This window comes from Cyprinodon tularosa, unplaced genomic scaffold (assembly GCF_016077235.1).
Source record: "Cyprinodon tularosa strain WSP-4 unplaced genomic scaffold, ASM1607723v1 ctg965, whole genome shotgun sequence".
Taxonomy (NCBI): Eukaryota; Metazoa; Chordata; class Actinopteri; order Cyprinodontiformes; family Cyprinodontidae; genus Cyprinodon; species Cyprinodon tularosa.
Genome location: NW_024039746.1, coordinates 24860 through 169038, shown reverse-complemented (window position 1 = coordinate 169038; position 144179 = coordinate 24860). Strand labels below are relative to the sequence as shown.

The window sequence follows — 144179 nt, the reverse complement described above, 5'->3', positions numbered from 1 at the left end:
TTAATTGTTTTAAACATGTAAAAACACATCAATGACCAGAGAGAATAAAACACAAAAGACAACAGGTTAATGTTTAAAATAGTGTAACTGTGTTAATCTTAATTTGCTGTCATCAATTTAGTTCCTTTTTAGTTTAAATCTGTGTGAATTGACTAGATTTAGTTTAACTTTGCTTTAATTTAACCCTAAAAATGTATCTAATCATTTTCTAATTAAACTTTCAACTACAGTTACGTAAACAATTGAAATTTTATTTAACTTAATTAAAAAATATTTGATGAAATTAGGTGTAAACCAAATGGAGCCAAATAAAATTCATAACCTTTAAAATCAACTGTAGGATTAACTGAATGAGTTCAGCTGAATCATTTAACATTGATTAGATATAAAATCAAACACGCTTTTGTTAACTCAGATCAACTAAAATGCACTTTTGTTCATTTTATGAAGGTTTAAAATAAACACAATTAATATTCAATTCAACTTAAATTAGCTGGAGTGTAATTCGCAATAAGTGTTAAACTGAATCATATTGATTTAAAAAAAAGTTTCTATTTCAACTCAAATTCAAAGTTCAGCTGAATTAGATTAATTTTCAGCCTCAGTTCCATTTAATTCAGCTTTAAACAAACTAAACAAGTATCAGCTTCACGAACGTCATGAAGTTCTGATGGATTTAGGTAGAATACAGCAGATGTAATTTTCACCAAACAAAAATAATGAAATTCAAATTTAAATCTATTTTATTTTCATAAAATTTTATCCAATCTAAAAACACAAATAAAACACAGATTTTATTAGATATTGGCGTTAAAATTTGAATAGTTAGCCGAAATAGCAAGAACCTGATAAGTCCTGCAGTCACTTATCTATTTTTTTTGCATATATTTTGCTTCTCTTAATGAGCAACATAACCCAGATTTAAGTCTCCCCTGTTTATGGAAATTAGGTGCAAATATGACACAGATTGACGCCCAGAGAAGACGGGTATGAGGATTATTCCTCATAAGGAAACCAGCCCAGAAACCAGAGACAGCTCTGAAGAACATCATGCAGTGAATACGATACAATAGCGAGCAGAGAGTGTTACAAATATCTATTCTGGGACTGGCATGAGGGGTACGAGTTACAGTAACAAAAGTTTTGCCACAAGAAGGTCAACACGTGACCTGGAGGCACATCTCTGAAAAATTCATGATAAAAAGACCTTTAGATTTTTAGGGGATAGACGTTTTTAAGGTTGGAATATGAACTCAAAGTACGCACCTTAAATCAGTTGGGTAGATTTTGGATTACTACTCTAGGTGGCATTTGAAGCTGTGAGGTTCCAGTTCTTGATTGGCAGATGGATATGTATACAGGACCTAAACATAGCAAGATATGCAAGGCTAAAGATAGCGGCACATAGGAGCAAGTGAGCAATTTTTTCCAGAGGCAGGCATGCTGACGTCACGGAGGCTGCAGACCAGAGGAATTATCTAGTAACGCAAAGAATCAATGCAAGTCAGTTATACTGTCTTGAAAAACTGGATAATTTTTTATATGAAGTATCATGGGCGTAGGTTTGCATAGGGACCATAGGGACATGTCCCTACCAAAGTTTTGAACCGTCCTAATTGTCCCGACCAATAATTGGATGTGAGCAACATGTTTATAATTTACAGCAGTGGCTCTTATCCTCTCGCAGCTCCTCTGCCTGGTCTCTCCTGTCCCTTTCACCTAGCAGCGCATTGAACTGTGCTGCGCTGTTTAACTCCACTCTCATTGGCTGTTCTGCCTTAGGTCCCGCCTTCTCTCTTTCTGATTGGCTGTTTTCTAGTCCGCTGTGCTTGGAGCACAACATTGAAAATTTATTCACACTAGAATGCAGCGGTTACTACAATTAATATTAGACTATGAAACTAGTCCCAATAAAAAAAATGAATATCATGTACACTAAAAAACAAAAACCTTTTTTTTTCTTTTATAAAACGAAATATTCTGAGTCAGCCAGGAGTTCTGAAGACACAAAATGGGCAAATAAAGGCTGTAAGCCATCAACATTTCTGATTCTTAGCCACAGCCACCTAAAAAAGAAAATGTGACGGTTTCCTTTTTACCAATATTTAGTTGCTGTTACTGGTTTCATTTTTTGATGACTCTGAGGAAGTTCAGGTATAATTATTAGCAGGTGTTATTTCTCTTATAGAGGAAAACAACAAGAAATGGCGGCTAAACATCTGCTGTATATCGTTTAAAAAGCATAATTAGGGTTCCAAATAATAATAATAATTTAATTGACTATTTATACTTCTAGAAATAGGATAAAGAGAAGAACAAACAGATGAAGAATATTAACATTGATTTTATCTTACATAGATTTCCACACAGTCTATAAGTAAATTAGTACAAACATTAATGTCTGGTAAAAATGCTGGAATCTGACTGTTTATTTTGGATATTATTAAATTACAGATAAGATAGTGTTATATTGTCTTTTATAATTGTTAAAAGTGATTTTATATTTTAATAAACTTAGGCTCATTCTCAGTGTTGTGTTTGTAGATGATGCCACTAAAAAGAAAATATACATAAGGAGCTATTTATACAGTCAGACAGTAGCAATATAGGACAATGATAAAAGGTTGTGTTACATTTAATCCTTTACTATTAAAAATGCACTTATACATTATATGATTATAGGAAACACAGATATCCAGTAATAATGATGCAGGGCAGCTTGTAGGTGAAGCAGCTGCCATTCAGTGCTTCAGGTGATGTCTAAATAAACCAGGTGAAACTAAAATATTTCCACATGAGGAGTTCTGGATGGAGAATTTTGATTATATATATGTATTGTAGTTTTACAATTTTGGTATAATTACTGATCTAAGTGGGTTGCTCTGTTGGAAAAAGACACATTTTACATTTATATTATGTTTTAGAGTCTTTATACTCCAGTTAATGATGAATCAATTATTAAATTAGTTGACGATTATTGAAATAATCAATTAATGCTTCAAACATTGATAAACAGCATCTAATGAGTGTAGTGTTTTTTTTATTTAATTTTTATTAATGTAGCAAAATTATGCTTTTCTCTTTTAACATTGAATTCCTCTTATCAGTACGGATGCTCACATCGAGCATAAAAAAGGGCGTGCATATTGCATAGCACCAATGACACCCGACCAATCGTGTCCCTACCAAAGTTAAAATCAAACCTACGCCCTTGTGAAGTATAATAATAATTAGAATAATCTGTTGAATGTTGAGTTTAGGAAGAGCCTCAATCAGCAGTAAGACTGAAGATGTTGCCCTAAAGCTCAGGTAGTCTGGATGGAGACCATGTGAACATCAGTTTTGTGTATTTTCATTAGGGCTGAAACAATTAATCGGATTAATTATGATTAACCGATTATTGAAAAAAATCTACTTATTTTAAAATAAATTAACTATTAACTGGAGTATATATCATATATCAATTTGAGAAAAGAATTTCATCTTCTTGCACTCAAAACTTATAATGCTCACACTCAAAACATGCGCTCTCTCAAATATTTTCTCTTCTCTCTCAAATCTTTGTTTCTTCTCTCAGATTTAATGCTTCTTGCACAGATATTTTCTCCTCTCGCTTGCCTCCTTCTCTTCGCGCACAAACCGCGCTCTGCTCGAATCTCAGATACGCTCGCAAACCCGTAGGCTCTGCTTGCGGATTTTTTTTGCTCTCTCTCGGATTGCAGTTGGATCGCCGCCTAGCAACCTTTCCAGCCAATAGAACGACAGCCTCAGAAAGGGTGCGCTTGTTTAACCCTACTGAGTGTGCCTGTGTTACTACGCCACTTATAAGAGCGTCAGCTGAAACTGCTATTTACAGTAGTTTTGTGGCTCGATTCAGCAAAGTTCAGTACTTATGGATAACCCAAACAATTCTGAAGTAATTTTAAACAATTAGTGGTTTGTTATGTACAAAAGCAAAGAACCGACATATTAAATTATTATCTTAATTATTACCTTAAGAAGATTAATTCTTTTCTCAAATTGAAATTATGTGCTCTTGCATTATGGCAGGATAATTCTCCCATAATATAGTGTCTAAAACATGCCTTTAGCTGACAGAGCACTTAGAGCAGTAATTATAGCAAAATTGTAAAAAAACAAAAACATTTTTAATTTAAGATAAAAAAAAACAAAAAACTTTTTTATCGATCAATATGGTCCATCCAGAACTTAAGCGGAAAGGTTTTAGTTTCACCTAGTTTTTTTCCCTAAAAAGTCTATTTTAAGGAACCTTTGGAAAAATAATCAACAGATTAATGGATTTGTAAAATCATCGTTAGTTGCAGCCCTAATTTTCAAAGGTTCTCATTCAGGTTTAGGTCTCTGCTTTGAAGAGGCCATTGTAAAACAGGAATATGTTTGCATTTTAACAGGTTTTTAATGCTATTGTAAGGAGCTGTATTGCCAAAGAACCTTATTGTGAGTTTTTCACACCTGATTTCTGTATTCTGCAGCCAGCCTTCATTCTGGAGGGAAAGGCCCCAGTCGAGTCCAGCAGGGGGGGTGGGGGAGGCATGGAGGTTGGATCCTGCAGTCCTGCCTCTCTGCCTCTCACCCAGACAGAGACCTCTGGACCCTGGCACAGTGAAAGCCTGCTGGCAGAGTCTTGGTCCACCATGGGCGACATGGACCCTGAGGACACCAAGAGCCTGGACAGCGACGACGGGCCCGTTTTAGCTGGGGATGAGAACCACTCCTCCTACTCTGACATGGTCCATCTAGAGCAGGAGGAGGTAGAGATGTTTGAGGAAACAGACGGAAGGAGTTCTAGAAAAGAGGATGAGGACGAGGAGCTGAGGGTAAATGTGCTGAGCATGCTTGGTTTGGAGAGGGAGCTGGAGATACAGGACCTCCAAGCTCCAGAAACAACGGAGCTTCTGGTGTCCACAGAGAAAAGTCACGCGGAAAGCAAGCCTGCAGAGTTCAGACACGTGGTTCCCCCAATGGCCCTGCCTCTGCTGCCTATTGTCAAACTGGACCCCCCCTCCACGACGTCCACCCCCGTCCCTTCGACCACCGCCTCTGAAGTCGACGAGCACTATTCCACTCTGGGGCTTCACCCTCCATCTATCCTGTCACCAAACGCTCCAGAGCTTCAACAGATTCCTGAAGCTAAATTCTCACAGATCCCCCTCCAGGAAGATGGAGAACATTCAGCTGGCGTGACACCACTGAAGAGGCTGGAGCCGCAGCCCGGTGCACCTAAGACCAAACCTCTGAGCTCCTCTGAGCTGCTGTTCAGAGGCGCTGCTTTAGTGGCCGTTATCGGAGTGGTGGCGTATGCAGCGATACTCTTCTGCAAAAAGTAGAAAATCACATTTTAAACAGTTTCTCTTCAGTTCACAAATTCCTGTTGAGTTGTTCATGTTTTCCTGAATTTTGCATTTAATCAGACTTTATTAATCACACTGTAACGCTACCTCGGCTCACAGCAGAACTCATGGCCGCTTTTCAGCTCAAACTCTGAAGAAAAGGATAAGCTTGACTGCAATATGAAAATCAGCTCTTAAAAAAACATTGTTTTATTTAAAAAGGTTTGTGTATAGCTACTCTATTATTTTATTAACAGAGAGACTTTAAAAGCTAGAAAAAACAGCCCATTTATCTATGTATGATACACCCCGAAAAAAATATTTTTCCCCACTTCCTTAAGAGAATAAGGTCATGAATATTCCTTTGGGGAACAGATTCAAGCTAAATGTCTCCATGTAAATCTATTCATACCCTTTAATGTTTACATTCTGTCATATTAATTGTGATATTAGGTCATCAAACACACCAAATTAGAGCATAATAGTGAGGTGGAAGGATTTAATGGCTGATTTAAAGAATCTTTCACTGACAAAAAGCGTAAAAAGATGTAAGTGAATATTTATTCACTATTTTTTCTGCCCGATACGCAAATATGAAAATAAAAAAATGTGACCAGTTTCCTTCAAAAATCCCATAATTTATAAATAAACTCCACCTGGACTTGGAAAGCTTTGTTAACACAAAGGAAGACAGCAGACAGAATGGAAATGGTTGTGGAGGTGTTTAAAGAAGGCTGAGCTTAACAAAAAACCAAACTTACAAGGTTTGAAAATTTCAGCACCGCCGTTTAGACGGTAACCTGTAACATATGGTGCTAACCTAAGATAGGAACACACACCAAGACTAACGAGGAAGACATTAGTCAGACTGCTATAGTAAAATGCCTTTAGGAGCTCAGGGGAAACTGCATAGATCCACAAGATGAGTCAGAAGAGTTCAAATAAATCCATAAGTGGTTTGTCACAAGTCAAGTAAGTAGAAAAAAATACTCTAGTTATACAAGATTAAAATGTTCCTATTTAGAATATAATATATGGTGGAAACACGGGGGTGGAAGCATCATGCTGTGTTGATGATTTTCCAAAGGAACAGGAAAGCTTAGTCAGAGGATAGGGAATAAACCAGTTAGAGAAGTTTAATGAATTTGTTCATGTGTTACAGCGGTCTAGTCAAAGTCCAGATCTTAATCAATAAAGAATCTGTGGCAGAACTTAAAAAATTAATATTAAACCTTAATGCATCCTGAATATGTTTGAGGCCATTCTACAAAGAACTGGCAAAACATTTTGTCTCTAGGCATAAAAAAAACCTGATAGAGGTGCACCTGGAATCTGTAACTGAAGTGAATTTAGAAAACCATCCGTGTATCATTTTCCTTCCTCTTTACAATCATGCACTAGTTTGTGTTGGTAAAATCCCTACAACAGGTGGCTAAAAGTTAAGGGGGTTTAGTTTGACAAACTGCAAAGTTTCAAGGGACTTAATCACATTTATAAAGTATTTATAGCATTAAAATGTTTCTTCATTTCTTTCATAGCATATGGCTTTAGAAAATTAGTCTACTTTGACTAGAAAGATGGTTTAAATCCAAACTGTTTTGACTTTGCTGCAGCTCTGTGTGACACAGATCATTCACCATAAGTAGTAAAATCCCATGAAAGCAGCCTCTGGCCTTTTATTTAGACGCTAATCTCTCTTATCACAGGTTTATTGTGCTGCAGCTTAGTGTGTTGTTCGGTGCACAACTGTTTAACCAAACCACTGAAACGGATAACCAAATGTGTGTAAAGCTCACGGTGTCAGAGCAGGACATGTGATATGCTCTCTATGGAAGCCTTGAACATTTTGCTGTCAGGTAATACAGAGATTTGAACACTAACTGCAGCAGGATTTTTTTTTTTTTGCTGCAAAAAAACCCAACACAAATACATCGTTTATGGGCTGAAAAACTGTAGTTCACGGAAAAAGTCATGCCTCATTTCTTATTTCTTATTAGTTTAGGGCAGCGGTCAGCAACCTTTTTACAGTTGAGGGCTAATTCAGGGGTACTGAGTCACAGGAAGGGCTACCAATACGGACCTATGAATTGCAAGGGTCAACGTTCACCTAAACTTCATACATCATAAACATATCTTTATCGTTTCTTTAAATTTATAATTTTCTTTTAGACATTTTTTAGTTTTGAAATCTCTATAAATGCTTAAATGCCATATATGATTAAATGATGAAATGTTCTATAACTGTTTCAAAAAAGAAGAGCAACAAAATACAATGAAATTTCAAACGTAGCTCACTGTCGAGTCATTCTATTTTCAGAAGACTCTAAGGGCACCCCTTGTGGTCCTTAAGGGCCCCTTGGTGCCCGCGGGCACCATGTTGGTGACCCCTGGTTTAGGGAGTCATATGAAGGCAACCTGACATATCTTTAAAGTCGTTTGGAATTCATATTTAAATGTTAAATCACTCTGGCATAAACATGTATATAAATGTGCTCTTTATCAGACGATATCGTCCCAAAAGTTAAAAAATTTCAATTTTTAAAAAGAAATCCTGTCTTAAAATCTGTGTTTTTGTTTTTCGTTATCTTATGCAGGCCAGTTAGTTATACATCAGTTTGTACACATAAATTCGGCCAATCATATATCAACGGTCATCTGTCAATCAAATTTTTCGGTCATAGCATCTTGATTCATATGTCTCGGCTAATATACGCAACGGTTGATATAAGAATAATTTCCTTTCCCATTGAGTTCCGTCCCAGTGTTCACAGGGATGGACGTCTGTGTCTTCAGCAGGCGTAGAGCTAACAGAACTGGCAGCGTTGCGAGGCGAGGGCTCAAACATGTACGGCTGGAAGCCTTCTACACCAAATCAAGCTTCTGCCGCTCTGGCTTCCTCTTCCACAACATCTTCATCCCCGCTTTCCTCCTCTAAATAAAAAATGGATGACGGAGGAGACTCATCCACGACCTCAGACCTCAAAACTCTCCTCCTCTTGCATGTATCCACTGTCCAAGTGCTGATTTAATTTCCCATTGGGAACCTACTAGCACTAAATTACAAACTAGTTAGCCAGATGTTTCAGACAAACCAGCCACAACCAAACTTGCTTGCGAACCTTCGGCAACAACAATCCCGCCCTCTTGATAAACGACCAATCACATTCACTTTATTCACTGGTGTAAAGTTGTGCACCCCTCGGGGAGAATTCGAAAATGCAACGGTTGGAACGGCCGTTTCCCTACAACTTTTTTCTGCATTTTCACTGATTTTCCATTAAGGAGACATGACAGAGAGCAGAAGTGCAAACCTTACAATGATAGAAATCCTTTTGATTACTCACCAAAGAAAAACACAACCTGACAGAGGGAAAGTAAAATTGTATCTCCAAATTGCCTACATTTTCTTTTTTTCTGTTTAAAGACATGACTGTATAATATACTGACCAATTTGGGAATCTGTTTGCCTGTTAGTAGTAGAGACAATGAGCAAAGAACAGACCAAACCAGCTGGATCTGCAAATTAATTAGTGTTATTTTTACAAAAACGATCTCCCTGTTGGGTAAAACATGTTGCATATAGAAGAATGAATATAATTCTACTTTATTTTCAAAATACCGGGATCAACAGCTGTTACTGGATGGAAACATGAATTCTCCACCTGAACAGAAAGTCGGGAAGGAGAATATCCAACAGTTTCTTAACTTAATTGTTAAAAAAAGAAATTATTGTAATGTGACAATGATCCAAAGTTCATCAGTACATCAAGGGTTAAAAAATAAAGGTCTCCTGTTTCCTAGTCAGAATCTGGACTTAAACTGAATTAAAATCCTGTTCCGTGGCTTTAAATAAAATTTTCAAGCTGGAAATATCTCTGAGCTAAATAAAAGATCATTTGCAAAAAATCAGAAGAGAACAAAATAATATATTTGCTGTCACTCTGTAAAATGCTTTATGGTACCTGTTGATGCCAAGGGCAGAAAACCACAATGCTAATTTTCAGAAGGGTAATAACTTTCCCCCCTTTTTCCCCTTTAACAAAGATAATTATCTTTTAAAAGCAGTTTATCTTCCTTCAATACTTACATGTGTTTGACAGGTTAAAACATTTGTGTGATGAAAAAGAAAAATCATAGAAATCTCTAAGTGTTGAACGTATGCAGAGAATCACAATTACTTTTATGTATGGTGGTAGAGCTGTGATGCTGTGGGCCTTTTTTCTCTTTATGGAAATATAGAACATGGCATCATGTGCTTTTCTAAAATATTAAAAAATATTTTGTTAAAAACTAATGTATACAAGCTGTCGCTGATTCTTTTAGAGGGATAATTTTCCCAAAAAATTTTAATCAAATACACATATTTTTTCTTTGCAATACCTCAGTCTTCAAACCTGAAAGATGCAGAAAATGTGGAGATCAAAGGGAGAACATGATAGAGAAAACGTGATTCCAGGTGATCTAGAACGATAGCAAAAAGGATGAACGGTCCAAATAAAAAGTGTTTAACAGCTGTTCTGCTAGAAAAGGGTGAAACCAAGTATTAACAACAGGAGTGCGAAAACTGTGCCGCAGCCAATGCTGTTAAAAAAGATTACCTGTTAAAATCTGTGTTTTATCATCATAAAAATGACAAGAAATGATGGTTAATGCATTCTAATAATCCTGGTTTTTAAACAGTAAATTTAAGATTGTTCCTGCACTCTGATATCATCTGTTTGATAACAACAATAAAACACAATAGTACGTCGATGAAAAAACACACACCGGTGTTATCAGTTGTTTTCTGACAAACTCATCTAGGACACTCTGATCCACCAGATAATGATTACCACTCTGCGGTTACACCAGCTCTGGGCCCACCAGACTCATTATACATGAATGGCTTTGACACTTCTTGATTTTCATCGAGTGCCAGTAAATAAAGAAGAACAATACGACTGACTGTGCTGCGGTTTGCCTGCCGCACCCTCACCACAGCCAACATGCACGCAGTTATTGAAATTAGAAGGGGAAGGGAAGTGCTCCTTTGTTCGGAGAGATAAAGCTGCAGATCACACACAAACATGATGATCCTCTAGATTTTCTTAACCAAACTGCTATTCCACTACAGTGACTTGAAATTAGAACAAAAAGGTGATCAAAGCAGGTGGAATTCAAGACAAGGGATATTTCTATATATCTGGAAAAAAAATATACATTTTGATCAAACTTTTAATCTGATAGGATAATCTGCAACTGTGACAAAGTCTATAAAAGCAGGATTTTGAGATTTTGCTGCTGTGCACTGGAAAAAAAAGTCATTTTTTTCTTAAAATAAGTGCATTTGTTCTTGAATTGAGGAGATAAAAGAGACATTCTACCAATGGAACAAGACAATTTAGATTTAAAATAAGAAAAAAACAACTGCATGGTCTTTTTTAAGTGCCCATAATTGAATTATTTTATTTTAAGAGTAAAAATACTCATTCCATTGCCAAACAATCTCATTTATCTATTCAAATAAAGGGTAAATACACTTAATTTAGGAATTTTTTACTTATTTCTAGACTATTTTCCCAGTTAGATTAATCTAAGATAATCAATAATTTTAGTTCCCTTAAATATAGAAAAGTCTTGAACCCCATCAATAAAAGGTCAGCTATCAAAAAAGATTATCTAAAAGCTGAAAACATCTAAGAACGGCATCAAACTTTCAAAGAAAGCTCAGAGAAACAGGAAAAATTACAAATGGCTCCAGACTTCTAGCTAGCTTGTTAAATTTTAATGACAGGACAATAAGAAAAAGACTAAAAGACTGTTTGTTTGGGGCGGTTTCCATAAAATAAGATATAGTAATATGACACTTCTACAGCAATTTCCAAAGTAACAACCAAACACACTACTAGGAACCAACATATGGGCTATATTTCATGTAAAAGTATGTACCAGAAATCCAGAGGTCGCACAATAACAGCCACTTAACCCACAAATACAAGCAGGTTTGTGGATAAACAAAAAAAAAAAGTACATTAAACTTATTGTAAGCCAGTGTGATTAGAAATTTCACGGTGTTCATGTTGGGATTTGACAAGTTTAGGTTGTATGTTCCACCCTCATTTTAACGTGAGGCGATTTTTCTGTTGGTTCTTTGGTCAAAAATCCCATTTTCATATTTGAGAATTATCAAATACAGCAAATCAACACAAACATGTCATAATGACTCAGGCTTTTATTTAAGGACATGGGACCAGGGTCAGCTGCAATCTAAGTTCACCACAAGCTTCACTTTTTACCATTGTATTCTGCATTTAAATGCATCATCATCTATCTGACAGACTGACTTTCACTAAAATTGATCATTATCAGGATATTGTTTTTAAATTCTGCAGCAAATCTATGGCTGAGAAAGATAAAAAGTCAAAAAGATGCAATGACGGACTGAAATGTTCTAGCAGAACCTCCAAACGGCTACGTATTAACAAAAGAAATTGGGCCTTCTGTTTTTAGACTTGATGATTTCATCTGTAGATGACATCATGTTTCCTCTAACACATCATATGGGATACATCCCTATCAGCAATTATTATGCTTCTGATAACCCAGTAAAAGTCGTTGAAGAAATGGTTATAAATAAACACATTTTACATAAGAACTACTGTAAAATATATGATTTCTTTAAGAAAGGTAACCAGAATAACAGATTATATTTTTCTAAGAAGGAACAAACAAAGCTTCAGCTGCAGCCCAACAGCTTATGGTCTCTAATTTATGGAGCTTCACCCCGAATGGGAGAATTGAAACACAGAGTGGGAGAGGGGACCTTTCTAAAAGAAATCATATATTTTACAGAAGTTCTTATGCAAAATGTGTTTGTTTATAACCATTTCTTCAACGATTTTTACGGGTTTATCAGAAGCATAATAATTGCTGATAGGGATGTATCCCATATGATGTGTTAGAGGAAACATGATGTCATCTACAGATGAAATCATCAAGTCTAAAAACAGAAGGCCCAATTTCATTTGTTAATACGTAGCCGTTTGGAGGTTCTGCTAGACCATTTCAGTCCGTCATTGCATCTTTTTGACTTTTAACTTTCTCAGCCATAGATTTGCTGCAGAATTTAATAAAATATCCTGATAATGATAAATTTTAGTGAAAGTCAGTCTGTCAGATAGATATCGATAAGAACTAGTGTAAAATATATGATTTCTTTTAGAAAGGTCCCTAGAAAAACAGATTATATATATTTTTTAAGTAGGAAAAAACAAAGAGCCAAACATCAGGCCGATGGAGCCCACTCCTCATCCCAACAGTAGCGCCCATCTGTCAGGCTTCAGCTGCAGCCCGACAGCTTGTGGTCTCTAATTTATGGAGCTTCACCCCGAATGGGAGAATGGAAACACAGAGTGGGAGAGGGGGAAAAGGTTTGTGGTTCTTTGTTTTTTTTATCAGCCTGCCACACAGGCAGGAAACACACGTCTAAATACATACACAAACACACACACACACTCAGGTTTGCATGCTTACAGACAATATGGTCTTTTCCTGTGACAAGGTGTTCATTGTTACTTAAAAGTAACAGAAAAAAACAGTTTAACGCTTGAAAATTGTAACATATATGATTATAAATCCCTTCACATCCTAGTGAAGTAATGTTAGGAAAGCCGATTATGTAATCTTTTATATATGCAGTAATCCATGCATGCCCGACTCTTTTGTCTGAGCTGCTGTGGAGCTCTCAGGGCGCTGGCTTGTGTCGTACTTTTACTGGACTGAAAGGGGAACTTCAGGAACAAGTCAGTTGATATTTAAAACTGCAGGGGAGAGATAAATGAACTTCTCGAAAAAAGGACTCTGTTTATTTGAACAGCAGAGCCAGCTCTGTCGGGTAAAGAAAGGCACGAGCTGGCTTTGCAGTAGCCACCCCAGCATTAACCATTAACTTATACAATCACGGCCAGAAGTGTTTATAGCATTCAGGTAAATTGGGTGTTTAATTGGTTTTCACTTTTATTCCATTTCTGGCCTACACACTGAAGGTAAATGCAGAAAAAAACATCTAAAAAAATGAGCCGTTTCTGTTTTATCAGGTTTTCAGAGAAAACAAAGCTAGCATTTCTAAGTAATTAAGAATTTAGTTAAAGGTTAAAATTACCACTTTTGTGTGCAATTCATTGGTTTAAGTTGTCACAATAAAACATATATGATGATGGTTAGAAATTCCTACCTAAACCTGCAGGTTTAAACATAGATGTGTACATTAGATATATCAAGAGCCCCATATGCAAAGTCTTTGGTCACGCTAGATATTGGTGGTATTCCAGGCTTAAGTGTGCACAAAAAAACAGCGCATTGTTTTTGGTAGATTGTGATCTTAATGCGGGGAAAAAGAGAGAGAGAGAGAGATGCTCAGCATTATCTGTGCTACCAGGAAAGAAGAAGTGAGTGAAATAAACATATCTAAATTGACTGGCCTATGAAATGTGGCTGAGGTTCTGGAGTACAGCGTCCCGTATATATATACCTGTGCAGGATGTGTACCTGCACCATTCGCTTTATTTGGACAGAAATGGCCTCAACTGATGGAAACGCTCAGACTTATAAGATGGTGAGTTATCGGAGTGTTTTATATTTACATCAAGGAGGAAAGTTTACTTAACTTTTCTATTTTGATACTAAATTTGTTTGGGTTTTTTTCAGTCATCTTTAGATCCTGAAATCAACCAACACTTTCAGGATGCAATAGATGTTATTCAGCAGCATTCACACAATGGATACAACGATACAGGTACATCCTGTTGCATTTCAAGCTATTAAAAGAAAAACCTTGATGCCTTAAAGTCTAAATTATCTTTCTCTTCCAGATTACAAATATTTCGAGACGCTGGGCGGACCGCCATCTTCTCTCCAGTTTCAGATGTCTTGCTGCTTCGTCACACACCAGTCGGACATCCCAACTGCAGGGTACGACTGGAGTGAAACTGCTGTAAGTATTGAAAAGTGCCTGAATTTAAAGTATTATTCGCAAAAATGCTGGCTTTAGGATTGACTTTAAATCTCTCAGCAGCAACCCTGGCCTCAGGGCATCCCTGATGTCTCGTTGAGCCATTCAGTTCAGAATGATCCTCCACATTTCTACTCCATCTTACCCCCTCAGAGGAACAATAAAGGTATTTTTTATTGAAGGATTTAAAGAAGTAATTTTACAGTTGAATCGGGGTTAAAGAGGTTCTTTATCTTCACAGGACGTAAGAAGTTGAGGCTGTATGAGTACCTCCATGAAGCCCTGAATGACCCAACCATGGGCGACTCCATACAGTGGACAGACAGCGGCAGCGGTACCTTCCACTTCATCTCCAAGAACAAGGAAAAGCTGGCTGAGTGCTGGGGCCAGCGCAAGGGAAACCGCAAGACGATGACCTACCAGAAAATGGCAAGAGCCCTGAGGAACTACAGCCGCACTGGCGAGATCGTCAAAGTGCGCCGCAAGCTAACCTACCAGTTCAACCCGGACATCCTGCACAGGCTCGGCTCTGCGCAGGTACCCATGCAACTGCAGCGCCAACCCACGCAGGATGAAGTCCACAGTCGGCAGGAAAGCCTCCCCGAGCAGAGCTACTCTGGGTCTGCAGCCACGGAATGGCACGGCTGGTACGGACACTACCAGCTTCAGGAAGACTACGAAATGGCCTCCAGCTTCACCTCACACAGCTCTGCCAAACCGTGAAATAAAAGGCAGGACATCCTGTTGCTTTCATGTATAAAAGGATTCATAAAGACTCTTGTCTGCATGTTGCAACTTAATATACTGTTAATGATGAGCTAAAACGACCTCTAAAAAAAAAATGTGGTCCAATCCTTTTAGCAATTTGTGTAAATAATCTGTAAATATGGTCAGAAAAGATGTTTAGATTCAAAGAAAATCTGTCTTTGCTCAATGGTTAATGTTCTCTAGTTGATGTGTGTATATATTTTTGTAATTTGTGAGTTTTCTCTGTTGGTATCAGTCCAATGTTTTAACTACTGAAGCAATTTTAGGTCTATATGAAGATATTTAACGTTTACATAACAATGTTTTTATTTCTCTGAAAACTATTTTTTTAAATCAAAAACATATTAAACTTAATATTATAGGAAGTTTTGTTGATCTTTTGTTCATGTTACACTGATTTTAAAGTAGAACACATTGTTTTTGTATGTTATTAAACACTAAAGCATTCATTGTATTATAAATTAGTTGACCTTTTTGAATGTCCGATGGCATTTAGTAAAATCATTTCATAGATTATCAGATAATCTGTAGCAGATCAAATCTGCTGCAGGGCATGAAAATTTTATTTCTATTAAAAATCTGTACACATTTATTTCATACGTAATGTTTTAAAAGTTTGCAATTTTTAAAACTTTTTTAATATTTTGATAAAACGTTTTTTAAAACATTACTAAATTAACCTTAGATATATAAACATGGAGCAAAATGTATAAGAAAGACCAACTTTAAAAGCCATTTATGTGAAATCTGACTGTTTTTTTATTTTATTTTTTGCATTGTGTAAAACATCAGGCATTAAAAATGTATACACTTGTTAAAAAATAAATGTTTTACATAGGTAAAAAATTTGGTAGATCTCCTTCATTGTGTTTATTTCCTGACTTTTAGCGACATTTTCAGCATCATTTCTAAACCTCTAACGGCGTCTCCTGTGTAATGAAATATTACAGCCACCAAGAATATATAAAAATTTAGACACATCCTGTGAGGAAAAATGTGCCAGCCGGTAAGTTTTCTTTTTTTTCCCTGAAAACTGAATCCTGCGCAAAGGCTGCCGCCCGTTTTGGTTCTTATCTGCTTCAGCGGGGAGGATGTGGTCAGTGTTGGGAGGCTTTGTTGATGAGCTGCCTTGGTGGTGGTGTGGTGGGGGTTTTGTGGGATCGGTGGTCATTGTTTCAGGTAGTTCAGGGAGCAGAAATAATTTGGTGATGTGCTGACATGGGAGGGTATAAGAAGGCTTAAACTACTCAGAGTCATTTAGGTAAAACTGCCAGGACTGAACTGCAGCGGATGATCGTCTGTGATGGTAAAGAACAGCCTTATATCACTGTAATTACATTGGTATTATTTTAAAAACGTTTGTTTTAATCGTCCATATTTATCAGAATTCTTTTCAGGAAAATCAGTCTGACTTGGAAGTGATTTTAGATTTTCTGGAGGAGTACTACAGACAAAGCACTGCAGAAAATGGTATAGAGAGAATACTGGAAAAATTATTTTACTACACAATATAAATGGAGTATCATTTTTATCAAGTGTAACTTTTTTTCCAGCAGAAAACCGATCTTGCGATACAGTTGTGCCAGCATGTGGAGTAGACATGGCTGTGGAAACCTGCGATCAGAGCTGGACATACCACGATGCATCTGTAAGCATATTCAACAAATAAATTCAATAAAACATTAATTTATTTTTAGAAATGAATTTAAAACATACAATTCAAGTGTAGATTTACTGCAAACAGATCAGATTTTGACAACTGGAATTCACAGCTTATGAAAAACTACAACTCATGCTTGATTTTAAAAAGATAATTTCTAATACAGGAACATATTTAGGCTTACTAAATCATGTATGAGACTGCAGTATTTAGGAGTCTTAGAGGAAAATGTAGTGGAAGGAAAAAGTGTGGTTAGAGAAAGGTACAAAAGAATCCGCTGACAGACATTGCAGACCGGGCTAAAACTGTCCCATTCGCTGAGTTACGCAACATCTGAAGCAGGATAAGTGCGAAAAGGCCTGAGCTGCAGTTCAGATGTCCAAGGTTAAGTTCAGTTCAGTAGCTTTTATTTGTCCAAATATGGGCAATTTTTGTGCAGTAGTAGTACACCTTTCACACACATGTTCACATTTCACAAATCACAGATAAAAAATAAAAGAAGAAGCACAAGAAACACATAAATATTTAAAAAGATAAAAGTAAGGTGGATAAAAGAGACAGAAATGTAAAAAAGAATCAAAAGTAAATAAATATGTGCAAATGAGAGCATAGGCCTGAATGCATGCAACATATGGCTATTTGCTTTTCCTAGTAGAGTTTAGCAGCTGAAGAGCAGAGGGAATAAAGAAGTATTTGTATCTGTTGGTCCGAACTGGTGGGTATTTAAAACGGGAACCAGAGGGTAGAAACTGAAATTCGTTATGTAGAGGATGGGTATATTTTATCCAAAATGGACTCAGCCTTTCTGATTACCTGATCTTCATACATTTCAGTCATGTTTTTCTGTTGAACACCCGTGATCTTACTCCACACCTTAATAATCTTAGATATGGCATTTTTGTTCTTTACATTAAGAAGAGCGTACCAGCAGATGGCAGAGAAGGTAAGTATGGACTCTATAAAAGATCTGTAGAACATGGTCATTAGGGTTTTGTCAACCTGAAACCTGACTAACTTTCTTAGGCAGTATAAGCGCTGCTGCCCTTTCTTACATAGCATGTCTGTGTTGCTGTTGAAAGTTAATTTGTCATCTATGATAGACCCAAAATATTTATACTGATGAACAATTTCAATGTCTCGCCCGGTATTTATTTAACTGTATTTTGATTGGAATACCTTCAAGTCTACTGTATAAGAAGACTTGAGACAGATTTTATTTTTTTTTTTTTAATAGGCTACGTATGCCTTTGAATGTATTGATTTTAATGATTGTCTTTTTCCTCTGTTTTTAATGTTATGGTCTTTTAAACTTGTTTTAATTTTCCCTTTTTTAAATGTAGCACTTTGTAGCACTTTGAGATTTGAAGTCAAATGTAAAGTGCGTTACAAATAAAATTAATTATTATTATTATAATAGATCACCTGATTTCTCTCAAAAGTCCTTTATTCCAAATTTCTGCTGCCATCTAACAGGAAATCTGCCAAATGTACCAATAACTGCTTTAATGACCAAGTATCTCTGGCCTGGATTGATCAGCAAACTGTCATGATCAATTTGCCTCCAAATGACTCCATATTGATATAGTAAATATAGTTAAAACAAATGAGCGTGTATGTAATAAATCTTTAAGTTTCACCTTTCATTATAATACCTAAAATAAATGAGCTTATTGGTTATTTTAAACTAACCCATATCCCCTTGTATTTCCCCCTCTGTCAAAGGACATCAAACCCGCATTTCAGACCTTCCTAACACATGACACCCGAGCAGTCTTTGGCCAAAACACAACAGCGACATTGTCTGAGCGTGGGTCACAGCCAAACTTTGTTTCAGCGAGACAATCATCCAAACACACAGCCACAGCGGCAGGCAGGGGTGAGTTCTCCTTTTTTTTGGCCATTAGATACTGTTATTGTCACAGTTGCTATTAGCCTGGGGGGAAATAATACCAAGAGAGCAAATAAAGGACCAGCCCTTTACTGTAAAACACAAAGCTGCTGTGCATGGCTTAGCGCAATGAGCTTATTTTACATATCTATCAGATAACCGCAGTGTTTACAAGTCCTAGTCTCTGACTTAATTGTGATCGCTTTAGAGATTTTCTGGGAATGTAGTTGAGGGAATGATTAACTGTAACAAGCATTAACTGCTCTGGCATGGGGACAGTGGATATTCATTTAAGCATCTCCCATTTAAACCCCATTCATCACGTATGCCACTCACAGTTTGCTCAACACCTGCAGGCAGAAGGCTGCGGCTCTTTCACTTCCTGTTTGAGATGCTGCAGGATCCGAGCATGGCCCACTGTTTGTCCTGGGTGCCGGCGGCGGCCGGGGTTTTCAGCTTCTCCTCCAGGAACAAGGACCAGGTGGCGTTGCTCTGGGGCCAGAGGAAGGGCAACAAGAGGCCCATGACCTATCAGAAGATGTCCCGGGCTCTGAGGAACTACGCCCGGTCCGGCCACATCTTCAAGGTGAAGAAAAAGCTCACCTACCAGTTCAGCCGGGACACCCTGATATCGCTGCAGATGAGCCACAGAGGACATCTGTAGATTTTTATGAAGCCTTTTCTCGTTTCACTTTTTATTTTTCTGCCTTTGAAAGCATTTTGTGTAAATACTGAAACAAAATAAAGACTTTTGCATTGTTGCATACACTCATTAGCATCAATGTCAAACATTTGGGGCTTTTAAAGATACCTTTGATGCTTCTTAAATAAACAGTTTTGTATTTTATCTACTGTAAAAGCTCAGAATTAGACAGAGAGGGTATAATATGTAATGTTTATAGAAATGTTTCTTAGCAAGTTGCACCTTGACCTCTATAATTTGCATCCAATCACCAAACTACTGGCTTAATACCTCTAAATATTTGATCTCACTTCATGTAAAAGGTAGAGCTTATTTAAATTGCTGGCTTTCTGGCACAAACTTATTTTTTAAGCATAGAAGAGAAACCTTCAATACACCTCAAGTTGGGGCCATTCCCAAAGCTTAATATATAATCTGTTCCAAAGCCACTTTGATCACTGTTTTGTAGGAGTGTAACGGTACTCTAAACATCCCTTTTGATTCGGCATGCTCAAGAACTGAACACATACAGCTTTGTTTTAAAGCTGAACACATGCAGAGCTAACTGCACAGATGCAATGTCTACTTTTCAAGCAAAAACAGCAAAACAGCAGCTTTAGGAAAGTGGCATTAGAGAGGGGATTTCCCAACAGCCGAACTTTAAATCATTTGTCTTGTTGAAGTATCCAGTTACGTATGTCTGAATATCCATTTTAAAATAGCATTTATTTACAGCTCCGAAGATTTGAAATAAATAGATTTCATGCATTTATTGCTAAGTTTTAATGTCTGTTTGTTTTCCTGAAATTATAACAGAACAAAATCTTATTAGGCATCCAGATTAACTTAGATTGGTTTAATTTCAAACTCTCTACCAGTTGGCATTTTTAAATAAGGACTGTATCGTCCCAGACAGAGGTAGAGAAAGAGGGGATCAAACGACACCATCTGGATGTGGATAACAGGATGATTTCCAGAATTATTGTGATGTGAGGTGAATGGAGGGCCAAATGGGACAAAATTAAATTAATACATTTATTATGAAATAAAGAAATGTGAAGTACAAGTGCTCTAAATGAAAATATAAAGAAATTATCACATAATTAACTACATTGAGTTAATGATGAAATCAACAAATTAAGCATAATGGGGAACATAATTTCAACCCATATTATTAGATACGTTTTAAATAAATAAATAAATATAGATTTAAATATAGTTTGACATAATTTTAGTTAGGGGGGATCCAAATGAGGTTTGTCAGTGTATGGTTCTCTTAAATTGGGGTTAGATGCTGAGATGTAAGGAAGTCCCTGATTTATAACATCCTAATATCAGAAAGAAAAGGAAATAGATATTTTTATTTTGTCATCATAAACACAAAGATAATTTAAAACTAAATTAAACTAAAACATTTTACATTTTGGTATGTGCATATTTTCTGTTGGTCCTTTGACAGAGTAAACAATCAACAAGAACTTATCTAAACTAGGGCTGCAACTAACGATTATTTTGCAAATCGAATAACCTGTCAATTATTTTTTCGATTAATCGACTAACAACCAACCAAAGGTTCCTTAAAGAAGATTTTACTAAATTAAACTAGGCGAAACTAAAATGCTTCCATTTGAGGAGTTCTAGATTGAAAATATTGACATACAAAAAGATTTTTTTGTAATCTTAAATGCAAAATGTTTACATATCTTTTTACAATTTGATGTAAGTACTGCTTATTCCAGCCCTAATCTAAATTAATTTCAAAAGCCAAAAAGTCTCCTTTTTAACTATTAAAATGCGAAAACACATTACTCTAAAATGTCTTCAATACCAACCTTCACTTACACAGATTATCTGAGTGTAAAGGAAACATTACAGTCTGTTTCTGACTGTGGATCCATTTATGTCAATATTTATTATTTTCCTATCGTGAGAAGTTGAAGTTTAGTGGAGCACTCAGCCAGCTCTGATTGGCTTCCTCTTTTTTTTTTTTTTTTACCATGAGTGCTATTCAAAAACACATTTAGGAATGATTATATACCTACACTGTATTCAAGTAGATATAGTTGAATACAGAGTACAAATATGTACTTCAGTATAATTTCAAAAGTAAATTCCTTTATGTGGTGAAGTTCTGTAAAGCCTTTTTCCCTCACAAATTCTGGGTTTCATTCTTTCCTCACTAGTTTAACCAAGTTACTACAAACTGCAGTTTTTAAATGATGAGATGTCACTGGTGACAAATGTTGGCCCAGCAGTATTTGGAGGGGATATTTTTTTTTTTTACAATGACCACCTGCATAAGGTCAAAGCACCTAATCCAATGCAAATTTTACACAAAAAAAGACTTTTAAAATACCACTCTGTGTAGTAAAAATTTTATTTTTGAGATAAATAAAATAATTGTATATTCTTATTCTACCTCCCAAAAATCTATATGTTCTGTTTTCGATTTCAAGTATTTTTGCGAATATTTCTATTACGTTCAGAAAAGGGAGATTTAGACTACGTTCACAGTGCAGGCATTAATGCTCAATTCCAAATTTTTGTGAAACCCGATTCTTTTGCGTGGTTGTTCACATTTTCAAATATATGTGACTTGTATGTGATCACCTGTGTGAACTGCATTCACACAACTTAACTGTCCTGCATGCGCAATGACGTCACAAGCTCTGTTTTATTCAATAAACGCCTTTAAGTATTACACTGACTGTGTCACCTGAATACTGCGTCCTTCTGTTCTGTTTTATTAAACTTTCCACATTATTGTCCACCATGGTTGTTGTTTTTCTTCCGGCCTCTGCATAGCAAGACGCTGAATAGTTACCTTGTTGAGTATTAATGGCGTACAAGTCAGATTATTGTTACTTGGCCATTCAGACACAGAACGCAATTGAAAAGATCAGATGCGGATTGGATTCAGGACCACATAGCCAAGTGGTCTGAGTTGCATTGCAAAAAAATGGATCGGTGTTGTTCAGACTGTCATGAAAAGATCAGCTACAGGTCGCATATGGGCAAGAAAAATCGGATTTGGATCAGTTCAGGCTGCTGTGTGAACATAGCCTAATAATTCTTTTTATTCTAATAAAATAAAAATAAAAACCTAAGAGACTTCCAGAAAACTTCACATGGGACCCAGATTAGCATTCTTTCTATGATGTCTTTCATCTACCCACTACCCAACAAAAGATCAGACTTCCATGCATTAACTTTTTAACTATTAAATCAACAGATTCTCCCATCTCAGCTGTGGATCTTTGAGAATTCACCATAACTACTGCAAGACTCATTAAGGTTTGCATACGTGCCATGCTTTTAATTTTTGAGTGTTTGACTAAACAGAGATTTTCAAAGCTTGGGGTAACAAAGCTTAAACGAAAATTCAATCTGGAGGACTCTTATTAGCTTCACCTAAAACACCTGAGATGTCCCTTGTTCAGCTCCAGCTAATCAACTCAGGGCAGCACCTTGTATGAAGCCAATCAGCTTTTAAGATCCCCTTCATTTATATTACTGTCGAGCTTCTTTCTCCGTCACGGAAGCAAACTTTCACCCACCTCCACACCCACTGACCCTTTGGCTGATTCCACCAACAGTGTCTGGGCCCCGGGGAAGACTACTCTTATCGTTTTCTAGGTTCCAAGCAAATGTTGATTTACAGCATCAAAGTCTTCTGCCGGGGCCCGGGCACCAAAAACCCTTTTTAATTTATGTGTCATGATAGAAAAGAACGACTCAGGATCAGAGCAACCACGGAGACAGACAGTTAGTTTTAACTGGTTTATTGTAAAGTGCTGGTAGACAGGTGATGACTGGTTTGGTATCTTCTGGCCTGCTTGGAGGGCGAAGGAGGTGGTCAGAAACAGCCTGTGGCAGTAAGAATGTGGAGAGCTCAAAACTCACAGAGTGGGAGGCTTGCCCGGAGCCAGGGGGGTGAAGTCTGTGGTCCAGTGCAATCCAGCGGTTCCCTCAGTCTCTCTTGTGCAGATGGTTTTTGAGGGTGGACAGGCAGGCGATCAGAGGAGTCCAGCTCCCTGGCTTGTGATTTCTCTGGCTTGGATTTCAGGTTCACGCTGGAAGCGAGAAAGAACTGACGCCCTCCTCCTGGTCTCTGCTCCTTAAGAAGGGCTGAAATCAGCAGTGATGAGGAGCACCTGCCAGTCCACCCTGCAGAGAAGAGAGAGAGAGAGAGAGACAACCCATCCCTGAACCCAGGCCTGGAGCATGACAGCACCCCCCCTCTAACGGACGACCCCTGGCGGCCGTCCAGTGGAGGAGGCCTCGAAGGCTGAGATGAGGCCGGGATCCAAAATGAACGAACGAGGAACCCAGGACCGCTCCTCAGGCCCGTACCCCGCCCAATCCACCAGAAACTGGAAGCCGCGGCCACGACGCCTAGAAGCCACTATGCGTCGAACCGTGAAGGCAGGGTGACCATCCACAATCCGGGCGGGTGGAGGGGGTCTGGAAGGAGGGCATAACGGGCTAGAGGTGACAGGTCTAATTTGAGACACATGAAAAGTAGGGTGTACACGAAGGTGAGGCGGAAGCCTGAGCCGGACTGCTGTAGGACTGATGATGCGGGCGATCTTAAAGGGACCGAGGAACTTAGGGGCCAGTTTCTTTGACACAGCCTTTAGGGGAAAATTCCTAGAAGACAACCACACCTCTTGTCCAGGGAAATAGATAGGCGCCGGGATGCGTTTGCGGTCAGCAAACTTCTTGTTTCGAATGGAGGTACATTCAAGGGCGGCTTTGGTCTGATCCCAGACTTTGCGGCACTGCTGAAGGTATGACCTGACGGATGGAAAGGTTGGATCAGGGAAGGAAGAGGGAAGGAATGTGGGCTGATAACCTAGGGATGCCTCAAAGGGGGACAATCCAGTGGCTGCTGAAATGTGCGAGTTATGTGAGTACTCCACCCATGCAAGGAGCTGACTCCAGGAGGAGGGGTTGTGGGTGCAGACACAACGGAGGGTGTTCTCCAACTCTTGATTCAGCCTTTCGCACTGACCATTAGACTGGGGATGGAATCCAGATGTAAGTGAGACCTTAGCCCCCAGGCACTGACAGAAACGACGCCAAACTTGGGAAACAAACTGTGGGCCACGGTCAGACACAATTTCCGTCGGCAAGCCATGGAGTCTAAACACATGGTCGAACAAAAGTCTGGCAGTCTGGTGAGCAGATGGAAGTTTGTTCAGTGGTATCAGATGGCATGCCTTGGAGAACCTGTCGATGACGGTGAGGATGACCGTCTTGTGATTGGATGGGGGTAGACCAGTGACGAAATCCAGGGCTATGTGTGACCACGGACGACTAGGCGTGGGTAGAGGTTGGAGGAGGCCAGAAGGTGGTCTGCTGGAACATTTGTTGCGGGCACAGACAGGACAGGCAGAAACAAACTCAAAAACATCCCTGTTTAGGGACGGCCACCAGAAATATCGTCTGATGAAGGCAATGGTGCGACTGGAGCCAGGGTGACCAGAGAACCTAGATGAATGCCCCCAGCGGATTACCTGGGAACGGACAGCAGAAGGGACATAGAGTCGGCGGGGAGGGCCGCCTCCAGGATCAGGTTCATTCTCCAGCGCCCGTTGAATCTGTTTCTCCAATCCCCAGGCGATCGCCCCAATGACGCAGGATTTGGGGATGATGGTCTCTGGATCAGTGGAATCAGGGGCGGCAGGAAACAGTCGGGACAGTGCGTCTGGTTTAACGTTTTTGGAGCCAGGGCGGTAGGTGATGGTAAAATGGAAACGTGAAAAAAAAAGTGCCCAACGGCTCTGACGAGAGTTCAGGCGTTTAGCAGACTGGATGTAGGAAAGGTTCTTATGATCTGTCCAGATAATAATTGGCAACTCTGTCCCCTCCAAACAGTGGCGCCACTCCTCCAGAGCCAGTTTAATGGCCAGCAGCTCACGATCTCCCACATCGTAGTTTTTCTCGGCTGGAGTGAAACGCCTAGAAAAGAAAGCACAGGGATGGAGCTTGCCATCAGAGACAAACATCTGGGACAGGATGGCCCCGACCCCGGTATCCGAGGCATCGACCTCCATGGTGAACTGGGCCAAAGGATCAGGGTAAACCAGGATGGGGGCTTTTGTGAACCTCTCCTTGAGGAAACGAAAAGCCTGATCGGCTCCAGGAGACCAAGTAAAGATTGTCTTGGTGGAAGTGAGGGCTGAGAGGGGCGAGGCAATGACACTATAGTCCTTGATAAACACTCTGTAGAAATTGGCAAACCCAAGGAAGCGTTGGAGGTCCTTTCGGGTCTTGGGTGTGGGCCAGTCGACCACAGCTTTGACTTTGGCTGGATCCGTCTTCACCTGTCCACCCTCAAAGATGAAGCCGAGGAAACTTATGGACTCACGGTGGAACTCACATTTTTCTGCCTTGACAAATAAACGGTTCTCTAGGAGCCGCTGGAGGACCTGGCGGACGTGCTGCCGATGTTGTTTGGGGTCTCTAGAGAAAATGAGGATGTCGTCTATGTAGACAAACACAAAATGATTAATGAAGTCTCTGAGTACATCATTTATGAGGGCTTGGAAGACAGCTGGGGCATTAGTTAGGCCGAAAGGCATGACCAGATACTCGAAGTGGCCTATCGGTGTCTTGAAAGCCGTCTTCCACTCATCTCCCTCCCTGATACGGACCAGATGATAAGCGTTGCGGAGGTCCAGTTTGGTGAAGATTGTGGCTCCACGTACTGTATCAAAGGCTGAAGCCAGAAGGGGTAAGGAATATTTGTTTTTGATAGTTATCTGATTGAGGCCTATGTAATCTATGCAGGGACGTAGTGTTTTATCTTTCTTTTGGACAAAGAAAAAACCTGCCCCAACAGGGGAGGATGATGGACGAATAATGCCCGCTTTCAGTGACTCTGCTAAATATCTCTCCATAGCTCCCTGTTCAGAATGAGACAGTTTATAAAGACGGGCTGACGGCAGGGGAGCCCCTGGGAGGAGATCGATGGAACAATCGTAGGGACGATGAGGGGGGAGGCTTAGAGCTAGATCCTTGCTAAACACACGCCGGAGGTAAAGATAATCAGATGGAACTTGGGACAGATCAGGAGGAACCTCTGGGGAAACAGGGTCTATTGAAGAACGGGGAAGGGCTGACTGCAGACACGAAGCCAGACAACTGGTGCTCCATGTTTCAATTCGTGACTCCCTCCAATTAATTAGAGGGTTATGGGCTGCCAACCACGAATAGCCCAAAACAACAGGAGAGTGTTTGGTGGGAAATACAAAAAAAGAGAGGTCTTCATGATCATTACCAGAAGAAATGAATTTAAGGGGAAGTGTCTGATGGGTAATGGTGACTAGGGGGCTGCCGTCCAAAGCAACTACTGAGACTGGAGATGGTAACAAACGAACAGGTATGTGAAGTCTGTTAACCAAGGCTGGATCAATAAGATTCTGCTCTGAGCCTGAATCTATGAGGGCTGAGACCGGATGTTGTGACTCTTGGAAACAAATAACAGATTGTAAAAGAAACCAGGGAGCGGGGGTCTCAGAACACGCGGATCTTTTGGGCGGACGGGACAGTCAAAACGAAAATGCCCAGAGGTGCCACAGTAGAGGCACTGTTTAGCCCTCATACGCCTGTCTCTTTCTTCCGGGGACAGGTGAGCCCTGCCTAGTTGCATGGGTTCGCCCAACGGTTGGCTCTCTGGGAGAGCCGAACGGTAACTAGGAGGCGTGACCAAGGAGGGAGGGGCGAGGCGTCGCGCTGGAAGAGGGTCCTGTCCCCGTCTCTCACGGGCTCTTTCACGGAGCCGATCGTCCACCCGAATGGCTAGACCGATCAGTTCCTCTAGGTCTGATGGTTTGTCTCGGGTGGCTAATTCATCTTTTAATTTTTCGGTGAGTCCATTAAGAAACGCCGCTTTAAGAGCTAGGGCGTTCCAACCTGTCTGAGAAGCCAGGGTCCGGAACTCGACCGCAAAGTCGGCTACCGAGCGGCCTCCCTGTTTCAGAGACCACAGTCTCTTAGCAGCCTCCTCCTCGCTTAACGAGGAGGAGAACGTTCTTTTGAACCGAGCGAGGAAGTCAGCATAACTAAGACTGAGGATGCTCGTTTCATCAATAAATGACTCCGCCCAACTCAAGGCTCTATCTCTGAGGAGACCGACAACATAGGAAATCCTCCCAGCGTCATCTGGAAAAGACTGGGGGGAACGACAGAAGACTAAGGAGCACTGCAATAAGAAACCCCTGGACTTACTCAGCTCACCAAAGAAAGGTTCTGGAGAAGGCGCGGACACCCCGACACCAGAGGTCGAAGGCGGCGCGATATCAGCGGGAGGTTGGACAGCTGGGGGAGAAGGAGAGGTAGGTTGATTCATGCTTAATTGTCCTCTTAGGTCCTGAATCTCGTGAGTCAGTAAACTCATGGCTTGACAAAGTTGTGCCTGCTGTTGGCTCATAGATTGTAATAGAGCCTCATGCTGTCCTAGCAATAACCCCTGGTGGGAAACTGCGCTCCGAAGTTGCGCCCCTGAGTCAGGCTGGTCAGTTCTTTCTGTCATGATAGAAAAGAACGACTCAGGATCAGAGCAACCACGGAGACAGACAGTTAGTTTTAACTGGTTTATTGTAAAGTGCTGGTAGACAGGTGATGACTGGTTTGGTATCTTCTGGCCTGCTTGGAGGGCGAAGGAGGTGGTCAGAAACAGCCTGTGGCAGTAAGAATGTGGAGAGCTCAAAACTCACAGAGTGGGAGGCTTGCCCGGAGCCAGGGGGGTGAAGTCTGTGGTCCAGTGCAATCCAGCGGTTCCCTCAGTCTCTCTTGTGCAGATGGTTTTTGAGGGTGGACAGGCAGGCGATTAGAGGAGTCCAGCTCCCTGGCTTGTGATTTCTCTGGCTTGGATTTCAGGTTCACGCTGGAAGCGAGAAAGAACTGACGCCCTCCTCCTGGTCTCTGCTCCTTAAGAAGGGCTGAAATCAGCAGTGATGAGGAGCACCTGCCAGTCCACCCTGCAGAGAAGAGAGAGAGAGACAACCCATCCCTGAACCCAGGCCTGGAGCATGACATTATGTCTTTATCTGCTTCTGTCTCCTTGAACCCCAGGCGGCCTCAGAAGATGGCCGCTCACACTGAGCCTTGTTCTGCTGCAGGTCTCTTCCTGTTAAAAGGGAGTTTTCCTTTCAACTGTCGCTACATGCATGCTCGATGCCAGGGATTGCAGAGAGTAAATGATTCATTGCAATCAGCTAGTTTTCCTTAGATAAAAATATTTTGAAGCATATAATTGTGTTACCTGTATAAATAAATTGGATACTTTTCTAATTGCAGCTTTTCTCTGTGTGAATCTCTCCAGACTGAATTATTTTATAACCTCCCCCTGCATGAAGAGTACTTCAAAACTGTGTTCTTGGGCTTTGTGCAGTGCTTCTTGGTCCTCAGCAGGCTGTGGGTTATTTAATCATCTCTATCAAACATCAAAGACACAGCACAGCTGCATTTATAATGGGTTTTGCAAGAAAATGTAGTGTTTAAATTAGCGAGGATGAAGTTCTCATCACATCCCAAAACTCTACTTCAATTTTAGCCACTCTATGTCAAGACAATAGCTACAAAACTTAATAAGGTAAGACATTGACTACTTATAGCTTCCTAACAGAAACTCAATTAGAAACATCGGCCACTATATTCAACATAACATAACTGTTTATAAATACCTTAATAAACAAGTAACATCATGGAGTTGATGTTTCATTTTTTATGAGAGTAAATCTGAGATAGTTTTGTGACTGCATCAAAGGAAACAGTGACATCATGAAAGCAAAAAAAAAGTATATATATCTATATATTTATATAGATATATATATATAATATTTGTTTTTTTGCCCCACATAAATATTTCTATTGCAAAGCTGAGTTCACTAAAGAAGTTCCATGCTTTGGAAGTTGCTCCCAGGATGAAAGCAAACAAAGATGACTAGTGCTTTACAAACCAGAGGGTGTCAGTGTGGTCCTTCTCACTGCTGCTCTACCATGTTTCAGTTTTATGTCACAGGAAATTCCAAAAGGATGTGTGCATCTTGTGGCAGATCCATATCATTACCTAGTGTTAACCGAAGTGTGAATACATGAATGGGATTACTGATCTGTTCATGTCTGAAAAGAATGAAATTGGAAAAGTATTCAACCCTTTCCAGATGTCCTCATATTGCAACCACTTGAATGTATGTCATTGGGATTTTATGTGACAAACAAAACTAAGTAAAGAATAACTGTGAGATGAAACCAAAAGGAAAAAAATATTTTCAACTTTTCCAAATTTAAATCTGAAAAGTGTGGCATGCATTTGTATTCAATCCCCTTTTATCCAATCGTTTTAAATAAGATCAGGCATAAGATCTAATGGGATTATTATTATTATGAAGTCTGGTATTTGAGGCATTAAAATAAAACCAAACATCACATGATAGTGGCAGCATCATGCTGTGGGGAGGCTCTTATCCAGCAGGAACAGGGAAGTTAGTTAGAGTTGATGGGAAGATGGCAAACGGTTGGGGCTGCAAAAATCTGTTTTTGTCTGAGTTTATGTTTAACTGAGCTATTTTGCAGAGATAAATGGTCAAAGCTGAGTTTGTTCATCTGGATATCACCTGTAGTTGTAACTGCAGCGAAAAGCAAAACTTTTTCAGAAGCTTTTAAAAGTTGAAATGCTTCGGTTTCATTGTGTTATAATTAATTTTCAGGAACTACCATCATATCACTGGGGAATTTGGAGAAATAAATAATTGGTTTGGATCTAGGTTCTGTACAAGGACTCTGGGTTTACTGTTGCTAATATCATAATCTCTTATAACTCCATCAAAGCATAGACCTGATATATAATTTAAGTTTGATGAGCTAAAGGGTTTAACCAGGACTTAAGCATCCTCTTTAGTTACATAATTCACAATAAAATTCTCCACGTGCACATGTCAAATGTCAAGGTTTATGATGGCTTTCTAAGTATAGACCATTTTGCCTCCCTCCAGGCATCTCTCCTGTATTTATTCTCTGGGTCGGTAAGCCTGCTGTTCTTGGCAAGCATTCCTTCTGGATTAAATCGATATCTGGAATCTGCATCAGGTCCCCGCTTGTCATATTTAACTTTTCTTTTAAAATAATCCACAGATTCTTTGAATATGCAGCACATCCTCTGAGAATAACCCAGGAGAATGTTACATCAGCCTCAGACCCGTGACAATGATGACACCTTTGCTGTTTATATCCCACCCTCCTGATTTGTTGTTTACCTACTGAGGGAAAAGCCCCATAACAGTAAAGGCAAACCTCAATATGGCAACATTAAAGAGATTTACTATAGCTGAAAAAAAACAGCAAATATTAATCTCAGAAACCAAAGTCATATAGATCATTTTGCTTTCAGACATCTGTAGCTTCTTTTTGTTTTTTTTGCACAAAATGAACAAAAAAAGCTTTAATTTCAGTAGATAATTCCTCTTTAACCTCTTAAAAACCATGTTTTTGAGGGATTGCTTTTGTTTTTAGATTTGTCTTCTATTAACTGTTTTGCTTTAGTATAAGATGCACTGAAACACAGCATTTAACACCAACATATAAAAATGAACCCAGCTATCTCAACAGAAGAACACCGCCATCTTCTAGACTTTGTGGCTTTATAAAAATAAAATCATGCAAAACAAGGGATTTAAAAAATGTCTCAGGAAGTTTATCTTAAATTTGAATTAATGACATTTGTGAACCGAAAACACAAAAATCTAATAAATATTTAGTTTGTGTTTGCAATAATCCTGCTTTAGGTGTAGCAAAAAGCTCCACCAGTGAGAGGAGGAGCATTCCACCTCTCAATATAAGCCCTAAAAGCCAAACCGCCCCCCTGGATCTGTCACTGGTCCTCCAGTCTCCCCCCTACTAAGACTTCCAAATCGTGTCCTCATCAGCTGTGGGTAAAGGAGTTCAGAGTTTCTTCAGTTTCATCATCATTATTTCCCTCTTCCTCCTGGACTAAGAGGAACCCACTGATTGCATCTACCTGCAGAAACCTCCTGATTCCTTGAAAGTTTTCTCACAAGCCGGCTCAAGATGCCAGAGCCAACAAAGAAAGGTAAGAGTTCTGTTTATAAAAAAAACAATCCGATTTACACCTGCTGCTCTGCTGGTTTTAACATCACTGATGAAAAGTAATTTCTTAAAGAGAGTAAGGATCTGGGATGCAAATTGAGATTTCTATTAATACACCTTTGACTTAATGAACGGAGACAGTTGCTTCTCCCAGCAGGGGAATCCATCACTTTGCGGCTTGCCTGCCAACTTGTACACAGGAATCTTCAAAGTGACTTTGACAGTGGTATTATATTACTGATGCATGTGTGTCTCTGCCATCTTTGGTGTAAGTAATGATCTGATATCTGAGGATGGACAGTGTTGTTGCACACCAGAGTGATCTGACTGGAGAGAGATATGATGATGGAGAGCGGCGCAGGAATGTAGAAGAACACTCTCAGCCAGACACAAGTGGACCTCTCAGGAAGGATGATGCAATTTGAGACGCCATACAAGGATAAATCTTCTAAATGCTTTCCTGATGACTTGTGTAGCCAAGCAGAAAAGGCCTTTTTTGTCCTTTGAGACCTTCCCCCTTTACATCTAAATTAAACCAACCATAGCATCAGAACCCATCTTTTGTCCCGCCCTCTTGTTGAACCTTTCTTTCGCAACATGAAGTCTGTCATCTGTACTGTCATGTCCATCAACACTGTGTCAGTCATCAAATGATGGTATTATGCCTTGGCTCCTCATTAAAAAATCATCTTAGGGTCCAATTTCCACTCAGACAAGCTCGTATAGAAAAAAAAGAATGTAATTTTTAGTCTTTGGGTAAGCGAATGCAAGCTTTTAATAGTGTTAATGTTGATTGATGGTTCAAAATATCTAACACTGGACATCTATGTATATCTTTTTTACGATTTGGGTAGGACGTTTCTGTATTTATTTGTTCAATGTGTATATATCTCAAGTCAGGCTTTTTAAATTTTGATCAACCCAAACTTTTAAAGGTTTTAAGACCTTTTCTTTAGCCAAACCAAATATCCAGATTTGCACAAACTTACAATTAAACAGGCAATTCTAACTAATTGACTCTCTGAGTAGTTTAAGGCAATGACAGACCAGAAAGTGTGCAAAATGTAGTCTCAAAACCATTTGACCTTAAGGAGCTTTGTGTAAAATCCTCCCCATTAACGTCTGTCTGATTTAGAGCTATAAAGATTAGATCAATGCGTGACTTTCTTAAGCCAAGAGAGAAAATGTTGAACCCAACTTTTGAGACACTAGCCAATATCCAAACTAATCATCACGGGAATTAAAGAGATTTTCCTTAAAATAAAAATAAATAAAAAAAGAGTGAAGGGAGCCAGTATTTATACAGTGATATTTTTGCTCCAGTAAATAATCTTAAGATCTTATTTCAAGCCAAATTTCCTGTGAGCCCAGAATCATTTTTAACTCAGGGTAGAAGCCTTAAGGGACAATTTTTTGATCCATCATGGCTTGATAAAGACAATGAAATTCAAGTTTTGTCAGCCTAGTTTATATAACCCTTTCACCCTTTAATTTAACCCTCATCTCTTTAATTAATTATGGTTTAGAAACTGTTGTTCGTAGAGTAAAAAATTATTTGTGTACCTTTTTGATGTCCATCTACTCCATAAAGACTACAGACACCCACAAATCTGTGGTAAATTAAAGCCATACAGTCTTTCTTAAAATATAAACCAAACCAGCAGATAAAAGAGCGTAAAAGTATTGTTCTTCAAATGAACAGCTGAGGAGGAGGAGCAGCCAGGGCTGTTGTTTTAGACACCCAAGTCAACACTAGAAATGGTAGTCCATGGGTCTCTCGGGAAACAGATTCTTGTCCCTGGAATAGTTCAGAATGAGCACACTTTTAATCCCTGTAGCTTGTTCGGTGCCATCTTAAACTATCACTGCCCAATCCTTCCCCATCTCCCTTTCTGCCACACGCCAAAACAGACATCTCCCTGCCACTTTCAGCTAAAGATGGATCACTAAGAGGTCAGGCACTTCCCCATTAAACGTCGGCAGCCGTGCCCACACGGCCCCTGGGGCTGTCCGCACTGTTTACAGCTTCTGAGTGTCAGTTGTGGTAAAACCAATGTCTTCACCTCATGATGTTTATTATATCCAGTCCATCACTCTCTCCCGACTCTGTCTTCTGGTCATGTTGCTTTGTGTTATGGGATATCACATCATTAATCAAACTTGTGGCAAAAAGAGGACGGGCTGTCAGCAGTTACTTATCACCTCAGGGAAGTTCTCATCTACTTACTGTCAGCAAAGATGAAAGGACTGAAAGACTCTGAAAAAAACAAAGCTAAGAACAAGCAGTCTCAATATTAGATCCTCTGTGCCAACATTACAAATGTCTATTGAAGGAAAATATGGAGCTGATAGTGATTTGGCTTTCAATTGAGCCTTTATGAGCCGTTCTGTCTGCAGGCTAGCGTGGACAACAGCTGCACATACCTGCAGCTTTGTCAGCTGCACTGGGAGCCCTCCGGGGTAAAACAAAACCTTTCCCCACACTCATTATCTCAGCGGTGATGGGGCAGAGCGAGGCGGAGGTTCAGTCTTTGGTAGATGATGTGACCCTGCAGGATTGTGGTCGGGTGGCCAGCAGTGCATTGTTATGGAGTGAGTGTGGAGAATGGTTCATTTTGAGATTGAGAAGATGGCAAAAGAAAGGTTAATTTGAAATGGCAACTCACTGTCTGTGCAAAATGAAAAAAGTACAATACTATGTGATTTACTCTATAGATATCACTGCTGGGGTTAGTTTTAAAAGGGCCTTTTTTCCCCCAATAAACTATATAAAAAAAGTTTCCTTTATAACAAAAATTCTATTATGCCGAAGCTAAAATTGTGCTTTAATTCATCATTTAGTTTAAAAGTCAGTCATGTGACCACGAGTTTCCACCAAGAAAGTTTTTCATTCCAGCACTGATCCCATCTGTCTGGACCTATCCTGTTTCCAATGCCTCTATGGTGAGCTCAGTATTAGTTTTAGTTTATTTCCATTCTTAGGGCCATTTCAAACTAGATTTCCTAAAGTAGTTAGTAACTTTGAGACAAAAAAAGGTTTATTTTTCAAAGCAGGACAGCAAACACGCAAAATCAAAACCCTCACTAGCCATTATATCGATTTAAATGAAAGGAAGCTCTCTCTGTAGATGCAAGTAATGCTCCAACCATGTGAGGTCAACTTCAACGTGAATTTTCAAATTCCAATTGTAACATTGTGAACAAAAGTTCTTGGATTTTTTTCAATCCCACGTATGACTAATTACTTTAACTTTGCTTAAAAACCCTTGGGGTGGTTTATAGGTGGATTGCTGCAAGGTAGCAACCATTTAGACAGTTAATTTACGGTGTAGTAGAGGTTGAGCTGTTTTAGTTTTGGTGTTATTGTTGGATTAATACTGGTAACTAATAGCTTCATTTGCCTTAAGCACCGTAGTTTAAATATCTAGATGTCTAAACCTCCAAACCTCATCTGCCTTAATAGGGGTATTCCTCAGGAGTGATGTGATGAAGCCAGAGCTGAGCCAAGAGGCAAACCTCTCATGTTACTAGTCATTCTACATTTAGTCTAACTTTTGGCCATTAGATATGGATCATGATCGAAATAACAAAATCCCTCATTCAAGCAACTGGAATAGACTTCCTCCAGATACTAGCCAAGCTCAGCTTAGAGATGGGGTGTTGAGCTCTATCATCTGAAGGGGCTCAGAGAGAGCCGCTGTTCCTCTGAATCATTCAAGACGGGCATCTAAGGATGTATTTAGGCGGCTCCACTTAGAGCTACTCTGGGCAACTTCAACATGGCAGAGACGGATGGTGTCTGAGCAGACCCAGATTTCATGAAGGACTATGAATCCCTTTTTAGCATTGAAATTTATTGCAATCCTAAGCATGACCTGAACAAAAACATTTAAGTTTCTTAAAATAGCCAAGAGCTACAGTAGCATAAGCTTTCATGCCACCTTAGAAACGAGTGCAACATCTAACATTTTATTTATTTTATTACTTTTGTTTTATTGTTTTATTTTCCATCATAAAAGCATGAACACTGGCAACCAGAGGCCAGCCAGGCAAGTTTGTTTGACTGAAAATATTATTGAAATCAGTTCAAGTAAGATAGACAACAGTGGCTGAAACAGGGCTTACTATCTTTTTGTATTTCTGGCTAATTTGGCTCCCAATATCAGTCTAAAAAGGTCCAAACAAGTCAGAGGGCATAAAAATTAAGAATTAGGAAAGTTTATTTGATGATTAGTTGAGTCAGCATTGTTTCCAACCATTAGACGCCATTTATCCAGCACATTCTGTACATTAACCCCTCTTTGATACCTGTTCACCTCCAAACTGTATATTGTGTTTATTTTATTCCCTTTGCTTTGCATTACAGACATTACACAAGGCATCTTACAGTGTTGTATGACATTGTTTTGTTTGTTTTTCTGCAGACGAGATGCCAAATGGTCAGCCAGAAGGTGAGTTCATATCTTATCTCCCAGTCACCTTACAGTCTGTCAAACAAATTAGAGCTGGCAAGGATGAGCAATCTTCCAAAATGTTGTTTAAAAACTGAACTTTGCCCAAAACTAGAAAGAGATTCAATATCCTGACTAAAACAGGACGTATCTGTTGAAGTTTGCACTCCCTACATGCTAGCACAGACCTGCTTGGACAGAAAGGATTACATCTGACAATAAAAAGTGGTGTAAAAGTGCCAACACTGACACATTGGAGTGTAAATGCGGAGCCAATAGACAGCAGTATGGAGTTGCTGCTGCTCTCTAGATTTCTCTGTGACGAGGCTGTCAACATGTCATGCATTCCTCTCCCCTACCAGCTGATCCCCCTTTGTTGATTCAGCTGACGGCCCTGTCATTCCATGTGAGCATGTTGCTGGCATTTAACAGGCTTTTAGCGGGGACTGGGGGTTTGACCTTGGAGGAATAGCATCTTGGGGCTCTAGCATGGTCGAGGGGAAAGAGCTCATCTTTTTAGGATTTTACTAAAAATAATCCAGGGGACAGTGCAGAAAAATAATTCTTCTCACTCATAATACTTAGTAGCATAACAGTCAAGTAAAACGTTAATGTTAATGGATAGATTTACTCAGTCTGCAAAATATGCAATACCTTTCTCAGATTTAGATCTGGACTTTGACTAGACCATTTTTTCACATGAATAGGTTTTAATGCTGGATAGTCATTTGAATCCCTGTACCTGCTAAAGAAAATAATTCTCACAGCATCATACTGCCACCACTATGTTTAATCATGGAGATTGGGTGTGATATGCACCATCACTTTTTTGCTGATAAGCTAAAAAAATCTTTAAGTCTAGTACATGATTGGCGGCAAACCTAAACCCTTTTTCATGGGTCTCTTCCTGCTGCTCATTCTTAAAAGTCCAGATTTATGGAGAGACGTCCAATCATTATGTGGCTCAGAGCCGCTCCTCCAGAGTCACCATGGGCCTGTTTGGGTTCTATTCATGTTACAGCTCATTCTTTCTGGCTTCTCCTCCACAACTTTAGCCCTGAACTGTTTATTTAGTCTCTTGGTCTATGATACATTATTTTGAGCTAATTATTACTAAAGGGTGAGTTAAACCCCAGTGTGACCTACATGTGAGATTTGTGAATAAACTGAAAGCAGTGAATGGTCTATTTAACGTCTTCTTGCCAACGATGCCTTACTTCAGGTCAAATGCATTCATGTTTACAGCTAGAACTTTACAAATGGCAAAAAAATATTTGCAAGGCACTTGAGTTATCAACTCTACAAAATCAAAAACAGGAAGTAATTAACAACACAATACATGTATAAACTGTCCCAAAAGGTACGGAATAATGCTTCTGTGTATATCCTGTATGTAAATAATCTGTGAGATCAGTGAAGAATAAGAAATATGGTGTAGTGAAGGTAGGTAGGCAGGTAAAGATGTGTTTCTTTGTATGCCTGTTTGTTTTGGCGTCTATGAGTGGGTGAATGAGTGCAGATGTTAAAGCTGTGTTACCCATTTAAAGCAGTTGCTCCATCCATCAATACAGGTGCTGGTCATAAAATTAGAATATCATGAAAAAGTAGATTGATTTCAGTAATTCCATTTAAAAAGTGAAACTTGTATATTATATTCATACATTACATACAAACTCATATATTTCAGATGTTTATTTTGTTTAATTTTGATGATTACAAATGACAACAAATGAAAATCTCAAATTCATCATATCAGAAAATTAGAATATTACTGAAGACCAATAAAAACAAAGGATTTATAGAAATGTTGGCCAACTGAAAAGTATGAACATGAAAAGTATGAGCATGTACAGCACTCAGTATTTAGTTGGGCCTCCTTTGGCCTGTATTACTGCAGCAATGCGGCGTGGCATGGAGTCGATCAGTCTGTGGCACTGCTCAGGTGTTATGATAGCCCAGGTTGCTCTAATAGTGGCTTTTAGCTCTTCTGAATTGTTGGGTCTGGTGTATTGCATCTTCTTCTTCACAATACCCCATAGATTTTCTATGGGGTTAAGGTCAGGAGAGTTTGCTGGCCAATTAAGAACAGGGATACCATGGTCCTTCAACCAGGTACTGGTAGCTTTGGCACTGTGTGCAGGTGCCAAGTCCTGTTGGAAAATGAAATCTGCATCTCCAAAAAGTTGGTCAGCTGCAGGAAGCATGAAGTGCTCTAAAACTTCCTGGTATGTGGCTGCGTTGACCCTGGACCTCAGAAAACACAATGGACCAACACCAGCAGATGACATGGCACCCCAAACCATCACTGACTGTGGAAACTTTACACTGGACTTCAAGCAACGTGGATGAAGTGCCTCTCTTCTTTTCCTCCAGACTCTGGGACCTTGATTTCCAAAGGAAATGCAAAATTTACTTTCATCAGAGAACATGACTTTGGACCACTCACCAGCAGTCCAGTCCTGTTTCTCTTTAGCCCAGGCAAGACGCTTCTGACGCTGTCTGTGGTTCAAGAGTGGCTTGACACAAGGAATGCGACAGCAGAAACCCATGTCTTTCATACGTCTGTGTGTGGTGGTTCTTGAAGCACTCACTCCAGCTGCAGTCCACTCTTTGTGAATCTCCCCCACATTTTTTAATGGGTTTTGTTTCACAATCCTCTCCAGGGTGCGGTTATCTCTCTTGCTTGTACACTTTTTTCGACCACATCTTTTCCTTCCCTTCGCCTCTCTATTAATGTGCTTGGACACTGAGCTCTGTGAACAGCCAGCCTCTTTAGCGATGACCTTTTGTGTCTTGCCCTCCTTGTGCAAGGTGTCGATGGTCGTCTTTTGGACAACTGTCAAGTCAGCAGTCTTCCCCATGATTGTGTAGCCTATAGAACTAGACTGAAAGACCATTTAAAGGCTTTTGCAGGTGGTTTGAGTTAATTAGCTGATTAGAGTGTGGCACCAGGGGCCATCAATTTTGAACCTTTTCACAATATTCTAATTTTCTGATATGATGAATTTGAGATTTTCATTTGTTGTCATTTGTAATCATCAAAATTAAACAAAATAAACATCTGAAATATATGAGTTTGTATGTAATGTATGAATATAATATACAAGTTTCACTTTTTAAATGGAATTACTGAAATCAATCTACTTTTTCATGATATTCTAATTTTATGACCAGCACCTGTATATTTGTCACATACTCAGAAAGTGTGGCACCAGACAGTAACGGTGCCCCAACCCTACCTGAGATATCTCTGGAGGTTTCCCCCCCACCAGGTGGGTAATGCTGCCACCTCACCGTTCATTACCACATACCGTGTTGCACCCCTTGCACATCCCACTTACATCACTTGTTGTTGTTGTGCCTCACCTTATTTTTATTCCTTATTTCACTTCAAAGGGCTGAATCTGCACTTTTCTTGCACTGTATGTCACACAAAAACTTGGTTTAGGTAGTGTAGATCAATCAGATCCAGGTGCATGTGCTCCTCTAACTGGGAGATGATGCTTTTACTAACTGAGGCTGTGTCTGTTCCTGTATTGTGATGTCATATAGAGTCATCATATAGGAGGCTTAAAAAGATTGGACACCTGAGAAAATCTCAATTTTACTATAAGATGATAATTTAAGTAAATCCTTGCCCCTTTGATCACGCTAGGGTACAAATATGCAAAGACCGGAGAGATAATGCTTTAAAATTCAGGTCAGAGATTGACTATCCATTTTAGCCAAACAGCAATGCCATTGGCAAATGTTAATATAATAAAAAAAAAAAAAAATATATATATATATATATATATATATATATATATAAAAGGACAAAAAGCATAACTCGAACTCAGGCAATCAATTTACCATTGAGTCTGTCTGGTCTTCAGCTGTTTGTACGAACCTTGCCTGAACAAGTGCCGTCTTGTCAGGCTGCTGGTGTTTGTGCTATGTGCTTGCTGCTCCAGCCTGGCACTTTATCAGCTATACAGAGTCGGTAGAAGAGGGGAAAGAGCCAGTAGAGACTGATGGGAAGAAACCAGAGCCCACAGGTTCTGAGCCATTACAGGCTGAGGTGGCTCAGGAGCAGAAGCCTGTCCACAATGGTTCAAATCAACCAGAACCTAGTGGGGTTGGGGTAAATGAGCAAGCAGAGACCTCTAAACCCGCTGTAAAGAAAGAGGGCCCTTGCTCTCCCCCACCGCCTGGTAAGTATGCTGCTTTAATAATGTGATTCATTCCCAGGTCTCTATCTCAGGGAAAGTGCATGTATTCACCCCTCCAGTCTACAGACCAAATGCAACTAAAATTGGCCAGATACCTTACAAAAGGAAACTGCCATATCCAAGCAGCTGGCTTTTAAAAAAAGTACTCAATGTAATCCTTCATTTGCACTTGGGTAAAAGCTTTTTACCTGGTAGGCATGCCAAGGACTTTACTCTTACTGTGTGACGGGAGCCGTGCATTACAACTAATCCGGACTGTGTTTATTGGCATGCAGGCATCCAGAATAGAAAAGAAAGGCCATACAGTGCAAAAAGTACCAAAGGGTTTTTCTTTGAGCTAAATTACATTAATCTTAGTGTTTTATCCTGAAATTTCTGTATCTGCTTTCAAGATAAAACATTAACACTAAGAAAACTTCAAAAGCAGCCAAAGTTAGATAAATCTAGAAAATATAATGCACGACCTACAGAGTACAGCGGAAAAAAATGCTGATTGTTAAGTTTTCCTTTAGAAACTCACTGACAGCAGCACCCACATGTACAGTTAGTCAAATATTGTTGTAGTTGCTGGAAGGAAAACATTAGGTAGATAAGGGTACACAAAGTACATTTACCACTGCACACTATTAAGGATTGTGAAGAAAATTCAATTTAAGTTGTTTTAGAGAACCATGCCATCTACTGTTGAGCTTTTTTTTTGTCTTAAGCCAGCCCAATAAATATTTTAGAACATGTGATGCTTTCATCTGCAGACAAACTTTATAGAGATGCTGATTTGTATTTTCCAGAAGAACTTGACATCTAACCACCCAGTCCAAAATACCAATACCTGCTTTAATGGCCATCATACAACGTTGCTTGATTGCAAACTCTCCGGATCTAAACCGCAGATATAACCGACAGCCTGTTCTCAAAAGGAAAAGAGAAACAATTAGACCAACCTTCATTAATTAAACCCTAAATTAAGAAACAGACAAATCATCTTCGTGCGACTCTTCATTGATCCCAATAGGACGACTAAGTTTGTACTCGGTGTAGAGTACAAACCGACAGTTGTTAGTGGGAGCACATTTCAAAAAGAGAAAATCAAAAATCCCTATATATTGTAGTGACATGAGCAGAATTGATCGCAAGATATTCTGACCCGGCATAGAAACATCCCAATATGTAAAAACATTTCCCTTCAAACCCTGATTTTTAGAAGTGTAACAACATAAATGCTGACACTTTGTCAAATCATCAAAAAGGAACCTCCCTATTCCTTTCAGTTTTTTTAATAAAAGGTTCTTCTGAGGATAAGATTTAAATTAATTGATAATGGACTGAAAACAAAAGCATGTTGTTATGATCGGATCAAGTTGGTTTGAACTTAATGAGAAGACTTTTAACTTTATTTGTCATTGGAGATTTGTCTTTTTATGTCTTTTTAGTAGTATATTTATAGCAATTATCTGTTTAGGTTAAGTAGCAGGATGTTTTAGAATGTGATTAACTGTATATTTGTCCACTATTGATTGCTTTAAGGTTAAAATATGTATATGTCCACTTTGAGGATGAAATTTGCGTTCCTTCTGCTGCTCTAAGACTTGTACCACTGTATCAAAGCTAAGCTATAGAGATGTGGCGTTCCAATTCATTACTCCAAGATAAGAAAGCCAAGGCTTTAGTTAAGTGTCTGTTCAGTTTCCTTGTTTTTTAAATTTCTGAGTACGTTAATGGTCTATTCATAGCCTGTTAGAACTGGGTTTATTAAGCGGCTTAATCTATACGTAACATTATTATTGAAGGAAATGATAACTCTGCAGCATCAATAGGAGTCCTACATATAAAACCATCTCCTCTAGGTTAACAACTAAAACCAGATATTTAAATACAAAGAGCGAAAAGACTCCTAATACATGTAGCTCACGTTCACTGAATCTGACAAAACTTTTTCTTTAAACCCAAAATGATTTCTCTAATTATTAATTTTATTATATTCAGTTTTTATTATTTCTTGAAATTCAGAAGCTGACATAAAACGAAGCTTGATTTATAATGTTGCGTTTCAAACATAGACTGTTTTAATGCTATGTTTGAAAACAATTCAACTACAAAAAACAATTAGATACTCTGAGAAAAAAATAACTGAGTTGTTCTACTTGGAATATCTCAAGTAATTTTTTTTATTTTAACCTAAACGAATACCTAAGATATTTTGGTTTAGAGCAGCTTGGTATTTTCAACATTAACTTTGTTTTTTTCCCCACAGAAGATGGAAATTCAGTGAAGAAACTCTCAATTGATCTGCCTAGTAAGAGCCTTTGGTTAAAACCCAGCATTGTCTAAGTCCCTCTTACCAAACTAGTCTAGTCTAATTCAACTCGACTAAAAGAAAGAAACATGCTTGAGACATGTTTGGTTTTGGATATCTTCTGTGTTTGGAAATTTAGTTTTATATACTATATAAATTCCCTTTCTAACCTATTAATACAAACTAAAGTGTCTTTTTAAATCTAAATCAACAATTGCTAAGTATTGCATTCAAATCCTAAAGAATAGAAAATTTCATAGAAAGCTCCTGGACGTTATGACACAAAAACTGCAAACCCTGCATAAATATCTATCTCCAAATTGTGGAATCTTTCCTTTCCTGCGTGCATGTCTAACTGCTCGTAGCCCTCGGATTTCATCACTGCGTGCTTGTTTCGCACAATTTACAGAGCTATTTCTTAAAACATATTGTAAATGTCTTTCTTTGTTTAGATGATAGTGCCCCTGAGGCAACCAAGGGGAGGAAAGACTCAGGTAAAAAAAAAAAATAGTTAAAGCAAATCTCTTTGCTGTTTATCTAATGCAGGTTTTAATTATTAAGCGGGAAAAATACAAACCTACAAGACCCTAAGTTAAAAACTGACTGCCCTCTAAACCTCTAACTGCTTGGGCCATCCTTGGCAGCAACAACTGCAGTCAAGCATTTGCAATAATCTGCAAGAGTCTTTGGCATCGCTGTGGAGGAATTTTGACCCACTCAGCTTTGCAGAATTGCTCATTTGAAACCTAGTTGTTTTAAATAAGCAATCTTCAGTTGTTGGGAAGTTACTTGTAACTTCTATAGATTACCATGTTAAGAGTAACTAATAATTAAGAGTAACCTGTTCCCTGAAAATAACCACTGCCTTCTGGAAAGGAATCTGTAAGCAGAGAAGTACTCTGTAAGTTCGGAGAAAGCATCACCTGTATTATATAACTTCTAAAATGTCACAATTTTCAAACCAGTATGAGATGGATGACAATAAGCAGTGAGAAGTTTACAGATATTTAAGTTAGAGGATAGTAGAAGTAGGTCAACGATTGTACAACAGGGTCCTAAAACAAAGTTTAATACATCAATAATGTTAACAGCAGGATTTGCCAGCATTTTGATTTTGTGATTTTAGAAGATCTAAAAAGACATAAAATTCCAATTCATTTCCTGTCACACCTGATGTTTACACCATTTTTAATGCTTTACATGCTGTGATGACCTAAAAATGTCTGCTGCTGTACGAGGCGTGAATGTTGAAAGTGACGTAAAGTGTCTGTTGTCTTTTAGTTGTTTCTTTTCTCTCTGTTAAACTATGTTCAAATAAACTTTTCGCAAAAAGGTGGGTGTCGAGATCTTTTACTGTTTTATTCTTACAAAGCGGCAGACGACATATCTGAGTTATAGATTTTGCCTTTCCTTATTGATCAGTGTGGTCTCTGGGAGAGGGTCAGAACCCAGAGGATGTGGACAAACCGATCGACAACCCGCCATTGTCTACGCTGTTGATTGAGAGCCCCCAGAGTGGAACTGTCACTGTAGGTGAGTGAGAAAAAAACCCAGACCCTTATCCTAAATAAGCGGTAAAAAGCTTTGTATATGCATAAGTTAAACAGACTAGGTAAACAGTTTACATGAATTGCCAGGAATGTTAGCCACCAAGCATATTATCTGGAAAATGGTACAAGAAGTACAATTAATTAAGCAGATCTTCTAAATCTTTTCCAATTACCAACAACAACAATTACCAACAGTGGCCAAACTGCCCTTCTAAAGAACAGGTAATTTAGCACCAGACTCTATGAGCTGCTGAGAATAATGTGAAGCATTTTTATCCACCTGGTTTTGAGCCGATTTGGCAGATTTGTAAATATTTTATGCTACCAGGTTATCTCAGGATGTCAGTAATTGGTCACATGCTATAGTCAATAAATTAACGAGAACACAAGAGGCCAAAAAGCTCCTTCAGTGACAGACTGCTGCACCCTAAATGCACCACTGAGCGTTATTACAGATCCTTCCTCCCTGTAGCTGTAAGACTTTATACCCATCAATGTTCCCAACAGCTGCAATCAGTCGTTACATTGATGCTTATTATTTGCAGTTTCTGTCTTAGTCATTAAAATAACTTGCTGCTATTATTTATTTGCACATCTCTAGTGTTGCTATTTTTCACATATCCATTACTTTAAAAATGTCCACAGCTGTTATTGATTTTTTATCTTCCAGATACAGAGTATTTATATTTTAAAGAACTGTACAGCACAATATTTTATGTGTTTTATTTTCCTATCTGTTATTTTCATACACTTTCTAAGGTGCATCTCGTGTCACCACGTCTACCATAACCTTTTGCTGCCTTTAAACCCAACAATTTCCCCATTGTGGGACAATAAAATGATTGTCTATTCTAATCTATTCTAAAAAAAAACAAAAAACAAACCTAAGGTTTCCAACTAGTGAAAAAATATCAATTCTGGAATATCATCAATAGTCTGAAAATTAATTTTTATTATCAGTGCAGCTGATCCTCACATTCCACATCCTCCGTAACTTTTCCTCTAGAGGCCTCCATCCCAAAGCAACGCCTACAGCTTCCACAGTTACTCTAAACTTGCTCCGCTCTGAGTTCCTTGTAGCTTAGCGAAAGCGTGCGCAATATTATAATGATACTTGTTCATACAAAGAAACATAATACGAGGTAAAAAACGCTTAATTTAGTATTAAATCATTAAAACTTATCATTGGTATCCAAAAACAGGAAATATCGGCCCAAACGTTTTCTCTTTGATGTGCGACTTTGTAATGAGCAGCTCTCGTGGAAGATGGAAAGTTTGAAGCCTTTCAAAATAAAATAAGTATTTTAATCAAGATGACAAATCTGCTTCCTTCTATAGTGAAGTACCATAGTTTGCATCCAATAATTCAATAAAACAGTCTTCTTCGTCTTCTAAAAATGTTTTTATTTGTAGTTACCGATTTGTTGTTATTTTACTTTGATAAACCTGATAATGTTAACGTTATTTCTCCTGTTTGGTATGAATGAACTTGTGAAATCCTTGATAGCAGAGGTGTCAAGTAACGAAGTACAAATACTTTGTTAATGTACTTAGGTACACTTTTTAGGTATCTATACTTTACTCCATTACTTATTTTTCTTCCTACTTCTGACTTCTAAAAATTATATTTTCACACAAGTATCTAAACTTTCTATTCCTTACATTTTTAAAACAAATCTTACACGTTACTCTTGGCTTCGGTTTTATGTTTATAAATATTTATTTCACATCATGTGCGCCGTACAATGCAGATCATTGGCTCCATTCACATCTAGTGAAAACTACTGTAATTGGATAAGTCATATAACGCAAATGCTCATTGATTAGCTCTTCGTCAAATTTGTGCCAAAGGAAATCATCAGAAGCAAGCAGGCGTTCTTCAAACTGCAAAAGCGAATTGCCTACGCCATGCTACAATGTCGGATTCAGAAAAGGAAATGTCTCAAGGTTGGACACAGGCGAGAGCGTATCGGGAGACGGAGACCAAAAACACCTCCCTCATCCTCGGCCCTATCTCAAAGAATTGTTCAAAATTGTCGAAAAATTAAGCTTTAAAATTCATATAGTGGCATCTGGCTAATTTTGTTAAAATGTACTTTATACTTTTTATACTTTAAGTAGTTTTTGGAGTGGATACTTTTTCACTTTTACTTGAGTAAAGAGGTCAAGTTGATACTTCAACTTTTACCAGAGTGTTGTTAAACTGCAGTATCTATAGTTCTACTTAAGTAACAAATGTGTGTACTTTTGACACAATTGGTTGATTGAGAAGGATGGAGACCACGTACATGGAAGGCTATGTTAAGAGAAATCACAGGCAACATGGAATAGTTTTCATTAATTAGCAGAGAAGTTACGCAGGATGTGGAATTTCGGTATGAGAGGGCGACCCTCAACACTACCTGTAGACATGGTTAAATCTGACACTAGAGTACAAGAGAGTCAAAAACCTAAGATATAATCTGTGTACTTTTGCTTTGTTTTAGGGGGTGACATCACGTTTGTAGCCAAGGTGGAAGCCAAAGATCTTCTCCGTAAACCTACTGTTAAGTGGTTTAAAGGGAAATGGATGGATCTGGCAAGCAAGACCGGAAAACATCTACAACTCAAGGAGACATTCGACCGACAAACCAAGGTAAAGGGGCCAAAAACTCCCACATCCTCCCTCAACAAGTTCTCCAACAGCACTGCTGTTCACAAACCCCGGTTCATCACCCTTCTTGCAGATCCACACATTTGAGATGCACATCATCAAGGCCAAAGACAACTATGCTGGAAATTATAGGTGTGAGGTGACCTACAAGGACAAGTTTGACAGCTGTTCCTTTGATTTAGAAGTGAAAGGTCAGTCACAACCTGATATGATCACATTAGTTCCTAATGGAAACAGACGGGCATTTATGTCTCTGATTCTGCTGTTTTACAGAAGTTGAAAGCTCACAGGCTATTGATATTCGATCAGCGTTCAAAAGAAGGTAAAACAAAATTACTGAGGAAACAGCAGGAACAACCACCATATTTCTAGCAGCTAATTGTTTTTAGAAGATATTTCAAAACACATGTTTAGATTAAAAAAATGCTTTAATTCCTCAGTAATAAGAAAAATAAGAAATTGTACTCTACGCTGTGGAGAGTATGAACATTTCTCCATCAAGTAATACTACTAAATACAATTTTACAAGATATTTGTAAAGTCATTAACCTTTCCAAAAGGTTATTGCAAATCAATTGCTTGATTGAATGTGTAAATAAAGGCCAACTCTTGCTTAAATCTAGATATGAACAATGTAAAGCAATGCAAAGCATCCCATTTCCACTGTAGTACTACAATGCTGTTATTCAGTAATGTTGTTCAACATTGCAGAAACATTGTAGCAAAACTGGTTGGGACCAATCCTGATGTGTGCTACACAAACAAATTTGTTTTAAGCTTTTGTCCATACAAAGAAAACAAAAGAGGTTTCATTGTAAGCACCAATCGTGAGCTAGCCTGGAGCTAACTCATCGATTGACATCAGAGCTTTTGCTTTGTGCTGCTCTTTTATCATTGTTTTCTAGTATTGGTAACAACTGCAAGTCTAATTAAATGTTTGGTGATTTCTCCTTGTTAACAACAGCAGTGAAGGACAAGAAGATGCAGGAGAGCTTGACTTTAGTGGTCTCCTTAAGCATAGGTGAGAATCATATCCTGATTCTGAGTGTGTCCTTGTCATACTTTTTTTTGGATGTGCTTCTTTCTCTTTCCTATCGCAACATATGTTAAGAATGTAAGACGCTTTTATTAGAACAGTAATTTAACTCTGGGGCTTTTAATTTGTAATAATTATATTATTTTTAACACACATAGAGTGTTATTTTTTATATATTTTATGTTTTACTTAATAGAAATATGTGTCGAAAATATTAGCACAGCTAAAAATAAGGTTTTGAAAAAGTCTGTGCGTAAATTAAAATAGCTGAATTTAAATAATGAGTTGTGAAAACGTAATGTCTATTTTAGTCTACATGTTGACAGTAAAATTAATTGAAAGGCTTAAAAATAAAATTAAAATATAAACTTACATGGACGGTTTATAATTACCCCATTTACACTACCCTTGAAAAACCGTGCCGAGACCGGTCCGAGCTCAGTAACTGAGATAACTTATTGTGTGTAAATGGAAAGCAAACTGAACTGAACTGAGCTAACTAGTTCCAGAGGTGGGCTCGGCTTGGTTTTTCCCTGGCTCGGTTCTCTGATAACAAAAGGGCATGAGCAGAACGCGTCATCTCCGTCTGGCTGCACATCCAGATTCACGCTCTATTGCAGTAGTTGGCGGTAATGCCCCTCCGGAAGTTGCTTGCCAACCAACACAAAACAGAAGAAGAAGTACAACTATAAACAACAATTAAAATCGTCTCCACGCAACTATGGGCGTTTCTCAATTCACGAGAACGCGAGTATGTACTCGCGTTCTCGTCAAGTCCGTTCTTGGCGAGAATGCAGGAACATCGGACTTGACGAGAACGCGAGCACGCAAGCACGTACAGGTGCTGGTCATAAAATTAGAATATCATGAAAAAGTAGATTGATTTCAGTAATTCCATTTAAAAAGTGAAACTTGTATATTATATTCATACATTACATACAAACTCATATATTTCAGATGTTTATTTTGTTTAATTTTGATGATTACAAATGACAACAAATGAAAATCTCAAATTCATCATATCAGAAAATTAGAATATTGTGAAAAGGTTCAAAATTGATGGCCCCTGGTGCCACACTCTAATCAGCTAATTAACTCAAACCACCTGCAAAAGCCTTTAAATGGTCTTTCAGTCTAGTTCTATAGGCTACACAATCATGGGGAAGACTGCTGACTTGACAGTTGTCCAAAAGACGACCATCGACACCTTGCACAAGGAGGGCAAGACACAAAAGGTCATCGCTAAAGAGGCTGGCTGTTCACAGAGCTCAGTGTCCAAGCACATTAATAGAGAGGCGAAGGGAAGGAAAAGATGTGATCGAAAAAAGTGTACAGGCAAGAGAGATAACCGCACCCTGGAGAGGATTGTGAAACAAAACCCATTCAAAAATGTGGGGGAGATTCACAAAGAGTGGACTGCAGCTGGAGTGAGTGCTTCAAGAACCACCACACACAGACGTATGAAAGACATGGGTTTCTGCTGTCGCATTCCTTGTGTCAAGCCACTCTTGAACCACAGACAGCGTCAGAAGCGTCTTGCCTGGGCTAAAGAGAAACAGGACTGGACTGCTGGTGAGTGGTCCAAAGTCATGTTCTCTGATGAAAGTAAATTTTGCATTTCCTTTGGAAATCAAGGTCCCAGAGTCTGGAGGAAAAGAAGAGAGGCACTTCATCCACGTTGCTTGAAGTCCAGTGTAAAGTTTCCACAGTCAGTGATGGTTTGGGGTGCCATGTCATCTGCTGGTGTTGGTCCATTGTGTTTTCTGAGGTCCAGGGTCAACGCAGCCACATACCAGGAAGTTTTAGAGCACTTCATGCTTCCTGCAGCTGACCAACTTTTTGGAGATGCAGATTTCATTTTCCAACAGGACTTGGCACCTGCACACAGTGCCAAAGCTACCAGTACCTGGTTGAAGGACCATGGTATCCCTGTTCTTAATTGGCCAGCAAACTCTCCTGACCTTAACCCCATAGAAAATCTATGGGGTATTGTGAAGAAGAAGATGCAATACACCAGACCCAACAATTCAGAAGAGCTAAAAGCCACTATTAGAGCAACCTGGGCTATCATAACACCTGAGCAGTGCCACAGACTGATCGACTCCATGCCACGCCGCATTGCTGCAGTAATACAGGCCAAAGGAGGCCCAACTAAATACTGAGTGCTGTACATGCTCATACTTTTCATGTTCATACTTTTCAGTTGGCCAACATTTCTATAAATCCTTTGTTTTTATTGGTCTTCAGTAATATTCTAATTTTCTGATATGATGAATTTGAGATTTTCATTTGTTGTCATTTGTAATCATCAAAATTAAACAAAATAAACATCTGAAATATATGAGTTTGTATGTAATGTATGAATATAATATACAAGTTTCACTTTTTAAATGGAATTACTGAAATCAATCTACTTTTTCATGATATTCTAATTTTATGACCAGCACCTGTATGTGTATTGGAGCAGAAGCGTACTCGTGACGTCATCACATGCAACGTTGTTTAGCATTTCTTTAACAGTCAAAACTATTTATTCCCTACACAAAACATTTTGAAAACAATATTTTTAATTTCTAAAGCTTAAAAAACATTAAAAAAAATTACCGAACCGCAAAAAACCGCCATCAGAACGAGCGGTAGTTCACACATAACTAGACCGAGAGAAGTGCACTACAGACGGGGTAAATTTAGCCCTGGCTGCGGTTACCCTCGGAGGTCTGCTGGTCACTCTGGTCCGCTCAACGTGTGACTTTTTTTTTAAATTTCGCACTAACTCTGTAAACAGACCACACAGGGAGGCTTAAATGTATAATGTTATCGCCTCAAACGATTTCAAAACGTACTTTTGAAGAACAACAGCAGCAGAAAAGGGAATGTTTAACTTAACACTGTGAGCGCTGTCTCGAATCAAGCTGCGGCCGCAGGGCATTCTGGGGAAGCGGTCAGTCTGAAGAACGCTCAAGTCTGCTCTGATGCATGCTCGATAAAGAGGGCGGGGTGAGAACAACATCCGGGGATTTGATGCATTCTCGATCTGGCGTTCTCGAGAATTGGAACGGTACTCGGGCTGAGGCTGATGACGTGTCACGAGTACACGAGCACACGAGAACGCTCAAGAACACATATTGAGAAACACCCATTTTGATTTGCTTGATTCCCTCCTTCTTCTTCGTCTTCTTCTTCTTGTGTTTTATGGCGGTTGGCAAAAAACTTTTGGTGCATTACCGCCACCAACTGCTTGATTTCCTCCTTTAATACTGGCAGTAATACCGCAGATCGTCACTAGGAGGCGAGGAGTCGAGGAACCGAGATAGCGTGATGTGTAAACGGTCGTCAGAACAGAGTTCGCCCTGGTTAACTGATCCGAGCTCGGACCGGTCTCGGCATGGATCGGTTTTTCAAGGGTAGTGTAAATTGGGTAATAGTATATCTTTTGCTGCTTTGTCTCTTATAACCAACCGGTTGGCAGCAATTGTAATAAAAAAGGAAAAATTATAAAGTCATAGTTGGTACTTTCTGTTAATGTTATACATGTTCATAGTGTTAGACTTGAATAAGACTTTGATGTATTTAAACAAGTACTCTGATAAAATTAATACTTCAGTGTCTAAGGCAAACTAACACATACAGATTATCGACTTATAAGACAAATTATTATTTTGTATAAATTCTATCACACCAAAAAAACATAGACCCTTAGAAAATACTCTGGAAACTGTCTACCTTCCTACTTAGCTGCTGAAGGCTTCAGTTTATTATTCTTATGTAGAAAATTTCAGATACAGCATTTGTAAATCTTTTATACATTGCTGGGGCTTTCTAGAGGGCAGTATAAGGCACATACTACAAACTCACAACCCTAAACTACTTGTACAAGTAGTAAACACACTTCTTTCTACAATTTGCCTCTACGTATAGTCCAAAAGTGACTGTGATTTCTGTCCAAGTAATCTTCCTGATCTATTGATCCTGGTGATATTATCAAAATCATTAGATTCTATTTTACTATTAGCCAGTAGGAGCTGTTAATCATCCACAGTACTTACCATGTAGTCATACATTTCCATAGGTATGCAGTGCAGAAAATACCACATGTAGGGGTGTGAATGCTAAAATGATGTAATTTGACACATAGAAAATAAGCCAACCCTTCACATTCTTTAACTTTTATCAACCACTCAGTTTTCTACCTATCTCCTTAACCCGTTGGCCAAATACTTAGCTGTAGGTAAATTGCAGTGAATTACTTTATAATATCCTATAAAGTTTGGTAGTGCATCTTAATTATTTTCCCACAACACTTTCAGGCACGCTTTAAATTCAGCTAAACTCAAAAATGATTGGGAAAAATCTAAATATTCTTTTTGTTTTGTTTTTTCATTTTGTAACATCTCAAAACGATACAACAATACCTCTTCTTGGAATTGCAAAAATCACAAAAGTAGCTAGCTATCTCATTAGCAAGCCTGTTAGCAAGCTTATGTAGACAAACTGGTATGAATGAATGAATGGATAAATAAATAAATAAATAAATAAAACTAATTAGTTGTGGTTTCTTTTTATGTTGTTCAACTGTGACTTTTTCGCACAAAAAAAGTTTAAAACAAATAAACACTTTGCCCCTTTAAATAAGACATAGATATTCATACACAGAATTATATTTATTCAGCTCCATTATACCAGCCACTGTCATTTGGTTAAAACAAACAAATGTGTAGGAATCTTCAGTTAGTCTCCGTTTGGTTATAACTGAAAGTCATAGGCTACATTCACACTGCAGTCTAAAGTGAACCAAATCCGTTTTTTTTGGCCCATGTGCGACCCGTAACTCATCTTTTCATGACAGTCTGAACAGTACAGACACGAGTTGTCAAACCCACTTAACTATGTGGTCCTAAATCCGCTACATATCTGATCTTTTCAAATGCAACCTGAAAAGATTAAGCTGTTAATGTGTTGGCTCCAGTAAAAAAAAAAAAAAGACAGATCCCCATTTACGTTTCAGCAACACCATCCATGTTTAGTACTTCCGTAAACTCAGAGCATGCTCGCTACTTGTGATGTCTTTGCGTCCTCTACCGTGCATGCGGGACAGTGATAGCCTGATAAACCAGACTAAATGTGAGATTAAATGTGTAATTTAGTCTGGCTCCGATGAAAGAGACATCAGAAGATTGCTGATGAGAACAACCCGTTGTTTTTCAAACCATGTCTGTGCCTATTGGCCAACGCTCTGACCAATGAGTGCAACTGACTGTGACGTAAGAAGCGCGACAGAAAGCTAGTGGGGGAGTGTAAACAAACAGCCTGTCGGTAAAACGGCAATTTTTTCCTCCTTAAAAATTAATGAGCGTAGAGCCTCTTCCTGCTCACATTTCAACAAAAACTCCAAGATCTGATTCCAAAGTGGAGTCAAAATCGCCATCACAGCCAGGGGTCCTTCACACAAGACTATGCCGAGAGAGGGCCGCTGCAGACGGGCTGTGATTAGCCCTGGCTGCCGTTAGCCTCAGAGGTCCGCTGGTTGCCGCGGTCCTCTCAACTTTGGAAATTGTTTTTTTTATTACGCATTAAATCGGTAAATGGACTATATTCTTACGCTTTAAAGTATAATATTCTCGCCTCAAATGATCTTAAAACTTACTTGAACAACAGCTATAGTAAAGGACATTTTAACTTTCAATAGAGTCCATTGAAAGCTGCTGCTGCCACAGTGGATGCTACTATTCAATAGTTGTTGCCATCTTCCTTGTTGTGCTTTCTCCAGCGTCGCACAGCTTTGTCGTCACGCTGTCAAAACCCCACCCGCAAAACCCCGCCTGCTTTGCATCTAGAAATTCAAAACACATCTCTCAGTTGTGATTGGTCCGCCAGTTCTAGGGCCTGGGGCATTGATCGAGGCTAGAACACTCCAGGCAACAATTATTTTGGCTGCTGGCGGGTGGGGCTAGTTTACTAAGCTAGGACAGAGAAGCTGTATGAATGCAATTTACACAGATCAGATACAAATCTCTTGCGACCACGCAAAACAATCGGATTTCACACAAAAAAATAATCGGGATTGAGCATTAAGGCCTGCAGTGTGAACGTAGCAATTAAATCTCAGCATTATTGGGAAGCTATTGCAGGGGCTCAGAGTAAACCCTATTGTAGATTGTTGAGATAATGTGCAGGACTTGAATGTGAGTGCAGAAGAACCTATCAACCTAGCACTGTTCACAAGCTAAATTGCACATTTATTTTGGGCTTGTCTCTTCTTCTTCCCTACATATTCAGAAATCAGAGGTTAGTAAAGTGAAAAATAATGGTAATAAAACGATTAGCCCTTACTGCAGGTGAGTACTGTAATCCTGTAGATTCCCCAGCATGACGTGTAGCTCCAGTAATCGGACGAGCAAGAGTGTTGGCCTCCTGTAGCATGGTAACACTTTATTTTGAAGGCAACATTTCTACCTGCTGTGTCAGAAGTCAGTAATGATACTGAGGCCTTGCATCAACTCGCCGTATGATGCAAAGTGCAACATTTTGGATCATTACAGACGTTTTAATGGGCCACAGAGAGATGATGCTGTAAAATAGTGTTATCACTACACACTGTCATCTGTTTCAGGTTAGAAATAAGAGCATAATACCTCCATGGTTATGTCAGCTTTTTTTTATTACTGACAGCCGAAAAAAACAGATGAGAAAAGTGAGAAATAATAGAATAGTAATTCATGCTGCTTCTTCTTTTAATTCAACCTTTCCGACATTTGGGGAAATGTCAAAGAAAGAAAGGTCTGGTGGTTCTTTGTTTGAGCTAATGTGTACACTCATCTCCCGTCGTAAGGAAGAACTACCTTTAACGATGTAAGAGCATATCTGGAGTGATCACTCAAAAAAGGCAACAAACAAAGGGATGGGCTACCTAACAGAAGCAGCTCCCAAATCCTGCATGCTGCATGGAATAAACAACTTTATTCCAACAACTTTAACCTAACAGGGCATGAGTCCTCATCCACCCAAATTGTTCATACAAGCAATCTCATGTACAGTGTTGATGGACCCTTTCTGCAATTCTCACTTTTTATTCAATTTTCAGTCCCCCCCCCCCCTTATTTCTAAAATACACATAAAAAAATCCTCTTTAACCTACCTTTAATATTTACCCTCCATCCCTTTATTCATCCTTGTGATTTAATTCTACAATAACATTGGTGTTATTACAAACTTAGAAAAAGAAAAAACTTCTTATTGAGCCGGTGGACTTCTATTTACTCTGTTGCGTGAAACAGGTAAAATATTGAGTTAGGATTCAACAAATGTAAGTTAAATACAGGGGCAATCCATGGTTATTGTCCATAGTAAAGTCATGACAACGACAAAAAATGCAATACTTGGATAGTTAATGAATCTGAAGCAACTACGGAAAACTCCACTCTTTGTTTCAACAAAAAGACTTATGGTACATTCACACCTAAAGCAGCAAGAGCAGCAAAAACGTGTGCTGCTTCATTTTTTATGCTTGTACAAGTTTAGTTCTGATGCTAGGCTAAGGCATCTTTGCTGCTCCAGCTGCACGGTCGAAAAGCGCGTTGGCAGAGCTACCCTATCCGTTCTTTGCATGTAACAATGGCAGCTATATCTGCTGTGATCAGTGGGTAAAAAGTAGTTTTAATATGTTTTAAAGTGAGAAAGTCCACCTGAAAACTTCATCTGTGCAATCAGTTCATCAAGATTACCAGCATAGCCAGTCAGACCCCCGTACTCCTGTGGTGCGTTGTCACTAGGAATCCTATTCAACAGCAGGCTCTGGCCCAGTCGCCTCTTTTTCATGTACGTAATCCAAACTGCAGGCACTCGAATAATAAAAGCGAACATGGTTTTGCCGGCAGATTTCTGCATTTTAAGTTAATTTAGGCGTCAATAAACTGTTTCAGAGGAGTGATCATAGTGACCTGTATCATCAGCGATGTTTCCGTCTCCCTGCCAGCTCCCAGATCAGCTTCTCTGATTGGTTGATGTGGTGCGTTGGGCAGCAGAAGTAAAATTTTCGAAACTCCAGCAGCAGCTGCTTTTGCATCACGTTCTGGTCCTCAGATGCTCAGAAGGTCACGACGTGCTGTGGGACGTTTTGCTGCGCCTTAATGGGCGTCAACCATTGACTTTGCATGTAAACTAGCTGCTTCTGCTTTAGGTCTGAACGTAGCATTAGCATAGATTCCATTTACCTTGTCTTGTTTAATCACCATTCATAGATCATCTCAAACGTTAACTGCTAAAATTTCCCTCTGCAAAATGGCAATGCACTTCAAGAAGTCCATATGGCATCAATGTAAGTGTTGTTGTTGGACTTTTGAAACAATCTAAAGCTATTAGCCACCATACCCACGGTAGTTGCTGTATCATGCTGTGGGGATGTTTTCTTCAGCTTCCTTAAAGCATGAAACTGTATTTATGATGGAGTGGTTTAGATCAGGGGTTCTGTATTCCAGTCTTCGACATTAGAATATTTTTTTATGTTTGAAGCTGGTACAGACATGCCGTTAAAGGTTAAATCGAATAGCAACAAAGAGGGTACAGGAGACCGAAAGTATTATTTCAACAACAAAACATAATGCTTGTTTTGTTTTTGTTTTTATTTGTCCTACATTAAGCTCATAGGTCCCTATTTTTAGTGTCCATCTTAGAAAAAAAAATAATTTTATTTCATATAAAATGAAATAAAATAATACAAAACAGAGAAGTCCAGGATCTGTTTATAAGATGATGCATGGGGAAAAGAAAAATCCCATAACAGAAATATATCCATTCTATTCCATGGATCCATCCTAGGGAACAAACCGATGGAAAAGAACCTCCAAATCATATTAACCGCCTGCTACCTTTTTTTTTTTTTTTGTCTACCCTTCTGCCACTAACACATGAAGTTAGACTTTAATTATTTATATTAATCAGTCAGGTATTATGCCCATCCCTTTGGGTAACATGTCCTGAGGAACTCATGAGATAAAAAATTTTAAAGGAAAGTTATCCGTAAAAATAATAAATTTGCCTCCAAATCCTTTTTTTTGGGGGGTTAAATAGAGGTTCCTCAGAACATGTTACAAAACCCCAGGTATACTGTATATCTGATATTTTTACCTTGCATAACCAGGGAGCACAAACAGCAAGATGACACCCCAGAGGTGGACGTGTGGGAGATTCTGAAGAACGCCAGACCAGACCAGTATGAGAAAATCGCCTTCACATACGGCATCACCGACCTGAGGGGTCTTCTGAAAAGGATGAAAAAGATTCCCAAAGAAGAGAAAAAGAGTGCAGGTAAATATGTGCCCTGAATATTTTACACAAATTAATGAAAAATGAGTTTCATTGACCACTGCTGTGACTTTAAGCCTTTGCAAAGAGGTTGGACCCAGCCTACCAGGTGGATAAAGGTGGAAAGATCCGCTTGGTAGTCGATCTGGCAGACCCCACAGTGGAGCTGAAGTGGTACAAGAACGGACAGGAGATCAGGCCTTCTCCAAAGTATGTAATTATATTACTTGTAATTTTCTTGCCTTTTTGGGTTTGATACTACACAAATAAAAAGACATTTAAGTGAAAGTTAAAATTATTTTTATTTGGGGCAAAGTATCCTTAAAAAAATCATTTTAGTTGAATGTTTTCATTTTCTCCCCTTTATAAAGCACAATGGTTCACATTAATGTATTCCTTAAAATTTACAGTAATGTAGACAATATTAATTAAAACTGTATCTACATGAAGATTGCTAAGTTCATTACAGCCCACATGATGGATACAAATGTGTGCATTTTGCATGCAAATTAGATAAATGAAGCATAAATTAGCTTCTTTTCTTTCATTAAAATACTGGATAGTGGTTGTAAAATGATTCTTAGCTGTGTGGTGGTTTGAAGCAAGTTTGCAAAAACAGCCTAAAATGTCAAAAACTGCTACTAGTCATCATATCATTACTTTTACTAATTAAGTTGTGAACAGATGAATTTCACTAAAAAGCTGGAGTCTTTTCAAATGAGGCTCAAATAGATTTATAAATGCAGGTTGTTATTCAGAAGATGCTTTGCCACAAAACTACCAGTAAATGCATCAGAGGCTGGATAGAAAGCACGGGTTTAAATACCCAAATGTAAATCATAAGGAATCCATTGGACCATGTGCAATCAGATAGTTTATGTGCATTGTATGATGTCTTTAATCGCCATTAATTGTTGTATTTGTCTTACTTTGCACAGGGAAAAGGTGGTACCTCCTTCACAGGTCTTTAACCAAATCTGGCTTTGGAATAGTTTGCAATTATATATGTACAAGTTTTTACAGATATTGTTCACTGAATAAACCGGCTTTCATTTGCTAAAATTGCAGTTACAGTCATAGTAATAATTACTTCTGAACTTTTTTTTTTTTTAAATGTGCCATTTGTTAATTTCTTCTTATTATTACTTTTTTTTCTTAGACTTATATTACTCTGTGTAAATCATCAATTTAATAATTTGACAGAAATCTACTCAAAAACATCTCTGTTAAAGGATTTTACAGACTTAAAGGGAGATGTTGCTTCCTTTAAAAATTAAGAGCATTTTTTTTCTTCCTCACAAGCAGATAATGGACTAAAATGATGTCAGCTAGAAATTATTCATATGATCTCAAACTTATAAAACGTTTTATCTTAAATGCTTTTTCTACATATTTAACCAGCTGAGCTTCCTTAGTTTCCATATTCTGATAGTTATTAGATGCACCTGTGTATTTTTACCCTCGCGTGTGTTTTAGTATATCTATTTGCTAGGGAAATAATGTCCAGTAAACATTTACCGTAATTTCTAAACTGCGCACGTTTTTTTTTTCTTCAGGCGTCAAATATTGTGAAGATAGCATCTGATTCGTAGCTTCTTGCTCAGAGTTAAACAAATGTCCACAGGGAGATTCAGAGGCAATGAAACGAATGCTAACTTCAGTTTATAAAGCACGCACATTTTTAAGTTAAAAAAACAACAACAATACCGCATAATATCCCAAAGTAATTATGACGGGGGAAAAAAACTTAAATTGAAGCAATTTCAACATAATTTCTCTACTTACTTTGAAACAATAACCAGTCAGGTGGAGGGCTAAAATGGATGGACAGCGGAGGGAGGTGACGGGGGCATAGTTGGTACAGTCCATTCTAAGGGGTGTTTGGTTCCCCAATAAACTAAATTAGCAGACTTACTTTTAATGCATTTCATGTAATTTTCAAAATACTACTAAAATTGCTTTTATAGAGGTTTATACCTCAAAATGTGTTGCTATCATATTTATAGGTGCAGTCTTTTAATTTAAATTAGGAGAGTACTAACACACCCCCCTCCATAATTAAATATAAACTGGTAATCTAACTACACCTTATAATTGGTTCCCATACATCAACTTGCCTAAATTTAACCTAATTGATATATTTCTAGACGAAACCAAACGATTATTAAAATGAAAAAGGGGGGGCTTTGCGAAGTTTGGATAAATAGGGCTTAGACTTAGACAGACTTTATTGTCATTTTATACATACAGAGTGTACACAAAAGACATTTTGTTCAGTTCAGCTTCCAAGACATTTTCTTTTTTTTTAAGTGTGGCAGTGATAAAAGGTAACTATGCCTAAATATACTTAAAATATTGTGTCAAAATGTTCTATCCAAAGCCATGTGAAGTTAAAGCCATTTGGGAGGATATTGCTGTTTTCTGTTTTTGATCTCTTTTTCATTCTTTCCAGAACTCTTCCATTCTGAAGACTTTTCTTAAAAAAAAAAATCTTCATTTCTATCTTCTTTTTTTGTCTGTTTTAATACTGTCACCACCCACCCCCTCAACCCACCCACACATCTGTCTGTCATACCGTGATGCTCCCCACCTTCATAATTACTTCCTGTGACCTGGCCCTATTCTGGCTCCGACGATGACTTTTAGTCAAAGGAAGTAAGTTCATTCATCTTGCTGATTCTCCTTCTTCCTCATTGTTATAATATAGAGCGACAATAACAGCTCCATGTGAAGGGAGACCCTTTTTGTTGATGAAACACCATTTTAAGGATAAATGTTCTTCCTACCTTTTTATCTTTAGATATTAAGTTTCAGGCATTGATAAAATAAAAAATAAAGGGAATGTCTGATGATTTTTAAGTCAGTTGTATTCACACTTGTAGCTCAAAACAGTTACAATTCCATATATGCAGGCCAAGAGAAAAACATAAACAAAAAATAGTGTAGAACAAAGGCAGAAAAATGCTAGAACAAGTCAAAAGACAAAATGAAACCTTAAAAAGATATCTTCAACTCCTGTCCAAATTTAGAGTGAGATTACCTGCAATATGTTGTTTAATCCTAAAAGTCACATCAAAATAATGCAATACGGGTTGGACAGAAGGGGTATTAAAAGTATATATATAAAATCAGGCTGCTATATGAAACATATTTGTGGTTAAACATGTTTATAGAATTGATTAGAAAGAGTGTTTTTCTAGCAAAAGTACATATTAACCATTTTCAAGGCAATATTTTGTTTAAACATATTTCCATTAATTGTAGATTTAATGCCTTTTGGATATGAGAATACATGCACTTAAAATATTTCTATTGAAGAATTATTACCCATATTTATATATCTGCTTCTTTAGATAGCCAGTGATGTAACTTCTTGACTTTTCATGCAGGTATATTTTTGAACATAAAGGCACGCAAAGGATTATGGTCATCAACAACTGTTCCTCTAATGACGACGCAGCCTATTCTGTAGTTGCAGGGGAAGAGAAATGCACCACAGAGCTTTTTGTTAAAGGTATCTGGAAAATCACTTTAATTCTAATATATAAGACTTTAAAAAATGAAAGCTATCATTAGCTTCTCATTTATCTGTTTCCTTCCAGAGCTACCAATTAAGATCGTTAAAGGTATCGAGCCTGTGAAGACTACAGTGAATGAGAGGATTGAGCTGGAGTGTGAGGTGTCAGAGGAAGGCGCCCAAGTTAAATGGTAAGAAAACACTAATTTTTCCCTCAAGGGTTTCTCTCTGATAAAACTTTAACAATCAGAATGCTCCAAGCTTCACCATGCATCTATTTGCATTTATTTAACAAAGTAGGCTACTTTTCTTTTGGGAAAACCCTGAATATATCCATACTTACCAAATGATTTTTTTAAATTTTATTTACTATTCTACATTTTAAAATGAAAAATTAATTCATTGAAGTCAAATCAGAACTGTAAGTAAAAACCCTTGTGGGTTAACAAACATGGTGGGGAATAAAAGTTGATTCTGATCTATTCAAAATCCTTTCTGGTTGTTAAAGTTTGTTTTAAAAATACCTAATAAAGATTTGGCCTTGGACTGGGTCATTTTAAAAGGTCACCTTGAGTCTTCTAGCTGGACAACTGTAATTAAGCCCCTATGAAAGGATGGTTGTTCTTTTAATGATTCAGCTTGGTTTAATTTTCAATTACAGGACAGATGACTGAGGTTTTACTCCAAATGTGTAAAACCTTTACATCACATCCTGTATCAATAGTGTTCATGGTGATTACAAGTCTGTGCCTATAGAGACAGATCAGCGTAGAAATGATGTTGGGTCAACTTCAACCCACCATTCTAGGTCAGGTTGTTTCAGTTTATTCTGAGGTGTAAAAAAAATTATTTGAAAAATTTAAAAATATATATTTCAAAGGGGCTACAATCAATTTAATGCTAAATAATCCTTAATCTACACTGCTTTAGCTCTGGGTTTGACAATTAACTTTAGCAGTCTTGGTTTCATTGATATAAAGAATGTATGATATAAAGAATGAATGAATCTAGAACTCTGGTGGGTTTTTTTTACTTTTCCAAGCAAAACTAACCTTCAAACCTCCTGTTAACCTTCTTATAGGAAACAATAAAATAGTTTGGTTTTGGTTGTTAAACTATTTTAAAGTTGGCTTATTTCCAGGTTACTTTTCCCATAATATCCTGATCCTAAAATATAACAAACATATACCGGTATGTATATATATATATAGATATATATATATATATCTATATATATATATATCGAACGAAATAAAATTATTTACTTATTAATTCGTCTATCTGTGGGAAAAATGACTGGTGCAATGCCTTGCAGGATGAAAAACGGTGTTGAAGTCCCAACAGGAGTTCGCTCAAGGTACCGAGTAAAGTGTGAAGGAACCAAACATTACCTGGTCATTGATGATGCCTCCAAAGAAGACACCGGGTTGTATTCTGTCATGGCCTCCGGAGGCACTTCAGAGGCTCAAGTCCAAGTGGACTGTTGGTGTCATCTTCTCTTTTCCTCCCCATGTTAATATGATTTTTAATAAATTTTAACTGCTATTCTAATTTTGTACTTTGCTTTAGTGAAACCCTTGAAGGTGTTCCAGGATCTGCAGGACATGACGGTGTTGCTGGGACAACCCCTAAAACTACACTGTGAAATCTTCCCAGGAAATGTCCCAGGCCGTTGGTACAGGAATGGACAGCTGATCCAACCCAGTGATCGTCTCAACATCATACACAGGGCTAAGTATGCCTCCCAGGGTGCCCATAAGAAACCAACACCTATCCAAACTTATAATTATAAAGTGGTCAAGATGATAATAGGAAACTTGCAAAAAAACATAGAAATGATGGACAGGCAGTTCCTGAATTTCTCTGCTTACTTGTTGGATTGTGCTCCAGCTCTAAAATCATCAGATTAAATAACCGTACGTTCTTCTCAGAAGCCTGTAGCCTATACCATTAAATCTGGAATATGGCGTCAGGGCATAATCAAGCACACTGAACACTAGATGGTTACTGTTATTTTACAGCAAAAAAATGTTTTTAACTTAGATTTATATCATTTTTACTCTAACAATACATACATTTTAAAGGGTTCATCGGCTGGAAATTGAAGCATGTACCCTTCATGATGCTGGAGATTACACTTTTGTGCCAGAGGGGTATTCACAAAGCTTGTCTGCCAAAGTCCACATTATTGGTAAATAAAACAGAAACTTAATATTTCCCTGTGAGTTTGTAGCTGGGCTTTGATCTTATAAAATAATAATGGTTTTCAATTAAAATTCTGCAGATCCTCCGAGAGTTCACCTGGAAAGCTTGAACTTCCCAGACAACACAGTCACAGTGGTGGCTGGAAACAAGCTCCGATTAGAGATCCCAATCAGTGGAGAACCTGCGCCTAGAGTTGTGTGGATGAAGGGAGAAAGGGTGAGCTCCTTGTTTATTTGTCATCTAATGCAGAATCACACTCACAAACTTAGGCAGGTGCGGAAAGTACTGCTGGATCCGTCCGAGATCCTTCATATGGAATATGATCTCTTGCCTTCTAGCAGAAGGTTCAGAGTCCCAGAACTGAACCGCGTTAAAAATCCCTTTATACCCACTTCTATCAAAATTTTAAATAGATACGAAGGGAGAAATGGGAAGTATGCAATAACTTAGTGTTCTGCTTGTTGTTTTAGTATTGTATGTTATTTTTTATTTTTCTATTTTAAATTTTTAAGAGTCTGTGTCTGTAGCTGGTATTTATTTTTGTGTATTTATTGTTTCTAATCGCAACTGCTACTATGCACTGCGCACCATGACAAATTTCCCGTAAAGGACAATAAAGTATATTCTATTTTATTCTATTCTAAAATAGCAGTAGAGTCCCTATGAGCTTCATGGTCATCAGTCTGAGTTGCAAACAAAATTAGTAAGTAAAATAAATCATTACATGATGTCACAAACAGTCTCTACAGTCAAAATACTACCCTTATTTAAATATGACAACTGTTTTTACGTACGGTAACTAGTATGACTGGAATCCAGATCCGAATTTGGAAAATATTTCCACCGCCTAACTGTGTTACTAACCCAGAATTTTTTCAATCAAATTACCACAATCGACATTAATTAAATCCATTTCAGTCTGAATTTTGGCATGCAATAGAGCACATTTATCAAACTCCAGGTCTAAATGTCAAACCCCGCCTTTTGTGACAATTAATCTGGCCATCAAGGGTTGTTTTTTTTTTATGTACCAAGTCGCAAAAACTATCAAATAAATGGGTAAATAATATGTTGAACTCAAAAGTGTAATATAAGCTTACTTGTAGCGTACATTTTACTGAAAACCATATTTGACTGATTATTTGTACCAGTCACTTAATTAGCCAAATTCATTTTTGGGTGACTTATGAATAACTTAGCTACATAAAGACCATTACACCTACCTTGAAGCAGCTATTAAAAAGCCCACAGGGGGCTGAGGTTTAAAGGTCACGATTATACTTAGATATCTACCAGCTGCTGTATTTGTGTTTTATTTTCTAGGTGATTCTTGATTCCGGCCACAGAGTCCACGCTGAAACCTACAGCGACCAGACAAGTCTGACAATCGAAGTCACAGAGCGCGAAGACACAGGAAACTATAAGATAGTGTTGCAGAATGAGGCAGGAGAAGCCACAGCCAGTGTCAAAATCAAGGTTGTTGGTAAGAGAATACAAACATGAAAAAATTAGAAGCAGATGTGTTACAGTAATACGATTTCTAAAGTGATCCTTCATGCTCACAGATATTCCCGATCCCCCTGAGGCACCACTGGTTCCAGTTGTGGGCGGCGATTGGTGTTCTATGACATGGGAACCACCCAAGTATGATGGGAGTTCACCCATATTAGGTAAAAAATAAATCATGGATTTTTATAGCTCAAATAATAGATTTATGAAATAACAAGCTTTCTGTTGGTTTCCTGTAGGCTACTTTATTGAGAGAAAAAAGAAACAGAGCTCCAGATGGATGAGGCTAAACTTTGACTTGATCAAAGAGACTTCATTTGAACCCAAGAAGATGATTGAAGGAGTGCCATACGAAGTCCGGATCTTTGCAGTCAATGCCATTGGTGTCTCCAAACCCAGCGAACCATCCAAAGCCTTCACTCCCCTTGGTGAGTAGCTCAGGCAGGCTCGGACTGGGAAAGATTTTTAGCCCTGGCATCTTATGCCCACACAGTCAAACGCTTGCACCAAGACTTCTATAATGTGGTTTTACTGGCTTTGGTTATTAAAACGGACGCAACAGGGACTGCTGCTGCGTAACTCCAACACCTGCACGAAGCCACCCGCTCACACATACAGCGCCGTCACGGACTCACTTTTTCCAGCCCAAAAAATATTCATAAATCGCCTGGATATACGAAATCTCACCCAAATTGAACCAAAATCTATTGATCTCTTAGGCCATAAATCTAAAGAAAAAGATTTAAAAATATATATATATATTTTTTAGATTGGGAAACATCCCAACCCGGCAACAATGCACGTAAGACGGGAAATGTTAGCCTTTAGATGTAAAACCCCGTCATGCACCACAACATATTTTTGCAAAGTATTCGAACATAGATTCGTCAAATATAAGAGGAACATCGTAGTTTGGTTTAAATGAAGCATTTTAGTTTTATTATAATATAGTTTGTTGCAAGGATTTTACAGTTTGTTGAAATAGAATTGTACAGTTTGATGAAATAGAAAATTACACCATATGCCAAAGGTCACAAGGATGTGCATGACAAGGAAGGGCTATACATACTACATGCATCATTTGGGTAGTTAACATTGTATTATTTCTAGAGCTCCTTCCGTTTATTTACTGTCAGAGGTAGGAGCTTCGGCCGGAGAGTAAATGTTGGGGCCGGTATTGACTTAAGGAGGGCCGGACCTCGCAGGTTGAAATTAGGACCGGCCTACCCGGCAAATGCTCAGTATCACAGATTACCAGTACGAGCCTGAGCTCAGGTGTTTTCAGCTTTTAATCAAGGATCTCAGTATTAGTCCCAAAATGTGGCCAAGGCAAGATTGATGAACCCTTACATAGGGTTTCAGTTGATATGACAATAGTTTCATAATGTTGGCAAAATTCTACAAGGTGTGTTGTGTTTTACCGAATGTGTTATCTGCTCTTGGTACCCAGCAACGCAGCTGTTCACCTCAATACCCATCATAAAAAGCATTCTGCCTTTGACCTTCACTAGACATACAGCAGCTTTAGAGGATAATAAATATGTCTTTATAATGGCTCTGAAAATAATCTATGGATTAGGGGTTTACGACATGAGGTCAGTCAAAGTTTGAATAGGGGTTAAACATGATTCAGAACACAGGAATAGACAGCAGCAGTAGACCCTAATGAGTTCTGGCATGAAGACTGATGGCATACCAGCAAGAGACGGCGGCCCCTTACTGTCTGCCTGTCAAGGCTTTCTATTTAGTCAAGGAAAAACCAGGAAATGTAGAGGAAAGAAAAGGAGGCATTAAAAGTATAAAAGATATTTCAACTCCCAGCTCTCTTTCCTATGGTCCTAATATTGCTTTTATGTATGTCCATCCATTATCAATCAGCTGATCTATTTTTCTGTCATCCACCTATTCTGCCCAATTATCCATTTGCTGGTCCATCCATTTGTTCTTTCTGAATACAGAAAAGTACAGAAGAGCTATATGTGTATATATATTTTATCTCTTTTTATTCTTATTTTTATCTTATTATATTGTATAGTTGGATGTGTATATATATCATGTAAAACTGTAACTAGAGCGTGTAACAAAAGTAATTTCCCTCTGGGATTATTAAAGTATTTCTGATTCTGAATGTACATCTTACCTTTTATACATACCGGTATGTTCAATGTTTCCATCCATCCATTTTCTGTTATGTTTATCCCTGCTGGTGTCATGAGGCGTGCTGGTGCCTATCTCCAGCTGTCAATGAGCGAGAGGCGGGGTACATGCTGGATAGGTTACCAATTTGAGACACAAAGGACACACAATCATTCACACACACACACTCACACCTAAGGACAATTCAGAGAAGCCGATTAACCCAACAGTCATGTTTTTGGACTGTGGAAGGAAGCCAGAGTACCAGGAGAGAACCCACCTATGCACAGGTAGAACATGCAAACTCCATGCACAAAGACCCTAGGCTGGGAATCAAACCTGGAACCTTCTTGCTGCAAGACAGCATTGCTACCCACTGCTCCACTGAGCAGTCCATTGTTCAATGTTTCCAATATATATTTTCTTTCTTCCTTCCTCATAATATTTATTGCATGAATGTATATAAACACAGAATTTGAGTCAAAGTTTGAAATCTGTTTTTGTTTTTTTCAACACAGCCGTGACCAGTGAACCCACCATGCTGGTTGTGGACGATGTTACAGACACCACAGTGACTGTAAAGTGGCGTCCTCCAGAAACCATTGGGGCTGCTGGGCTGGATGGATACTTAGTGGAGTACTGCATTGAAGGAAGTGAGTCAAAAATCACTATTAGTGATGAAACATTCCAAGACTTAATTACAACTGGACTATCCTTCATTACAGCTAATGATTGGGTGTTATCCAACAAAGAGATGACTGAGAAAACCAAGTACACCATCACTGGACTATCTCCTGGATGTAAAATATTAGTGCGAGTCAAAGCCATTAACAAAGCTGGAGCCAGTGCTCCCCGGACTCTACAGCACTCTATCTTGGTCAAAGAGGTTGTCGGTGAGTTCTAAGAAGTTTGTTGTCTATTCAACCACAACTGAAACAAATAAGCCATCAAATACAATGATTTTATAAAAATAACTTCTCCCTCCTACAGAACCACCAAAGATCCGTGTCCCACGACACCTGAAAACGACCTACACTCGCAAAGTTGGAGAAACCGTCAACCTTGTGGTGCCTTTCCAGGTAAACTTCCATATTACTTCAATGTAGCATATCTCTGAGTAGCACACTAAGGTCTTCTCCACATACACACAGGGAAAACCTCGGCCGAAGGTTACTTGGGTCAAAGATGGCAACCCCATAGAACCGTCCCATGTTAGCATTCGCAACACAGACTGCGATAGCATTATTTTTATCCGTAAAGCAGAACGAAGCCACTCTGGGAAGTATGAGATGACAGTGCAGGTTGAAAATCATGTCGACACAGCTATTATGGACATACAAATTGTGGGTAAGTGATCTTTTATTCTTATAAAGTCTAATCAAAACAGCATTTTAATAGAATAAATTATTATTTTTTCTAATGTCAGTCATGAATAAAGATTATTAATCTGAATTTTAGATCTACCAGGACCTCCTCAGAGTGTTACAATCGAAGATGTTTGGGGAGAAAATGTGGCTCTAGTTTGGACCCCTCCAAAAGACAATGGAAATGCCCCAATAACAGGCTACACCATTCAGAAAGCAGACAAGAAGACAATGGTTCTGTTCAACTTAAGCTCTAAAGCAAAACTCTAGATCAAGTTAAAGGTTTATGTAATGTTTATATCACATTTACTCCATTTTCCAGGAATGGTTCACCTGCATTGAGCACTACCACCGTAACTGTATCACTGTCACCGAACTGGTGGTTGGAAATGAGTACTTCTTCAGGGTCTTCTCGGAAAATATGTGCGGTCTGAGCGAACTGCCTACGCAGACTAAAAAGAGCGCTCTAATCGTCAAAGAAGGTAACAGTGTGAAAGAAGTAAAGGATGTAATTCTAGATTAATTGATTTAATAATATAAATCAATCAATGTTACTACATCTGATGCTGGATCAGATGTAGTATCACTGATATATGAAATATATGAAAACCTGACAGTAAAGTAATAAAAATGACATCTTGGTAAATTATACTTATATTATTTAGATACATATTTATTTTATATAAAGGCCTTGTTTTAAGGTTATTTACAACCCTGAAATTAAGAGATTTCTGATCAATAAAAACAAAGAAATTTTGTAGCAATTTGATATCAATTAGTATTTTAACATATTCCTTAATATGATTTTAATATGTGCTTAATATGTGGAGCATTAAAGGCTGATCTGCTGAGGAAAACTGCATGTATTTAAAATTTTTTGTCTGTGTTAACCTTTTATGTTAAAATAGAAATAATAAATGAAGAATTTATTAATTTTTAAGAAAGTAAAAAAAAAATTATTTTATTTTAAGACGCAAATTATGCAGATGAAAAATTAATGGGGCTGAAAAATAATACAATGATAATTATTATTTGCTTAGTTATTTATCTACATAAAATGTTTTAAATCTTATTCTTTAATTTAAATATTTCACTATTTAAATGGCATTTTAGGCTGTGACTGAAGGAAAAACTGTCTAAAAAAGTTAACTTTATTTTTTTAAGTTGTGGGATAATGCTTCGCAATTCCTTCTGAACAAAAAAAATGGATTTTTGAATATTTGGTTATTATTTTCCTTCAATGAAAGACAGTTATTGCATATAAATGAAAGATACCTATTTTTATCAAGATGTTTTTTTTTCATATTATATTTTTTCATATCATATTAGCATTCAAATACTGATGGAAGAAAATTATAAAGTTAAAACAGAAGTTGTTTCTCTACTTGCCAGCTATGCCTCCATAGCTGCTTTCTCCAAAGGTACTGTCAGTGATCGTTTCCACCCTCAAGTGAGTCTAAAAACGTTTGCACTTTCAAATCTCACAGGGTTTTCGGTATGACTGACAGGCCCTTTAGTAGACATGTCTTAGTCTCAGCTGGTGAATTAAAAGCATACATTCTCCTTCCCTCATCACATAGGGATTACCCCACATGATACCGCTCAGCGTCAGTATCATGCACGACCCCATTCCTTTACCCTTACCCCCACAGGTTTGCAGATGAAAATACCCGAGTACAGTGACCGTGACTTCAAGGAGGCACCAAAGTTCACTCAGCCGCTTATCAACACCTTCGCTGTTGCGGGCTACAACGCTACGCTGAACTGCAGCGTCCGTGCCAACCCAAGGGTAGGTGGTAAAACAACAGGTACAAAGTGAAAAGAAAGTGAAAGTAAACTTGTTTAACTTGTGCCTTTATCACTAAATATGTTTTGTTTCTCCATCTGTTCAAACATGGACTGCTGTTTTTAGAGTTTTGTTCAGGAACCCACTGAGGTTTAGATCTTTTTATCTAAGCTTGTTGCACATCGGCAAAAAAGGTACTTTATTTAGGAATGTTTAGGCTATCATTCCAAGAGGATTCTCAGTTTAAGAGTAAGTGAGCTCTAACATTAGAATTCAACATTACATAAAAGGTTGCATAAATGAACAAGCAATCAATCAAAAACAAAGAACGGTGCATCTTCTTGTTTTTTTACTGCTGAATATCATCTTGGTAACTCGAAGTAAAATAAGCTTGTTTTGCTCCCAACAACATCCACTTTTCTCCCTGCAGCCAAAAGTGATTTGGATGAAAAATAAGATGACCATCTTTGAAGACCCTCGCTACCGGATGTTTAGCAACCAAGGAGTCTGCACACTGGAGATCAGGAAGCCCAGTCCCTATGATGGTGGCATGTACACCTGCAAGGCCATCAACGACCTTGGGGAGGCCCAGGTGGAGTGCAAGCTGGAGGTCAAAGGTCAGCAGTGTGGTGATCTAAGTCTACGGGTCTTATTTTTATATCTTTACTTCCTTCTTGCAAGTAAAAAAAGAATTCGGCATTTACCAACAAGACCTTTACATTTTTTACACTGGAAATGGAAACAAGTAACTCTTTTATGGTAAAAAGCATTAGTTCATAAGGATCATAAAGAGGCAAGGTATCTTATGTAAACCACCTCAGCAAGATATCATAGCAGTCTACCAAATGGACGATACCAGATGGAAATGTAAGTACCTCAACTGGGTTGCACCATTTGTTTATAAATTCATTACTTCTTTTGAGTTTAGTATTTGAGCAATAAGAACGCTGGGTTACAATTAATCCCTAAACATATTCATAAAATAATATGTAGAGAATCTGAATACGACTACATTGAAGCTATTTTTAGTAATGTTTTTATTTTCACAGAACAGTGAGGATTTACTTTAAAACAAAGATACCAAATACAATGTTTGCTATCAAATTAAGCTAACCTTTTAATGTCCAAAATACTACAATGACTTAATTTTACTTTTATGTCAGATATGCCGTTAATAAGATTCAGGTACAAGGAATATAACTGTCTATTTTAAACCTTCATTTATGGAAAAGAAATATCCACCATGGCTGACAGTTGGATCATTGATGATGGATCTAGATTCTGGATCTATCCTGTACACGTTCCTTTGGGAGGCCCAAATCTAGCATAGAACTTTCTGCATTTTCTGGCATAGCAACATCTGGGAATCCCTCAGAACCAGCATGGCAGTTTCATTGTATCCGTTTCCTTTTGAAAACTCAAGCAATGTTAAACCCAAGATGATTAATAGATGACCTTTAGACCATAGATGTTCTCCAAAAGGACTGTTTGGTCCCTTTGACAAGCAATAGGTGTTTCATTGAATGGCTTTTTCCCTCTAAATCAGAGATGGGTAATTCCTGCCCAGTGTACTTCAACATTAAGATGGGTTCTTGGTCCAGCCGCCTGAATCAAATGGCTGAAACACATCCTCGGTATGCAGGATCTCCATTGTCCTTGCAATGATGTAATTACAGCATTCAGGTGTGTTGGAGCAGGAACTCGGATGTGTCAGGATCCTGGCCCTTGATGACATGACTGCCCATCCCTTAAATGGAAAAGATATTTTTTCTTGAATGGCTTGGTCCCCTTAAATGGACAAGAGATGTTTCCTTAAACATGTGGTCCCCTCCACCTGATAACAGATTCTTGAATGGTTTGGGCACACGTGAAAGCTTTCCTGCGAGCTTTAGTGATCCCTGGTTTGATTTACTAAAAGTTTGAAAGCAATCAGATTATCTAGCCAAAGAAAGAAAGTGATCCTCCTGCATTCTTCTCTGCACAGCAGGTGCTTGTTGCACATGCTGCTCATTTAGAGCATGTTCTGGGGAAAGAGCCATAAGGGTTAGAGCACCAATCTAAGATACCACAGTTTTTTATACATTTGGTGTCACTTTTTTTATTTTTATTTTTATTTTGAACAAACCCACTTAAGACAGTGTATTTCTTCACCATGCATTTTTTTTCTTCTCTTGATTAGTGCTTATTTCAGGCAGTACCGCTCCAGAGCAGCTGTTGTAACTAAATAATATTATCCACAAGGTTCGCTTTCGCTTTCTTTTAAAGTGCTTTGTAAAACTGAGCAAAAAAAGAATAATTATGGTGCAAAAGATTATTGCATTCTAGTATAACTAAACAAAGGCAGTTGATGGAGATGTGATGACAATATAAAGAAAAACACTGTGAACCCGTGATAAAAAATTGACAATGCATTGAAAAATGTCCCTTTTTAAAAGGCAAGAAACACAGGCCCCTTTATTCAATCAGGCTTGCCGGAATCCCAGCAGCCATAGAGAGCTTTAGATTTCCAGGTTGTGTATGGATTTATAAGCATTATGGTGCAACTTGTTGCTGATAATGGTAATAATTTCAAGTATGTGCAGTGAAAATAATATCCTCACATTTTTGTCTTTTTCCAATCCTACCCTCCCAGCCATTCTTTTAATCACAGCACACTACAACAGTTCACACACCAGTGATATCCTGCATTTTATTAATTCATGTTTCCATCTATTCTACTGTTTTCCTCTAATTCCAATGTCTCATTGTTTCTGTTAACTTTTCATTTAAAGAGTTCAGTAATACCTCAGCCGTATTCCCTGGCGAACACATATAACTCCATGTAAACATGGGTTAACCCCTCTTCTCTTCTTTCTCCCCCAGTCCCAACTCAAGAAATGTGAATGTATGTTCTCATATAAAAGATAAGGTAAGCTTTCATATGGATTCAGCATATGAAGCTTATTTCACTCATTGTGCATCTTTTGGTCAGCTTGTGTAACGTCGTCTCTCTCAGTTGGAAGGACAGTAGCAGCTGTTTTTTTTTAAAAAAAAAAGCAGAAACCAGTAAAGGATATTTATGTTTAAATGCCAGTTTTTGGCAGTGGAATCCATCTCTGGCTTCTTAAAATATAAAGTTTTAAATACATTTACTGAGTTCTGCTTTGAAATTGTTTGCCTATGCTATTTCTCATGCAAGATGTACCAAAGGCAAGGTAAGTAGATTTTTTCCTCTAACCACGTCAAATAAATTGGGAACAACTGATATGAATTCTCTGGCTGTTGCATAAATATCATATGGTACCATGCAGAAGAGTTGACTAATGATTTGCTTCCAAGGAGCCAGACTTTTGTGTAATCTTTTAATTAGTAGCTAAACAGGTTTTCTTGAATCCTTTCAATGTGGTGCAGATAAATCTTGGCTGCTTTTTGTCAAATCTATTGATGAGGCATAAAAGGGCCAGTGACATGGGCGGTTCTAGATGGGGGCCCCTAAAGAACTGATCCTGGCCCCTGATATAAAGACATCATAAAAAATGTATTTCAAAAAATGATATATGCTGGATCAGATGTAGTAACTGATATGTTCTTTGGACCCATTTAAGTTTTGCTTTACAGTTTTTTTCTAATTATGATTCCAAAATTAAGGTGGTAGTTTCTGTCGTATTGAGACAGGATCACAGTTTCCATCTACTAAATGTTATTTTTGAAACCATTCATTTAAAATAAGTCAAAAACATGTAATGTTTCTGAGTTATGAATCTACAGTGCCCTAATATTCCAAAGAATCTCTTTATTTGATCATTTAGCTACTAATTATTTTAGTAATTTTTCCCCATTGTAATGGATTCTAAATTTTAGGTAAAGCAAAACAGAAATATTTAAACCAAAAATACACATACTTAGTTAGAACAACATCATATTTAAGATAAACTGAATTTCTCTTCATTCAGAGCTGAACCGCAAGCAGATGTTTGGTTCTGTAGCTCTCATATGCCCCTCTGAAAACACTTTACACTACCCCTCTGAAACTGATCCGTACCGAGTTCGGACAGAGCTTAGATCAGTTAACCGTGCTGAGCTTGGTTCTTAGAAGCATGTTCCTCACCTCCTATCGGCGGTCCATGATAAAACAGCTCTAAAGACGGGCAATTACTGTACGCAAACAAAAATGGCGGCATCCAAAACATTCAAGAACTTATGTTTGTTTATTTTAGTTATATTTTGTTATTTGCTTATTGTAAGGCAAAGACTGTATCCTTCTCAGTCTCAGCACCATCCCAGGTCGCACCACGCTCATTTATTGTTTTATTTTATTATTATTTTTTAGTTTTTACGGTGCTAGTGGATCATTTTTCTGACAGTATGCAGACAGGAAAGGGGGTATGAGAGAGAGAGGACCACAGGCCGGATTCAACCCCTGGTCGGCCGCATCGAGTTCCAAGTATGGAGATACATGGGTCGTGTGCACAAACCACTGCCACCTGCACGCCCATTTATTGTGAAAAAGTTAAGACGTTAATGTTGTGAACAGGTGAAGAGATCTGTGAACTGCACAGCGGAACATGCCGTAAAACCAAAATGAGTCAGCTTACTGTAAATAGGAGATGAAGCAGTCTGATCATGCACTCTGTTATCAGAGAACCGAGCCACAGATGAACCATGCCGATTATTGCTGTTGAACTAGTACTAAATTTAGCACGGTTCGGTTGTGTCTGGCACAGTGCAGATCAGTTGCATTCCATTTACACTCAACAGTTATCTCAGTTACCATGCTCAGACCGTTCTTAGCACGGTTTCAAAAGGCTGGTGTAAAATATTAATATATTTTAAATGATAAACTATTGCCCTGTTGTTTATTTCCTGCTTTTCAGTGCCCTTTTGAAAACACATTGGCTCCACCCGACCCCCAGTAAATATGTTCTAGAACCCCCACTAGTGATTGAAGTCAAGAGATGATTATCATCTGGTCGAAATCAGGATTTCAGAGAGCCTGATTAAAAAACCGCTGTGAAAGATCATAAGAGTGTCTAGCTCCTTGGTAGTTATATCATTTATGAATCTGGATTTTGCAGAATAATGTACAATGGTTTGTGCATGGTTGCTGAATCAAAAAAGTTGCTGTAAAACGAATCCCAGCTCCATGTTTTGTCTGTTTGTCTGATTTACGAGTGTAATTGCTCAACAGCAGTGGATTGGAGTTTTACAACAATAAGAGAAATATATTGCTTAATATATTTAATGAGTTTATATTGTGCTGCTTTGCCATGTACCCATTTTTCAACAAGGTTTAACTCTGGAAATTATAATACATTTTAGGTTTAGGTTTTCAAAGCATGAAAGCAAACTTTTATAGTGTCTAGTGATGTATCACAAACACGTACACATAATCTTTTCTGTCTTTAAATCTTTCAAGGGAGTTTTAAAACTAAATGTTTTAGATGTGTACCTGCTCCATTACAGATAAAGTAAATGTTCGATGATCTCCTCAACATGTGCAGCTTCTGAACAGTTGCTTTGATTCAGGTGGTTTGACCACGTCAACATCTTTATGCAGGAAATCCTTTGTCTGATTATTTCCTAGATTACTTGCATGTCTACCATCAATTTAAAAGTGAAACGTATAGTAAGAAAACACTAACATCTCCGGGGGGCATTTTTCTGGTATTATGTGACTTGAAAAAAACAGTGGGCCTCATGCAAAAAACGTTCATATGCACAAACTAGTTCCCGGATAGTTAATATAAGTGATTTAGTATAAAATTTAGCATTCACCATTTTCCCCTATTTCTAATCCTCTCTGAGGTCTGCACTGGAAAAAAAAATCTAAATCTAGATACGTCATTTTTTTCTTCTCAGTTCTTGAAATGAGAAGGTAAAAGAGACATTTTGCCAATGGAACAAGACAATTTACATTTAAAATAAGAAAACACAGTTCCAAGGTCTTATTTCAAGTGCATTTTATCAAAATATCTTATTTTAAGAGTAATAATACTCATTCCATTGGCAAATCATCTCATTTACCTACTCAAATTAAGGGTAAATAAACTTAATTTGAGAAATGTTTTACTTATTTCGAGATCATTTTTTTTCCAGTGTAAACAAATCTTATGAGCTCTTCAGACATCCTGTAGGAGTGTTGCGCAATCAGTCAGCTGTTATCAAAATCTAGTTTTTCACTAAATTACTGCATTTTTTGTTACTTAGAGGCAATTGTTCATTTTATTAGGCTACATCATTATATATTATATAATTCTGCAATTAGAAATGACATTTTATTCGCTGATGACAGAACTATACCTACAACCGTCACTACACCTGCAGCTGGCATTTCGGTTTTTTGTTATTTCGTCAAAACAAACAGTCAGAGATCAAGATATTATTGAAATAACATCTGGAACAGAAAATGGAGGGAAAGTTCGTCAAAGCTTCTCCAAAGCTCCATGGCAGCTTCTTGATTTTCTTATCACATAAAATGTGGAAAGTTTTGGTTTGGGTCTTTCTGAATTCATCAAATTAGAGTTTTGCTGTCAACATTTTTATGTTTATCTATAAGAGAGATGGAGGGTATGAGAAAGGGAAGACAGATGTGGTCTGAGATGGACAGTCCAGGTGTGCATCTGTTAAAAGGAGATTTTGCAGAATTCCGTGTAAGCTGATGTCAACTCATATTAAGCATTTACATCTTATGTTGCCTCCATCAGTAGTTTTCTTTTACCGCTCTTGTAATTTATTTCCATTTGCTCTGCGTTTTACTGGTCTTTTAATGCTGCTGCTCACGCTGCAAAAACGATCTGGAAATATGTACAAATTCTTAAATTAAGTGTATTCACCCTTCTTCTGAGTAGGTAAATAAGATGAATAAGTATTTTTACTCTTAGAATAAGATGCACTTGAAATAAGACAATGTGATTATTTTTTATTTTAAATGTAAATTGTCTTGTTCCATTGACAAAGTGTCTCACTTACCTCCTCAGGTCAAGGATGAATGAATTATTTTAGGAAAAAATTACTTATTTAGATTCTAGTTTTTTGCAGTGCAGCTATCAGTCAGGAGAGCCTCGATCTGCAAACCTTTACAGGTTTTCTTTTCCGTCTTCAAAGCCGTTTCGATGAATTAACACCTGTGTGTTCATTCACATAGGAGGGGCGGCAAATATGCAGATTCACATGAATCACGTTTAGGAGGATAATTTGAAGCTAATGAAGTTAGTTGGACGTTTTTTTAATCTGATACTTTGCGTTTGTAAAAGGAGAAAAAGTAAGAGAAATTTATGACAACAACAAATGATTTTGTTTCCTTTCAGCCAATAGACAAATCGATAAATTAAATACCAGAGGAGTCTGCATGCATTCTTTCCTACACGTTTTTCAACAGATCAAAATACTGCAATCTATGTCAGCATGTCTATCAGAAGAATAAAGAGCATTCTGTAGTAGACTGCTAACACAATGCACTAGTAAATAATTTGCAAACCTCGGCTTGCCATGCTCCCACAATGCCTTAATAACAATTCTCAACATATTATAACAGTTGCATTATTTTTGACATAAAGGTTACGTGACTTGGAAGAGGTTTGCCTATTTAAAAATGTCACATTAGCTACATTTAGTTACTCAAGAACTGCTAATAATTTAGATAATCGAGTAAATGATAGAATATAAATGTTTTTGCAACACTTGGTTGATTATAGCCTCAAAATTACATTTAAAATCTACATACCAGCTGCTTCTTGAATTGTATAAAGATACAATAACTACAGCTTAAAACATTGTATATGTATCATGACTATTTAGTCTGTCATATCTGTACCTGTTTGCATGCTCATAACTTAGTGGAGGTTAGAAATAAGTTGGTGGTTCCAATGTAATCAGCTTTAATTATTCAACACCAATTGGTTTGCTTGATTCCAGTCCAAATTTAATCTTTGCGGGGTTTTTAGCTTATGTTCTAAGCTCTACACAGAAACTGTATTTACACGATTGGTGTATAATTTGGAATGGATCATAGACATTTATAAGAACAATGTTGCTAAGTTTCTCCTTAGCCAGTGTTACTAGCTCCTTGTCTCTCCTTTTTGATCTACTTTAGTTCCCTATCTGTAGCTCTGCAGCCATACACAGCAACCTAAACACTTATTTTCACCTTGGTAATTATGTGCAAATTTTGGTTAAATTAGGTCATGTTTTAGTGCAATGGCATAATAACATATCAGTGAAAAACTTACTCTTACTCTTTATTACTCTTCTGGTAATAAATTGCAGAATGTATTTTACTCTAAAGGAAGGTTGAAACAGTAACAGACGTTTCACTTTTGGCACAGTCTTATGGCTCAGCTAACAGATGTTCTAGAAGCTTTCGGTAGCCAAACCGTGCTCTTTTAAATGTTTCCTTATTTAAAACCAAATGCACATAAAATGTGTGTTCCTGAATTGTTTGTATTAATTTCTTCTGACCAAAGCGGATCCAGTGATGTAGGATAGGAAAGGATGTTCCTGGCATCTTTCCCAAAATAGCTGTCTGGTATATAGATAGCAGCTGAAGGCTGTTATGTAGCCTTTCTGACTTCAAGGCGTCACTCTTTACTCCAGAAAGGGGCTTTAAAAATCCTTTGAAATCTCTTAGAAACAAGATTAAGTCTTTTCTTGTCAAAACTCTACTTAAATATTTTAATTATGTCTACACTCAGAGAGGAGACATAGGCAGGCCTGGTCGATTACTTGTAGTTACTACCACCTTTTCCAACATGTTCTCTTTCCTATTTTGAGAAACAGATGAAACTGACCTCTTTCTTAAATCAAATACATCATATTAGAATTTCTAATGCATACTTATCAGCTTATACTGGGAACTTCCAATATAAATATATATCAGTCAAGTTTGTTTTACAGAAAGTGTTAAAGCATCAACGGTAGCAAAAGTAAAGATACTTGATTTAAAATTTTTTTTTCATTTTGAGGCCTATTTAAGGTTTTTATGAAGCAAACCCTTTACCTTCACTAACCTTGTAACTCTTTTTTTTTTGTCCTTAAGGCGGCTACACCTTCTACGAGCTCATGCAGCGTGGAGTACCCTTACACCTGATTGATAAATACATGAACGAGTCAAAGATTGTTGAGCAAGACAAATGAAACTGAACCCATTGCAATAAGAAGCTTTAGCTTTAAAATCAGTGATCATCAGTGACCCTCTTCTCTCACCTGTTGGGGATCAGTGCACTGATGGCAGCATGGCGGCAGGAGGGGTGAATGGATCGGTGGAGGGAGTTCTGCCCTGTGGTGTGGAATGCTGTGTGCATGTTTGAAACTTGTTGCCGTAGAAAAACAACCATTTCGTCTCCTTTTACACCCTTTTTTGTTTGAAATATTTTATTGCCTCAGAAGCATGCTGACAGTGTTTTCAATTGAATCAAATTTTTTAAAATGCTGTGGTGAGAAAAAAATAACATCTAAGAAAGAGCAACTCCTTTCTGAGGTTTTTAAATGTGGGTTTTTTCGGGTGTTGACAGTGAAAGTGTTATTTTTCTCTGGGGAGCTACATAGAAAGGAAACAGATATGTTTAAATTATTGTTAATATAAATGGAACTCAGTTCTGCTGAACAAATTAAGAACCACTTGGGTAATGTTGGAAAAGGAATTTGTTTTCGATCTTTTCTCTTGAAGGTGTTTTTGATTGTTTTTGGGAGAAAGTGTAGAGGTTTACTCACATGCATGACACCTAAACCTTTGTGTTTATTGTGGACTGATCGAGGTTCAGTCATGTGCATGTCTTTACCTTTGTAATTATGAACCACAATAAATCTTTCAAATGTGTCTTTTTGTATACGTTTTTGTTTTCCAAAAGGGAGATAAGATTTCTTTACAGCATTTTTAGTGTTAAAACAAAAGCAAAATATCCAGATATTTATTGATATTTCAATTACATTCACTCAACTTTCTGTAATATATAGCAACCTGCCTGGAAGTCACATTCCTCATCAGATTATTTGTTGAGGTATCTGGAATCGAAAGATGATTCCAGCTTCCTCTAAAGCTGCATTATTTGCAACTCAGTGAATGAAATAGTTTTAATACTATAATGAGTAAAATGTTTGACCATTTAAATTCAGCCGATTTGAATGACAATGTATTCTAAGGAAATAAAAAATAAATAAATAAGGAGGCAAAATTTGCCAAGTTAAACAGAAGTGATTTTAAGGGGAACGTTGTAATATTTAAGATTTGAATAAAAATGAATAAATAAATGCAAATACTGAAAGAAATGTTGTTACGTATAAATATATACTTAGACATTTTTGTAATATTCCAATCATTATTCTTTAATAAACTTTTTAAATAATAATTTCCGTTATTTCACTTGGATACATTTTGCAAAATACATTATTTTTATAATCAGTGTTATTTGTTGTTATTTCTTTATCAGTTTAATAAAATTCATTTTTAATATACATCTTTTAAATAAAATATGAATAGCTTTCATTTCATTCTTTTTGTTTATTTTACTTTATACATCTAAACCTTTATTTTTCATTTTATTTTGAATCTTAATTTTAAGTGTGCAGATTTTTTAAATTAGTATTCTTCTATTGTGGACGGGTCTCTGCCTTCTTAATTTATTTATTTTTTTTTACAAAGTAATGTTTTATATAGAGCACCATAAAACAGATATTTAAGTTAATAATGCTTTAGTTAGATTAATGTTATGCATTTATATATTTTTTTTTATTTTTTGTTAGAATGTAATTTATTACAGCTTTAGTCTGGGGATATATTTGCTCATTTATATTTTTCCCTCAACAGTTTTTTTTTTTTTCAACAAAAAGGTTGAAATAGACCTATTAGTATATCTAAAACATGTAATAATGCATTTATTATAATCATAGTCATCAAATTCATCCAGTTGGAAATCTATTGCAATAATTACATTCTTAATTAATTTAACCAATTAAATGCACTGAGGAACCTACAGAGGAGGATTAGGGCCAATGGGGAAAAAAAAGCTGATTTTTACATTTTATTTCAGTTTAATATGGGAAAAAGTCAGAATTCTGACTTTAACCGCATAATTCTGACTTTCCCCCCATATTAAACTGAAATAAAATGTAAAAATCAGTTAACTTTTTTTGGAACCCCAGGAATTCGCCTGAGAGTTGGTTTAAATTTACCGGTTCTCTGTCATGTCATCGCTCCGCTTCCTGCAGACTTCCACCTCGATCAGAAAGCTGTCGGCGGATTTTGGTTCCGCTGCAGAAATGGCCTCGGCTTTCCACCGAGCAACAAAAGCCAAATGATCTGCTCCCGTTTCGGAGTCGGTAGAAACAACAACTTAACCTTTTCGCAAGGCACTTTCTGTTGGAAAGCGGGGCTTTTGTTACGGTACGTAGAGGAGTGACGAGGCAGGGGACAATGCCACACTGCCTGTGGCCGGAGCCGCTGTCAGCCGCACAACTGAAGCGGCTGGAGGAGCATAAATACAGCGCCTCGGGTCGCTCCCTGTTCGAGCCTCCGTGCCAAGTCTACTGGAACTGGCTGGTCCAACAGATACCGACATGGGTCGCTCCAAACACGCTAACTATTGTTGGACTCTTAGTAAACGTCCTGACCACGGTGGTGCTGGTGTGGTTCTGTCCCACGGCAACGGAGGAGGTGAGTAAATCGAGCATAGCTGAAGTTTCCACACAGAAACGTTCCAATCACTGGTAATGACGTAGCAGAACTCCATATAAAAAGCCCCAAAACAAAGGAGTTCTCATATTTCTATATTTTATACACACTAAAATATCAAATTGAACGCATTGTCCAAATCGGAAAAGTTATCTTTCCAATTCGGCTAACATATAAGAAGCATTTATTTTTTCTAACTAAGAAACATTTATATTTGAATTACTTTAATAGCAGGGACAGCTAACGCAATTGCTTGTGTACTTTTGGAAATTCCCAAAATAGGCGTGTGATTTTTAGATAGACTGTAAACCGAATTAGAGATAATCTCAAGCTTCTATTGTTTTCTTATTATTAGGCTTATATAACGTCATTTCGGGCAGCGCCAGGGTGTTTTAACTGGTTTCGAGCCGACGCTGGAACTGGGCTGATTTGCGGAATAGATTAATGGTCGCACGTACTTGGAGAGTTGACAGAAATTTGACGTGTTGTCTTTCCGCCCCCATTTGATGCAGTGTTAGTACAAAACAGTATTTAACACCATAATCAGGACACCATAAAAAAAAAAAAAACACAGTTAGTTTAGCATTACTGCTATGTAAACACGGTGCAGATCCAAATAAAATGGAGAAATAAGCAGTTTTCAGCTCTGAGCTGAGCGCACAGATGACCTATCACCTAGATAAATGTGTGCATGGGTTCATTTAGCCATAGATACGATATATAACTGTGTGGTTTAGCAGATAAAGCACCTTTGACCGGTCTAAGCATGAGAAATAACTGATGAATCAAAGTCCATGCAGCAGGCTGATAGGGTCAGATAAAGTGTAAAGCTCTGCTTTGCAGAAAGTAAAGTACCTCTTTAACATTTCTTTCATAAATTTATGCTTTACTGGTATATATTAAAAAATAAATACGGTTAATTGTTTTATTATATTTTCTGTGTGAAAAAAAAATATGACAAAGTTTTAATGTGATATCCCTAAATCAATCCATTTTCGGACACGCGGGGGTCACGAGGGGTGCAAACAACCATTCACAGACTCTCACACCTAAAGAGAATTTAGAGAAGCCAATTAACCTTCGGTCATGTTTTTGTTTTTTTGGATTGTGGGAGGAAGTCGGAGTACCCGGAGAGAACCCACGAATGCTCAGGGAGAACATGGAAACTCCATGCAGAAAATTCTCGGGCAGGGAATCGAACCCTGAACCTTCTTGCTGCAAGGCAGCAGTGCTACCCACCCTAAATAAAATCAGTAGTAATTTTATAATATAATAAGCATTAAACTTCTCTTAGAAGACTGTCCAGTCCATCCTCTGAATTTGGAAAGCTGGGGAGGATCAGCACAACTGTTAAGGCCAATTTATGCTTCTGAAGCATAACCTCTGCAACCGTCAAATCTGTCCTCCTGACTACACGGCGGACGGTCGCAAACTCGTTTAGACCTCAAGCGGAAGTGCGCAGACAAAAAGCAGCTGTGATTCGTCCTTGGTTTGCCTTTTGGGCTGTCTGAGTGGTTGTCCTTCTCAATTCGGTGTCGGGGTGTGCCATTTTTTAAAACCGAGGAGTAATAACAGCAATGGATAACCACAACAAAATGTTGATCGAGGAGCTTGGAAGTACAACCACTTGTACGATGCTTCCGACATGGTGTTTTGGAAAATAAACACCCCTGCCGGCGCCGCCGAAGGAGTTCTCGTGGCCAGCCGCCGAAGTTCTCGCAAGTTCTCCAATAGGCTCCCCTTAGCGCTTTGTCGGGAAACTGCTGTGTATCCCTAGAAATTAGTATACCAGCAAAACTGGTTCGCGACCAGACGCAATTGACATTTGATGTGTGCGGTTGCAGAAGTATAATCCGCCTTTTAATCTACCAATTCATCTTCCTCTAGGTAAAGTGGGATTAAGAACATTAATCCCAATCCATGCCCATTGCAAAAAGAAACCATGCTGGGATTCAAAACCTACTAACAAATATCAGCGTATGTTATCATCATGCAAATTAACCTACTATTAAATTAGAATGCTAGCAGACCTTTTCATGCTGTTGCACCTGACTGGTTGACCAACAATAGAGCCGTCAAAAAAGGTTAAAGATCCCCCAGAAGTGAGGTTACGCAACTCTGAAGGATGTTGTTAGTTTTCAGGAGCATGTCCAAACTAGGGAGACCAAAGGAGACACAAGCATCAAGTGTACAAATATCTTACATGAAATGTAAGATTATATTATATTCATGCTAAAAACTGTAAAGAACAAGGCTGCACGCTATGAAACCGATCTTTTACACAGACATACCGATGTCCTTGAACTTGACTTATGCTGAACGTTTTGCCTCAGGAAAGTACAGGAAGTGCATTAATAGTAAAGCAGTGGTGGAGGAAAATTCCAAGCAGTTTTTCATATGTTTAAGTGCTTGATTTTTATCGGTTCTTTCTGTTTCTATCTCCACACTGTCTCCATCATATTTTGAAAAAAAAAACAAACAAACAAAAAAAGCTGATTTTGCAGCTTTGACCTAAAACTCCAGGGTTAGTTTCACTTCCAAAGTGCTTTACCTAAAAAGCTGAAATAATAAAAAAAAAACCACAGAAATGTTGTTTTGAAATTTTATACTTTTTTTTTTTTTTTCAATACAAGCATTGCTTGATTTTTTTAACAGCCTAAAAAATATTTTTAATTGACGATGATGATTTGAATTGATGATCATCTGAAATAAAAAAAAAAGAAGGAAGGAGAAATGTGTTCTGTAATATTTAGTTATTATTGCCATATTGAAATGACTTCAAGCTGAGTTTGTGAAACCTGTTAGATTTTCTAGAGACCTGGAACTGGTTCTACCACCTCCACTAAGGTGGACAAACTCTAACTGGGAGGTTCTTTTACCTCATATTTTCCAAATCAGTTAGCTTTATTTCTCATATTTCCTATTACTTAAATCACTTTGATTTAAATCTCTGTAAACACCTCTGTTTGCCTGACTGCAATGTCATGGCACACCTGCTTTTATACAAAGGCTGTAAAAGAGGGGAGGAAAAACCTTCACCTTTAAGTCTAACAGAGCAACACATTCCTGAACACAATACGAGTCGAACTTAAAGATTCTGTCAGCCATATTAGACCCTCCAACTATGCTCCAGTTCAAGGTCATGATCATGTTTGAAACGCCTTGGGACGAGGTTACAACAGAGACCGTTTATTCATTTCCTGTTGTTAACTATTTTCCCAGCACTGTATGGTTTTAGTAGAAGACCTGCAATAAATAATATGTCATTTATATGTCATTAATTATCCTGAAGTAAATGTTAATTGATGTATATTTTTTTGCTCTTATTATATCATCATATCAGACTTACCCAGTTAAAGTCGGTGTCTGGATGATCGGTCAGAAGTGGACTTGCTTTGCAGGTCAAACAATTAGATGTTAGAGCCTGTTTAACCAAAGAGATGCCCGTCATTATTTTATTAATTAACGTATAGCTTTTCATCTATTTAATAAATCGTGACTTTATTTAAAGCAACTTTTTTATTTAGGTAATCTGATCGGCCTTCAAATAAAATGCATTTTGGTTTTATGTTTCGAAGAAGATATTTATTACACCAATGAAATAAATGAATAAAGATGTGTACTTAACGTTGTTATAAATCACTTTTTTTTTAAACGTTTATATCCAGAATATGTTAGCTAGCAGCAAAAAGGAACCAAAGTTTCTTGTTTGGGTGAGAAAAGAGCCGATCGTAATTCCTGAAGTGTTCCCAGCTTAATAAGTTGTGGTGATTATTGAAATAACATCATCTTCCTCCTGCTCTGTGACCTCAGGCTCCATCATGGGCCTTCATCCTGTCTGCTGTGGGCCTCTTCATTTATCAGTCTCTGGATGCCATTGATGGGAAACAGGCCAGGAGGACAAACAGCAGCTCTCCTCTGGGGGAACTGTTCGACCACGGCTGTGACGCTGTCTCTACAGGTGCTTTAGTCAAACTGACAGATTTTACACTCTTAGTTGAAGTATAATAAGCAGAGAAACAGAACATATTCAATTAAATATTTATCTTTGTGTTTTTATCCTTTCAGTCTTTGTTGCAGTGGGAACTTGCATTTCATGTGGAATAGGAAGATACGCAAACTGGATGTTCTTCTGTGGTTTCATTGGGATGTTCATGTTCTTCTGTGCCCACTGGCAGACCTATGTGTCCGGAACCCTCCGTTTCGGGCTGTAAGTCACGCATTCACTGCTACAAGTATAACACTGTACCACAGAGTCAAGTTTGAGGTGGATCTTACTGAAGTTCATGCATACATTTGAAATTCTGCAATATAACTCATTAAAGGTATAGTGGAGGATTTTTTCCAGGTGGATCATCAAAATAAGTGGTCCTCCTAATTGTCAATCATTTGGTGATGTGTTTATGTAAGGCCGTCCTACGTGCTCGTCCCCATTTTCACTTACCTGTGGTGAGTCTAATAGAGTCCCAACCCCAAATCGGTCCCTGAGCACAATGAAAGCTGTAATATCGTTATGCTTTTTTTTTTTTTTTTTTTGAGAAACTACAGAAAATAACAGAAGTAGAAAAGTTGCACTCCATCTGTTCCTATTAAAACCTCAATCACTGAAAAATAATAAAAATACCCCTGTGTTATAGATTCTAAAAGGCCTTGCATCAGAAAATACTGCACAAAATCAGTGCAATGAGTGCAATGCAATACCTCGGCTCCAGACGTCCCGCCCCCTCCACAGACGCTCCACTGCACCTCTCCCAAATTGTAGCTGACCGCAGACAGGAGGCCGGTTTGTTTTGTTCTTATGACCGAAATTGTGGAAAACAACTTGTGAAGTTTGACCCGCTAGAAGAGCGAGGTGCGCGAGAACGCTGGGACTCTTTTTCCACCTGGATCTCCGCTCTTTTTGGCCCTCATGTCCCTCCGTCGTCGGACTAAACTCGCCCCCACTTCCTCACCCGCCTCGGCCGTATCTAGACCCACAGTGTGTAGCTCAGACAACGCTTCAATATTGAGCATAAATAAAAAATGTCTGCGTCAAGCTCACTGCAACACAATGCTGTAAGAGTATAACCAGGAAGCGCGGTAGGAGGGCAAAATAGGTTTAGCGCCACCGCAGCACGGGAGGAGAATTACGCCCAGGAGCAAATGGATAAAAATAGACCGGAGGAAAAAAAAACATGAATCGATACTCTTGCGTATCGATGCATCGGATCGTCGGCTGTTGGATCGATGCATCGATACAAAACGATTATTATTTGCACCCCTATTAGGGACTGGTTTGGCGTTGGGCAATAGTGGAAAAAAAGCAAATCTTCTTTTGGAAAGTAAGATTGTATGAGCAATGCAAACAGCAACTTTTAAACAGAGCGTGCACGAGGGGAAATGGGCTCATGCATTCTATCGTATGCATCTAAAAGGCAATCACTCTTGGGAGCTGGTAAAGGGTTTCGCATGTGCATTTCCTTTTTTTTAAAGTGGAGTAGGCGGGTCTTTTCAAAAATTCGAGAAAATCCTCCACTATACCCTTAAGATTTAAAAGATTTTTAGCAAAAAGATCATGCATGTTACAGGAAAGCATAAAAAAATAATGCTTTTTGCTAACAAAAACTTCCCCCTCTCTTCTCTTCACAGAGTCGATGTCACAGAGGTGCAGATTGCCATCATAATCATGTACCTGATGTCTGCTTTTGGGGGCGTGAGCCTTTGGGAAACTATGGTAATTGAAAACTTCACTTTTTTTTTTCTCACATGCAAAAACATTATAGGCACGCAGGGATGTTTTCATGTCACCTGAGTCAAGAACAGTTCATGCCTTTCTAGTTTTAGTTTTTTTTCTAGCTTTTAAATAGAATTTGTGTTTTACTTTCACTCTTTGCTGCCTTTGGAGGCTTGACTTTACATCACTTGAGAGAAGTGCGAAGGTAAATATAGGTAGGAAACGCCGTGCCAGCAGGTCATCTGTCGGACATGATCTGGCTCAAAAAGCTGATGATGTCACCTGCATTTTTGTTTTTGTTCTTTTCCTTTTTCTTTGCTTTGTGCTGCCATCACGCTCAGCATGCTGCAGCTCGCGTTTAAGGGAACGTTTTTCATCCGATTGATTCCATCCTTCTGCGTTTCTATAGTTGCCTGTTATAGGAGTGCAGCTGAACGTTTTTCCCATCTTGGGCATCATCGGCGGCGCCTTGTACTCCTGCTACAACTACTTCTATGTGATTCTGAATGGAGGAGTTGGAAAGAACGGCTCTACTGTGGCTGTAAGTGGTGTCCTACATGTGCATTTATATATTCTGTATTGATGCTAATAACCTATCTCTTTTTAGGACACCAGCGTCTTAACTCCTGGTCTTCACATCGGCCTAGTCCTCACGCTGGCCTTTATCATTTTCAAGAAGTCCTCCAGCCATCTGTTTGAACACCACCCCTGTCTGTACCTGCTAACCTTCGGCATGGTCATCTCCAAGATCTCCAACAAGCTAGTGGTAAGCCTGATGCTTTGAGATCGACATAAAAAAGCAAAAGCTGTTATTAGATCCCTATTTTATTTCTAAAATGTTATTTTATCTCATGTGTAGATAGCGCACATGACCAGGAGCGAATTACATCTTCCAGACACAGCCTTCATCGGACCTGGCCTCCTCTTCCTCAACCAGTACTTTAACAGCTTCATTGACGAACACATTGTCCTCTGGATCGCTATGGTTAGTACTGAAAAAACGAGTAAGGCGGCAACCGCTACATATTTTAAGAGGATTAGACCACAGTATTCTATGTTTCAAATTTGTTGAAAATAGTCAAACAATTCTCTGCAACATAAAAGGCAAAACGGTTGAAAAAAATTTGGATTTACTATTTAAGCTATCTGTAACCCAGCTAGCATGAAGATATAGCTTATCTGTAATAAAAAAAACTACTACTCAGAAACCAGCTAAGCGCTCTGTCACTTCCCGATCTGTCCTGAAAGCATGATGCGTCCTGCGCATGCGTGAACAGAATAACAAGATCCGGAAAGATCCTGAAAAACGACAGAATGGTACTGAAAATACTTATTTATACACTTAAACATTAAAGAATGCTAAAATATATTGTATAGAAAATACTTAAGACTTTTCTGGAAGAAATAGCCCTTTTAGATTCTCCATTGTATTGCGTGACATCATCGGACATGCTCAGAGCAGTCAGTAATGTTAAAAAAGGCTATTTCAAAGTGTATTGCTTTTTGTTTTGTTTTTAGAACAATCAATGTTTACGCAAATGCAAAAAAATATTCAGAAGGAACCCCCCTGCAAGAAAAAGACAAAAAATGAAGTATTGCCTACCCGAAAGTTGTTCTGTCTGTGCATGCGCAGGACGGATCAGGTAGTGACAGGCTCCAAATTTGTTAGCTAAAGCAGAAGGGAAATCATATTTAAATGTCAATTCATTCTGGCTTAAAATTGTATATAAACGTACTCAAAAGTCAGAACATTTCTATTTTTAAAAGAATCCTGTCCTGAAATCCTCTGGGTTTTTTCGTTTTCTTATGTAGGCCAGTTAGATATAAGTCAGCTTGTACACCTTAAATTCGGCCAATCATATAGCCAAGGTCATGTGTCAATCAAATTTCTTCTGTCGGGAATGGACGTCTGTGTCTTCGGCAGGCGTAGAGCTAACAGAACTGGCAGCGTTACAAGGCAAGGGCTCAAACATGTACGGCTGTAAGCCTTCTACACCAAACCAAGCTTCTGGCGTCCTCTTCCACATCATCTTCATCCCCGATTTCCTCCTCTAAATAAAAAATGGATGACGGAGGAGTCTAATCCACGACCTCTGACACAAAACTCTCGTCCTCTTGCATGTTTCCTCTGTCCATAGCGTTACTTGACAGTGTCGTTTCTAAGTCACCAATTTACTCCTACTTGGTCCCAATTTAATTTCCCATTGGGAACCTACTAGCACTAAGTTGCTAACTGGTTAGCAAGATGCTTCCGAGACACCGGCCACAACCAAACGCGCTTGCGAACCCTCTGACACAACAATCCCGCCCTCTTGATAATCGACCAATCAGATTCACTTTATCCACTTGTGTAAAGTCGGCACCATTGGGGAGAATTTGGAAATGCAACGGTTGGAACAGCCGCTTCCCTACGACTTTTAAGCTAAAAGCTATTTAAATAGTACCTAGCTTGGCTAGCAACTACCTTTAGCCATGAACAGCTAATCAGAATCCAGTGAGGAGGTCCTTTTTCTTAACATAATAGCTAGGTTAAAGATTTTAGCTATTAAAACTAAGAACTATTTAGGTTCAAACAGCTGGTCAGAAGTAAATGTAGACTAAGTCAGATTTAATTTAACAGCTAATGCATGTAGCTAAGAGCTACTTAAGCTAGCAGTTCAAAAACAAGCTATGGGCTCTTTCAATTATACTTGGCAAGCACGTGGTGACAGTTGGGATTAACACTTACCTTTCAACAGAAGGGTATCTTTACCAGAACGAGCTTCTTTTCGAACAGCCATCTTTTACAAACACCTAGGGGTTTGAGAAGACAGAAATCTGAGCTAATAGCAAAGTTAGCTGGAAGCCATGTAAGCATTTAGCTACTAGTCCTAACTCCTCTTCTTCTTGTAAGGTTTTATGGTGGTTGGCAAACTAGTTAAAGTGCATTACCGCCACCAACTGATAAGGAGTAAAACGAGGAAACAGGAAGACTCACCCCAGCAAAAAAAATTTAATTAATGAATAATATTTTTTTTGAACTGTTTAATTTAACCCGACATAATAAATAATCAAATTTGCCCTCAAAATTTCTCATACATCTTTAAGTTATCATCACTCTTCCAGTTTCTCATGGTCCTACTCGTTTTCCCATCATGCTTTCAACCATTTCCCAGTTTAAATCTTTCACTTCAAGGAACTTTTCTCCAGCTTTCGCTATTATTTTGATTATTTTTCAGTTTTCTTTGTCATCTGAGCACTACAACTGGTCACTTCTACCATGAAAAGAACAAAATCTTTCTTTTTTACAAATAATGAATCTTCTGCAATTTTTGGACACCGCTCCAGAGATGTTGAACTTGTCATTTCACTTTTCTCATCTCTTCAGATCTTTTGCTCACTTCACAACCTCAATACGCAGCAGTATGTTCTCCAACACAGTTGCAGCATTTAATCTTTACCTTCCCCATCGTTGTTTGTCCTTACATACTGCTGCTATATGTCCAAATTTTTGGCATTTGAAGCATCTCGGAGGTAGAGGATTGTACATTTTGACATTGTAGCTCATATAACCAATAAAAACCTTACTGGGTAATTGCTCCTCAAATTTGAATAACACCTCTTTTACTTTTGCACACATATTTTCTAGAATCTGTTTATCAGTTATTTTAGAGGCACTCCTCCAATGACTCTTCTGCAAATCCTTTTGTTCTCCACCATGTTGCACTGAACTCTTTCCCCTCAATCTTGTTAAATCGCATGGCTTTGCCTTGCTGAGGCTCTCTCTGCAGTTTATTAACAAGTCTACAGTATTCTGGCACTTCGGACTTCTCCTACAAGTTTATTGATTTTGTTAACTGATCTGGATTCCAATTTGCAAAAGACTCCCTGATTAACTAGTTAGAATATGACTTTGTAATCATTTTGTTTTCCTGTGAAACTTCTAGATTGTTAATTTCTTGACTGTTCTTAACTGAATTCCCCTTCAATTGATCTCTGCTCTCTTCCAAACGTCTTCATTTTCACTATTTCCTTCTTCCATCCGAGCAGAATCACTTCCTGTTTCCTCGATACTCACGACCCAGGACATTTCTCTATAATGCACAAACACGCTTCCTCCCGTCTCCACAGCGGCCCCTAATCCTAACTCTTTTTTTTTTTTTCCTAAGGTCATTTCTTTTCTGGATCTGATGCGGTACTGCACAGGTGTGTGCCTCCAGATCGCCTCCCACCTGCGCATCCGAGTCTTCAGCATCACACCGCAGGGCAACGCCCACCAGGACTGACGGCTTGCCCGGCGGGAGGAGGCGGAGGGAGACGCAGATCTCGCTCCGCTTCTGAAAGCAGACGTCCAACACGAGGAAAGACCCTTGACCCCGAGCCACTGCAGCCTTGACAAAGTAACCACCTCTAATTAAAAACTGCCTCACTCATAATGAAAAAAAGAACAAACCAACCCAACATTTTAAACCAAAAAAAGGAAAAAAAAATCGCTTAAAAAGCTGTTCAACGGAGAATTGAGTGGAAATAAGTTGTTTTAAACTCTTAACTGCTGAAACCAATCACATTTTAAGTGAAAATGGTGCATGTTCATTTTTTCTCAACCAAAATACCAAATGTTTTTAATCTTATCAAATAATTATTTGAAATTTTTTTTTTTATTCTCCACGGATTAGATAAATTTAAGTGATTTATTTTTTTTCCCCTAAATGCAACCCATTGTAATTGTATTTATTTAGTGTCTCAAAGTGACAAAAATCAGGGATTTTATTGGGAATACTTAAAATTTCCAACAAAATCTAATTAGGTTTCCAATATAAAGGTGGTGGTTGTCAAGGAGTTTGTGAAGGGGTAAGAGTCACGTGTTGATGCTGAAAATGACGACAGGTCTTCTAGGTTGTTCTACAGACTTCACTCTTATTTAAAGGGAATTAACTTTTTCATTAGTCATTCTTGAAACATCCGTACTTAGAGTGCTGTCGATTTGTGAAGCGTCAACACCAGACTTGTTCTGCTTTCTCATTTCTTCTCCCTAAAGGGCTAATTATGTATGATTGTACAGAAGTCAACTGAATACGCCTTAAATACTTTTGTTTGTAATTATTTTACTTGTTAGTATTTAAAGCAGATTTTTGTGTTTTTTTCTTCTCAGATGTTTTGTTTTTCCACTAAGGTTTATCAGGTACAGCAATAGTTACAGGTCTACTGGAACATTTTAAGGGTTTTATTCTAAACTGTTCACCCACATGAGTGAATTTCATTTTGGTGTGATTTGTTTGGTAAAGTGAACATGAAATATTGTACTTTGACACATAATTTAGGTAGGCTGGGATCAGAAGGGAAATTTCCAGAAACGGATTTTAGTTTGAAAAAAAAGTTCATCTCACATTGGGCTTTTACACTATTGCAGGCCACTAAAAAGAAACGTGGTATTAACACTATTTTGCGTGATTTCCAGATGAATGTTTGAACTATGCATTAACGTGATTTGATTCCAATCGCCTCATTGTACCGTTCAGTAATGCAGTTAGGCATTTCTAATAACAGATGTGAATGAAAAGATTGTAATAAAGATCATATTTTTCATCGTGTTTACTGGTGCTGTCCATGGTGGGGAATTACCGCACTAAAAGCTCTTGTTCTGTCACGGGTTATATTCTTATTGGTTTCCTTCATGTGTCATTTTTATGCAGAGTTTAGCATGGGTAGTTTGGCTGATTTTCTATTCATTTACAACTCAAAGTTAATTCTTTCAAGTCTAGACCTGCAGGGTTTGTCTACAAGTCAATGGGGTACCGAGCTGCTTATTATGTATTTAACCTTTCTTACAAATCTTAGTGCAAAAGTTAGCAAAGTTTCTCTAATCCACAGAGTTATATTTAGAGATTTTGTCCTAAATGCATGCACACACTTGCCAAAAAACAGTCTACTATTAAGCCACTAGGTCATTTGTTACTGTATTTGGGACGGTCACCTCTAATAAATGGAAGGCATTTGGATCAGAATTGCATAAAATAAAAAATCCCATCTAGTTTAAAATGAAAATGGTTAATACGTATTGATTTGTTGCCAAATTGAGGAATAGTATGTAATGAATAGCATGGTGCCCCAGTGGGTAGCACTGTTGCCTTGCAGCAAGAAGGTTCTGGGTTCGAATCCCGGCCCAGTCTTTCTACATGGAGTCTGCATGTTCTCCCTGTGCATGTGTGGGTTCTCTCGAGACACTAAAGCTGCATCCCACCGTCCAAAAATACGTCTGTTAGGTTAATTGGCTTCTCTAAACTGTCCTTGGTGTAAATGTGTGTGTGTGTGCATGGCTGTCTGTCCCTGTGTTGCCCTGTGACCGACCGCGACCTTTCCAGGGTGGACTTCCGGAGATACGCGCTGGCCCCACTGCAACCCTGACAAGGACTAAGAGAGTGAAAATGGATGGATATAAGGAAGAGATGAGCACGGAGGAGGCAGCTTCATGCCAAGGGTTCGTTGTGTGGTACTAGTGCATTATACAAAGCAGCTGAAGAAATAAAGCTTAACTTCACAGCAGGTAGATGGTTGAAACTAAAGTATTTTATGCTTTTTTTTTTGTACTATATGTAGTAGTTTTAGATTGTCTGTTGTATTTTTAATTGCATCTTGCTTTAACTCTTTGCACTCTATATAAAGTACTGGAAATGTCCCTGAATGAGTAATCCGAAGGGATAAATAAAGTTGATTCTAAATCTAAAGACAGAACATCTAGAAGCCTCTGGAATCAGCTGTAATGGAAGGTTTATGGACAAATTTCAAAGAAACGTCTGAGCTGCAGAACCAAACTATTTAAATTAACTTCTCCATTTCTCATAAGAGCTGATAAATATCCAGAATAATGGTGTAATGTTACTTTAGCCAAACATTAATGGTAGCAGTTGTGCCTATTTGAGCCCAGAAAAATAACGTTAACCTGTAATTTAGTTCAATCTAAAATCAGTCGGCTTAATGTGTAAATCACGACTTATATTTTAATAAAGATTTAATTAAAGAAAAAAAATAAACCCCTGTTGCCATAGAAAATAAAATATACCAAATGTATGTAACATTTATGCTAACGATGATTGAATGAATTTGATCAAATATCCTAAAAACTCCAAGAATTAAAATCTTTTGTTTTATTAAAAACTCTTATTTAAAATATTTCAAGAAATATAATTTATAAGATTGATGTAGGTTTTTTTAAAGAAGGCCCAAATGAAACATTACGATGACTGAACTGATAAAAATTTATTTAAAGTTGACAAAACACTGACTGAAGGGGAGGAGCAGTCCTGTTCCCCAATATTGTTCTTAAGAGTCTAAAAAACCGGATGAAAAATAAACCTTCAGGCTTTGAACCTATGGAGAATTTGATAAAACCATGATACATTTAGCTTTTCAACCTTTAGGGGGAAAAAATACTTTGGGGAAATGAGTAACACTGAGGAAATTGGTCCCTGGAAGAGAGGGAAATACTTGGCATAAATCAAAAAGCATTCCAAATTCACAAGTCACCCCAAATGAGCTGTGAAGCATGGAGGTGGGAGTATGGTGAAGGTTTGGGGATGAATTACGTTTCAGAGGTTAGTCAGGAAACTGAGACAATCTGCATGTTACAGGTTCTGTAATCCAGACTGCTGCTCAAATGAACCATCAGAGAGTTGGAACAGATGCTGAACGACTTAGAAGACATTACCAACCGACAGATGAGTCACAATAACAGCAAGAATAAGTTAGAAACATGCTGAGGGGGTCTGAATGTCAGACAGCAGCGAGCCTGCAGAGTCCCACAGAGACACACCTGCAGGAGCCTGTGAAGCTGTGGAGTTTTCACACATTACGACCGCACACAGTATCCATATGGTCTGGTGAGTCCCAAAAAATGTTCAACTCTGGCAGAAATAAGCAACAAAGGCACTTCGTTTTTTTTTTTCAAGACGACAAAAGGAACGTTTAACATCTCTCCTTAAACTCTGTAAAACCAGTTCTTTCTTTCAACATGTAAGATTTTCCTTTCCCGTTCCTGGCAGGAAAGCTGACATCTTTTTAAACACAAAAATATAATTAACTTACAAAAAAAAAAAATACAACAAACATTTAAGAAGTTCGTACCGTTATAAAATACAGATGCGCTCTGAGTGTCTTATTATAACACAACCTAACAGTACATTCTTCAGGGTCGATGTGATGCCAGGAGTGTTTTTCCTCTTCTAATCCCTTAGTGAAGGAAAATTCAATTTCCAGCACTTTTCTTTAATTGATTATTTTCTTCTGGCTGTAGTAACTTTCTGCACGTCCATCATTCAAGTCTCCAGATGTCTAAACTGTGCAGTCCAGACTGATTATGTCCATGTCTGGGTCCATTCTTGTCCTCTCCAGAGGAGGAAGAGAGAAGGATTGAAGGACGACTTCCAGAAAAGACAGTTTTTCCTCTTTTATACTCGCTCTGGGTTGCTGTCCTTATTGACTTTGCGTCTGGGGAACAGTTTTCGCTTCAGCTGGATTAGCTGAGGCAGGAGGAAGAGTGAGAAGAAATTCAAAAAGGGCAAAAATAATTACTGGGTGTAAATCAAAGTATGGAAATATAAAAAAATCTAAAGTCACTAAAATAGAGACACAGACATATTTCCTTTCAACTGTTATTTAAACTGACATTTAAAGCTGATTTATTTAGTGAAACGTTCACAGGTAAAGGCAGCCAGAACCACATCTTAAACAACTTCCACCGTGTTTCACTATAGTTTAGATGTTATTTTTGCAGTAGGGTTGATTTTCTAAAATAAACACTCCGAACGAACCTGAATGTAAAACTACTGCAGAAAATGTCATTTAGATTAAACATTTAGTTTAATCTTAACACTTGTGTTATGCTTTAAGTTTTCTTTTTAAAGTTATCAACAATTTAAAAAGATTTCAAGGTGTTTTTATGGCATTTAAGAAAAAAAGGTTTAAATTACAGGCTAACCCAGATTAACAAAACAGATGACTCTTCATAGGGAAATGCTAGACTTCATCATTTAAGACATTTTTTCATTGTCTTTATAAAATATTAAACAGAAAAAAAACACAAATATTCTTCTGTTAATTACACCCACTAATTCAAACAAAATAAACAGACACAAACAGGACAACTGATTCTGTAGTTATTCAGCAGCGAGCATTGAGATCACATGCAGAGCATGCATAATGTGTTTATACATTTTTAGTTGACATTCAGACATGCATGACTTTTTTTATCCTTGTGTCATTTTTAATCATTTAAATGGAGGAAGAGAGGCAATATTGGCTGCAAACATTTGCCCCCTAAGACGATCGGTATCGACCTGAGAATAGGATTTGAACCCAGAACTTTGATGCTGCAATGTCAGTGTTCTACTAACTGACAGACAGCAGGTGGGCTTTAAAGGGGAACACCATTTTTTTTTTTATTATTATTATTATTTTTTTTTTACATTGGGCCCTTGATTTTACATTATTACATCATGTTCTACTCACCCATATGAGTTTTGTATCATTTGGAGCTGTTCTGAAGATATTCCGTTAGGTTATATCTAAGTAACGTATTCCTATGGGCAACGCGTAGAAGGCACAAACTAAACAGTTCATAATTTATTCTTTATGGTACGCCAGCATTCATAACATGTAGGCGAATCACTGTCCCCCAGACATCCGCGGTTATATTTTTTTATATTTATATTTTGCGTGTATGACGTCATCCGCGCGCCAGACTGGAGTTGTGACAGGCAGCTCGGGCAACAGGCGGCTACGCTCTACCCCTTCTATTCATTCTAGCTAATCTGAATCGTTTAATTGCGTTTTGAGAGCGAGATCATCTGTGGTAGTAGCACTAGACATCTTTCAGGGATGTGAGTAAAACTAGCAGCAGTTCAGCGGACAGGATGAATGAATAGTAGCCGGAACACGCGGATGACGTCATACACACTCCACTTTGTTTAAAAAAAAAATAAATATAAAAAATATAACCAAAAATGTCTGGGGGACAGGGAATCGCCTACATGTCATGAATGCTGGCGTACTATAAAGAATAAATTATGAACAGTTTAGTTTGTGCCTTCAAGTCGTTGGAAGATGTTACTTGGATTACAAAACCGAGAATATTCTGAACGGCTCCAAATGACACAAGACTAATATGGGTGAGTAGAACATGATGTAATAACGTAAAATCAAGGGCCCAATGTAAAAAAAAACATGTTGTTCCCCTTTAAGTTTATAATCTGCTGGAGGAAAGGAAGGAAGCTGGACCCAAGGTGGAAAGGAAGGAAGGACACAAGGAAACAAGGAAAGAGGGAGTCATGGAAGACAGGTGAACAAATGGAAAAATACAGTGATGAGACAACGGGTGAAGGAAATGCATGAAGGGAAGGAGGACATGATGGGAAAGAAAGGGCATGGGAAAGGGAGACAGGAAGACAGGAGAAAAGGAGGTAGGATAGATGGAAAAGCCTCCAGGAAGAACAAAAGAAGCAAAGACATGAGGAAGGTAGGTAGAGGTAGGTTTTAACCCTATAATGCCAAATGTATCGTATTTGATACAAACGATTTCTGAAATGTTTTGCATCTGACACCTTTTGCATAATTTAATGGTAAAAACTTTGCTCAAAATCCTATTGTACACAATCAGATATGACTACACAAAAAATAATCTTGACTTATCGCATAGTAATAAATTATTAATATCAAAAATGTATTTCTGTTTTTTCCTTTTTACATATTTTGTTAAAAGGCCAAATAAGGACTTCAAACCAAAATAAAGTAATTTTCTGTTTTGTTTTATTCTTGGATCAGGCTTTGAAGGGTTAAAAGAAAAGAAGGAAGGATGGAAGGAGACGAAGGTCTGAAGGAAGAGAGGGAAAAAAGCCATAAGGATGGGAGAGAATGAAAGGATGAACAGGAAAATATGGTAGGATATAATGAAGGAAAAACAAAGATAAAGAGAAGGATGAGGGAATGAATTAAGGGACGTAGGACACAAGCAAAGTAGGAAATAAGGAAGGATAGATAGAAGGAGAGACTACATTTAGAGCCTGAAGTAATCTCTAATGAGCAAGGCATCCTTTGGTCATCTTCTCATAACTGTACCTTTTCCAAGACGGCAAGAAAACCAGACTTGTCTGCTGCCAAAGGGTCATTAGCGGTCCCATGATGGATACTCTGATCTAGTTTAACACATTCCTCAGTGGGAGCACTGGTCCCAGTGGGATGATGGGACAGATTTTCCTGAGGTCATTTTAACAAGTAACCTTTTCTTAGGTTCGCTGAGGAGAAACTAAAAACCTCTGGATTAGAGCAGAGGGTCTCAAAGGCTGCTTGAATTTCCTTTATTAGGTTTCCTGCCCTTAACTGGAAAACAGCCGTAAGACTTTGCTCATCCTAAACATCCAACCATCTCGGCAACAAAGACGCCTAAAATAAATCAAAGTGCAGACCATTCCAGATCTACAAAGGCGTTTTGGGTCTCGCCTTTCACAGAGGATGGCCGCGGGTCTTTGATTTCTGTCAAGTCAGGTCCTGGCCTCCGCTGATCATTCCGCCCTGACATTTGAGCTCAGAGTAAAGTTTTGAACAGAAGGTCTGAATCATAGCACAAGCATGAATCATGGAAATAAAGATGCGGAGAAGGAAAGGCGCGTGTTTTTATTTGAATGTGAGGGGGCGGTCCGAGGTGGGAACTGACCTGCTCAGCGAAGAAGGACATAACGGTGAAGACGACCAGAGTCACGAGGACACAGTGGGTCCAGAACTTCAGCTTGTCTCTGTACACCCGCCTGGAAAACAGCAAGTTTCTAGGAGTTAGTGCCTTTTCCTTCTTCCTGTATCAAACTGATCTGTAACTCTAACGAGGTTTCCAGACCCACAGCAGCCTGGATCCTCTACCGTACATGAGTCGCATCTACTGTGAACTAGGGCTGCAACTAAAGATTATTTGGCAAATCGATTAATCTGTCAATTATTTCTTAAATTAACTGATTAAAAATCCGATAGCCAAAGGTTCCTTAAAGAAGAGTTTTTGCTACATTAAACCAGGTGAAACTAAAACTTCTATCAGCTAAAGGCATGTTTTACAGTCTCTACACTCCAGTTAATGATTAATCGATTATCAAAGTAGTTTATGATTATTTCAATAATTGCTTAAGCGCGATTAATCTGATTAATTGTATCAGCTCTACAGTGAACACAGATTTCCTGACCTGTAAAGCACTTTAATGGTGTGTTCTCTCGTCTTTATCATATTAAAGATTGACTAAGAGAAACAGGCCTCTATGTTGTTTCATATTTATATGGTGAACTGGTTCATTCCTACCCACTAAATGTTCTTTATGCAGTTTAAGAAACCAAACCAATTAAATAAACACTTAAACTGAGGTTCTTGATTTTGCAGAGTGCTATTAAGGAGCTGCCATTTCAAAAATATTTATTTTAGAGATTTGTTTTAATGCAACATGATCTTTGTGCCGTGTGCAGCGGCTATCCATCTAAACCCGCTCGGTCTAAATTAGAGTCTCTATTCAGAGCTGGTATCTCTGACAACATGGGCAAAGATCCCTGACAAGAAGCCTTACAGCGTCAGGGCAAGATTCCCACAGCTTCTACATGGTAACCCTTGATCAAAGTGACGACAGACGTAAATTCTTCACTTAATAATCAGCTCATATACAGTGAGGACTTTTTAATGCATTCATAAATCAGCTCATCAAGAAAAAAGGGCTGCAAAATACAACAGTCATCAACCAGAAGTGCTACAACTACTTCTTTACTTTACTTCAATTACACATTTATAGTGCAGTTTACCTTTTGCAGAAGGTTTGAGCATTTTAAGGTATTTATTTTACATTTTTACCGATACACATGCACACGGAAGAGGATTAGGGCCACTGAAAAAGAAAAAAAAAGTGAACTGATTTTTACTTTTTATTTCAGTTTAATATAGGAATCAGAATCCGGACTTTAATCTCAGAATCTCTGACAGCTAACAAACATGTTAGCAGCAAGCCATATGTCTGTTTTAGAGACTAGCTCTCTTGTTTTAATGACCTTCTGCTCCTCCATTAATGAGGGGACCCCTCAGGCACATAAAAAGTTGCCTAATTCCGTAATTTTCCACCAATGTGTCACTGGCCACCTCAAACAACTCACATCTTTGTCAGTGAAGCTGAGAGCTCCCACATCTCTTCCTTCATGGTGCCCATCTATAACCTGACAACAGCCAGATGCATGTCTCGCTCCGCCTAGCTCCACTCACATACATCTGAGAACCCGCCATAGGAATTGCCTTTACTGAAGGCTAGGCCTTATCAAAACTCCTTGCATATGATTGCATAAGCCACTTGTCTGTCATCTTTATTGACGTGCTATTTCAACCACTCACACCGAAGCTAACCCGTGACGCTGTGAGAGGAGCAGCCATTTGGTAGATCAAGCTCTTGCCAAATCCGGTCGGGAGAAGGGCGAAAACATCGTTTCCCCCAACAAAAGCCTTCAAAGCCGTTCTCTGATGTTCTTTTAATGAAACAATATCAGATAGATTAGACAACACAGAAGAAATAGCAGCATCAATGCTAACGCTTGCTTCCTCGATGCGAGCCGCCATTGTTGTTGGAATATCACGATCGCTTCTCCACTCCAGGACACACCCGCCCTGCGTCCTGATTGGACAGACCATAAATTCGGTTGGGGAAATCACTTTCAATGAGCGGGTTCCCAGATGTATGTGAGTGGAGCTGGGCGGAGCGAGACATGCATCTGGCTGTTGTCAGGTTAGCCCATCTACACTAAGATCCAAAATTCTGAGAAAAGTCAGAATTCTGAGATTAAAGTCAGAATTCTGACTTTTTTCCCCATACTTTACTGAAATAAAATTAAAAATTAAAAAATCAGTTAAAGGGACACTATGCAACATTTTTCAGTTAATTAATGTGTTCCATAACATTATGGATGACTAAATGAGTCATTTCAGGTTGAACAAAGGTATTCTCGGCCGCCCTGTAGGTCTGTGGGGGAAATACTGCACTTGCAACTGCAGGAGCACCGACCCGCACCCACAGGCTCAGAAGTCTCGTGAGAGTCAGTCTTGCTTTACGGCGAGAACTGCTACACCCCCCAGTTAAAAGCATTCTCGTTGCTAGCACAGTGGCAATCTTTGTGCAGTTATGCTACGTTCACGCAGCAAAAGCAGCAAAATCGCATCTGCTGCTTCATTTTTGCTGCTTGTACCAGTTAGTTCTGACGCGAGGCTGAAGCAGCTTTGCTGCTCTGGCTGCAAAAGTGTGTCTGAGGCGCGTTGGGCGGAGCTTCACTATCCTTTCTCTGCCTTGCAGCTATATTTGCTGTGATCAGTGGGAATAAAGTAGTTTTAATATGTGTTTAAGTGAGAAAATACACCTGAAAACGTAATCAGTGCAGTCAGTTCATTCAGATTATTATCCTGCCTTCAATATTTTTTCTGTCGGAGCCGCTCAGACCCCCACATACCAGGGATGCGCCGACAGTATGGATCCCTTCATCAGCAGCGGTTCACCGCGGCAGCTGGTAGGTGTTTTTCATCTAAATAATCCAAACTGCATATTCTGCCGGCAGATTTCTGCATTTTAAGTTAATTTAGGCGTCAATAAACTGTTTAAGAGCAGTGATCATCAGCGCTGTGTCTCTCTCCCTGTCTCTCACCCGACGCGCTGCTGCAGCCGCTCAGACATGCTGCGCCTGCAGCTCAAAACGCGCCGCGGGACCTTTGCATGTAAACTCGCTGCTTCTGTCGCGCCAGCTACATCCAGTGTGAACGCAGCGTTAGTCATTCGCTGCTAAGCTCAAAACAACCGCGCCTGGCTTGACGGAGAAACCAGGAGAACAGCTGAGCATATTTACGACAGTGCACTTTTACTTTCGCCCTCTGGAGGGAGCCTCACTGGAAAATCAACACTGGTTGCATAGTGTACCTTTAACTTTTCTTTTTTTCCAGTGGCCCTAATCCTCTTCCGTATTAGCATGAGTTTTTATTGTTGCAAAAGTTAGATTTAGATTTGCACATTTCAGTTCTTTTTTGCACCTTAAATTTCTGCAGTTTGCATATTAAAGTTTGCACACCTTATAACGCCATTTACAACTTTCATATTCCAATTTTAAAATCTTATTTTTCCATTTTGTGATTAATAAAACCGATTTTATTAATTTATTTTGTATCATTTGGAACTGAGACAAACAGCCATTAGATTTATCATATAAAGGAAGGCTTTTAACCAAACATCTCGATTTAATGGATTTGCTTGGAAAGAAAGAAATCAGTCTATGATTAAATAACTTTACAGTATCTCCCTCATTTAAGTTTACATTAAAATAAAAAAAATCTGCATATATAATAAAAATGAAAATTATTTTCCTGTATTAGAAAACAACAATTCTGAAATTCTGCAGAGATTTTAACACTAGGGAATCTTGTTTTTAAGGTCAAATTCGTAAAAATAACGTCAAACATTCATTTTTGAATGGCAGTCAGTAGGGCTCCATTTATCTAAAAAGGCCCATTAAAAACAAAAAAGGAATAATAAAAAAAGAGAAATGTTCAGAGATTCAGGAGCTAAACTTTCTCACTAGGGAGAACATCAACAACTAAAAGTATAAATTTGAGGTTTTGAGTAACTAGATGCAAAAATGTATTTTTGATTGTGGTTTTAAAAGGAAGCAAGATTAAGTTATGTTTGATAAACTAGTCTTAGCCACAAATTTCAACATTATATTGCAAGGCTTTGTGCAAACAGCTGCTCACAGTATGAAAACCTACCAGTCCTGGAGCTCCTCCATATGCAGGAATCTGTTGCGGTACTCTCTGGGAAGCTCAAACTGGGATGGCAGTGGGAACATGGACTCGTAGAAATCTCTCAGCACGGCTTTCACAGTAGGAGCGTCTTTGTGGCTGTGATCAATGTTATCGTTCAGACAGATGAACTTCCTGTTGGGGAAAAAAAAAAAAAAAAAAAAGAGATGTTTCGACATCTTTAGCCCAGTGTAGAAACCACAGATAGAGAAAAAAATAATGCTGGGGAAGAATAAAAAAATGTAAAAACTAAGGCAGGATTTAGCAAATGAAAGAACGAAAATACTGCCTAGAAAATAAAATTTTTGTTTTTTTTTTGGCATTGTTTTCTAGATCTGAGAAATAATTGAAACTGCATAGGACTGACTGAATTTTCAACTTAAAAATGAAGCTCCGGACATCAGTCATCTCACCTGGAACGCCTCCATATTCACAGGTTTTTATCCGTATATAAAAATGCATTAAGCTAGCTGTAAGTTCTTATAGCTAGTAATAAAAACAACCCTAAACACAACATCCACACAGTGGTGGCTGCATCATGCTGTGGGGGATTTTTCTTTGGCGTGTGGAGGCACATTGAACCTTCACCGAGTCAGCAGAGGCGTGCTGGAAGTTAGCTACATGCTAGTGTCTTGCAAAAGTTGCAGAGCAGCTGAATTTATACTGAGATTGCAACAAAAATGGCTCGATTCTGTTTGATATTAGATTTTAAAACAGATGCATTTGATTTTATTTCGAGGTTTTAAAGAAAGGGGAGCTAAACTTCTCACCTGGGATTCTTCCTGATGTCGTCCAGCTGGCCGACCACGTGGGACACGTTGGTCCGCACCATCTTGAAAGCAATCTCCTCCTCTCCCATGATCTCAAACCTGCAAAGGAAGTTACATCCTTTCACCATTTCAGAACAAATACATATCTGAATGAGATGAATTTAGAGATTATTAGCTCACTTGTATTTGTTCTGATCTTTGAAGGCTTTATGGATCTTCTCTGTGATTGGCTTGCAGTGGAGAACCAGGCTTTTGGTGACTGGAGGCTGCAGATATCAGGTTAAATAGACCTAATGAATCACTTTTATGTGTTTTTATCAGGATAAATGTTTTAAATTGTCAATAACTCACCATGAAGCGATCAAAATAAGTCTCCTGAGTGGGGCTCACCAGGTGGAGACGAGTCAGTTCAGTCGGGAGTGTTTTAGAGCAGTTTATCAGCATCTGCTCTAAACCAGTCAGGTCCTACATTTGACATCAAAGATATAAAAAACTGAAAACTGAAGCGGATTTTAAAGAATATAAAAACGGATCTTAAGACCGACCTGCAGGTTGAGGGGAAGCTCGTGGATCCTAGTGGCCAGAGTTCGGATCTCTCGGTCTGATAAGATGCCCGAGTGGTCGGTGTCGACCTCATCGAACACTTCTGAGACGTTGAGCTGCTGCTGCGCGCTCATCAGGAAGTAAAAGTAGGAGAAGGCGAACTGCATGTCCTCGGAGTGTCGAACGCGGTGGCCTGAGGTTTTGTCAAACTCTTCCGGAAATCTGAAAGAAGCAGTTCAGCCTCGATTAAAGAGCTAAAACTGTTAAAAGATAAATTCCCGGAATGAACGGAAGTAAGCCTCACGTGTCGTGAAGCTCCTGCATGACCAGACGGTCGATCATGTGCGGCATGTGGGCGGGGACTTTGCGCGACGTGAAGCCGAACTGGCCGTTAAGCAGCTTGTTGACGTATCGCAACGAGTCGGCGAAGGTGTCCTGCAGCTTTCGCCCCGTTGCTGCACCGTCGGTCCTGTAGGACAGCTCTCTCTGCAGACGCTCCTCCTCCTGGGAAAGTCAAAACATGTTATTAAAATTATTTCTCTTCGGAGTTAAATCCAAAAAAACAATAAGAAGGAAAGTTTTGGATTTGCTAACCTCAATCAAAGCCTGGAAATACTTCCTTCTCTCCCACGGCAGAAAGCCTCGGTCTGAGGAGGTGAAGTGCTGGAGCTTCCTCCCTACGGCTGGAGGCAGCTCGGCTGGAACCTCCTCGCTCTTTTTCTGGGAGTCGTTGCTGCGAAGTTTGGATGTTCTGGGCCGTTCGATGACAGGGTTCAGAGGATGACGTTCAGGACTTAGAAGGCTTTTTATTTTATCATCAATGCGGAGCGGGATGACAGACGGAGGAGCTTTATTTTCCACAGACTCCTTTCCCTTTTTCGGATGAGAGTTTTGATTTTCCTGCATCTCATTTTGTCCTCCGTTACCCTCCAGGTCTTTATAAGGCCTCATCTGGACTTGTGGCAGATCCCTGATGTCCCGAGGCTTCTCAGTCTGAGTACGATACGGTTTTAGAAGTTCAGCCTTGGTGAGATTGTAACCCTTCACTGTGATGTCACCGATCAGTAGTTTTTCTTTCAATCTTTCCAGCTCCTTTCGCACAACAGCTGGTAAGGCTGATACATTAACTAAAGGAACCTGGATGAGATCCTCGGAGACAGCAGGCTGGTTCTTCTGGATCTTAGGCCCTCGTTTTTCTTCAGGAATATCTGAGAAAGGGAATACTGGCTCTGGCGTCGGGGTGACTTTGGCCTCCTCTCCTGTGTCTTTGCTCCCAGCCCTGGAAGCATTAGTCTGAGGAAGCTCACGCGTATCGACAGTGACGTTGAAGCACATTGTGAACTGAGTGTCGTCCTCCCTCTGGAAGGTGATGTTGTACTGGACCTGGGTAGCGTTGTGGCCAGGATAGAGCAGCAGGTGAATGGTTTTCCACTTGTTGGCGACAGACGTGTGTAGGACCACGGGGTTGTCCCTGACGTGGGCCTCGGAGATTCTGCGGGCCAGTTTGTGGAAGCTGAAATAGGGCCTGGTCTCGCCGACAGGCAGGGTGTAGAGGCTCTGGTTTCTGAGCAGGGTCACATGGTGAAGCTCGCCGAAGTGCTCTGAAAAGGCAGACATAGTTTTTCTTTATCTTTTTTTACATAAACGTACAAGAAGTTATCGTTATCACGACTGTACCTTGGCCACAGTCTCCCACGTCAAAGCCGCAGGAGATCACGTTGCAGGCCTGATCGCAGAATTTGTCCGCTAGCCATGAGTTGGCGCAGCCCTGATTGCAATACGACGTCCCCCCAATTCCTCCAAGCCCGCCCCCTATCTGCCACACGGCTCCACCGGCTCCTCCGGGGCCCACCCCTCCCACGCCTGCAGGGAAGCGGTTGTTTCCTGCTGTGCCTGTCGTAGAGAATCAACCCCGTTAAACTTTAAAATCGCTTATTTACACAAAGACAACAGAGTCTGCTTCCCCACCGAGGCAGTCTCCTCCGTCCCAGTCACAGGCAGAGTTGTTACAGGCCTTGTCACAGTATCCATCTTTGATCCAGGATCCTGGGCAGCCTTCGGCACAGTTAGGAACTGGCCAGGTCAGATACACCTGAAAGCGAAGGGGTGAAGTTAAGCTTTGAAACAATAAACCACAGGTTTCGGTTTTTCTGTCTCTACAGACCTTCTGCCCTTTGGAATGGCTGTAGAAGTCGTCTGGCCAAACGTCTTTCCCAAACATCACGTCATCGTTGAGGTAAATGAACTTCTGAGAGAGTCCCGGGATACGATGGATGTGCGTTTCGATGGCAGGAGAGCTGAAAGTGGGAAGGTGGGAGCGGTTCAAGAAAATATCCTGAAAGACAGAGAAGGGGTTGGGTTATTTAGGTCATTCATTTATCATCTGAACTAAGCTTCAGAGGGGGAGGCTTGCCTGATGCGACACCACCGTCACTCGGGGGTTATCCATGTTGAGCCAGGAAGGAATCTGACCGTTAGTAACGATGAAGATGTGTCGCACCCAGGGGGCGTGTTTCTCCACAGAGCGCAGCGAATAGCGGAGCTCCTCGTTGTCCTCGAATCGGCTCGCCGAAACATCTTCGTCCTGCTTAGACTGAGGAGCGAAGACATTTCCAACGATGATGAAAATCTCAACACTCAAACATCATTAAGGATGTATTCCAGCTGAATGAAAGGTGAGGCGTACCTGCGAGATGGCGGTGAGATCATAGAACAAGTAGGCGGGGCTTATGCTCAGCTCCTTCCCATCCAGGGTCAGGTTCTTTTTAGCCTGCTGGCTCAGATCAGCGAAGTCCTGCTGGGTTTTCAGGTGAAGCAGAGCTATGCTGGCCTCTGAATACAGCTCAAACTGCAGCACAGAAATATGACCAGGATGATAACAATTAATGAGCAAATCAGATGGAGATATTAGACCAGAAGCTTTAATGACTTGTAGTTTTAAGTAAAATCTTTATCTTCAAAGTTGGATAGATTGAATAGGAACATCCTTCTTCCTTTAGGCACAAATACATCCGATCTCTGTAGTGAATGTATGTAAATTAGTGGACCCCTCTTTAACCTCCAAACCAACCTCCAAAGCTTCTGCAGCTTCTGATAGTCAAAGTTCCCAAAACGGAATAACAAAAAGTTGCCATTTACCATTCAACTGGTTAGAAAAGGCTGTTTCCGTTACAACCAGTTAATGGTATAGTGGAGGATGTTATTTTTCTGGGTGGATCATCAAAATAATTGGTCCTCCTAATTGTCAATCATTCTGGTGATATGCTAACGTAAGGCCGTCCTACGTCTCCATTTTCACTTACCAGTGGTGATTCTGACATAGTGGAAAATTTGCAAAGCATCTTTTGCAAAGTAAGCTTGTATGAGCGACTTTTACACAGAGCGTGCAACAGGAGGAATGGGCTCATGCACGCTCTCGAATGTGTTAAATAGGTGGTCCCTCTCAGGTACAGGGCTGTGCATGTGGGTTGTTTTTTTTTTTAAAGGGGAGAGGGCGGGTCTTTTCAAAAATTCACAAAAAAAAACCCTACTGTACCTTTAATTAATCTATTAAGGAATTTTAACAAAGATCTTTCAACATCAGATATGAATAAAATTGAGCTTTCATTTCACATTTTTCTTTGTACCGTTCTATCCTTTAATACTGAACTTTTTCTTGACTTGTTTTCTTACAAAGTTATGCAAATATTTAAATACATTTTTATGTTTGTTTGTTTGTTTACTCCAAGTTTTTTTTTTTTTTTAACCCTATGTTCTATAAATCATAAAACAACACGAGGTTTGTCGATTTTTGACTCCTGAACCAGTGTTTTTTTACAGGGCCACTGCTGGAGATTTAAAAAAAAAAATACTTTATATGTTCTTTTCTTTTTTAGTTTAAAATTTTTAATAAAGAAAAAAAAAAGAATCTAACCTTTAATTAGTAAATATCTTTATACAGTTAGGATTTTTGCTGTTGTTGTTTTTTTTTTTTTTTTTTTCTGATACTTGAATCATACATTTTAAAGCCGATTCACAAAAAGCTCCAAAATCTTTTATGTTTTCCTGGTTCAAATAAGTGAAAAACCATGACACTATACTTTTTGAATGTTCCTAGACTTGGAACCCTGTCTTTTGTCTCTATTAGGACTTAATTAAATTAAAATCTGTAAGACTCTGCCAGTGATCAGAAAATTGGTCGACATGAAACTCAACCTTCCTCCATTTCTGCCTCCATCCTCAGACCTGCATCCTCATCAAAACAGAATACCTGTGAGCTCTTCAGCAGGAACTATTACCTATCATTTGCAGTGACCTCAAAGTCTCAGATGAAATCTGATGGTTTGACCAACAAACACTGTGGGCGGAGCCTCCTGGCTGCATCCTGACAGCTGTTAAATCGCAGCAGCTCCAGTGTGTGCAGACCTTTGTTTGCTGCCATCTTTAGACTGACAAAGCATGTGTGAGCTAAACGTGTTTACGAGAGTTTGGAAAAAGCCTTTGAGGTGGTGACCCCTACTAGCAAAGACATGAAGGGGCCTTTCTATGAAGTCATTGACGGCACTGTGAATTTAAAGAGCTAAACCCATGCACTCCAGAGCCTGAATGTTTTTCATTTTCTAAATTATTAATTTGCATTTGAGCAAACAAGAGTCAATGCTGTTAAACCAGAGTAGGAAAAAAAGCAGAAAGCAACTCAGTTCCTGTGATTCTAATTAATAAAAGTTGGGTTTTTTTAAGGCAGCAAAGATTTTGAGCAAATTTGCTCCAGAGATCATGATCCTGGGTGTGTTAATTCATGAGTTGAATGCTTTTTCTCCCTGTTCTTTCAAATTCTTCCTGTTTACCTCGACTTGTTCTTTTTCCTCAGCTGCTGTTAAGGTGATTTTGGTTTAGATTTAAAAAGGCAGGGGACATAACAAGCCTCAGGTCACATTGTCATCTTCATGTCGGCGCTCTTTATAGCACCGTTAATGCTCCAACACAAAGCTGAGGTGTGTGAAGACAGACACGCGTCTATGAATAAGTGTTGAGTTGATGCACGCAGCTACATGTTAGAGCTGTCATGGCTATAAAACACAACTCTGTGATCAGATAGCTGATAAAACCCACTCAGCTTCTTTCTTAGTCCATAAAATAATCCCATAAAGAGGACAAATTTCAGCCTATTTATAGTTTTATATATATAGTTAAAATATGGGGGAGAAGGACAAAGGAGGAAAAAACTTTGCTTCCATAAATCATTTTAAATATTCATGCAGTTTGTTGGTTCAACTCCCATATATTGTGTATTTGAAATGGTGAATGTGAGTTTTTAGGTAAAGCTGTGTGCAAATACACAAACAGCAGAAGAAGGAATTAATATTTAATACTTTATTTAACTGCAGTCTATTAAAATAATAATAAAACAGCAATATTTCCCACATTGTCTAAGTTTTAGATGCAATCCAAAACCAATTAGGAAATCCTTTCTCTGTGATTTTATTAATTTATGCAGGCAAAGAGGCTTTGAAAAGCTTAATTTATTCTACTAGCATAATAGTACACTAAAATTCATAAAATTATCATTCATATTCATATAAGTCGGAAAACTCCAAATGTTTGAAAAATTTAATTCACTTCTAAAAAAAAACAACAACAAAAAAACAAATATACAATCCTAAAATACAGAAGAGGATTAGGGCCAGTGAGAAAAAAAAAAAAAAGTTAACTGATTTTTAAATTTTACTTCAGTTTAGTAAGGGAAAAAAGTCAGGATTCTGACTTTAATCTCAGAATTCTGACAATAAAAAAAGTCTGAATTCTGAGATTAAAGTCAGAATTCTGAGAAAAAATGTCAGAATTCTGAGATTAAAGTCTGCCTTTAATCTCAGAATTCTGACTTCAAACGTCAAAGGAGAATCCATGTTTAGGACATTCCTGCAACTTATACAGTTTGTTTATTAACACTTATCTAAAAACAACTAAACTAAAAACACGTCTATTCTACTAGGGGTAACTGGTTTATGTTTAAAGCAGACTTTGCTTATTGTCCTGTTTGTTTTATCATAATCATTAAACAGTAAATTTGAATCTAAATGTGGAAAGAGAGGAGAGGAGCTATAATGAGCTACAACTATAAACCCCTCTATGGGAGCTGCAGGATATATGCTTTTAAAAAAAAATTATTAATTAGTTTACACCCTATTATTCAAATATTGCTTTAAAGCAACACAAATAAGTATAGTTCTGTGAGTAAACTGACTGATTCTGTGCTGACTGACTGTTTTAGGCAGCTGGGATCACAACACTTTAAAAAAAGCTGTGTTGCAAGTTTCCGATTTAATCCGGAAGCAATAACGGAAAAAAGTCAAGATATCAAATCTCTGCATCAGAGGAAGCAAACACACTTTAATCTGACAAACTTTGCACATCCCTTTATGATAAACGACTGAAAGAGATTTAACACAAACCGCTTTTGATGAGATTATCTACATAAGATAAAAAGTAACAATAAATACCTTTACTTTTGATTAATCCAACTTTAGATGGAAGAAGGAGGATGTGTCAAATTTTACAGTTGATTTAGAGGCATTATATTTAAAACATTACACATACAGGAAAATAAAAAAAAAGTTAAAATGCACCAGAAAATCTTAAGAGCTTTGATCATTTTAAAAATATATAACCACAAATCAAATAAATATAATAATATAGCCAGCAACAGGAATCACAGATTAAACAAACTAAGAGAGAAATTATGAATAAATATTAGGGATGCACGATATTGGGTTTTTGGCCGATATCCGATATGCCGATATTTTAAAACTCATGTAGCCGATAACCGATACCGATGTTAAAGCTGGACAAAAATAAGTAGTCATTGAAAATAGCAGTTTTGTTATCCATTTCTGACACTTGAAAAATAATATACTCAAATATATTTTCATATGCTGATATCAAATTGATTTTTAAAAACGCGGTATCGATCTATTTTACTTTCAAAATCTCGTGAAATTTCATCGTTCTGTTACAAACTCTCGTGATATTTTGCAAATTCTTGTGAGATTTTGTTAGTAAAATAGATCGATACCGCGTCAATATATCAACATATAAAAATATGGCAAAATTTTGTGAATTTGCGGGGAATTTCGTAGCATAACGATGACATATTGCAATATTTCTTTAGTAAAAGAGATTGATATGGTGATTTTAAATGGCAATATATCCGCATATGAAGATATTGTGATATTTTAATGTATCAATATTTTTTTCCCTCGTCTTTAGAAGTTTCTAAGTCTGTAAAAAAGAAGTTTTTGAGGAAGAAGAAGAAGTAGTATTTTTTTTTTTTTTAAACTTTAGAAACTCAGAAGCTGATCAAATATCGGGTTAAATATCGGTGGGGTGGCCGATGTCCGATATTCAGTTTTAAGGCCGATACCGATAGGGGGCCGATTATATCGTGCATCCCTAATAAATATGTTTTCTTAACCATGCTCCAAACGGAAAGATTTAACAAACGAAACATTAAGGAGAAAATGTATCCTTAAATGGATTCTAAAAGTTTTTAAATCTAAAAGTTTATAAAATCACACAGACCGCATCTGGAATAAAATCATATGAGGCTTAAACTGCATCACGTTTATTGCACTTTTTTTTTTTAGATTTCATATTTTATCATTCAGCAAAGTTATAAAATAACCAGATAAAGAAAAATAGAAATAAGGGAGAGATTTAAATACTATATAGATGCATTTGATTGTTAAAAACTGTAAATATGTTTCAGAAACATCCCTTCTCAGGGAGGCTCAGAAGGCTCGTAGTCCAACACAGGTTAGGCCTCAGCAGGCAGATGATGGGGCCTATAGTCCAGCTTTCATCACCGCATCACTCATTCTAATACCCTCTATAAATACAGGGCAGCTCTCACCGCTGAACCGCTCCCTCCTCACTATGTGCATCATCCCTCTTTCAAAGAAGCAGCCAGCGACACCAGGAACCACCCTGAAATCCAAACTGTGCATTGTGTGGAGGCTTGTGCAGCAGGGGTCCATGCCAGACGGAAATGGCAAACCAACACAGAGTTTCCATCGTCTTTCCTGGACTCCGCACGAGTCGCTTCAAGATCCCAATAAATCATGGAAAGTGGAAACCCAGACAGAAAAAAGGGGGAGAACCGAGGAAGTGAAAGGACGTGTTCTTAGAGTTCAGACCAGTTCAGAAAACTGGTGACCTTTCAGCACGCAGACTGGCGTGGTGCCACACCAAACAGTTGTTCTAATGTTAGCCCCCCCCCCCATCCACCGCCAGATACAGTTACAGCCTGAATATCGCCGGATATTATCACATGACCTGAGGCGCTTCATGGAACGATGGGACAACTGCTTTGGACATGATGATATGTGGGTTAAATGCTGCTAACCTGCAGGTCGCCTCAGGCATCCAGGCAGCTGTTTATACGCCGACTCTCCAGCTGTTTGTGTGTCGCAGACCATTGAAATTAGAATTACATTAAAAATAAATAAACCTAACCTATTTAAGCAACTGTGCTCTTTATAGCACAGATTAGTCGACTCGTGCCAGGTTGTCGAGGACCGTTTAGATCAGAACTTTGTAAATTTGACGGGATGCTTATGGGAAAGCTGCTGCTTTTCTTTGCTTATTCTAGTTTATGTTATATTAAAAAATCTCAGGAGGAAAATGAACTTTGTGCACAGTAGGGAGGGGAACAAAGTCCAGCTCATGATAGAGATTCTTATTTAATCAAAAGAATGCGGTACTTTAACAGGAATAACTGCTCTAATGTTGATCTGATTATTTAAAGGGATACCGCCGACTTTATGATCTATAGAGTTACGTATGCGAGTTATTTTAAATGATTCCTGCAGTAGTATTTTTTCGCCTGCTCTACTACTGGTCATGGCTGATGGATGGAAAACCTTTAAACTTTAAAGAGACTACAAAGAGAAACATAAAAGGAATCATGAGCGAGGAAAAACAAGAGTAGATCACGGAGAGGAGTTTATTACCTGGTAAGTTTTTACCAGGTCTTTGTTATAATTTAGCAAGTTTAGTAGAAGCAAAATGCGGGAAGTTACAAGTCTAGCGCCCCTACTGGCCAAAAGTTACACAGTATGATTCAAGTTTAATTACTAAAATCACCATTTTTTTTTTTTTTTTTATTGCAGCTTCCAGTAACATACTGAACATATAAATGTAAATATTTCCCCAGAAATTTACATTTTGACTTGTTAGGACCTAAAATTTTAGCTGATGTTTTAGGGATTTTAGTTAATAGCCAGAGAAAACAGAGGAGAAACATCCACACTTTGTTAATATAAGTGGAGAGTCAATGCCAGTGTCAATTCCAAGATTTGGGAAACTGATAATGGGAAATAGGTGTGGACTTTGACTAGACCGCTCTAATAATTGAAGAAACCCTGTAACCCTGCCTGTATGTTCAGAGCTGTTCATCACAACAGGGTAAATTCTATCGCTTATACACATTGAAGTGTATAGGAAACCTACTCACACAGACCAGTATCTTCTTTTTGACTCACACCACCCACTGGAACACAAACTCTCAGTCATCAGAACCTTACAACACCGGGCAGAACATGTCCCTACTAAAACAGATGGGAAGCAAAAAGAACAGAAACACATCAAAGATGCTCTCCGAAACTGTGGATATCCAAACTGGGCTTTTATCAAATCAGCAAGGAAATCCAAAAGACACGCAACAGAAGACAGCGATGGGAAAATTAAACGCAAAAACATCACAATCCCTTATGTTGCTGGAGTGTCTGAAAAGCTCAAGAGGATTTTCTCCAAACACAAGATCCCAGTACATTTCAAGCCAAACCAAACCCTTAAACAGAGGCTAGTGCACCCTAAAGATAAAACCCCCAGACCGAATATGAGCGGAGTGGTATATGCTGTTCAGTGCAGCAAGGAATGCTCTGATCTTTATATTGGCGAAACAAAACAACCTCTCCACAGACGCATGGCCCAACACAGAAGAGCGGCCGCCTCTGGACAAGACTCCGCAGTACACCTACACCTTATGGACAAAGGACATTCTTTTGAGGACCAGAATGTCCATATTCTGGATAAAGAAAATAGGTGGTTTGAGAGGGGCGTGAAGGAAGCCATCTATGTTAAGAGAGAAAAACCAACTTTAAACAGAGGTGGTGGACTCAGATTCCAGCTTCCAAAAACATACAATTCAATCATAGACATGATCCCTTCCAGATATCACCAAACCCCCCACCCCATCACAGAGGAACGAGGGACCTACCCGCTCCAGCCGGTGAACAATACCTCCTTAACGACCGACCCTTAACAATCATAGACAGGTTTCAGGTATTACAGGAGACAATCCCCCCCTTAATGGCAATCCCCCCTTTAACGACCGACCCCTAGAATCATAGACAGGTTCAGATATTACAGGCTAACGATGGAACTAACGACCCATTCATCGGTTACCATTGCATGTCTCCAAGCGATACAAGGCCTTGTCTATATAAGACTCAAACTCACTGCGGATCCAGACATTTGAATTGAGAAAGCTTCCTGGAGAGGTGGCGAAACGTCTTCAAATCTTGAAAACCAAGTCCAGTGGTTATTTTTTGAATTTTTACGGAATCGCTTAGAGAAAGCATTCCCGCAGCATTATGCTGCCATCACCGTGTTTAACTGTAGAAGCCGCTTTACTTTCTCACTAACATGAAACGCAAATTACCTCATACCAGTTTGAAAATACTTTTTTATATCACAAAATACAATGAATATAAAACAAACAATAATAAAGATTGATGATGTATAGATTTAAAGAATAGAACTTTAAGAAGCTAAATCTGTATAAATTAAGCCACGTTTGTTTTGGTGATCATGAAAAATATAACTAATGCAAAATGTTAGTGATAGTTAAAGGAAAAAATTATTATATTTTATATAAACAACTGTTACTTTCTCTAATTTTTCATGTTTAATCATTAGTAGGAATATAAAAAAAGACCCTAAGATTCAGCTTTTTCATCTCTTTTAAATAAAATCCCACAAGTTGAAATATTTTTTGCATGTTTTAACAATTTTTGAGCAAAAAACAAACATATTAAAACCGCATTAAGTTTAATATTTGAGTTTTTGTTTAAGGTTTTTTTTAGGGCTACATTTTATGATCTGCAAATATCTGATATAAAAATAATACATAAAATGTGAACAGATGAATTTAAGAAATCCTTAAAAAAAAAAACAGAATTAATGTTGCTAAAATGAGTCACTTCAAACTAAGGGTTTATATTTCTTTTTCTAACTTAGGAGCAGGAAGGTAACATTAGTGGATGGACTGTCGTCATTTTCATTTTATAAAAGCTGCTATCCGATTCATCGGCTGCATTAGAACATCATGTAAGTCCGCAGCCAAAGGATCACTCAGCTACACTCTACTTTTGTTTTCCTTAATTACTTCAGATCGCTCATTAGAGCCACTCTCTCCTAAAATACTCAGACTGCAAGACAGCGAGCCAAACAAAGAGCTTTTATCCTCACATCAAAGTAACTGTTAAAAATAGAAATAATATTTTTAGCTCATTTTAAGCCTCATCAAGTGAGCTCTGGCTCTGATTAAATGGTATAAACAGTCGTAGCCTATAGTGTACAAAACGTTAGACATAGAAACACGCTTTAGTATAGGTAAAAAATAAAAATAAAAGTTTTTCCTGTGTTTTGAGAGTATAAAAGGTGTTTTTCAATGTACCAATTTTAAGGAAGTTTAGAAGATTAAGCAAGAGTTTATTTTGTAAATCTCATAATTATTTTAGTTGGCTGGAGGCAAAGGAACATGGAATAAATTGATTAGGAGAGCAACTCTGCCCCCTGCTGGGCTAAATAAGAACTTTTACAGCTTGTTGACAGGAATAATCTGTAATCTTCAATTATTTACTGTTTTTTTTTTTTTTTCAACCTATGACAAGGAAAAAGAAAACATTTTTAATTTAATGGTTTAAAGTTTCCTCTCCATACAATAACATATGAGTCCCATGGTTGGATTGAATGCTGGATGGATGGTCTTTCTTACCTGTTTGATCTTGCTGGTTATGGCTGAAGGCAGTTTCACTCTCATCTGCTCCGTATCTTTGATGGATGACGGGAAGCCGCTCAGGTAGGCCAGAGCCTGCATGTGGATTAAACCTGGAGCCTCTTTATCTGTCGTCTGAAAGAAAGACAAACAGGTGGAAGTGAATAAAAAAAGTTTAAAAAGACACTTTTAGTTTCCTCTTTAAGGATGTATACAGCTGTTAATCATATCTAGTAAAAAGGAAACAGATATCCATTCATTAAAATATATAAAAAAAGCTTGTTTTTCTGCACAGCTCTAATGAAGTTCAGTTAACATCATGTTTCATTCTGGACTTTAACTAAGCTGTTGCATAAACCTGATTCTTTTATTCTGCTGTATCCCTGTTAGTTCATCTGTCTAGTACCTGTCAGACTGTAGTAGAATAGTTTGGTAAAAGTACAAGATGACTGGAGGTAAACATCCATCCTGTCTTACATCTTTCCATCCCTCATCCATCCAGATTAGGGCTACAACAACGAATCGATAAAATTGACAAAAATCTACTTTTAAAAGCGTTGGCAACGAATTTCATCATCGATTAGTTGTGTCGCGCGATTAATGCGTCATCCGCCGCCGCCGTCATCACTGCCACTTGATTGAAACGCGGGAAGAAAAAAAAAATATGGCAGAGGGCATCTCAATTCGCAGACAGCCTCCGCTTTGTAAAGCGAAAAAAGTCATAACATTCAACTTTTGCAAAAACAAATGAACATGGCACAGAAGCACCGCTGTTATGATGCAGCACCTGAAAAGGAAACACGATGGAGCCTTCGATGGCAGTGAAGAGAGCTGATCAGCAGGGTGAGCGACCATGTTTGTTTGGTTTTAAAGTGGGAAAACGTAACATTAGTTTCTCAGGTAGCTCATCTGATGCTTTCCTTACCGTGTTAGTAGGTTACAGACAGTGATCAGGTTGGCTACTTGTTTTACTTTTAATTTCATTTGAATTAGCTTAAGCAGCGTTTATATTTTCTTTATAAATAAATTAACTTGCAAATTATGAGGGCAAGGCTTTTAAAGTTTAAATCTTCTGGCAAAGATAAAGTAAAGAAGATCCTGCAATTTATGGAAGTAAAGCAGAATAAAATCCAGCAAGATCAGTAATATGTCAATTAATTATTTGCCACATTCCCATGTAAATATCTGTCTTTGGAGGATGTGTTTTTTAGCACCCCTAGTTCTCTCATTTTTATTCCAAATACAATTTATAATTTGAATCACAGGGCTATTTTTATCTCTATGGTTCAGTATTTTCTCAAGTAGCAACTTTAACTGCTATACTTTCCTGTCTTAAAAGGCAGAACTCTTCTAGTCTAAAAAAACTAATTTGTTGAAATGGGGGGACCTATTGTTTGAACCCCTTAGGGGCTTTAAAAAACAAAAATGCCTATCTTTTTTGCGCTTTATGAAACAAAGTACCCTATATTTTGTGGATGTACAGCTACATTTCTCATGTATGTTTGCGTAGTTTTAACACAAACATTTATTTTTTCATATTGCACCAGTACAGTTAATGAGCAACCTGTACTTGTGTGCTTGTTTGTTCTGTCTAAAATGTTTATTTTGGAATAAAGAGGTTAATATAAAAACATTTTTTTGTCCGATTCATCGATTAATCGGGAAAAATAATCGTCCGATTCATTGATTTTTAAAATAATCGTTAGTTGCGGCCCTAATCCAGATGCACATTTAGTCCAAATAGTCGTGAATTTGAACATTTAACACGTTAACTCAGGTTGGAGTAATTCTTTAAAAGGAATGGGCAGCTGTATCTAAAATATCCTTCTTTCTCTTCCTCAAGTACATTTTTAGCGGCAGTCTGCTACTAGGGTGTATTTAGTGTATCACATGACTGTATGAGAAAAGTTTAAATAAAAATATCTAAAGGGGAAATGGCATTCACCAGATAGCATCTGGACACAGAAAATGGATGGGTTTCCCTCGAGAGATCTGCAAAGGCCTTATCCGCTAAAAAAAGAAAAGAAGAAGAAAGATTACTACAGAGGGTTACTGCAAATATGCACATAAAAGTCAAAGGAGTTTCATCATGAATTAGTTAACAGCCATGCTCATAGTGTTGGAGCATCATTTTCTGCTGAACTTAAAAGCTGCAGTTTTTACCTTCAGCCTGCGAATGAAAGACGACAATGGAGACGCTGACAGGCTGGTGGAAAGGTTTGCTCACGATCAGCAGCTCTTTGGCAGCGGAGAGCGAGGCTGAGACCTCGGGCAGCTCTCTGACAGTGAGGTTGGCCGGCAGAGCGGGATCCAGCGCCAGCATGGGCGCTACGATGCAATGGGAGAGCAAACATTCAGGCCTATCGCTGTGAAAAGATGAAAAAGGAACAAATAACACCCTAATGAGACACACCGTTGCACAGAGAGGTGGCCACACTTCCTTTGTTGTGCCATTAGAGGTGTGAAGAGAGTTAAGTTCACACATTTAGCCGATGTGAAAGGTTGCATCAAACAGCTCTGGTGTCTGTGGTTAAACTCAGAAAAAAGTAGACGAGGACAAAGCGTTAAAATGTGTGAAGAGGCGGGAAACATCCGAGTTTAACCTTTGCTACAAATCAGTATGCAGATTATTTATTTTATCTAGGTTTATAAGAATCACTTATCTTTTCTTTTTTTAAATGTGTGACAAATATAAAATTGAGTTAGGAGGAATTACCATTCTGACGTTATCGTTCTGTGATCTTATCAGTTCAGACCCCTGAGTCGTATTTCCTTGTGGTCTAACCGAACCCGGCTTCCTGTTGTAGCAACAATGCAGCTTTACCTTCAACAGGCAACCACTTGCAGAGCGTTTAGGAAAACCTGCATGTCTGACAACCAGTCCCCAAAATATGGGCCCACTTGGATAAAGGTGACAAACTGCAGCAACTGCTTTCAATAAATCTTTTATCCAGGACACTTCAGGGTTTATACGTGAATGAGTAACTCTAATTTAATGCTCCTCTCACACACATATATATACACATATATATATATATATATATATATATATATATATATATATATATATATATATATATATATATATATACATATATATATATGAAAGGAGCTAGTCTTAAACTTTAAAGAAATACACCCTATACCCTAATGACTATTCTAGCTGCAAATGTCTGGTTTTTGGTGCAATATCTACATAGGTGTAAAGAGGCCCATTTCCAGCAACTATCCTCCAGTGTTCTAATGGTACAATGTGTTTACTCATTGGCTCAGAAGGCTAATTGATGATTAGAAAACCCTTCTAAAATCATGTTCACACATCTGAAAACAGTTTAGCTCGTTACAAAAGCTACAAAACTGACCTTCCTTTGAGCAGATTGAGTTTCTGGAGCATCACATTTGTGGGATTAATTAAACGCTCAAAATGGCCAGAAAAAGAGAACTTTTATCTGAAACTCGACAGTCTATTCTTGTTCTTAGAAATGAAGGCTATTCCATGTGAGAAATTGCTAAGAATTTCCTACAACGGTGTGTACTACTCCCTTCAGAGGACACCACAAACAGGCTACTGTGGGTACTTTTTAATGAAGATGCCAGTTGGGGACCAGTGAGGCATCTGTTCCTTAAACTAGAGACTAATCTACTTATCTTCTTGCTCAGTTGTGCAACGCGGCCTCCCACTTCTTTTTCTATTCTGGTTAAAGCCTGTTTGTGGTGTCCTCTGAAGGGAGTAGTACACACCGTTGTAGGAAATCTTCAATTTCTCACATGGAATAGCCTTCATTTCTAAGAACAAGAATAGACTGTCGAGTTTCAGATAAAAGTTCTCTTTTTCTGGCCATTTTGAGTGTTTAATTAATCCCACAAATGTGATGCTCCAGAAACTCAATCTACTCAAAGGAAGGTCAGTTTTGTAGCTTCTGTAACGAGCTAAACTGTTTTCAGATGTGTGAACATGATTGTAGAAGGGTTTTCTAATCATCAATTAGCCTTCTGAGCATTAGAACACTGGAGTGATAGTTGCTGGAAATGGGCCTCTATACACCTATGTAGATATTGCACCAAAAACCAGACATTTGGAGCTAGAATAGTCGTTTACCACATTAGCAATGTATAGAGTGTATTTCTTTAAAGAGAAGACTAGTTTAAAGTTATCTGCATTAAAAAGTACAGTGATTTTCCTTCAAAAATAAGGACATTTCAATGTGACCCCAAACTGTTTAACTTTTCTAGAGACACAAACCACCCTTACAATTAGATTCGGAATTAATTTGAACCATTATTTTGAAAATTTCTCCTATGGACTCTAAGTGATATTGTGGTGAGGCTAAAGTGTGGTTTTAAACAAAACAGTTTTCAAATTAAAATGAGAAAACACCTCCTTAGACACCCATTTTCTACATACCGTATTTTCACGACCATAAGGCGCACCGGGCTATAGGGCGCGTTTTTTATATACCGGTACATGTCCTCTACTACCTTTAAATACCTCTACTGCGTATTTAAAAATACAGCGGGGGCAAAACTGAGTATGACTGTGCTTTATTCATGTATTTATTACAAAGTATTAATCAAACCTGGCAGCTGGCCGTGAGACAGACACATCGCAGATGACACAGCGCTGTGGTCACTCCTAAATTAACTTAAAATCCTAAAACCTGCCGACAGAATATGTTCGCTTTTATTACCGGTATCCTGGTGCCTGCAGCTAAAATTATTTAGATGAAAAACACCTGCCAGCCACCGCGGTGAACGAAAGGATTTCTCCTGTCGGCGCACCGCTGGTATGTGGGGGTCTGAGCGCCTCTGACAGAAATAGATAATCTGGATGAACTGACTGCAATTATTAAGTTTTCAGGTGGCCTTTCTCACTTAAAAACATATTAAAACTACTTTATTCCCACTGATCACAGCAAATATAGCTGCAAGATTTAGATTATTTAGATGAAAAAACACCTGCCAGCCACCGCGCTGAAGAGGAGGAGACGCGCCCACAGGCAGCTGTTGAATTAAGTTTTCAGGTAGAAAAATAGAGCGGGAGCAAAACTGAGTATGATTGTGCTTTATTCATGTATTTATTACAAAGTATTAATCAAACCCATCAAAGTCATCCTCCTCTGTTTCTGAATAAAACAGCTGCGCTAAATCAGACATGCCAGTTTCCCCTTCTTCGCTGTCAGTCACTTTCCGTGCAGCGCGGCTCCTCAGAAATAATGCCGGCTTTTGCGAAAGCTTGAACAACAGAGCCAGCAGACACGTTAGTCCAAGTATCTACAATCCATCCGCAAACTGTGGCGTAACTTGCCCGGCGCTGCCTTCCATTTATCATGAAACTGTGGTCTCCGTCTGTCATCCACCGCTCCCACGCCGCTCGCAGCCTTACTGTGAACGGCCGCTCCACACCGATGTCGAGCGGTAGAAGTTCCTTTGTCAGACCCCCGGGATAACGGCGAGCACAGCGTTCATTTGATTCATCTTTTTTTCACATCGGCTGTGAGATGGGCACGCAGCGATGGTGATGCGTGGAAAAAACCACCTAGTCTCCTCACATACACCTGCCTCAGCCACGCATCCACCCAGCCCTTTTCATTTGCGTTAATATCATATGTCATCAGAGCGCTGTGTCTGTCTCGCTGCCAGCTCCCAGATCAGCTTCTCTGATTGGTTGATGCGGCGCGTCCAGCAGCAAAACTTCAATTTTTCCATCTGAGCAGCAGCAGCACGTTGGCGGTGCGTCAGATGCTTAAACGCTCCCGACGTGCTGCACCAAAACGCGCTGCAGGACCTTTTGCTGTGCCTATACGCGCGTCAACCATTGACTTTGCATGTAAACTCGCTGCTTCTGCTGCAGCTGCTGGGTCCGGTTCACACCGATGTTGAGCGGTTGAACAGCGAGCACAGCGTTAATTTGTTTCCCCATGTTTTTCACATCAGCTGAGAGATGGGCACGCATGGAGTTACATATTAACAGCGATGGTGAGGGGTGGAAAAAAACCACCTGGTCTCCTTACATTCAGCCACTCTTTCATCATCTCCTCAATGAGGTGGTCTCAAAAGTCGCAGTTACAACACACATAGGGCGCACCGCACATTTTGAGGGAAAAAAAAGACGTTTAAGTGCGCCTTATAGTCGTGAAAATACGGTACGTCTTCTAGATTAAATCTTACTCTTGCAGTTGCAGGATAATAAAACGTGAAAAAATTCAAAGTAAAAAACATATTTTTAAGGTTTGGCCTACAGTATAAAGCAGTACCTACCTGTCTTTTGGCACTTCTGTGGTGTCAGTTGTGTTTTTCCCCAAATGTTCCCTGTTTAGTAATACAAAAAAAAAGTTCACTTCACTTTTACTGCATGGGAGTCTCTAAAAAGGTTTTGTTTTTGCTTAAAGACAGAAGCTAGAGATAGTTAAGGAAATATCTTCATCCTAAATTGATCTTTATCAAAATGCTAATCATTTTAAATGTGTTTCAGTTGATTAAAATGAGAAAAAGGAAAAAAAGTTTGAGCAAACAAGTTTGTCTGCAGCGGTTGGAGCCGCAGCTACCTCAGAGCTTTTTGTTCCTCCTCCAGCTGCTCTTTGACCGCCTTCAGTTCCTTCAGCAAAGCCACATCTGTGCCGTTCACCCATGTGTACACAACGTCAATAGGCATCGGCAGACAGAGCCTGACAGATAAAAAAAGAAAACACCAGATCCTATCAGAGAAGACAGCAGCCCAACTCTGCAAATTTCTGTCATGTCGTCAATCTAGATTATTGTTTGTTCAAGGATTGCCTTATCCTGTCTTTCAGGATTTAACTTAAGGCAAAGCAAAGGTAAACATTAGTGAAAGAATTTACCAAAAGAGAAACCGGTTCATTTAAAAACTCTATGGAGTAAAATGTCCTTTTAAAGCCAGAAAAACCAGAATGTTTTCTGACTACGATACAAATTATAACAAGGATTTTTATCACATGGCCTCTGACATTTTAAACCAAGCTTTCCTTAAACTAATACAACCTTTAAATCAATCAAAAAAAAATAATAATAATAACTGATCGCTCTGGATGCCACTACTACATTACAAAGACGACCTGTTTTCATCATTTTCTGAGCCAAATGACTGACAGATCACCTATTAGTAATAATGAAACATATATTTTATGTCTCACATATAAGAATGCATCTATGTTTTACTTACATATACAAATATATTTTTCTCTGCCATAAATATATTAATGCCTTACATTTACATACTGTTTTGCTTACATTCATAAAGTTTATTTTTCATATACTTACAGTATATCAGTTCTTTTACCTGCTTATTTGCACATTAAGAGTTTATTGTCTGCTTATAAATAAACAAATCTCCCCCATACATATTTTCCCCATTCTAAAAATAAAAGGTCAAAACATAAATGAAGGTGTTTGGAAATAACAGTATATGAATGAGAGAGAGTTTAGTAGAAAATCAGAGGATTTATTGAATTGTGATTGGAGGAATCACAGCTCATGAAGGAATCTTCAGAAACTTGTCGCATTTGTTCCAAACCAAAAATAAACTTCTGAAAAACATTTGAATGTCATTTTCAGAGCTCCGAACCTCAACTTACGGAAAAATAATGGATGAAAATAATGGCTGAATTTGAAAAGTTTCTTTATGAAGTTTTTCAAAACAATATTCTGTTAAAATTTGCCATAGAATATGCAGCGCTTTGCCTGATTAAAATAAAAATATTTTGCTATTCGAGTAAAAATATCCTCGGTCACTCAATAGATAGAGCAGAGAGAACCAATTAAAAATCAGCAGGGTCCGAATAAAGAAAAGCATCAACCAGTAAAGGTCCGGAGACTTTTTTAATTATAATATTTTATAATTTAATTTGAATTTAACACTGAAATAAAAAGCAGTTTTTTATGCATCTATGATATACATTAAATTAAAAAAATGATATATATATATATATATATATATATATATATATATATATATATATATATATATATATATATATATGTAAAAGAGAGAATGTTTCGATTTTAAAATCTTGAGTTTTTCCTGAAGTAGAGAACAACAATCTATCAGTTTGGTATATATACAATCTGCTGATTCACATATTTTATAAAACATCTGAGCTGACCATTTGTTTGTATTTTCTTTCTTCTGGCTTAATGAGAGCAGTGGGCTTTATGCTGCCTTGCAAGGATTTAAACCTGGGTTTGAATGGAGACAAAGCCGTTCTAAAGCACATATCAAGGTGCTCATTTTGAGCCTGGATCCAGATTTATTTTTGATTCTGTTTATGGTGGAGAATCCTGCTTCACAGCAGCAGGTTGAGCCAAACATCCTCTAAATGTGCAGGGTCATCTTTGAGCACGCCATTTCAATTTTTTGTCACCAGTTCTTCCAGCAGTCCACACTTTCTCAGCTCTCTTTTTCTTATCGTCTTCTCCTTCTTTCCCATCGCCTGGCTTGCCACAGGTTTGCCTGCTGTGTCTAAAAGGAGCAGCAGCAGCAACCCAGACTGAAAGCAGCCCATTGGATAATATGTGTGACGTGTAGCCTGGTCCTGGACACTCCGAAGGGCTTTACCATATTAACCTCTTAAAACCCACCGGGCCCTTGACCCGGTGGGTTTTAAGTGGGGGTATCAACTCAGAATGTATAAAATTCCACTGGTAAAATTTTTTACCAGCAGGTGGAGCTATTGCGCGCAGCTCCAAGCTGACACCAAAAGTTCCAATCCCCGCAGCTCTGGAACTGTTATAGCTAGAGGTCGGAAATTTTCTGCATTTGTGGTTGACTTGATGTAGAACAAATATAATACAATAAAACCTGCTTTTTCTCAAGAATGTCTTTATAACTGCTGTTAAAAAAAAAACGATAATTTCAGAGAATAAAAAAAAAAAAAAAAACTTTGAGTCATGTTTGACCTGATGCAGGTTGGTCGTGTTCTAGTCACCCAATTTTAATTTATATATTACGAAACTAGAGGGTGTTAGCTTTCAAATAATGTATTACACATGTAATTTGGGCTAACACTTCCTAAGTTATTCGCTTTTCCATTTGGGTATGCAAAATAGGCAAGGATTACCCAAAATGAGGTAGATGTTAACAGGTTAACAGGAGAAGCGGCCAACAACATGCAGAAATTTATAACCGTTTTAAATCAGATTGGATCCGGACCACAGTCCGCTGATCCGTGACCTCTGATACAAATATAAAGTACTGCACATATGTATCTGAAAATGGAATGTATGCATGCAAGAAGAGAACAGTTGAGATCTGAAAAGAGAACAACAGCAATTTATGCATTAAGATGTTATCAGGTCAGTGAAGACAAACTAAAGCTGGATAAGATAAGAACAACCAGACAGAGCAACAATTAAGGTACAAAGGAAGCAAATGAAAATCATCAACTGTGTTGTTACCAGAAGAAGCTCACCTGCTCTGGAAGGATTTCCCCCCCACATTGTCTCTATAGGAGTCAAAAAGCACATGATACTGGTCCCGGCTCCACTCCACCACCACCTATAAGGAGAAAAGATGTTTCCAAACATCCCAAATATGATGAATAAAACCAAGAATACCCAAACACTGCATCACTTTTAATCAAGTTCAACAGTAACATAAGTTAAAGGGGATAAAACACTAAGATATGTGCAAGTTTTCAACATTTTCCTCAGAAAAAATGGTCTGCAGAAATCAAATAATATGTGAAATCTGGGGGCAAATATATGATTATCTCTGCAGATACTAAGGCAAGTAAAATATGCAATTTGGAGATTATTTTGTGTTGTTTCTTCACATTAAATAAAAGTGAAATAATGGAAGTTTGTTGTTTTAACTGGATAAATGCAAATTAATTCAGAGGTGTATACTTCTGGAAGGAAAGACGAATTTCTCAGCATACTCTAAACACTGAAAGGACGTCTTCAATTGCTATGGTTACCTCGTGTTTGCTTCTTGAAGAGGAAATTTATCTTAATTTGCGTTATTTTTCAATGGAGTTTGGGTTGAAAGCGTTTTTATTTAGCAACAGGGAGGTATTAGTTCAATGCTTAAAGATATGGATAAAAAAAATAAGAAAAAAAAGGATCTTTATAAGCCCGATGACAGAAACCAGAAGAGGCTCACCTCTCCAAACTGAAAGGCGGAAACGATCATGAGTACCAGACCCCCGAAGCAAAGGTAGAGACCGTATCGGTGGGACAGACAGGTGTAGGTCTGCCTCTGCAGCAGCTTCAGCACCGAGTTCACGAGGACCATGGCTCTCCTGGGTCGAGCATAGCGCTGCATTCATTCAGAAAAAGTCGAAACAACCGCTGTTTAAAGCGCTACACAAAAGAAAGTAAACATCACAGGCGAGAAGGAAGCGTCAGCTGACCGCCAGACGGACTGCACATGACAACCGGAGCCTGTGGCTCTTCCTCGGCGGCGGTGACGCTACAGCCGAGGGGGCCGCTTCTACTGTCAGGACTCTATGTTGCCCTCTAGCGGAAAGGAAATTGAACAGCGTTTTTTTAATGCTGAATGCAATAAAATATTCAAATGAGTGTGTATTTAAGCATTTTTGCAATGCAAGAGCCACATAAACATTATTTTATTATTTATATGTATAATTTCTTATAAAATGAAGAGCAGTTTTCCATTATTACTGTCTGATATTCCTCTGTCTTGATTTTTTCCATCAGCCATTTGAGATTTTAGTCCTGGAGAATAAGGCTTTAAAGAAATAAATTCTTTGTTTAATTAGTTAATTTTGTTTTCCTAAACAATAGCTTTAATTGAATTTTTTTCATGTTGGAAATGATTGATGACTTCATCATTATTAATCATGATTTTGGTTGATTGAAAGAAAAAGTGTGAAAAATGTTAATGTCTCGCTGTTGATTTATCTTCTGGGTTAAGTGTCACAATCATTTCCATTGTTTTTTGGTTGATATCTCTCTCATTGGTAGCATGTTTGGTTTAATCTACCGTTTTCAACAGCTGATTGCTTTCTGCAAGTACTCTATCTTAATTATTAACAGATTAATGGGGCCCTTAAGATGCTTTTTAAGATAGCAACGCCCCCCCAAATCCTTTTTTTTTTTTTTGGATTAGTCTGGTTGAGATGTTGTTTTTTATTAGTCTTTTTTGGCTCTAACTTCATAAAAAAAAAAAAAAAAAAATACAATAATTTATTTGGATAAGTTTCAGGTGTTTATTTGGTAGTATTTTATTTTCTTTGGTATGGATTCTGAAAAGGAAAACTTTAAACTGTTAAGTTAATAAAAATCAAATGTAAAGTGATTCATTTATAGATTAAATTGAAGCTTTATAAATATTCAAATATATAAATGAGGATCTGTTTTTTTTACAAACCATATATCTAATGCTCGTAAGTCTCAACTTTTCAGCTAATAGTCTTTTATTTTGAAAGTGTAGTCATGTTTTTTTGTTACACTTTGTTTTCTCTCCAAGGCATTACTTTAGACCTATTGATATCACAGATTCAAATACTTTTTGTTTCACTTGACACACACTATGTCCTTTGTGTACTATAGTTCTAGACTATTACAAGTGCATCTGCCCTCTAGCCTCTTCCAAACACCTGTATCCATATCTTCATCTTGTCTTTTATTGTTTAATTATCTGACGTTTGTGCCAGGTAGATATATAAAGAAAGCTGACGCTTTAGTATTTATAAAGCTTGTGAATAAGTCTCAGAAACGGCGTCACATAGGATTAAAGCCACCTGGGATCCAAAAATAGTGACCAAACATCTGCATGGCTGTGATGGTTCTAGGATGCAGCTTTGCTGCTCTGTAAAAGATCAAAGTTACAAATAAACAATAACGGTCTCATTTATTTGTATTAGAAATTAATATGATTTAAAAAGGTCATTTATTATTTGTGCAATTCAATTTATTTTGGGTGGAGATGTTAATATCAAAATTATTAAGACCAAAACAACTGGATATATCAATAGAATTAAATAAAAACTAAAATTTTAACCTGTCATAAATGGGAATATACTAGTTAAAGCCTTAAATTACCTTTTTTTTTACTTTTTTGTGTATATTTTGTAGTTGAACCTCATTTGAAAAACTTATTGTACAAATTCAGCATAAGGAAACAAACAAAAACACAACCTGGAAAAAACAAAAACCCTTAAAATGTTTTCTTCAAACCCTTATTCGTTGCCTCATCTGTTTTCTTTTCGTCTATATAAACATCCATGCATTTGTCTCATAGTTTACATTAACTCCACGCATGGGAAGATCTTTGGAAAGCACAAGTCGTTTAAAAAAAAGGCATTTCGATTGATAGGAGTTCTTTAAAATGTTTGTGAAACCACAGAAGATCGGGAAAACTTGAGGTTTTAAAGTGTACTGAGAACCGTTCGTCTGTTTATTAAGTAAAAAAAAAAGAAATAAAAATATAAATGTGCTGAAGAACCAGCCTTTTTTGCGTTAATGTATATCAAATTACAACATTTGTTTTCATAAGACTACACAAAGACAAAACAGCTGGTTGCTCAATGAAGAGACACGTTGAACTTATTCACTATGAGATTGCAGAACCTGCATGAGTAAGGCGGGCTCTCTGATAAACGCAAATTATACACTTGAGCAAAAGCAGAAGTGTAAAAAAAACTCCCTTTCACTGTCACATGCTGAACAAACTAATGTGAAGGTTTTGAGTTATCTCAGAATTCTCCCGATAAGGCTACAGCGTTTGCTTTTGTCTCACTGCTTACAAGCTCACAAACCCGAGTAAAAAAGATCTTTCCAAGAAAACTATTTCTTAAGAAGCTGCCAAGGAAGGCCCTGGCAAACTCCAATGAGTTCCTAAAACAACGGAGGCTCTGAGGCCGGGCTGTAGGGAGGAGGTGGAAGGGAGGACTTAAAAAATGTGATAATGTGAGAAACTGGCAGATGTTTTTTGGTCCAAACCCTGCAAACTATTTACCTACATGACAGGAAGATTACAGCTCCTTCTGAAATTCTTCTACTCATACATCAACAATATCAAAGGTTATTAAGCATCATAAAACAGACTCATTTAAACATCCTTCCTTTGTAAAAACAAAAAAAAAAACTGAAGCATCATTTCCCTGCCAGCTGATTAGTGTGATCACTGAAAATACCTCCATCACAGCCATTGAAAACCCTGAACTGCTTTCTTACGGCTCAGACTTCTGTTTTCTGCCGATTTGTGTTTCATTTCTTTTACTGCTGGGTTTTCCACCGTTAAAACATGCTTTCAGTTTTCTCTTCCCAAACGTTGACATCTTACTCAGCTTCTGTTTGGGCAACCGTCTCAAATATTTATGGGGAACAGACGACTTATTTTGCCACAGATCATGAGGTATTTCCCATGGTGTTTTTAGGTTTTGTCATCCTTTTCTTTCATATGAAAGCTTTGTTTCCTGTCAGCTGTCTGACTGTAAACTCATGTGAATACTTGTGCAGGTAGTTGTGTCAAAAGCAGATGAAAATAGCGTTTAAAAATCTATAAAGACAAGACTGTCATTTTCTTTGAGATATATGTTACCCTACTTTAAGCAGTAGCTCGCGTATTTAATTGTCACATGAATATGGTAAGTTATAAGAAAGCAGAGGACTGATTTGTGGAACCTTTTTGTTAAACGTGCATCTTTACGCTTTACGTGTCTTTTTTAAAAAATCCCTTGAAGAAGTATTAACACCTGTAAAGTTGCCCATATTTCGACCACAAATCTCAACACATAGTTAAAGTTATAGTGGAAGGTTTTTGCTAATTTTTGAAAAGACCTGCCATCTCCATTTAAAAAAAAAAAATTCACATGCACAACCCTGTACTTGCACCAGAGGGGGAAGGCCTATTAAAAGCATGCAAAAGCGTGCACTAGCCCATTTCTCCTTGTGCACAAGCCGATTAAAAGTTGCTGTTTGCATCGCTCATACAAGCTTACTTTACAAAAAAAGATTTGCAATTGTCCCACTATGTCAGACTCACCCCCGGTAAGTAAAACTTGGGACGAGCACGTAGGACGGCCTTACGTAAAGATATCGCCAGAATGATTGACAATAAGGACGATCACTTATTTTGATTAACCCTAAAAACATCCTATACTTTTAACAGGAAAGTGCTTATATTCATCCCCTCTTGAGTCAATACTTTGTGAAAAACATTTTCCATGTTTCAATAAACCTGGAGACTGAATTTGTTTGCCTTCTATTATTGACAAACTCAGATGGATCGGATCTGGAAGACTTTCCACAGATCCTCCATTCGGATCAGGTTCAGACTTTGAGTGGAACATGTCACATCATTTTGATTCCATCAAAACAATTTAGCTTTATTTTCAGGGTCACATTCTTCTTATCCAGACTAGAGCTTGTATTCAACCTCACATACCTCCAAACTTCCAGGCAAGGCTTACCCCACAGCATAATGCTTCCATCACCCTGTCTCACCATGGGCATAGAGCTTTTAATAGCCAGGCAGAGGTGGGCAGTAACTAGCTATATTTACTCAGTTGCATTTACTTCAAAAATACTTTTCGAAGTAGTTTTACTGAATCCTAATTTTTACTTTTGCTTTAGTAATATATCAGTAAAGTGATGCTACTCTTACTTGAGTAAAATGTTTGTCTATTCCAATGTGAGTAACCTTTTAAGTATTATTTCTCCAGACAATAACACACTGTTAATTTGTATGTCAAAATGAGATTTCCTTTTTTTCTGCACAAGGTTACTTTATATCTAATTAAAATGCTGTTATATTTGGAGGTCGAGTTAATATATTTTCACTGGAGGCAGTGTGTTGGTGCCATTTTCTATTTAGTAATTTAGGTTCATATTTAGTTATTTTTGGATATGTTCAGTATTTGCATATTATAGAATATTTCTGATTGCATTATAAATACGTTACTGCTTTACTATTTTCATAATTTCCTTTAGTTTTAATCTGCATTTGTAGTGCTAAGAATTATCTTTAATGGATAGCTGATAGGAATTGACGTTTAGCGATGACGTTGCAGAGCTGTGTGCTTTGTTCTGACTGGAAATAAAGACGTATCGTCGTTCAAATATCAACACGCGTGGACTCGTTCTTTCCATCTGACTGAGTGGTTATTTGCATTCATCATAAGAAACATTTAAGCACGGACATTTAGCCACTACACAGGGTTTATAAGGTTTAGGTTAAAAAGAAAATTGGTTTAAAAATGTGTTTCTACTGCCTTGGCTTCTTATTTTTTTAATAACAGCATTCATTTGTTTTAATTCTTAAAATATATACTTTAAATTATGAAAAAAAACTTCCATTTTGGTCTGTTTTTATAATATTAAACATTTACTCAGTACTTGAATTTGCTCTTTCTTGAGTACAATTTTTGGGCACTCTACCCACCTCTGCAACCAGCCGATATAGATTTTATTAAGGGGTGTCAGAGTAAAAGAAAAGAAATTAGAGTAGCTTGCACACTTTTCAGTTTTATATATTTGTGAACACTATTAGGGGGGAAAAAACGGCATAATTTTCCTTCAACTTTACGCTGATGCAGTGCTTTGTTTTCTAAGAGAGAAAGAAAATGAAATTATGTGAGTTTCACTCTAATTAAAGACTTTATATGTATTGTTTTCTCCAGAGGCGTAGACAGAAAATCCTAACAGGGGCCAAAAGGCACCAGAGCCTCAGGGTCAATCTACATTACACAAACTATACTTTCCGGCAGCCTTTGCTAACAAATAGACACATATATTTAAACGTCTATGCTGTGTAGATAAAAGGTATACAGGAAAAAATTGTTTCAGGTTTGAGTTCTGGGGCGAACATATTTCAATTGTCATTACCTACTTTTATCAATAATCATTCTGCAAAAAAAAAAAATTTAAATCTACTAATATCTACATTTAATACATAAAGTAGTTATTTATATATGATTGCAGTGAAGACTCCTAGATGACTTGCAGAGGCATAATTTTTATCTTTACCCCAAATAATTCAAAATTTAGTTCTGGAAAGAGCAGGAATTCTGTGTCTATCATCTTTAATCAATAGTGTAACTATTGGTAAGCATCGTATGCAGTTGCTTAGGGGCCCCTGACCTATTAGGAGCCCCGTCACTGACACCTGGTAGGCCCCCTACGCAATTGTGGACTAGGACGTCTCTTTGCAGATGTAATGGTACGAAAAATTCATCTTGATACTAGAATGACTCATCAGACCTCATTTATACCCCAACGCATGGCAGATTAAACACGACACCAATAGCAAAGCAGACAGCGGTACTTTTAATTAATATGTGACCATGCATAGTTCATTAGACGGTTGGTAATAAATACACTCCTACAATGTTTCAAACCGCAATAAAGATCTTAAAAGAAGATGTATTTGAGTATTAAATTTTTTACAATATGACTTGGAATTATGCGTACTCCAGAGCATCCATTAAAAACATAACCTTTATATACAATGTGTTAGTGACGATGGATACCAAAAAGAGCTGATGAAGGTTCTCAGTCATCCAGGTCATAGTCATTCCGTAAAAATTCAAAAAATATCCACTGGACTTGGTTTTCAAGATTTGAAGACGTTTCGCTACCTGCGGATCCAGACATTTGAATTGAGAAAGCTTCCTGGAGAGGTGGCGAAACGTCTTCAAATCTTGAAAACCAAGTCCAGTGGATATTTTTTGAATTTTTACGGAATACCAAAAAGAGGTACTGAAGCGGATTCCAGAAAAAGAAAAAGCAAAGAAGAGCTGCTGGAAGAACGGAGAAAACTTTCTAAAATAAACACATTCATACAAAGAACCAAAGAGGGAGAGGTGGACGTTGCTGCTGCTACAGAGAGTGAAGATTGCGACCAGGAGATGAAAGGAGAGAGCGTGGGTGAGGAGGGGGGCTGTGGGGTGTTGTACTTCATATGGGGCCCATCCAGATAATGTTGCTAATGGGCCTATTGTTGTGTCGTTACGCCATTGTCTTTAATGTTTGTATATTGATGTGCATAATTAACCGCAGGGTTTCTGTTGACAGGTAGTTGTTAATATATGAAAAATTTAAATGTTTAATAAGTTTGAACATTCCCCTTCTGAGTATTACTGCGGCCACAGTCTGTATTAGAGGGAAAAAATGGTAGGGGTTAAAGGGGAATGCCAGTTTTTTTTACATTGGGTCCTTGATTTTACATTATTTCATCATGTTCTACTCACCCATATGAGTTTCGTGTCATTTGGAACTGTTCTGAAGATACACTGTTAGTTTATATCCAAGTAACGTCTTCCTAGTTGAAGGCCAAACTAAACTGTTAATAATTTATTCTTTATGGTACGCCAGCATTCATAACATGTAGGCGAATCACTGTCCCCCACACATCCGTGGTTATATTTTTACATTTATATTTTTTTAAAACAAAGCGGAGTGTGTATGATGTCATCCGTGCGCGCCGGCTACTGTTTATTCATCCTGTCCGCTGAACTGCTGCTAGTTTTCCTCACATGCCTGGAAGATGTCTAGTGCTACTACCACAGATGATCTTGCTCATGAAATGGAATTGAACGATTTAGATTAGCTAGAATGAATAGAAGGGGTAGAGCGTAGCTGTCTGTGGCCCGGGCTGCCTGTCACAACTCTAGTCCGTTGCGCTGATGACGTCATACACGCTCCGCTTTGTTTAAAAAAATATAAATATAAAAGTTATAACCGCGAATGTCTGGGGGACAGTGATTCGCTTTCATGTTATGAATGCTGGCGTACCATCAATGATAAATTATGAACAGTTTAGTTTGTGCTTTCAAGTCGATTGCCCATAGGAAGACGTTACTTGGATATAACCTAACAGAACATGATGTGATAATGTAAAATCAAGGGCCCAATGTAAAAAAAAAAACTGCCGTTCCCCTTTATCCCTTACCATTTTTCCCCTCTTGTGCCTTCAAGTCGTTGCCCATAGGAAGACGTTACTAACAAAACCGAATATCTTCAGAACAGTTCCAAATGACACAAAACTCACATGGGTGAGTAGAACATGTGTTATAATGTAAAATCAAGGGCTCAATGTAAAAAACACAAAAAAAAAAAAAACAGTGTTCCCCTCTAACCGCAGTGTTTCTGTTGTCAAGTAGTTGTTAATATATGAAATATTTAAATATTTAATAAGTTTGAACAGTCTCCTTCAGAGTATTACTGCGGCCACTGTCTGTATTAGAGGGGAAAAATGGTAGCGGTGGCCCCCCCTGGCCCCCCATCTAGCTCCGCCCCTGGTTTCCCCCTTAAAGTGGATATTATGAATTTAGAATAAGAGGCCCCTGCAGCAGTATAAGGAAATCAAGCAGAAAGGAGCTGGGTGAGAGAGAACAGTAACAGTAGGCGGGCCCCCAGGGAGCCGCTTTGGGGAAGAGGTTACTGTACACCACTGACAGGCTGCAGGTTAATTCTTGTTAACTCTGCCCACCATGTGACTGTAGATAAGTGATACCAGAGAAGCTCTCAGACATTATTCCTCTATGAATGTTTTCTATCATTGAAAGAGGCTGAAGGTTTGGCAGAAAACTGCTGGAGATGTTTTGGTTCGAGCAGGGGCTCTGCTTCCTGCCCGTGTTTCTGGTCGTCTGGTCCTCCTGCACCTTCATCGTCCCTTACATTATTGCGCTCTTTAGAGGCGATGTGGACATCATCTTCCCCTATATAAGGTGAGTTGATTTCATCACATTTAAGAGAACAAAACTTTAAACTTTTTTTTTCCTCCATACTGTGATTTTGAGTCAAGCGCTTTAGTTTCGTTTTCCTGCGCTGCACGTAGACCCAATTTCATTCCTAACCGATTCTTGTCTATGACTTTACTTTAAAGTTAAAATCCTAGTTAGAAGGAAAATAAACTTTAAAAAAAAAAGTATTATGGACTAAAATGTATAAACTGAAAGCTTTTAAGGACAATAAACAATTAGAATAAGAAATCCTTCTATTGTCCCACAATGGGGAAAGTAAATATAGTCACTTAATTATTATTTTAGACTTTTAGAATATTTATATTCTCTCCTAATTTTTCCTATAAGCAGATTTAACTGTATTTAAACCTTACAAATTGTTCAAACTATTTAACAAATCCAGTAATGAAGGAAATCTTCAGCATTTCAATGGGAAGGAAATTATGTAAAAATCTGACAAAAAGCATGGATGCTTAGAAATGTTTATATTGATGCACTAAAGGAAACTCCACTACAATTCATCGCTTTAGGTGGCTGTGTTTGATTTTATATCAGCATGTAAAGTGTTCTGCGAAGGCCTTTTTAAGCTTTTCTTAATAAACACTATTGATTAAGTATGTATGAACAGCATCGCCATGGTGGTGGAAGCATGATGCTGTGGAGATGCTGTTCTACACCATATGAAGGGTTTATTTTACAGACTAAAAAATTACCCGGAGCATAAATCCATAATTTAATTAATTTAAAAAAATTAAAGAAAATTCTTATAGAATGGTCTAGTCAAAGTCCTATTATCTATCCAATTAAGTGTTTTCAGATGCACTCCAGTTGAGTTTTACTGCTAGTTGCTTTTGTTTAAGAGTTAATAGACATGAATGGAAAGAAAGAGGAGGGGGTTATATACACTATATTGCCAAAAGTATTTGCTCACCCATCCAAATTATTGGAATCAGGTGTTCCAATCACTTCCATGGCCACAGGTGTATAAATTCAAGCACCTAGGCATGCAGACTGTTTTTACAAACATTTGTGAAAGAATGGGTCGCTCTCAGGAGCTCAGTGAATTCCAGCGTGGAACTGTGATAGGATGCCACCTGTGCAACAAATCCAGTCGTGAAATTTCCTCGCTCCTAAATATTCCACAGTCAACTGTCAGCTGTATTATAAGAAAATGGAAGTGTTTGGGAACGACAGCAACTCAGCCACGAAGTGGTAGGCCACGTAAACTGACGGAGCGGGGTCAGCGGATGCTGACGCGCATAGTGCGAAGAGGTCGCCAACTTTCTGCAGAGTCAATCACTACAGACCTCCAAACTTCATGTGGCCTTCAGATTAGCTCAAGAACAGTGCGCAGAGAGCTTCATGGAATGGGTTTCCATGGTCGAGCAGCTGCATCCAAGCCATACATCACCAAGTGCAATGCAAAGCGTCGGATGCGGTGGTGTAAAGCACGCCGCCACTGGACTCTAGAGCAGTGGAGACGCGTTCTCTGGAGTGACGAATCGCGCTTCTCCATCTGGCAATCTGATGGACGGGTCTGGGTTTGGCGGTTGCCAGGAGAACGGTACTTGTCTGACTGCATTGTGCCAAGTGTAAAGTTTGGTGGAGGGGGGATTATGGTGTGGGGTTGTTTTTCAGGAGCTGGGCTTGGCCCCTTAGTTCCAGTGAAAGGAACTCTGAATGCTTCAGCATACCAAGACATTTTGGACAATTCCATGCTCCCAACTTTGTGGGAACAGTTTGGAGCTGGCCCCTTCCTCTTCCAACATGACTGTGCACCAGTGCACAAAGCAAGGTCCATAAAGACATGGATGACAGAGTCTGGTGTGGATGAACTTGACTGGCCTGCACAGAGTCCTGACCTCAACCCGATAGAACACCTTTGGGATGAATTAGAGCGGAGACTGAGAGCCAGGCCTTCTCGTCCAACATCAGTGTGCGACCCCACAAATGCGCTTCTGGAAGAATGGTCAAAAATTCCCATAAACACACTCCTAAACCTTGTGGACAGCCTTCCCAGAAGAGTTGAAGCTGTTCTAGCTGCAAAGGGTGGACCGACGTCATATTGAACCCTATGGATTAGGAACGGGATGTCACTTAAGCTCATATGTGAGTCAAGGCAGGTGAGCAAATACTTTTGGCAATATAGTGTATTATATTAAGGTCAAAAATCAAAGCCAGGGTTGTTGCTTTGTTGAGTGTGGTCTCTGTATATGGAGCACACAGCGCCCCCTAGAGATCCTTTCTTTTCTTTTGGCTAAACTTTATCTATTTGCAAAGAATGGACAGAAATGTTTTAAATGTGCAAAGCTGGCAAATCTTAAAAAAAAGACCTGCAGGGTGTATGAATACAAATAGGGCATGTCGATTTTGTGCTGGTTATTTAAATTAAATCAGTTTTAAGTATTCTTGCAAAACATTATTTATTTTTTTCTCAGTGACACGGGGGCAAATCCACCCGAAAGCTGCATTTTTGGCCTGATGACCTTCATTTCTGCATGTGCAGGTATTTTCCTTTTTGAATTACATAACATCTGCTTTGATTACGTAACTCTGGGTTCTTACAAGCGAGCAAACAAGCTTTCCAACGATATTACGCACGTTTCCCAATTTCGTTAAGATACATAGAGTAAGCCTCATGTGTAAAATTGTTTTTTTATGACTTTGTGGTAAACTAACTGTGACCTTTGCACAGGAATTGCCACCATATATGCCAGATATAAGTATATGGAGAAGCTGAATGAGCGGAATAGCCTTGTGAAACCATGCCTTAATAAAACAACACTCTGTTTGGGGATTATTGCCTGCTTCGGGATGTGCATAGTTGCTTCTTTTCAGGTAATTCACCTCCTTTTATATGTTTATATATCACTGAATACTCCAATGTAATGTTAAATTATGGTTTTCATTCTTTTTCCCTGCAGGAAACATCAGTCACATCAGTCCACGATGTAGGAGCGCTGTTATTTTTCATTTCTGGAGTTGTTTACATTATGCTGCAATCTGTAATATCATTCCAAGCATGTCCGTACGGGTCGTCCATCTGTATGAGTCGAGTCCGTTTGCTGATCTCACTCATCGCTGCACTTGCATTTTTTCCCAGTATCCTTTTACAAAGAACATATGCTTCTTATTTGCATGACCTGCATTTGTGTTATTATTAGCTGAGACTCGACTCTGAAAAGTGGAAATTTCCTTTAACCAGCAACTAAGCTTTGATCTGTGCAGTTATTGTTAAAAAAACAACCCTCCACTGGCACACATCTGATAAGGTAAGCAGAGAGATTTTTACATCATAAACATTCAGTCGCTGCTAGAATGAAAGGAAGATCTCTCCCATAAGCACTTAATGCCGCCTCATGTGAGAAACGTGGTTTGGAAGTGCTAAGAGGAATTGAAATCTTTAGCCTAAGTAAAGGATTCTGTACATTTACCGTAAAAAATGGTGCCAACTGGGGCTGCAACACATTGGAAAAACAAACACCTGGAATATTATGACATGGATATCAATTGTGATTAACTCCTTTTGTTCTCTCATTTGCGTCTTTCTCTTCATCATGTTGTCCTCTCTAATCTCACTAAAACTAGAGCATGTATGGGCAACAAGGGCGGTCCACTTCTGCCCGAATTCCTAAATAGATTATAGGAAATTACCCCAAATGTTGCACCAAATCAGTCTTTTGCAATTGCCACATTGCGCATATTTATACTGCTGTGTTATTTACGAAATAATATTTTGTGCAACTCTACTAACGTTTTTGTGTTGAACATGCATCTATTTTAAGGTAAAAAAAAATGCTACTTGGCTTTTTAAAATACATATTAAATTACAACTAAGGAAAAATGCATCTAATTCTCACAGACCAGCAATGTTTGTGAACATTTTATTAGAAAATAGTGTGTTTTTCTGGTTTCATTAGATTCTGCTAGATTCTTGAGTCAATTTGAAGCACACATATGGTTGTATTCTAAGCCAACACCTCAAAAATGCTTCCTCCTTTCATGAAACCGTGGAAAATCGGCCAGTGTATCAGGAGGGGAAGCATGAACCACAGACATGCCAGGTTCAGCCACAATTTACGAGAATCTGCAGGTGTCACATTCATTTGGTGAAAGATTTTTAGAAATACCGTTCGAACGTCCTTCCCTTGAGACATTTAGAAAGGAGATGGTTCTCTGTCCCTGAGAGGACATGTTGTCTTGAAAAATATTTCTATCGACTCCAAAACGGTCTGACTAAAACAAAAGTATTCAAATGTTCTGAAGGTTGATTTCAGAGACTAGGATTAAGTGTCTAATCTTTGGCGCAGCATCCTATAGCGAAAGGATTCCTACCTTAAAACATCTTGAAGAATCAACTAAATACAAAAAATGTAGAGAACCATAAATCATCACAAATAATAAGAACAGAAAATTGAAGCTTGTAAGACCAAGAACCCTTTCCTAAGATTGATGTATGGAGGTGGCTGCATCATTATGAGGGAATGCTTCTATCTACAAAAACAATGTCATATTAAGGAAATAACTAAATGTGAAAGCATTGAATCAACATCAGCAAGACTTTGCTTTGTGTATTGCTTGATTAGTTGTCTTACAATATAAGGGTCTGGTCAGGTGTTATAACTATAACATACCAAATTTATTTATAAAGCACTTTAAACACCCAAACAGGACCAAAGTGCTGCACACAATCATAAAATACAAATAATCAATGATGAAGACAATAAATAAAGTGGTGTATAAAAGTAGTAATAAAATAAAAAGCGATAATAAAATAATAAAAAATCACAGTAAGACAAAGTCAGCATCTCAGATTGTCTTAAAAGACACAGAAAAGAAATGGGTCTTATGAAGAGATTTAAAATCAGAAAGTGAAATGGCCTCCTTAACGGGCGAGGGAAGGTCGTTCCACAGCTTATGGGCGAGAGGGTGTGTAGTGATGAAGCAGCTGAGACAGGAAGGGTGGGGCAAGACCATTAACCCTTTGCAGTACTTTAAAAATTAAAATATCAAGCCAAGAGTGTTATTGGAGGACAGGAAAAGACCTTATTACTTTGTAACAGTCAAAAAATATGTATATTTTAATTATGGCAAAAATTAAGGGTAATGTTATAACTAGAAACGCCAACTTGCCCTAATATATTTAGCAAAAAACACAAGTGCCTCTATAACAAATTAATGGAAAACATTTACAGAGTGAAAAATACTTTTTTTGTTACATCATAACCTTAGAGTATTAATGCTGATACAAGCACTTACATTTTTTACTTTTGTTGCTTAGCTTCTTAACTTTTTTTTTTTTTCCGTCAGTTAATTTACAGTAAGAAGTACAGTACGTCTCACCTTAACCCTATAATGTCAAATGTATCGTATTTGATACATACGGTTTCTAAAATGTTTTGCATCTGACACCTTTTGTATAATTTAATGGTAAAAACTTTGCTCAAAATCCTATTGTACACAATCAGATATACCTGAAAACAGCCAGTAGAAGACTACACAAAAAATAATCTTGACTTATCGCATAGTAATAAATTATTAATATCAAAAATGTATTTCTGTTTTTTCTTTTTATATATTTTGTTAAAAGGGCAAATAAGGAATTCAAACCAAAAAAAAGTAATTTTCTGTTTCGTTTTATTATTGGATCAGGCTTTAAAGGGTTAATGGTCAAATGCAAAAATAAGATATACGGCCACGTAGCAGTAGCTTTGCTGAATGGCTGGATATAAATCATGTGCTTCTAGACTTTACTCAGTGATGGGGGGGACTAAGGGGTATACAAGTGGTCAAAAACCTGCCCTGTGTTTAAAGGGTTAAGAGCTTTAAAAGCAAATAAAAGGGTTTTAAATCAATCCTAAAATATGCAGGCAGCCAATGTAATGAGGCTAAAATATAGCCTCGTGAGACCATCCTGATCTCGCGAGCTTTCAAGGTTTCATTCGCAAATCAGTCTGGAGACTCTCCGTTAAAGAAAATTTGGAGCCGTTCACCAAACGAACGTCCAATCAGCGTTGGCTTTGAGGCGGGTTGAGGTGTGACGCAATGAGAAGCGCGACAGTTCAGTTTAAAGAACATGGCGGCTTCAGCTGATGAAACTAGCGTTAGCGTGGCTATCGAGCAAGTTTTATCGGAATTACACTGTATTTCTTCACTGGTAGAAGAGAAAACACTGCTCTGGAGGCTTTTCTCAGAGGAAAAGATGTTTTTGCTCTTCTCCCGACTGGTTTCGGCAAGAGTTTGATCTATCAATTGGCTCCTCTTCGTCGTCGCTCTGTTAGTACGTCATATGCTTCGTTGATCTGATTGGTTTATTTGGCCCATCTATCACCAACATAGGCCAATCAGCTAACCAGTATTTTCGCACCTTCCTAAAATTACTTCAACGGGAGGTTTCCAGATGGATATGCGGAGCAAATCCATCTGGCGGAGTCAGGTTAGCTAAAATAGGGGAAATTATTAAATTTGCTTTTCCCCGTTTAAAGATGTGCAGCAGCATTCTGTGCACTCTGAAGCTGGGCGAAGAAAGCATGAATCACCGATACCCTAGTAAAGTGCATTACATTGAACCAGCCAAGTGGTTACAAAGGCATAGGCCATTGTTTTAAAATGCTGATGTGAAAGGATAGGTCTAACCTTTGCAAGCTGCCTTCAAGTGAAATAAGCTGGATTTTACAACACCTCTAATAAGAGATTCAAACTTTAGGCCAGAATCTGTTTTAAACCGCTAAATTTGTAATAACAGGCCTGACACCCTGGGCCAAAGATCTGTTATCCCTCAGGGAGTCTTCACTGGAACTACAAAAAAATTACCACCTCTGTTTTTTCTTCATTGAGTTTTAAGAAATTTAGGGACATCCAGGATTTCAAGTCTTCCAAGCTTAAAAGCAGAGTAACCTCACTTGTCTTCGGCCTCTGCTTTTATGTTTGGAAAGATAACTTAATTTATAGATTAATAATAAGTGTAGTGTAACCTGGCTCCGCATATCCATCTAGAAACCTTCCGTTTAAGTAATTTTGGGAAGGGGCCTAAATACTGGTTGGCTGATTGGCCTATGTTGGTGATAGACGGGCCAAATAAACCAACCAGATCAACGAAGCATATGATGTACTAACGGAGCGACGACGAAAACACAACCACAAGCCAGGCTACTCTTGCCGAAACCAGTCGGGAGAAGAGCAGAAACATCTTTTCCTCTGAGAAAAGCCTCCAGAGCAGTGTTTTGCTCTTCTTTCAGTGAAGAAATACTCTGTAATTCCGATAAAACTTGCTCGATAGCCACGCTAACGCTAGTTTCATCGGCTGAAGCCTCCATGTTCTTTAGACTGAACTGTCGCTCTTCTCGTTGCGTCACACCTCAACCCGCCTCAAAGCCAACGCTGATTGGACATTCGTTTGGTGAACGGCTCCAGACTGATTAGTGAGTGAAATCTTGAAAGCTTGCACGATCAGGATGGTCTCACGAGGCTAAGTGTAGTGGCGATTGTTTGTCAAACCAAACATCCAATAAAGTTCCAATAAGCCACTATTTAGGCGCTGGGGTCACGTTTTCTTGACGCAGGCAAAAGAAGTTGAAGTCCAAACTTGTAGATGTTCAGTTGATTTATTTCCTATATTTTTGCAACATTACAGAGTTCAAACATTCCTTGCTCTGTCACCTCTCTTGCGCTGGTAAAAACCCATAGGCCCCTAACCCAAATGGCTGCTGGTCCTTACCAGGCTCCTACAATTATAGAAAGTGGACCGCCCACATTTCTTCCTGTTTTACATAAAATAAAGAAAGAAAAAATTATAAAACAACAAAAATCGATCTATTTTACTTTCAAAATCTCGTGAAATTTCATCATTCTGTTAAAAACTCTCATGATATTTTGCAAATTCTTGTGAGATTTTGTTAGTAAAATAGATCGATACCGCGTCAATATATCAACATATAAAAATATGGCAACATTTCGTGGGATTTCGTAGCATAACGATGACATATAGCAATATTTCATTAGTAAAAGAGATTGATATGGTGTTTTTAAATGGCAATATATCAGCATATGAAGATATTGTGATATTTTAATGTATCAATATTTTTCCCTCGTCTTTAGAAGTTTCTAAGTCTGTAAAAAAGAAGTTTTTGAGGAAGAAGTAGTATTTTTTTTTTTTAGACTTTAGAAACTCAGAAGCTGATCAAATATCAGGTTAAATATCGGTGGGGTGGCCGATGTCCGATATTCAGTTTTAAGGCTGATACAGGCCGATACCGATAGGGGGCCGATTATATTGTGCATCCCTACAATTCACCTATAAATAAAGTCTATAAATTATACAAAAAATATATAAGTTTAGGAATTAACACAATTCAAATGGATAAATAGCTCCAACAATAAGAGCAGGGTACCAATGACCTCTTGTAAAAAGAGATAATAATAATAATAATCAGGATATTGAAATGTCTAATTAGATGTTATTTTTATATTCAAGTGAGTCTGTTAAGTTATCTGAAAGTTATCCACTTCCAATCTTTCGGGCGTCATTTTTTTTGTTAAAAACATCTACCCAAATCCGTAGTTTCAATATTTCTGTTTGTCACTCAGTGGGATGAAAACTTCTTCCTGTCAGCTCTGTTGCTGCTATTTGTGGCAGGAAGTCGTGTTTCTTTTGACTGTGAAGTGTAAACAGCCTGGCTTGGGCCCAGAAAGCCTGCAGATAGATTCAGCTGTTCAACTTGATGAACATGTTTGACTCGACTTAAAGACCGTTCTGGAAAATGTATTTATTAAAACCAGCTGGAATGTTTTTTGTTTCTTTTTGTTTTGTTTGACAGCCTGATCGTTTATGTTAACTGTGCGGTTTAACGTTCTGATTCTGCTTCCAAAACATGGAGTTAATACCTTATGTTGCAATATGTAATGGATGCTAATGGGTCCAGAACAGTTTATGGTTTTTATACACAAACAAGAAATGTTTGTTTAAAATATGGATCAGTATGTCATTAATTCACCAAATCCAGATACTTCTGTGTTTATTTACTTTGTTTATCTGCTTCTATTGTTCAGGACTATCCCTACCACTTAACCAGTGCCATATGTGAATGGATCGTCGCCTTCAGCTTCATCTGCTTCTTCCTCACATATATTGAGGATTTCAAAGTGAGTATAACATCCCATCAATAAGGGGTGTTTCTTCACCTTTTTTAACTGTTTATTATTTTTTCTAAAAACATGTTTTCTTTGTTTCCTGCAGATGTTTAAGTTGCAAGTGAGGACAGAATATGAGGACTAGATGATCACTATCACTGGGATGAATTTCAATATTTTGTGTAATTCTGCTTTTATTGCACTCGATGGCTTTTTATACTCAAATTGTTTCACAAATTATTTTTTTATACCTTAAATTATGGATGCATTAGCTGTATGATCGTTTTTTAAATCTTTTTATACAAACATTTTAAATACGTTCGAAAAATTTTTTTTCCCATTGTTTAAGCATCACTTTGCACGTTGACTGTTGCCATACCATTGTGACACATCCTGTGAGA

At 38.2% G+C, this 144179-nt stretch overlaps 7 protein-coding genes across 28 annotated transcripts in view; 6 read left to right on the top strand and 1 right to left on the bottom strand.

The window, feature by feature from the left end:
- The window catches only part of si:ch211-214j24.14 (uncharacterized protein LOC559160 homolog), a 7226-nt gene extending 1523 nt beyond the window's left edge, over positions 1-5703 (top strand). Inside the window, exon 2 of the mRNA XM_038275527.1 lies at positions 4494-5703. Within this exon, the coding sequence (XP_038131455.1) occupies positions 4554-5348 (795 nt within the window). The 5' untranslated portion in view covers positions 4494-4553 and the 3' untranslated portion in view covers positions 5349-5703. The remainder of the gene's footprint in view (positions 1-4493) is intronic.
- Positions 5704-13585: 7882 nt separating this feature from the next.
- On the top strand, positions 13586-15681 carry spic (Spi-C transcription factor (Spi-1/PU.1 related)). Of its 2 annotated transcripts, none has more exons than XM_038275552.1 (5): positions 13586-13944; positions 14037-14124; positions 14201-14322; positions 14401-14506; positions 14582-15681. In XM_038275552.1, exons 1-5 carry the CDS (start codon positions 13870-13872, stop codon positions 15061-15063), a joined length of 873 nt encoding a protein of 290 aa, XP_038131480.1. In that variant the 5' UTR covers positions 13586-13869; the 3' UTR covers positions 15064-15681. The 2 variants fall into 2 exon arrangements, with proteins under 2 accessions (XP_038131480.1, XP_038131481.1); XM_038275553.1 differs by having other exon boundaries at positions 13587-13944; positions 14404-14506.
- A 576-nt stretch (positions 15682-16257) lies between these two features.
- On the top strand, positions 16258-19424 carry spi2 (Spi-2 proto-oncogene). 3 transcript variants are annotated; one of them, XM_038275555.1, is made up of 5 exons: positions 16258-16414; positions 16494-16578; positions 16665-16756; positions 18491-18644; positions 18995-19424. In XM_038275555.1, the coding sequence occupies exons 1-5, from the start codon at positions 16412-16414 to the stop codon at positions 19318-19320; spliced, it is 660 nt and encodes a 219-aa protein (XP_038131483.1). In that variant the 5' UTR covers positions 16258-16411; the 3' UTR covers positions 19321-19424. The 3 variants fall into 3 exon arrangements, with proteins under 3 accessions (XP_038131483.1, XP_038131482.1, XP_038131484.1); XM_038275554.1 differs by having other exon boundaries at positions 16259-16414; positions 16662-16756; XM_038275556.1 differs by having other exon boundaries at positions 16262-16414; positions 16662-16756; positions 19013-19424.
- An 11778-nt stretch (positions 19425-31202) lies between these two features.
- On the top strand, positions 31203-79256 carry mybpc1 (myosin binding protein C1). 19 transcript variants are annotated; one of them, XM_038275546.1, is made up of 33 exons: positions 31203-31435; positions 35877-35903; positions 39104-39175; positions 39881-40096; positions 42366-42407; positions 42860-42901; positions 43830-43940; positions 46444-46592; positions 46684-46801; positions 46884-46932; positions 47575-47631; positions 53923-53931; positions 56783-56949; positions 57024-57156; positions 59593-59601; positions 60336-60460; positions 60549-60654; positions 61779-61945; positions 62033-62198; positions 62548-62654; positions 62748-62884; positions 63992-64151; positions 64234-64338; positions 64417-64605; positions 66832-66966; positions 67039-67206; positions 67304-67392; positions 67465-67660; positions 67772-67911; positions 68000-68159; positions 69330-69466; positions 69894-70080; positions 78477-79256. In XM_038275546.1, the coding sequence occupies exons 1-33, from the start codon at positions 31414-31416 to the stop codon at positions 78572-78574; spliced, it is 3795 nt and encodes a 1264-aa protein (XP_038131474.1). In that variant the 5' UTR covers positions 31203-31413; the 3' UTR covers positions 78575-79256. The 19 variants fall into 19 exon arrangements, with proteins under 19 accessions (XP_038131474.1, XP_038131460.1, XP_038131475.1 ...); XM_038275532.1 differs by having other exon boundaries at positions 66832-67206; XM_038275533.1 differs by lacking the exons at positions 31203-31435; positions 35877-35903 and adding an exon at positions 37408-37469 and having other exon boundaries at positions 39084-39175.
- Positions 79257-80637: 1381 nt separating this feature from the next.
- On the top strand, positions 80638-92390 carry chpt1 (choline phosphotransferase 1). Its single transcript, XM_038275551.1, has 8 exons — positions 80638-81089; positions 84921-85068; positions 85176-85317; positions 86736-86820; positions 87230-87361; positions 87428-87586; positions 87680-87805; positions 90969-92390. Exons 1-8 carry the CDS (start codon positions 80850-80852, stop codon positions 91083-91085), a joined length of 1149 nt encoding a protein of 382 aa, XP_038131479.1. The 5' UTR covers positions 80638-80849; the 3' UTR covers positions 91086-92390.
- Positions 92391-94730: 2340 nt separating this feature from the next.
- On the bottom strand, positions 94731-126399 carry gnptab (N-acetylglucosamine-1-phosphate transferase subunits alpha and beta). The gene is made up of 21 exons (XM_038275550.1): positions 126102-126399; positions 125410-125495; positions 122530-122649; positions 122243-122293; positions 118148-118350; positions 117930-117994; positions 115985-116119; positions 106634-106795; positions 106361-106540; positions 106112-106282; positions 105916-106039; positions 105625-105840; positions 104542-105548; positions 104252-104451; positions 103950-104169; positions 103756-103869; positions 103585-103670; positions 103405-103503; positions 102602-102769; positions 98504-98594; positions 94731-95315 (listed from the first exon to the last, which is right to left on the bottom strand). Exons 1-21 carry the CDS (start codon positions 126261-126263, stop codon positions 95244-95246), a joined length of 3732 nt encoding a protein of 1243 aa, XP_038131478.1. The 5' UTR covers positions 126264-126399; the 3' UTR covers positions 94731-95243.
- A 7882-nt stretch (positions 126400-134281) lies between these two features.
- Positions 134282-144179, top strand: part of dram1 (DNA-damage regulated autophagy modulator 1) — a 10836-nt gene continuing 938 nt past the window's right edge. The window contains exons 1-7 of the mRNA XM_038275522.1: positions 134282-134634; positions 137088-137155; positions 137345-137487; positions 137574-137751; positions 137863-137921; positions 143698-143790; positions 143885-144179. The exon at positions 143885-144179 is cut by the window's right edge and continues 938 nt beyond it. Coding sequence (XP_038131450.1) covers positions 134504-134634; positions 137088-137155; positions 137345-137487; positions 137574-137751; positions 137863-137921; positions 143698-143790; positions 143885-143923 — 711 coding nt within the window. The 5' untranslated portion in view covers positions 134282-134503 and the 3' untranslated portion in view covers positions 143924-144179. The remainder of the gene's footprint in view (positions 134635-137087; positions 137156-137344; positions 137488-137573; positions 137752-137862; positions 137922-143697; positions 143791-143884) is intronic.

What these genes read in the sequence shown, in the direction of transcription:
- spic (XM_038275552.1), top strand. Translation starts at nt 13,870, where the DNA reads ATGTGTACCTGCACCATTCGCTTTATTTGGACAGAAATGGCCTCAACT. An exon ending in ACGCTCAGACTTATAAGATG is followed by an intron (nt 13,945 to 14,036) that starts GTGAGTTATCGG and finishes GGTTTTTTTCAG; the next exon opens with TCATCTTTAGATCCTGAAAT. An exon ending in ACGACTGGAGTGAAACTGCT is followed by an intron (nt 14,323 to 14,400) that starts GTAAGTATTGAA and finishes TAAATCTCTCAG; the next exon opens with CAGCAACCCTGGCCTCAGGG.
- spi2 (XM_038275554.1), top strand. An exon ending in ACAAAGCACTGCAGAAAATG is followed by an intron (nt 16,579 to 16,661) that starts GTATAGAGAGAA and finishes CTTTTTTTCCAG; the next exon opens with CAGAAAACCGATCTTGCGAT. An exon ending in GGACATACCACGATGCATCT is followed by an intron (nt 16,757 to 18,490) that starts GTAAGCATATTC and finishes CCTCTGTCAAAG; the next exon opens with GACATCAAACCCGCATTTCA.
- mybpc1 (XM_038275529.1), top strand. Translation starts at nt 37,423, where the DNA reads ATGTTAAAGCTGTGTTACCCATTTAAAGCAGTTGCTCCATCCATCAA. An exon ending in CACAGAGCTTTTTGTTAAAG is followed by an intron (nt 60,461 to 60,548) that starts GTATCTGGAAAA and finishes GTTTCCTTCCAG; the next exon opens with AGCTACCAATTAAGATCGTT. An exon ending in GAAGGCGCCCAAGTTAAATG is followed by an intron (nt 60,655 to 61,778) that starts GTAAGAAAACAC and finishes AATGCCTTGCAG; the next exon opens with GATGAAAAACGGTGTTGAAG.
- chpt1 (XM_038275551.1), top strand. Translation starts at nt 80,850, where the DNA reads ATGCCACACTGCCTGTGGCCGGAGCCGCTGTCAGCCGCACAACTGAAG. An exon ending in GTCCCACGGCAACGGAGGAG is followed by an intron (nt 81,090 to 84,920) that starts GTGAGTAAATCG and finishes CTGTGACCTCAG; the next exon opens with GCTCCATCATGGGCCTTCAT. An exon ending in CTGTGACGCTGTCTCTACAG is followed by an intron (nt 85,069 to 85,175) that starts GTGCTTTAGTCA and finishes TTATCCTTTCAG; the next exon opens with TCTTTGTTGCAGTGGGAACT.
- gnptab (XM_038275550.1), bottom strand. Translation starts at nt 126,263, where the DNA reads ATGCAGCGCTATGCTCGACCCAGGAGAGCCATGGTCCTCGTGAACTCG. An exon ending in GGGAAATCCTTCCAGAGCAG is followed by an intron (nt 122,650 to 125,409) that starts GTGAGCTTCTTC and finishes TTTATCTGTCAG; the next exon opens with GCTCTGTCTGCCGATGCCTA. An exon ending in GGACGGAGGAGACTGCCTCG is followed by an intron (nt 105,841 to 105,915) that starts GTGGGGAAGCAG and finishes TCTCTACGACAG; the next exon opens with GCACAGCAGGAAACAACCGC.